The 138658-nt window shown below is 37.6% G+C and overlaps 3 protein-coding genes and 1 non-coding gene across 10 annotated transcripts in view; 1 reads left to right on the forward strand and 3 right to left on the reverse strand.

Moving 5' to 3' along the window:
* Window positions 1–65, reverse strand: part of TRNAR-ACG — a 73-nt gene extending 8 nt beyond the window's left edge. The window contains exon 1 of the tRNA in view: window positions 1–65. This exon is cut by the window's left edge and continues 8 nt beyond it. This is a non-coding gene — a tRNA (tRNA-Arg).
* Window positions 1–5801, forward strand: part of LOC105437320 — a 23367-nt gene extending 17566 nt beyond the window's left edge. Inside the window, exons 4-6 of the mRNA XM_011663800.2 lie at window positions 812–884; window positions 1646–2013; window positions 2976–5801. Coding sequence (XP_011662102.2) covers window positions 812–884; window positions 1646–2013; window positions 2976–5239 — 2705 coding nt within the window. The 3' untranslated portion in view covers window positions 5240–5801. The remainder of the gene's footprint in view (window positions 1–811; window positions 885–1645; window positions 2014–2975) is intronic.
* A 6905-nt stretch (window positions 5802–12706) lies between these two features.
* Window positions 12707–30368, reverse strand: LOC577019 (fumarate hydratase class I, aerobic). The gene is made up of 11 exons (XM_030987175.1): window positions 30306–30368; window positions 27588–27738; window positions 26879–27006; window positions 26023–26161; window positions 24723–24823; window positions 23889–24095; window positions 22346–22472; window positions 21391–21581; window positions 15129–15446; window positions 14241–14360; window positions 12707–13202 (listed from the first exon to the last, which is right to left on the reverse strand). The coding sequence occupies exons 2-11, from the start codon at window positions 27736–27738 to the stop codon at window positions 12984–12986; spliced, it is 1701 nt and encodes a 566-aa protein (XP_030843035.1). The 5' UTR covers window positions 30306–30368; the 3' UTR covers window positions 12707–12983.
* Window positions 30369–42139: 11771 nt separating this feature from the next.
* On the reverse strand, window positions 42140–94302 carry LOC100888090 (myosin-9). 7 transcript variants are annotated; one of them, XM_030987177.1, is made up of 25 exons: window positions 94208–94302; window positions 91689–91871; window positions 90952–91110; window positions 89477–89620; window positions 88165–88342; window positions 87376–87509; window positions 74531–74650; window positions 72854–72967; window positions 72289–72516; window positions 70478–70570; window positions 68138–68392; window positions 63857–63913; window positions 60110–60179; window positions 59240–59352; window positions 58239–58391; window positions 56308–56445; window positions 55759–55842; window positions 53375–53491; window positions 51806–51963; window positions 50895–51060; window positions 49228–49400; window positions 47700–47864; window positions 46863–47043; window positions 43836–43933; window positions 42140–42963 (listed from the first exon to the last, which is right to left on the reverse strand). In XM_030987177.1, exons 1-25 carry the CDS (start codon window positions 94223–94225, stop codon window positions 42879–42881), a joined length of 3384 nt encoding a protein of 1127 aa, XP_030843037.1. In that variant the 5' UTR covers window positions 94226–94302; the 3' UTR covers window positions 42140–42878. The 7 variants fall into 7 exon arrangements, with proteins under 7 accessions (XP_030843037.1, XP_030843036.1, XP_030843038.1 ...); XM_030987176.1 differs by having other exon boundaries at window positions 42140–42966; XM_030987178.1 differs by lacking the exon at window positions 63857–63913 and having other exon boundaries at window positions 42140–42966.
* Between the last annotated feature and the right edge of the window lie 44356 nt (window positions 94303–138658).

Raw genomic sequence — 138658 nt, forward strand, 5'->3', positions numbered from 1 at the left:
CCAGGACTCGAACCTGGAATCCTCTGATTCGTAGTCAGATGCCTTATCCATTGGGCCACAGGGCCAATATAATTTCATATAGGGCGTCAAGAGATCTCGTAACTTTACCTCACCTCAGTCTGTTAATCTATTCTTACTTCATTGATGCGATTATAACTGAAGAATATAATTGCATATGCGCTTCACCATGAAAATATTATTTTAAGAACATAATCAAGTCTCTCCATGAGGAACACATAAAATACGGTTCTATAAAATAATAATAGTAACAGTAATATACAGTATACTTGCGGTTGCACTATGTGAGAAGAGGGAGGATTGGGGAGTCCTGGAAAAGACTGCCTGTTGGTAATCTTGAATAATAAAAATAATGATAATCTACCAGGGTATTCGTTTTGTAGTACATTTTCATAATTCATTTTTTAAATTAATGAATGAATCAATTTATTTACTAACTTATTCAATTGATCGATTTTGATGTACAGGTATAACAAAATAACATCCACAGTCCAGTGGGAATGTATAAGTATCAAGAGCACCGTGGAGAGTTGTCTCAAATGACTTACCAGTCATGCGTGCAAGTACAAATATAGGACTCTCATTTTATTCAGAGCATGATTTTTGCTAATATCGTGACACTTGATTTGCTATGAAAACAGCCTATTTTTTCAAAATTTGTGAGAAATGACTGTAGCTTTAGAAGAAAAAAAAGTCTCCCGTGCTATTAAACAGAACCTTGAAAATCTCAAGTACATGTGAGAATATGTTGAGGAATGTTGATTTATAAACCAATTATTTTCTCTTTTTACAGATAACATGCCCAGTGTGATAAGATGTGAAGATTGTCAAGCCCGTATCAACCGATTGGAAGAAAATGGACAAAGGTAATGATCCCTAATCCCACTGGCTCTATTATCACTTCAAAGATTTATCGAATGACTGTAGCCCGCCAGAAGTAGTGGTTAGAATATCGTGAAATAATAGCTGTAGCACAACTTTAACATAGTATACCATGCACGGCAATGTGACACTATCCACTTCTGAATGATATACATATACAAAGATAATAGAAAATAGATACACTGCATGTTTGCAACGTATTCTTGTCTAAATGTAGGGATATAATATTAAGCAATCTTTCTTTTTAAGCCATGCTAAATGTATCATGTTGTTTACCGAGTATTAATACCGATGCCCCTCCCATGATGGATGTACCCCTCAATGACTGGTCTGACGCTTCACCAGTGATATACATAAGGGCTAGGATTTGACTTGGAGATGCGAAGGTCGAGGATTCGAATCCCGACACGGCACTAATATCCTTTGGCAAGATATTAACCTGCACTTTCTACTCTCCACCCAGGTGTTAAATGGGTACCCGGTACTGCCGGTAGGATGCGACCGTCATTGTTGGTCAAACAGTTTTTGAGCGTCACGTAACGCCTGGCTGGAATGCTCCCCAGGGAGTGGAGTTTGTTAACACATTGTGTGCTGGCAAGCACTGAATCCATGACCGAGGTAATAGTATATTTATAAAGCGCTTAGAGACATTTGTATTAAGCGCTATATAAAAATTATTATTATTATTATTTTTTTAAATAAATAATTATTAATTTATTATTTGTTGTGTTCTCTTAACCCGCAGAGTAAATACCCTGACGGTTCGTGTGGACCCAAGAGATACAATGATGAGAGAGCCAGTCAATCAAAACGAACAAGACATAAAAAGCACATCACAGCCACACGCCACTAATGAGGAAATGACATCCAACGGGCGTTTAGATTGGATAAATGTTGAGGTTGAAGACGACGCCCATCAGATATCTGCGTTGGATGACGGCCCTGCTTCAACCTCTACTCGGGGAATGCTGCCAGATGATTCGAGGATTTATTTATTATCTGCAGGAGAGAATGGTGAACTGGTGTGTCGTGGATCATTCGATGGCGGATCATACAGAGATGATAATGAATGTTCATCGCTGAGGAGTGATCATAGCACCAACTCAAGTCAGGGTATGACCATGTATTATTCATCAGAGGGAATTTAAAATTCACACACAGTTGGTTGGAAACACAATTTAAAGGATAGTTAGTGAACGTTTGAGATGAAGCAGACACAGTGATTTGTATCTAGTAGAAACGATACAGTGTGAATGACTACCATTGCGAAAGTGGAGACTCTATTTTTTCCAACCGACTGTTACTTGACTTTCTGCTTACTATCTAGTCAACATGATATGACAAAGCAATGTACCCTAAGATATTCGGATATAATATCCCCCGAAAATTTGGCTTAAAATGAATTTCTTTGAGGTGTGGTCTCTGTACTGTCGAACATTTCCAATACATGAATGAACAACATACGTATATATACAGTTATCAACAAATTTGTTCATACCCCTCAAAAATTAGAGGCTTTTTGTGTTTTTCGTAACTCAAAAATGAAAGGTGGACTGGTTGAATTAGGGTTTTATTTAATACTTTTAGATGTAATCTTTCATTATGTCACATTTGTCAAGAAACATAAATCGGGACAGATCAGTTGTTAACATACTTTAAAAATTCCAAAACCTTATACTAAAGGGTATGACTGATTTGCTACACACACGCACACACACAAACATACACATTATGTTACGATAAATCAATGTAGAAAAGGGTACTAAGGAATCTTGCAAAATATTTTTTTTTTCTCTTCCTAGTAACGCCATGTGCTTTACTGATATTGTCAAATATAATCATTTCTGTAAGATTTCTTTTCGTTACACACAAAAAAAAGGATCAGGCTTGATCTCAACTATAATACCACTTCTTAAGAAAAAGAAAATCTTCACCCACGTTTTATCAAACCGTCGATGGTATGCTGTAGGGGCTAGGAGTCATTTGATCTTGCTTCATGAAACCATCGTAGCCTTCAGAAAACTTCCCTTATGTTAATATGTTGATTTTGTTTTGTATATTATCTTGTAACATAGGTTCTTCACTAAGGAATGGATATCCCGAAGAAGAATACGAACCGCCAGACGATGATCAAGCAGGGGGATACCTTATCACACTTCCAGTCAATATGCCAGGTCAAGGGTCAAATGAGACTGTCGAAAGAATCTTCTACATCCAGGAACCCCTCCAGAGAGTTGTGGGATCCCCTGGAGCAGAGAAAGATGGCGATGTTCAAGTTGATGGTATCAACGACACCACCGGTAAGTTAGAGGATGCGTCATCCGACATGGCATCACCGAGTTCCGATACGGCTCATATATCAATACCCAACTTGGCTGGATTGGTAACAGAGGAGGAGGATAGTGGAAGTGACTTAGATCTGGAGGACGAGGAACTCAGTAGAGTTGAAGCTGAAATCAGAGGGAAGATTATGGGACGCTCAAATCTAGGAAAGATAAGGCGAAGTAGTGCACCCCAAGTCAAAACGTGGAGCTCTGATCAAGATACTTCATCTCTAGTACAAGAAGGAATAAGAGAGCAAGATATCAGGATACATGGTCCATCTGTGTCCGATCCACACCTTGTGACGTTAGCTTTCCAGCAGGCTATGCTAGCACATTCGCAGCAGTATATGACCGATAATAACAATGAAAGTGATGAAGAGAATGGAATGATCCATAAGAAATCACTTGGTCGGCTAATACCAGTGATCAATATCACTCCAGCTCAGGGTTTAGACGACATGGATGAGGTCCAACCAATATTTTCTCAAGTAAGGAGTAACCGACTGGATTATCGCTTTCTGGCTCCAATAGCCGAGGAAGTTGGCTTTGTCAGTAATACGAGTTCAACACGCAAGCAGAATTTGTCGTCGATATTGAATGCAAAGCATGAAAAGGTTCACCGCATGCCAAAGACAACCTCTCATATCCAGATCATGTCGAATTGGAAACTACAAAAAGACGTTAGACGGTCATCTTCACCAATTCTGGTGATACAAAGACAAGATGCAACAGAGCAGTTGCGGGAAGACGATACAAATGCCTCAAAGGAAACTGATTCTGATGAAAAGCGAAAATGTCCTCCTGCTTTAGAAGATGGATCCGTGGATAGTGGCTGCGATCCGGTCACCAAAGATTTCGTTGCCACAGAAAAAGAAGAGTCAAGTAAGAATATGTCCCCTCGGACATTAGAAAAGATAGGCAATGTAATCGAGGGCTCAGTTGGAGGAAAGGAGAGGGCCACAGATCCTCTTCTAGAAACGCCAGAATGGATCAATGTTGAACAAGCCATGCAAGGACAAATCAACCAGGGATTTGTGGCCAGAGAAGATATAGTAGATACATCATCGAACCCTAATGGACTGGACAACAACAAATCATCACCAGCTGCAATTGATAGACATGAATATACTTCCTACATAGACAGTGTTGAGGTAGGTTCTGTTCATAAAGACGCAGAAATAAATTCCATAGAGAAAGTCAACACTGAAATAGAAAATATGATCAACAAATCTGAAGAAGGTATTGATTCCTCACATCCCAATATCAGTTCTAAAAGTGAAGAAGATGAGAGTAGACCGCCCGAATCGATGGAGACTTCGGAAGATGGTGATCGTGATGTAAGATCTTTCAAGAAAGGACCGCCCCTAAATAGACAAGAAGGGTTCAAAGATGGTTTGAATGATGTGTACTCACCTACAGTCTTTGGACAATCCACAGATAATACCTTAATCCAGTCGAAAGCCACTACTTCCGAAGTAAGCGATGACATCACCATGTTGCAATATTCTACATTGGACAGTGACAATGGTGCAATGAAAGCCCAAAACCTGGGAAATGAAGGCGTAGCTACAGGTATCGCAGAGAGTAGTATAGACGTAGATCCAATGCGGACATATTTGACAGAAAATGAAAAGGGTGCGCACAAAAGTAGAGCAACTGAAGAGCTTTTGACATCACTTTCAAAGGGGAAGAGACTCTCAAAATCTGCACTGTCTGGGGCAAACTCTTACCCACTATCAAGCATGCGCGGTTTCTCCATCGACGGTAATCTCTATGTACTGTACCCGAACAAGTGGAAAGGAAATAAGTCTATTAAAGCGACCAGAGACATAAGCGAAGGTTTAAGAAGATCTGAAAATGAATCAAATATGTTTTCATTAAGCAAGAAGGGCGAGTCCATGGTTGAAGGCGTGGCTTCTAACAGGAGTGCTTCTTTTCCGAGTCATAGAAAGGTTGAATTCATGAACATTGAGACTAAGAGAGAGCAACCTCGTGTACAAATTGCTATGTTATAGATACGATACTAAGGACTTGTGTTAAAAGCAAAATTAATCAAAAATGAAAAGGCCAAGTCTACTCCAAAAATGACTTACTTATAGTAGAAGCAGCAAAATCAGACAAACCAATCAAAACAAGTTTAAGCGAAATCAGATAACCAATAAGAATTTTTTATTGATATGAAAGACTTTGAAAATCACAAGACAAATTGGCAAATCACGCATGAGTCTGTGACTTCATTGCCTCACTATTCACTTATTGTTTTCTTTATATTGATAATTTAAATTTCCTATTCTCCCCTAAGAATCTTATTTCCTCACACCAGCTTGGCCTTTAAAGGCCAAGTCTCTACTCCAAAAAGAACCTACTTTCAATAGAAGCAGACAAATCAGACAAACCAATCCACAAAAAAATAGAGTAAAATCGGATAACTAACGAGGAAGTTATGAATCTATTTTAAAGTATGAACAAATATGGAACAATGGAAATCAATGCTAAAATTACCAATTCGGTTATCAGTGTGTGACGCCATTGCCTCACTATTCATCAATTGCTTTATATATTTTTATCCAATTTATCCATTAATTTCCCTTTTTTTATCCCCCAAAACTTGATTTCCCCATGCCTTTGCCCAGGTTATATGGTTTGTATCATATTGCGTGCATGACATTTCACAAAATCTGTTATGAACTTTGAAGAATTGATGCTATTTTCTGAATATTGTATATTCATAATAATTGATTCTTACATAATCAGTTTATCAAAATTCAAATTTGTAATGATTTAACTGAAAAAAAATTAGTCTATAATAGTGCATCCACACGAAAACATATTACTATCAATATAACTTGGATGCTGGTGTGAGGAAATAAGATTCTTAGGGGGAGAATGGGAAATTTAAATTATCAAAATAAAGAAACCAATAAGTGAATAGTGAGGTAATGACGTCACAGACTCATTAGTGAGTTGCCAATTTGTCTTGTGATTCTCAAAAGCTTTCATGTCAATAAATATTCATAACTTTCTAATTGGTTATCTGATTTTGCTCAAAGGTTTTTTGATTTTTTTTCCCGATTTTCTGCTTCTATTATAAGTAAGTTATTTTTGGAGTGGACTTGCCCTTTAAGAGTATGCATTTACAGTGTATAAAAAGAAAACACTAATATCTTGTTCAAGAGTGGGCTAAGGTAAGTTATAAGCCCCCGTATAAGCCTAATCAGCTACAGCATCGCTTCCTAATCCGAAATAAATTGCATACCTTGCGAAGTTTTTATTTCCAATCTCAGCTTTCTCCAAGTCGTCATCAAGCACAGGGAAATTGTAATCATGGAATTTAAAAATGAGACCATTTGGATTTCGATTGAGGAAATATTTTTTAATGAACAGAAGAGTAAGAGGACGAAGAAGAAGAAGAAATGAAGGAAGAAAGAAGAAGAAGATAACAATAGAATGAGATGAAGAAGAAGAGGACGAAGAATGATATGAAGAGGAAATGATATAAGAATGAAAAGGAGAAGGAATTGGAGGAGAAGAAAATAGAGGAAAAAAGAAAAATAAGATGAAAGTAGTGATGATGCTGTTGATGATGAAGAAGAAGAAAAGGGTAGTCTCTCAGATTTGTTTTCTCAAAGAGGAAGTCAATGTCTCATGGTTCGAGGGAATATAATAAGTGTACAAGCGACTGTTTTTAGAACGCTTTATCAAATGACATGATGCAGAATCAAGAATGGCGTGTCGTTGTGAAGGCATATGAGTGGTGGTTTATCACTCCTCTTACAAGTATTGTCTAATTCACTGGCGTAAATTCCGGGTGGGCGGGGGAACATTCTAATTGAGAAGGGGGAGTTTGGCCGAGGAAAATAGAATTATCGAGTAACTTAAGTGATTACATTCCCATCTAAAATGTTCTTATCACCCCATCATCATCATCATCATTATAATTGTAATCGTGATAGTGGTGATAGCTAGAGGTGCGCTCTTCACATACCACTCTCTGTACCTCTTACTTAATTTGATCGTATCTGTGTTCTAATTTTATATTCTGTTGTTCTTTTGTGATCACATGAATTTGTATGTAATATATAAGTGACTAGACGTTTACTGAATACTTTTTTTTCAAGTACTTGTAATGTTCTTAGAGATTGTATGTTTACTCGTATACTACAGTAGGAGATTTTTCACCTGCTGCCATAATGTACATGACTTGTATTTTATTTATTGCAGTTTACTTTTTATTCAGTGTCACCCATTCATGCCATCATTTCTTTTAATACCAACATTTAATAATACGTTTCTAATCGTTTTACATTTCTCTGCTTTACAATTTTGTTAAATGGTCAAACTTATACCTCTTTCCTCTAGAGTTACTGATCTTGGAGTATATGCATCCATAGGCGCCGGAAGTGGGGGGCAGGGGGAGCAGTTGCCCCCCAGTCAAAAAAGTGTGGGGGGGGGGGGGGGAGGAAAACGCATTTTTGCCCCCCCCCCCAAAAAAAAGGGCCCCCCCCCCCCCCTCAAAAAAGAAAAGAAAAGCAGTAAAGGAGTAAAGATGGTTTATATTTGAACCCAAAAGAACATAACAATAATAGCAACCTGAATTAAATGTCATATAAATTTCCATTCAAAGAAAAGGAAAGTTAACAGGAATTAAATTTCCTAAACATTGAGCATGCTACATATATTTATCATTGGAGGTTTTTATAATAGCGATACGCGCATATCGTGGACATATTGTGAGAGAATGGGAAAGCGTGTCTGTTATTTGTTATAGGGGTGAGAAGACGTGAGCCCCTGAACGCTGGCGTACTGATGGGGGGGGGGGGGTATTTTTTATTCGATACCAGTAATTTACAAATGTTGCTGAAATGACATGGTTTTCCGGTATTTTTTCTTAATTTTTTTTTATCATACCTTTTTATGCGTTTGTTGGAAAATTAGAAATTCCCAAATTTACAGTCGGGCGCAAAATATGCTTATTTACAAGCCTTTGTGTCATGGTCTGCAGAACGTCCGGGCTCGGGGGCCCGAGCCCCCCTCACTTTTTGAAAAAGTTTGTTACAGAGAAAAAGAAAGAAAGAGAGAGAGAAAAAATAAGTGACCCACCAAGGGCCCTAAGGCGGTCCCCTGTATGCCCATCTGACCGTAATTTAATATCCTAAAACCCTCAAGCTTTCGGGGGATCTGCCCCCTGGACCCACCAATGGCCCTAAGGCGGGGCCCAGGATGCTCATCTGACCGTAATTAAATGCCTCATACCCCAGAGCTTACGGGGGCTCCGCTCCCGGACCCTATTTAGGGCCCTAAGGCGGTCCCCTGTATGCTCATCTGACCGTTATTAAATTCCTAAAACCCCTGAGCTTCCGGGGGCTCTGCCCCCTGGACCCCACCAAGGGTCCTAAGGCGGTCTCCTGTATGCTCATCTGACCGTTATTAAATAACTAAAAAAAACGAGCTTCCGGGGGCTCTGCTCCTTGGACTCTCCTCAAATTAGTGGCCTGCCAGTGTCACAAATAAGGTATTTAAAAATGCTTATCTGACCATGATTTTAATGCCTGAAACCCCTGAGCTTCTGGGAGCTCAGCCACTTGACCCCCTACCAGGGCTCAGGCCCTGGACCCCACGTCAATTTACGATCTACCTGATTGTTAATAATCCACTTGAAAAAACATTCCGCGGGGCCTGCATGTAACGTGTAAGAGTGGTGGTGATGCAGATTTTTCTTTTGCCCCCCCCCTCTTCCAAACGTTTTTGCTCGTTACGTCACTGGCTCACTGCCCCTGGAAGATAAGGCCCCTGGAATGTTTGCCCCCCCCCCCCCCCATCCCAAACTGCTTCCGGCGCGCCTGTATGCATCAATACCATATTCACATTGTCCTTGATATCAAGACTGTCACCATGCTGTTCGTGCATTAATTCTACCCAGGTTAGATTATTGTAAATAGTCTTTATACCGTTCTGTCTACAAAAGATAGAAGGTAATATGAAATGTCCAGAATCGAGCCGCTAGATTAATTTTTAGTCCTTATTCGCATCCGTTTTAGCACTCCTGAATAATTGCTTTTTTGTTATTATCATTTTTATTATATTATCATTATTGTTATCATGTAGAAGTAAAGTTTTCCCCAAAATTGTACAGTGTGGTATATGTACACAAACATATATATTGTGTATGTGTGCTTCTAAGCAAAGAAAAACAAAGATGAAATAAATTTCTCATTTTGCATCAAACTTGCTCATGTTTCCCCCTTTTGCAATTTGTTGTAGGATTACGTTTTAGACAGTGTAAATACTTTCAAATCCGTCGCTGCGTTAAACACACGATTACTTTTTTTAAATTTAGATTTGATTAAAATCCTGATATTCTTACTAATCAAACTAATAATACGGTCCCAAAGCCGCCTAAAAGTCAATTTAAGGACATTATTTTCTTGTTTTCTCTCTAATTTTTAGAGAGGGGGGGGGGGTGCTGATGTTACTTGGCAAAGTGAATTTTGGAGGGGAGGGTCAGATGTTTATGTTGATACACCCGAAACTGGTGTGACGGTGACAGGAGTTCAGCCGCTTAGATGTCCATGCAATGCAAACATAAAACAAACATAGAACATTATTAGTGACTAACACATGATTACCTAAAATGTGGCTGCTTATTTTTTATTCTTGGTCTGGAATGTGTCAGGATGGGCAAATTGCCCTTTGCCCCTCCTTCAAATGTTAGTGATAATACACACACACACACACACACACATATATATATATACATACAGTGTGTCCCAGAAAAAGCGAAACTAAGAATTATCGATGTTTTATCATAACTTAATCACAACTATAATTAATAAATGACAGATATTTGTAAAGCTTATATCCTCCTCTTTCATTTGAAGCAACTTATGTAATGCATATTTCACGCATGAGTGATTAAAGAAAATTTGAAGAGAGGAAACCAAAAAGTCATTTGGCGGGCGGTATCTGAATTTCAAAGAGAAAATGACTTTTCTAGAAAGTTCATTTTCTGCCCTTTCATTTGAGACCTCAATCAGGACAAATGAGCCAGGAATAACAAAGTTCTGTTTGTTTAAATTAAGGCTTGCATTTCCATAATTTTATTAAACGAATTTGATTTCACTAGCTGGCTGCCGTAGCAACAGAGTTGACAAAAGACTTGACTCCGTTTCGTTGACGATCAGCCATGCATCAAGTCTTTCGTCTTATTTGTGCATGGCTGATCATCGACAAAACGGAGTTAAGTCTTTTGTCAACTCTGTTCGTTGCTACAGCAGGTAGCCAGTGAAAACGAATACACAGCACAAACACAATCCTGAATGATAACAAAAACAATAATTTATCAAGTAAAATTTTAACCAAGTTTAATTTCTTCTTTAGAATATCTCTTTTATACACATTTACACACATGAATTTCATAAAATGCTATGAATACCCATAATAGCTGATGATTTATACATGTTAAACATCTGCATTTTACAATAACTCATTAAAAAAGAAAAAGAAAATATACCCTCAAAAAACTAAATATGAACAGGTCAATGCTTCCATCTCTAATAAACCAATCTAATTAACCAATCGTTTATTATGTTTAATTTTGTTATCACTCATTACCTGTACTTCCTTCCACTCATCTACCAATGATACCAATGAAGGGACCTTCACAACTTGAACCTGATATCTAATCAGTTCATACTTTCATGCTTGTACATTTAGGCGTAACATTTGGCCATTTTTGTTGAAAACTTTGTCCTCTCATCCACCACAAGGATCAACTCGTATTTTTTACCTTTCCTGAACATGCATGCCTTTGTGACCTTTCAAATAAAGAATACAACAAGTCAAATCAGTTCAATCTTGTAGGATTGTTTTTGTAGCTGTCAAAGTTGCTCTAATAGATTTCAAGCCACTATGGTAAGATTATGCATTATGACCTGTTGAACTCTAATTCTTCACATTTTTATGCTCATAAGTACAACATTAGAATCACCTCAATGGTACTATAAGACTTGGTAAGCAGTCAAACATAGAGAAAATGCTATTTCGTAAACAAAACACTAGATAACATATGCGGGCACCTCGTTGCCCAATACATGAATACAAGGATATTCAGGCATCTCGTTGTCCAGAATTATCCTGTTTCCAAATCGACTGAGTAAATGAAGCAAACAAGCATGGTAATAATGTAATGGCAATTTAAAAAAAAAGTTATATTAGGGCCCCTTCTGTCATAACAGATATTCTGGCACCTTGTTGACTAATTATGTGAGTATTCAGGCACTTCACTGCCTGAAATCATACTGTTTCTAAATGTTGCAAGCAAGTGAGCGAGGAAAAAAAAGACACTTAATTGTCTTCAAAATGTTGTTTCTTCATGAAAATATAAAGCAGTTTCTAATATTTTGTTTTCACAAAATTGACATTTATTTCATAATGGATGAAAAAAAATAATATTGAATTAAATTTTTTGGAATTTAATTTCAGCACATTAGAGATGTCCTGCAGCACCCTGGTTGAAAACAGCTGCTTTAGGTGATCAATCAGGTAATGCTATGGTCACAAAGGTTCGTACAAATAATAATTTTGTACGAATCTCCCTATTTTTCCATTGTCTTCCCGAATTTCCATTGTCTGAAAATCGTTGTACAGCGTTTGTAGCAGTTTGTAATGGCATTTGTGACCGAGGCTTTAGATAAAAAACAGAATATTATTATTTGGGACCAAAATATAGTCAAAATATACAGACGTAGACCACAAAACTCAGTAAAAAACCCACCAGATCAACTATTGTACATCTAGGTATACACAACAGGAAAGCCTCTAAATAGCACCTAAACAGACATTTTCAGGCATCTCAAGAACTCTTAACACCCTTCTCAGCATAATTTACTGAAAACTTTGATGTTCATTTCCTCAAGTTTATTGATATCCTATAATGAAAAATTCTGAACGGCTGCTGTTCAATAGCAAGAATTTTGTCTTCCTATAAAGATATAAGAGATATTTCAAATCACTTATATTTCATGACCACTGACATTAAGGGGAATCAAAACATTTGCCAATGCCGATAAGATGAAAATAGTGAAGTGCAAATTGTATATGAACTATTTGTATTCATCCTGTTAATACTGTTCTCAATTTTATATCGCATTTACAAGATATTTTTTTGAAATTCCACACATATAACATCACATGTTTTAAAGGGATGTCAGCCAACTTGTACTGAATAAGAGGCTTTCCATATGTACAAGTCAATTAATCTTCATAAATCCTGTATGATTCTACTTTTTCAGGAGAGCTCAGTTGCACAAAGGACTATAGACCTTCCTTGGCTAGCAAATTCTGTAATGGCTCATATGTATATATATTTATATATATATATGCAGCGCAAACCCGTCTGTAAACACCACCCAAGGGAGACAAGAAAAGTGGTCTTTATAGGCAGGTGGTCTTTAAGTACAGGTGCCTATAGTACATGTTTCAATGGGAAACCATTTTCAAGGGAAACAACAAATACGGTCTTTGTAGACAGATGGTCACTAAAGCAGATTTGACTGTATATATATATATCCAAACTTTGAAGGTATTCTGATTGGACTGATGAAGAGACATACCCCTCCATATCGATCCTGGACATGCAGGGTTAAAGTTTTGAGGTAAATTTTAAAGAGAAACAAATATTAATGTCATAATAAAATGACTAAATAGAAGTGGTACTTAACAAGTTCAAGTATAGAGTTCTTGAATTGTCAATCATATGAATCATTCCACCTGCCATTTTTTAAAGAAATCATTTCCCTTGTCATCAACCACAATAAAAGCTGGGAAATCCTCCACATCTACCCGCCAGATAGCCTCCATACCAAGCTCTTCATACTCTAACACTTCAACCTTCTTGATACAGTCCTGAGCCAAGATGGCTGCCGGCCCGCCAATAGAACCAAGGTAGAAACCACCATGAGTCTTACATGCCTTGGTGACCTGTAGAATGAGGGGAGGGGGAGGGGAGGGGAGGGGAGGGGAGGAGGGGGAGTTGGAGAGGGAGGCAGAGGGGAGGAGGGGAGGGAGATCGAGGGGGAGGAAAATAGGGGCACATATAATGAGAAATAGACAACGGGCGTGTTCATAGATGGGTGAAAAGGAGTGAAAGATAGAGAGAAGAAAGAGACAGGAAGAGAATGTGTTTTAAAGCTTAGAAATAAAATATTAGTATTTTTTTCTGTTCACTCTAATCATTTCATGTTCTGAGATGCCGAGTGTTTTTTTTGGAGAGGAATAATGTTTATTTTATTTGTTTTTTGTAATACTTTTATTTGGATCTGAGTCCTTATTCTGAATTCAATGAATTGATACCAAAGATTTTGTTATTGTGATAACACAGTGCTTGATCCAAAGAAAAAAAAGAAGGCCATATTGTAGGAAAATCCTATTTCATCAGACTATATCATAAAGATGTTGACCACTAGTGTGTGTTTCATAACTTTCTTTGGACCGCTGAGGGGAGTTATATTTCCACAAAGCGCGCAGCACTGAGGCTAAATATTTCATATTCTTCACCACCCGATCTTAATACTGTACAATCCAATATCCAAAGTGATGATATACTACATATTGTTAAAATAAGATATCATAGAGATTTATTGCTGTATATTAAGAAATGTCATCTATTTTTTTAAAACAGATTTTGACTAACATGTCAAAGATAATGAAATTCAAATCTAAATCAGTGTTTATGAATCAGTCTGCTTATGGTGGCGGGTCATTGCGTTTATAGATTTGAAACAGAATTTTTTTTTTGGTAAAAATATGTGGTATACAATAGGGATATGTGCCTTGCAACTTAACAAAAACAAAGTCATCAAAGATTATTACTGTACACCATACAGCTTCTTGGGTACAAGGCAAATTGGTTTGTTGCCTAATTGGTTAGACTGAACTGGTTATCACATGTGTAGCCAATGTGATAATACATGTATGACTGAATGATAAGTACGCCACACACATAAATCAAGAACTTACATCTTTGCTTCTGTTCCCTTTGGCTAACATGACCTTTGACCCGCCAGCAGCCTGAAATGAGTTGACATAAGAGTCCATTCTGCCTGCCGTTGTAGGTCCAAATGATCCCGATGCATAGCCCTACAATCATGTGAAAGACATAGAGTTATATTGATAAATAGCCCTACAATCATGTGAAAGATTCCACTCGATATAACATGTTTTACCAACAAATTCAGTATTTCCCAACTTCTACTTCTATTTCTATGGTAATACTCATCAACGCCTGTTCAGCATCTAGATGAGGGTAAAACATAGAGTTGTTATATACAGCTCTATGTGGGACAGTTCCTGAAAAGGGAACTAAACTGTTTCAAGAGTCACCTTGAACTGCTCCAAAGAAGGCATTTTGACGATGATCTGAGGTAGCTCGTCCCAGTCCTTAAATGTCCTTTAGTGTCCCAAGTGATGTTATATTTCAATAAGGCTCCAGGTGAACAATACTTTTAAAGGGCAATCTATCATTCTGTGACAAAGACATTTCTGGGCAATGTCACTATTAAAAGAAAAATGAATGTGAGAAATAAGTTTTGTAAAGGCCATATCATTGATTAATATAGTGTTCATCCATCATACTGCTCCAAAACAGTTATTAAAGGTGAAGGCCAGTTTTGGAAACGCCCCCCTCTCAAAAAATGAAATGGAAGCTCTTATTACCAATCTTGTGAAAGAATATGTTTTGATTAAGATATGATACAAATTTTGCCGGGAAACCGCCTACTAATTGATATATTTGGTAAACAGTTATTAAACTGCAAGCATGCAGCAGCCTAGAGAACCCTGCAGGGTTTTACAAGTAAAATCTTCTGAAATAAGAGGATATCTCACTGAAGGTGTTTGGGTTCTTACCTCTGGTGTCTTTGCTGGTCCTGCATAATAAACAGGATGATCTTTCATATACTGAGGAAGCTCTTCACCAGCATCCAACCTCTCCTGCAGCTTAGCATGTGCAATGTCCCTAGCAACCACCAATGTGCCTGTCAAGCTGATCCTAGTTCTGATTGGATGCTGAGTCAGTGTTGCTAGGATATCATCCATGGGTTGGTTTAGATTGACCTTGATGACCTCACCACTCAGGTCACCCTCTTGGACCTCAGGTAGATACTTGATAGGATTGGTTTCAAGCTGCTCTAGGAACACACCTTCCTCTGTTATCTTACCAATCGCCTGTAGAAAAGCAATCAATTTACATTGAATTCCACATATATGGTGAAACACCCTTGTCTGCATTCAGATTCAGATTATTTAATTGCTCCATATTTTCATATTGCATGGCTATTTATCAAATATTCAGAGACAAGTCAAATACATATGATTCCCTTATACTTAAAGCCACACTGTCCTACTTGTAGCTACTTGCTCCCTCTATATAGAAAACAATGCCTAATCGGTGACCATTGGTCCCCCATGATCCTCTTTTTCTTATGTTAATTGAGAGCTGAGTTGATGAGATAACCACCTTAGGTTAGGAATATTGTGTTTTGAGGTCAAACAAATTGCAATAAAATATTTTTCACTGCAATGCATTTTAGTAAGGTCCTCAAAATGACATACTAAAAGTCCAAAAAAATCCAAGTAGTGGAAGTGCCCCTAATTTGCATAAATCCAATATGGCCGCTATTTTGAGGATTTTCACATAGATTTTGTCATATTTGTCAACTTGTATAGGCTGTTGTGGCACTAAAGGAGTAGGAAAAGTGATCTGCTGTACATTTTGTATCAACTAAAATACCCATATTCTACAGGTACATCACACACCTGAGACAAATCCCCCGCACACCCACACAATCCAACATGTAATTTATGCTCAATTTATTACCTTAGCAGATGATGTTATTTCATTATGCACTAGACAAATATCATGTCATTTTATATTGAAACAACTAAAACAAAAATATCAGTTCAGAAAAACTGGCCCTTATGAGTATTCGTACAAACACAAGAGCTGTTATAGGGTTATGTAGGGGTACAGCCCGTACCTTACATTATCCGTGTAGTGGACTAATTGTGTCTATTTTCCATAAATCCACAATGGCCGCCAATTCTAGGATTTTCTCCTAGATTTGGTCAAAATATTCACCATACATACCTTTTAGCACACTTTTAGTGTACTTTTAAAGTCTAAAATGTTATTTCCAAGAATTTTTTGTTTGCATAAGGTTTCATATGCCCGGTTGAGTGTTTTAATTTGCTTAAATTCAAAATGGCTGCTAAATTAAACATTTTTGTAGAGAATGTATTATAATGATATTTTTTGTCTTATGTTACATTGAATACATTCAGACTAATTGCAACAACACTTATATATGTTGTACAAATATATTTATATTTCAAATGTTTCATAATTAGGTTTTTTAATTTGCATATATACACATACATTTTGTTAAAAGTGGGTTAATCAATTTTGTGTTGATTCTCACCTTACAATGCATTTCAGAGCAGCTATGTCTATGTTAGTTTACAATCCCAGTGCAATTGTTATTACAGGATGCAGGTCATGAGGCCTACAGTTAAGTATACATATTTTAATTTGATTAGAGTTGGTAGTCTCCTACAAACAAACATTTATGTGGCATGCTGATCAGTAGTATCGTCAAGTTCTAGGTAGGCCTATAATGGTGGTGAGTTGCTACAACTAGTGCCATGACAATCAGTGCAGGCTGTTGGACATTGGAGGCCATACTTCCAGCACGTGCATTTCTTGGCTGCACAATCTTTCTTGCATCCACATCTGATGATCTTAAGGTGTTATGCGGAAGCTGGTGTTTTATCAGTTTTTATTGGAAGATACTTCCCATCCATGACCTGCCAACTCAGTTTCCCGATGTCAGGCTGTCTGCCATTCCTTTCCATTCTAATATCTGATAGTACACACGCAGACTGTGGAACTTTCCTGCTGCTGAAGTTGGTTGGAAAGTCTTTGCTTACGCAATCTTCTATTGAGTCACCGCCATACAGGCATACAAGTGCCTTCTCTCCAGTTGGAATAATGGCCTCCTTCAGGTATGATGCCGGCTGACTAAATACCATGGCAAGCTCACAGAAGTCGTCATTCTTCATGATTTTCTTCAGTGCTACGCCTTTCCCTAGTCCAAATATGCGAGACATTGTGCCGCAGTCCAGAAGCACACGACACAGAGAAAGTAGTCACACACACTACTTCCTAGAGTTTCCTTCAGCTGTTTGATATGTTCGGTTCTTCTTGGAGTTGCCTTAATTGGGCTCAGGTGCAAAAAAAAAGAAGTCCTTTGAATTCAGATCAGCGTAGAAGATCAGCACGATGAGAAGGTTTGTGTCATCATCGACAATAACTGTTGCTTTGAACTTCTGTTGCATCACAATTAATTCCAGGATCTGCTCTTCCTCAATTGCTACATCACAATGAAGATCAAGAAGATGCTGTCCGTTAGTAGTTGTTCAAGAGAGAACTTAAGTGGGCTGCTCCACGAAATTAGCTACTCCACATGGAACACCTGGGTGCTAAACAACCTCTGGAAATTCCTATAGTGATCACTATAGGAGCTTCCAGAGGTTGTTTGTACTTGTTGCAGATGTATATTATACAAGTCTGGTATCAGCATGGTATTTAGAGCAGCATCAACGAGTAAATGCATGGCTCCGCACATGCAGCTCTAGAAATAGCCTTTCCACCAAGCATATATGGCATACTTTATACTTCAGGAAGTTCATGGGGCCCTGAGTCCGTCATCAAATGCCCTGCAGAACGATCTGCTTCAAGTCACTGTCACTTGGCTGGCTCCTGGTTATTGTGAGTGCCTTCCACCAGAGCAGCTTATCAAACGTCCAAACAGGTGTATAGTATTATACCTTTAGCATGGGTACAAGCAAAACGCAGAGTTTAGTAAACACATGCAGGATGGATCACTAGGATTCATGTCAATCATGGGGAGAAACATAGAAGATGACTGATCATGGTACTTGCCGTTGTGTTTATTATCTGTATCGTTCCGGACCTTTGAAGGCCTTGGGGACCAAAGTAGTAAAGATGTCTTCAACAACACATCAAGATCAAATGTTGGATCTTCTGGTCCCCGATTCACAATCGGCTAGTAAACCAGAGGTTGTACAGTTGTAGATGCCTTTAAGCAGGGATGCCAACCTTTCAGAGCACAAATCAGTAATCATAAGGCTAAAAATCCGTAATTTGGAGACAAAATCCGTAATTTTCTGCGCGACGCAAATTTTTCTGCACGTTGGCAAGCGCAGCTCCCGCAGGCAAGCGCGATAGCACAACAAGTTAAATAAAAGTAACATACCTGTTCATTAGTTGGTGTTACACGATGCATTTCCATTTCTTACTGTATTCTTCTTTAAAAGTCTGTAACTTCTTGCCACGCTTCTTAGTTGTGGAAGACATGATGATTGATATCTAAATCCAACCAACATGAGTTCAGATTGTCGACGAAAATCGACGAACGCTGTGACAGCCTGTGAGAAATCCGACAGTGTACACGGCGCTAGCGTAGCGAGGCCTGGCGCTGGCCGCGCGGCCAAGAGAGGTATTTCACCCGGCCCCCGCTCGCGAAGCACATGTATGCACCTGCACTGTGAAAGGGGTGTGCTAGATAACAAATTGTCCAATCGGAAGCCCTATGGGATTTCTATGCATGGATTCAAGGATGGCTGCGCTGCAATAGTCAAAAGTACGTGCTAAACCTTAAAGTGCTAATTTTGAAAATCGGCAAAATCGGCAAAATCCGGGATTTATGGTATGAAAATCGTACCGCCAGTAATCGGCCGATTTCCCGTAGAAATTACGGGAAATCCGTACTAGTTGGCATCTCTGTTTAAGTATTCAATGTTGATACGTCCAACAGTAGCAAAGTCCTCAGCGGATACCGTTTAGTACAGGCTTACAGTAAATTATCCCTAGGGTTTGGGTAGCAATGTGCCCATCTGTGGAAAGTACCTGATCCATCAGGAGTGTCGATATTATTTGCAATAAACTGAATGAACTCTTGAGAAATTGCCGCACTTCTTTCATATTTCTTAACCACCGGATAAGAGCATTAGAAGCATTGCGCATGCAGTGTGTCGATCAGAAAGCGAGATGAGAATTGATGATGCATTTGTAGTCCAAGCTGAAGAGGAGCAAGGAGAACCCTTGGACGTATTGCGTGCATTATGGCTTGCCCAATAGATGCCAGCATCACAATCTACCTTTTGGCCAACAAACATGTTCCTCAATAGCAGTTGCAGGGAATCTGTGAGAAATGCAGGTAAACGTGTCACTTGTAATTTTCTTTTAATAACTTGACGTCATTCTTTAAACGGTGAGGCAGCAGTCTTGATGATCCTCATTTTCTCCTGCTTTGGTGTGTTGTTCTTTGGCTGCTTGTGGAATTCATACAGAATAGCAAACTGTGCTACGAAATGTAACTACATCATGGTTTCCTTTCAGTTCAGTTATACAATCCTCTCACCTAAGTGCCACTGTATTTTCTTTTTCATGTATACCCCACTGTCGGCATCATGATCTGTATCCAGAAAATACTCTTGCATCTTAGTAACAAAATCAACTACTGTTGTTTGTTCCTCATCATTTTCCTCAAGGGACTTGACTATTTTAAGAATGCAGTCAATTTCACCTCATGTTTAGTTCGGCCAGTTTTAGCCTTTTTGGAAGTGCTTGTGCTCACAGAGTATACCATTGGTATTTTTTTTTTTAGTTTTAAAGTTCACCATGCATAGTTTATGGTAAACTGCATCAACTGCGGGAAGATCATTGACAGACGCAAGTCTTCCAGACACATTTTGCGACCAAGTATCATTTCTTTTAATGCATATCTCTACTACAACTACAGTAATAGTACAATCAGTACCACAACAACAACTAAAGCCCCCTTCCTATTCATGTGTAGGCTTGCCTTTTGTAGCACTGCATAGATCAGCGATCAAGAAAGGTGTACATTCTGTGGCGTCATGAATTACAGGCTTAATTTGACCTCTGAATGAATTTAGATGAAGGAGGGGGGGGGGTGGGGGTGTAATAACAAACTTTGATTGGTTATTGTGCCTTAGTTGATTCTGATATCTTAATTTTAAAAAATGTATTGTATTCTGCACATTATAAGCTTTCCATCGATATTATAATGAAACTATTATTGGGTGTTCTACTTCAAAGTTTTGCAATGAATGACTATGAATTAGGCATCATGGATATCACATAATAAAAGCTTACGGGTCTAACTTAGTTTGATATTTGACAAAAATAGTGACTAGAGAGCACAAATACCGCAGTAATATGGATAATTGTACTGTGATGAGCCATTAGCATGCAATGTACTATTTGTCAGATCTCTAAACTTATGTAAACTGTTACACTGAGAACAACTTCTAATTCCAATGACCATGAGGATAATGTAAGGTACAGGTTGTACCCCTAATAGCCCTACCAACAGCTCTTGTGTTTGTACGAATACTCATAAGGGCCAGTTTTTCTGAATATTTTATTTCATTTTTTTCAATATCATTAAAATGACATGATATTTGTCTAGTGCATAATGAAATAACATCATCTGCTGAGGTGATAAATTGAGCATAAAATACATATTGGATTGTGTGGGTGTGGATGTGTGGGAGATTTTGTTCAGATATGTGATGTACCTGTAGTATATGGGTATTTTAGTTGATAAAAAATGTACAGCAGATCACTTTTCCTACTCCTTCAGTGCCACAACAGCCTATACAAGCTGACAAATATGATAAAATATATGTGAAAATCCTCGAAATAGCGGCCATATTGGATTTTTGCAAATTAGGGGCACTTCCACTATTTGGATTTTTTAGGACTTTTAGTATGTCATTTTGGGGACCTTACAAAAATGCATTGCAGTGAAAAATATTTTATTGCAATTTGTTTGACGTTTACCGAAAAAAAGACACAATATTCCTAGCCTACCTGTCCAGTGACCTTGTAGAGTGATCTAATCCCTTCTATTAACTAGTACAGATAAGCTTTAACATAAACCATACTCAAATTGTAGCAAGGTGACTTGAATATATACATAACATGTAATGAAATGTCATACTAACATGTTATGATAGTTATCCTTGCTATCTAGTAGCATGATGTCTATATGAGACTTACCTGCCTGTCTGCAGAGCATGAAACACCCAGTCCTACAGGGCAAGATGCACCATGCCTAGGAAGACGGATAACTCTCACATCATGACAGAAGTATTTCCCACCAAACTGAGCTCCTATACCAAGCTGTTGAGATAACTCATGGATTTCTTTCTCCAACTCTACGTCTCTGAAGGCTCTTCCATGCTCATTACCTGTATGGAATAACCATACCAAATATACCAGGGGGGTGTTTCACAAAGATCCTAAGTTGGACTTAACAATTATGGAAAGCCGTTAGTATCCTTGAAAATATTTTGTAAAAGTTATTTTAAAAGGCATAAAATGTTGATTCGAATCATTCATATTTTCTATTATCATGGGAGATTTCATGTTGATGTGGAATTTATGAAAAGTCTAAAATACTTGAATTTTTGCTTTTGAATATATTTCATTATTACCGGTAGGCCACAAATGGCTCTCCATAATATTTAAGTCCAACTAAGAGTTAAGTTCGACTTAGAAACTTTGTGAAACACCCCCCTGGGCTTGTACCTTAGATGAAAGGAACAGTAATGTATCAGCGAGAGGACAATAGAGATACGAAATAGAACCAAGCACCGCAATGGGCTGATGGCGAGCTGCACAACATTTATTGTATTTGGACCAGTGAAATCATGTGGTGAATGAGTTTGTTATGTTAGATCTAGTGTAGGGGGAAATAAGATACAAAGTAAATCTGGGAGATAAGGCAAAAGAAATTACATCATATTGAGAGTTACAAGTATACATGTATGAATTTATTATAATAATAATAATATAATTACTGTACTGACCACTGCTCTAATGGAGGATGACTAGCAGTGCATTAGAATCATAGGAAATGTGAAAATTAATCAAAATTTTAAAATGCCCTTATCTTGCATAACTAACCTCAGTGAAAGCTTCCACAGTGGCTATTTTTAGTATGAATACTAACCTGTCGTTGGTAGGGTGTCATAATACTTTGTAGAAGCCATTTTAACAGTCTTGAGAGTCATCTCTGCGGATAGTCCACCAACCACAAACGATAGATGGTATGGAGGACATGCAGCTGTACCAATTGTCTGCAAAATATATCAATTCATTCAAAATATTATTACCAATTAACTGGAAATGCCCAAAGGGGTCTTACATGTAGGTAGTCTACGCGAAATGTATCAGCACAAAAAGAAGCGTTCGTAACGCAGAAAGGCCCAACGCCGAATGAAAATTTGTGATGTGACATACATGTATGTTAATTACATTTTTGTTGGTAATGTTAAGTCTAAACAAGGTAGCATAGATATTTCCCAGTCCTGTGTCCTTGAAATACAGTTCTATCACAATGCCATAAAACTATGCTTTTCACCACACCAATTATGAGTTTTTTGTTCTGGACACATTTTTTCTTGACGCTATATTTGGTAAACTACCTTTATAGAGGAATTTGATAACATTGCTCATAAGCTAACTTACATAATCTCTGACTTTAGCATTCAATTGTAATGAAAAAAATTGCAGGACTGTAGAGACATTCTAGATTTTATGAATCAATAGTTCATTTAGATACCAAGATATCCATGATTAAAATCTGGAAATCATACCAATGAATAAAACTCAGCCTGTACAGGTGAACATGTACTCTCCCATGTCAGTCAATAACTGCTAGTATATGGTACCCCATGTTGGTGTGCATACAACATGCAACTGTGAGCACCAAGCCACCAATAAAAAAAATTGATATTGTATGTAAATTAATATGATTTTTGCTTTTGGACCCCATGGAAGAACAGGACCATTCTCAAAAATGGTCCTGAAATGTGCTATCCAACTGTTTGTCTATACTTTACACATTTATTTACTTTGTTATCATTTGAAATGTGTTTTATATGTATGTTTTTAAAACTTGTATGTTTATATGAATTTCGGAAATAAAAACAAACAAACAAACAAACTGGCAGCTAGTCATCATTAATTTACGTTTCTCTCTGGATTGCCTTCTCCTTTGAGGCACTTCTCAAAATATATTATAGAAAGCATATCATTACAGGACCTCTAAAAAGAAAAGGCCCTCTTAATAAGTTGACATTTTAGTTGTTTTGTGTGTTGGATCAAATGGGATCGTTGTGCAGCACTGGATCACAATGACATAACTGATTAAGCCAATCTGAAATTCCCATAAGTATTGTGATCGCAACTTTAACAAAGTGTAACTTTCTCATTTTTTAAGCTGATTTTGTTCAAACTTTCACAAGTCTGCTTCTCTGATTTTCTGCTTTATTTTAGAATAGTTTGCTATTAAGATTGGATTTCCCTTTAATTGCTATTGCACAATACATACCTGCTAAGAAATATATGAATTGTTTGTTTTATACTTATCAATAATATAGTTGCGAATAAAACAATAGAAAAACATTAAAAATATTTGACCCAGAACACAGGCCTTTTGTCTTGCTTTGACTATAATTCCATTTCTATCAGCTTTGAAGAAATCTAAATACCTTGATTTTCTCATTGACAAAAGCCATGAGTTTTTCTTTATTGAGGAGAGCCTTTGTCTGCTGGTAAAGAAATGTTTTATTTGCTGAACCTCCTCCCTTGGCGATAAAGAGAAAGTGATATTCATTTCCTGGGACTGCGTAGAGTTCTATCTGTGCTGGTAGGTTGGTTCCTGTGTTTGCTTCCTTGAACATATCCAGTGGGGATACCTGAAAGAAACAGACAAAAAAAAACTTAATCATTCTGCAGTGGCGGTTAAAAGGGGTATTAAATGCATTTATAAATTCTTGGAACTTGCTCTGGAGAATAGACAGCAAAGAAAAGGAGACCTGTTAAACTTAATACACGCATTTCAATGGGATGTCGCTCAACTTGTACTTATGACGGTTTCGTGAGATGCAGCCATGGAGGACAGGACATGGAAAAATGAAAGAGAAGCCTGTCTGTATCACAAAGAGCTTAATTCTAATAGGAGCTAAATCCACTTTTGATGAAAATTGAGTTATTGATATCAGAACATTGTTCACTTAAGTACCTGTCTTTCAACAAAATTATTTACCTACATTTTGGGAGCAATTATGAAAAAATGCACCTTCTAATATCACTTTTCCATAGACGCCTGTAAAAAATCTGGTAAAGAATTTTTTTTCTTCTCAGGAGGTACAAAAATGGATTTAGCTCCTTTTGGAATTAAACTCTTCATATGTGAATATGGATTCTTGATATAATTAAGAATGAGAAAGTTAATTTCATTCTTTTTGTTACACTTGAGCCAGAACTCAACCTTCAATTTAAATCATATTACAGTATATTCCTTATCAGCCGAGGGGTCTCACCTGTGAATACCTAAGATTCTTCTGTGTGTATGTGTTATAGACTCCTCTAGATAAATGTTCTTCATCTCTCTCATCTGTCCAGACATTCTGACCTCTTTTACCTGGGCAACACAATAAAAGGTAAAACTAACCCATAATGGCAGTAAACCTTATGTCTACTCAACAATATTATTATCAAAATTACCCTCTATTCCTCTTTTTGGTGCAAGCCATTTTCTTAATAATATGAAGAACATGTACATGAATCATAGGGAAAAAAACATTCTGGTCAGAAACATATTTTTAAAATCAAAAGTCAAATTACATTGACTTGATAGCGCAAAATGGTAAAAAAAAAAATCCCAACAACATGAATATATAAAAAGTTTCATACATGTACTCAAAAATTTAAAAAGCTCTTATTCATATTTTAAAATTACCTGACTTTTTCTCAATAAAAATTGATTATCTGAGGATTACCTGACAGAGCAAGAGCAAACTTTATTCAACCTTTGTTCTATTGAAGTATATTACTTCAAAGCTGGTGAATGTAATAGTTTGTTACTATTGACACTACGAAATATGAGATGGAGTCATTATAACATTAGATGAGTTAACACATTTACTATTAAAAATTCAAGAGGATATTTATTAATGATAATAATAATAATAATAATAATAATAATAATAATAATAATAATAATAATAATAATAATAATAATAATAATAATAATAATAATAATAATAATAATAATAATAATAATAATAATAATAATAATAATAATAATAATAATAATAATAATAATAATAATAATAATAATAATAATAATAATAATAATAATAATAATAATAATAATAATAATAATAATAATAATAATAATAATAATAATAATAATAATAATAATAATAATAACAACCAAGTGATTTATATAGTCCTCTTACACATATTAAACAGTTTCTCAGAGTTCCAACAACTTAACTTACACAAAGCAGAAGTAAATGATAATCACTGAATAGGAGAGTTCTTAGAACCTTCTTAAAAACATCTTATGAAGGGGATAGGCGGACAGATCATGGCAGATCATTTGAAAGTAGTGGTGCAGAGGCATGAAAAGCATTATTACCAGCTTTGTTTGTTCTGGGCAAAAGGAGTATGGTGCAGTCTGAGCTTGGACGAAGGCCTGGTCTGGCTTTGATAGGAAGTAATACCCTTTAACTAGGTCTCTAGAAATATACAATCCACATCAAACAGCCAGGCGTAAATAAAGAATGGCTACTATAGCATTGAATGTACCTGAGGCACTGACACACATTAGCTTACCCATCATGATGGCTGTTCCTGTATCTTGACAACCTGGTAAGACCATTGCTGATGCTACGTTGGCATTCTTGAGTAGCTCTAATGATACAAAACGATCATTACTTGAGGCTTCGGGATCATCAAGGATGTTTCTTAATTGCTAGAGGTACAAAAACAATAAGCATATGGATAGCAGTCATGGCATGAAGTTCATGGACAATTTATACAAAATATATATCAAAAAACAGAAACAGAAAACATGCCTTACAGTCACAAAAGAATGGTTGCAAGGTAACATTTATAATATGAACAATTCAGTATTTCTGGAGAAATTTCACACAGGTGCTGTATAAAAATAAATTTGACTACCTGTACACACACCATTATATCATTGTCAGACATCATTAGAATCGAGCATGTCAAGCATAGAAGATCTATTCTGCTAGAAATTACTTTATTACCAGCCTACTACTTGACTGATCTCTGAGAAGTGTCTAACTTTTGTTTTAAAGTGGCCCAAACATTGTGGAGCGTGTGTAACTGCAAGGAAAAGGCGCTATATCAAATATCTTTTGGATTGGATTGGATACATGTAGCTTGTTCTTACTTGTAAATGTTTTAAACTTGGTAAGTAAGCAATGTGAATCATAGCTTATTCCTTAAATAGATGTGTAGACCTGAGAAAGAGAGCTATCATGTCAACCACAGCTTGTTCTTACTTATAACTGTTTGGGCCTGAGTAAGTGAGCAATATCATGATAATAATCATGGTTTGTGAAATATAGCTGAAATGAAAATATCAATCATTGCTTGTTCTTACTCTTAGTTATTAGTGTTTGGACCTGAGTGAGCGATGTTAATCATAGATTCTTCTTACTTGTAAATGTTTGGGCCTGAGTAAGTGAGCAATGTCAATCATAGCTTGAGATGCTAGCATGGTTAGTGCTTCTGGTTTCACTCTTAGAATCTTTCTGCCTTCAACTTCAATAGTAGAGACGAAGTCACCTAGGAAACAATAACAAAAACCACAGATATGAACTTCAAGTTGCTATCTGGGGACCATTTTATTAATGGAAAATATACAATTTTGAAGGCTTTTAGTACAGGGCAAATGGGAGGGGACCTAGCAAGATATGTCACAGAGTTGCCAATCCGTGTTTGATTGATCGCATCTTAAAAATTTAAAAACTTCTTATTTTTAATTGGTTTTTGATCAAACTTTCACTGACCTGTTTCTTTCATTTTTATGCTTCTATTAAAACCAACTCGATATCAGGGTAGACTTTCTCTTTAATTAAACATTTAATCAAATTGTTCATTTATTAACACATTCATATCATTCATCTGGTCACTTTATTTTCTCTCTCAAAAAGATACAATACAGAAAGAAATTCCAGAGAAATATGTGAATAGAGGCCATTGACTGTCAATGATTTTCAAACAGACCAGGGGCCAGTTTTCTCAAAATTACTATAATTCTATTCAAAGACATCCCATAGAAATGCCTGTTTTTATTTTATGATACACACTTCAATGGGATTTCCAAGAAGTTGAATTTTTCCTTTGAGAAATGGCATCCACCTTACCGGTAAGTTTCTTGAATGGTGTGTCGCGAGCATGATCAGGTTCAAACACATCCTGGTAGATAAATGGTTTCTGAGCTGCTACAGAGGCTTTACTTCTCATCAACCCATGTCTCAACGGACAGTGAGATCTCAGAAACCTTGAACACAGCATCTAAAAACAAGAAGAAAACACAGGCCGTCTAAAAAAAATGACATCCTCTCTAAAAGTTGGTTCGTAATGTTGGAGCAATAACCCCTTAAATTCCATTTGAATTTCATAAGGACCTAAGCTAAAACCATTAAGGTATTTTTGTCTTTGTAAGATGAACTATTTCACGTCACTCAGCACTACGGTTTGCCTAGCCCTGGTTCCGATCGCGTGACGCCATGCCTCATTCAGCGAGGCATGCGCACAGCTGTCCGATGGTACCGTAGCAGCCGACGAAGATTTGCTATCGGTATGATATCGTTATGTCATCGGATCATTATCAAGTTCTGTCTATTCTACCCAATTCACTGAAAGCCTGTCCCACAATGCAGTTCACAAATGACATCATGGCATTATTTACCTCATTCCCCATACGTTGATACCAAGATCATTCGAGCATCATTTTTCCGGACAATTCTAACCTGTTAATTCAAGTTTTTAGCAGTCCTAGCATATGAAAATTGTATTTCTTAATCAGTAATTTTGACTGATTTTGTATAATTTGTGAAATATTGTGATATACTTTTATGGATTCTCAAGTGCGAGTGTATGTGCAAGGAATGTGCAAGAAAAGATTTGTTCATGTGTGATGAGCCGTTGCTTACGAAATAGCTGCCTCATGAATTATGCATATATGGATTTTGCGCATGCGTTGTACTAGCTCAATGCAGAAGAACTCTTAAACTCTGTACACAGGGCATGGGAAGCGAACAGTAAGTGCTCAGAGGGCACATAATAAAAATAGCATTTCCGTTTGCTAATCTTTTTCTTACCAAGCTGATTTTACCATCTTGGGTTCATTCTCATTCAATTTTACCTTTCTAAAAACTGTTTTTATACCATCTACCGTCATCTGCAAAACCAAGGAAATTTTCATCAACAAAAATTGTGAAATGTGAGTTCCATTTAATTTGTTACTGATTAGCAAGTTTGACAGTGGACTCGCAATTACAATTTGAATTTTAAATTATTCTTTCTAGTAACATCACCAAGTCAAAAAAATTGTATTTCATTGCTATTTAGGTGTCATCAATCGTCAAGTACAGATTATGAGTTTTGTACAGTGGTGTTAGAAATGTTGAGAATCAATAGCACAGCTTTTAATACACAGCTAGGATAGTAATGCACCGGGGGCTCGTTCCTAGAAACCAACGACAAGACAGTCATATCCGCCAACTACGGAGATGTCTCTGATCTTCTTAAACCGTTTCACGAAGAGCTTACTAGCTAGTATCTCGTGAATACTATTGGCAAGAATAGGAGCCGAGACTTAGCCTTAGTCGCAATACCACCGGATTATTACAAAATTAATATTAGGGAAAATGCAATTATTTAAATGAATTAGTAATAAAAAAGATTGAAAATGATAGCAAGAAATAAGAGATGCAATATACAGTCAAACCTGTCTATAGCGACCACCGAAGGGAAACACAAATGTGGCCTTTATAGACAGGTGGCCTTTGTAGACAGGTGGTCACTAAAGCAGGTTTGACTGTACTTCCAAATTTGTGTAGATTATACAATAGAAGTACTTGTAAAATATAATTGTGAGTATTTCATTACATGACTGGTGAATTAGTTTTGTTCTTGAGATGGGTACCCCCCAGATATTTTCATTTGATAGTTTATAAAAATACACCCTCATATTATTCTTAATAAAAATACAATGTTATGAAAGTTTTGTTTAATGTTTTAGGCATCAGTACAGTATCCAAATGACAAAAATTCGACATTCCAAACGTTAAAACTCATGTTTTAAAGTATTTATTTTACACATTTGAAGATAGAATTTATCTCGAAAGCAATATGGGTCTGAAAAATAAAGAATACACTTCAAACTATGGCTTGCCTGCCGTGGCTAAATACCTATCCCTTCGATGATTTTACAATGTGGAAATAAAGGCGTATAATCAGTTTATTTAAGTGGGAAAATCCTTAAATACAAACATTGCATATTTTCATGAGATTATCAAATACAAAAAACGATAACTCACTGTTTAAGTGAATGTGTTAAAAAATTATAGTTGGAGGATTTATTGTCCTTTTTTGCCAGCCATAGTCTACCCAATAAATGACATGTGATGGCGCTGCCCATCGACTAAATAGTTATGACAGAGATACGACGGTGTCAGAGGCGTCATAACTCCTTAGTAAGGATGTTGTCATTGATGTTGTCATTGATCTTGGCAAAGAGGGCTTGGTGAAACACGTAGCGGACAAGTTGTTCACTAACGCTGATTTAGTCAAGAAGTTAGACTTATGACAGTTTCTAGGAACGGGCCCCTAGACGATGTGTGCATGCACCCCTTCATTACACATAGTCAATAGGCCTACACACTAACACAGTTGTTATCATACGGGACACAGTCACAGACAGGTAACACCAACAAGATTCTAAATGCTGCTCTTATCATAATTTGTTCAAAATTCATTCATTTCCACTATTCAACACATCCATTGTGGTTCTATACATTACAGTAAAATGTTTTTCCAACTCACGAAAATGGACAGAATGGATATTTGATACTGACCTTGTTGTCTGCTCCTTGAAACTAGCGACCAATAAGCCAGCGACCGACAAGGGAGGTTAAAGTGTCTCCAAAACGGCAAATCGAAATGGAAAAAGAACCAAGTGCCCCTTTACCCCCTTAATTCTGACAGGTACACTTTTTAATTAGACACGTGCCCCTTTTCCTTTCTTAAAGGTGCCCCTTTTCCTTGTCATAAATGCCTCCTTTTCACCCCCAATAATTACCAACAATATCAAAAACGAACAGGTGCTCCTTTTTCATTATAATCAGCGCCCCTTTTCATCTCTGGTGAGTTCCTCTATTCAGGTGCGAGAATTAGTGCCCCATATCCCTCTGATAATTGCCCTTTTTACTTTGACACATGCACCTTTTCTTTCTTAATAACTATCTTTTTACCTTCTGATAAGTGCCTCCTTAGAGCCCCTTTTTTCTTTAATTTTCACTCGCTACACACATTTGCATTTATAGTCGATATATAAGCATGTTACTTATAAGAGAAATTTTCAGTCTTTCTTCATTAAATAATTGTGCTTAAAACTCATCAGGGTTTGTTTTTTGTCCTCTTTATAAGATGTAATTTTTTGCACTGCGAAAATTAATATTCAGATCATCACACCCAATACAACTGCAAAGTATGTTGCTTGAGCAGTAACTTGTACCATATATGTAACCCATAGGAAAGAAATGAGCCTGCCGCATACTCCTGCGGCAGACTTGCCGCAGATCTGCAGCAGACCTGCCGCAGACAGTCATCTTTTTCACATGCAAATTAGTTTTGCCGCAGACTTGCCGCAGACTTGCCGCATACTCTTTCAGTATGATGAAGAGTCTGCGGCAGGTCTGCCGCAGACTTGCCGCAGACTTGCCGCATACTCTTTCAGTATGATGAAGAGTCTGCGGCAGGTCTGCCGCAGACTTGCCGCATACTCTTTCAGTATGATGAAGAGTCTGCGGCAGGTCTGCCGCAGGTCTGCCGCAGACTTGCTGCAGACCTGCCGCATACTCTTTCAGTATGATGAAGAGTCTGCGGCAGGTCTGCCGCAGACTTGCCGCATACTCTTTCAGTATGATGAAGAGTCTGCGGCAGGTCTGCCGCAGACTTGCCGCATACTCTTTCAGTATGATGAAGAGTCTGCGGCAGACCTGCCGCAGACTTGCTGCAGACCTGCCACAGACTCTTCGTCATAAATATTCATATCTCATATAGACCTGCTGCAGACCTGCCGCATACTCTTTCATATCCAGTACGTGGCAATAAAGTATGCATGTAGAAGAACCAGTGATAAACTGATTGATACTTCATAATCGATATTGGCAATATCGATATTACCAATTAGGTAATACCAACATATATCGATATTACCAATTAGGTATATTCTATTCTCAATTGTATTAACTTCATCACATTGATCATTTGAAGTGTATTCAAGAGTAACATTTAAAGAGAGGCTCTTACACATATATATACTAAATATGTATATTGTTTCTTGGTTAGTAATCATAGTTTCTTGGTTAGTAATCAATATATCTATTGCTTAAACGTGAATGTAATTGTAACATGATCAGACAAAATAATCTATTGGTTAATAATGACAAAAGGAAAATAGAAATCACAAAAATGATGTGCATTGTCTTAATTTGCTTAACAAATCATGATAAATGTATTTTTCTGTCACACGTGTAAAGTAATAATGAATATGCATGAGATGATTGGTTTCAATTGGCCCTATTAGACTTTAATGGGATTTCCTGGGGCAGACCTGCCGCAGACTGTTCCTGTGGCGTACTGGTATGCTGCAAGTCTGGAGCAAAGTTTCGCCCTGCCGCAGATCTGCCGCAGACTGTTCCTGTGGCATACTAGTATGCGGCAAGTCTGGAGCAAAGTTTATCCTGCCGCAGATCTGCCGCAGACTGTTCCTGTGGCATACTAGTATGCGGCAAGTCTGCAGCAAAATTTCATCCTGCCGCAGATCTGCCGCAGACTGTTCCTGTGGCATACTAGTATGCGGCAAGTCTGGAGCAAAGTTTCATCCTGCCGCAGATCTGCCGCAGACTGTTCCTGTGGCATACTAGTATGCGGCAAGTCTGCAGCAAAATTTCATCCTGCCGCAGATCTGCCGCAGACTGTTCCTGTGGCATACTAGTATGCGGCAAGTCTGCAGCAAAATTTCATCCTGCCGCAGATCTGCCGCAGACTGTTCCTGTGGCATACTAGTATGCGGCAAGTCTGGAGCAAAGTTTCATCCTGCCGCAGATCTGCCGCAGACTGTTCCTGTGGCATACTAGTATGCGGCAAGTCTGCAGCAAAATTTCATTCTGCCGCAGATCTGCCGCAGACTGTTCCTGTGGCATACTGGTATGCGGCAAGTCTGCAGCAAAATTTCTTTCTGCCGCATACTTCGGCATACTCTTTGCCGCAGACTTTTAGTCTGCGGCAGGTCTGCGGCAGATCTGCGGCAGGTCTGCCGCAGGTCTGCGGCATACTTTTCACTTTCCTATGGGAAAGGAATTGTCGTCATCCCTGGTAGTGTAATCACAATCACAAAGATGTAGGGGTTTATTATACCGGGTCAATGTCGCTAAGGACCGCTATAAAGGTCCGCCATTCATAAGGACCGTTATTCATAAGGTCCGCTTTTCATGATTGGAGAAAAGGGTCATTATTCATAAGGGTCATTATTCATAAGGACCGCTATTCATAATCAAAGAAGAGGGTCGGTATTCATAATATTAGAAGAGGGTCGCTATTTATAATACAAAATCGGGGTCGTTATTCATAAGGGTCCCTATTCATAATATTACACAAGGGTCGGTATTCATAACAAAGAAAGAGGGTCGATCACTATTCATGATCAGATGAAGACCTGTCCCTTGTTAATGAAACGGCCATTGCAGCAATCGAGCGACGGAAGAACTAATTAATTTAATTTAATTTACTTTTAATTAAGGAACTTTACATAACTATCTTGATCTAAGGAGACACGAACGAACGAACGACTATTCATAATACGACGAGAGGGTCGCTATTCATAATACGAAATGAGGGTCGCTATTTATAATGCAAAATGAGGGTCGCTATTCATAAGGGTCATGATTCATAAGGGCTATTATTCATAATTAATGAAGAGGGTCGCTATTCATAATAGGAGAAGATGGTCGCTATTCATAATAGGAGTAGAGGGTCGCTATTCAAAATAGAAGAAGAGGGTCGCTATTCATAATATAGAGTGGGGGTCGCTATTCATAATAGTAGAAGAGAGTCCCTATTCATAATAGGAGTAGAGGGTCGCTATTCAAAATAGGAGTAGGGGTCGCTATTCAAAATAGTAGAAGAGGATCGCTATTCATAAAAAAAAAATGAGGGTCGCTATTCATAATAGGACTAGAGGGTTGCTATTCATAATACGAAATGAGGGTCGCTATTCATAATAAGAAATGAGGGTCGCTATTCATAATAGGAGTAGAGGGTTGCTATACATAATACAAAATGAGGGTCGCCATTCATAATAAGGAATGAGGGTCGCTATTCATAATACGAAATATGAGGGTCGCTATTCATAATACGAAATGAAGGTCGATATTCTTAATACGAAATGAGGGTCGCTATTCATAATAGAAGTAGAGGGTCGCTCTTCGTAAAAAGAAATGATGTTCGCTATTCATAATAATAACAAAGGGAAACATCCCCACAGCTATGGCGTCCTGTACAGGCACGTAGCCAGAGTTTGATGATTGGGGGCACATAATCGATCGAGATCACAAAAAGGGTCTAAACATGTTCAACCGATCTTGGGGGGGGGGCGACATATAGCCCTGAATAGTTGTCTCTTTTTAAAGTAGTTATATTTTATCTGTTATCTTTGATAATTATATAGAGCCAACCCCGCTCATGTGGTGACGTAAAAAAAGAGGAGTAAAACATAACACACGTACATGTAATCCTATCGTAAATTGTCCTCCTTGTTGGAAATCTTGCCCCACCACCATGCCCCCGACTGATCTTATCCAGGCTACGCCACTGAGACATTAAGTAAGCCAAGCAGGCCCATTATCCATTTTAGTTTGCTATATAAGAAACAAGTAATTGTTTTTACGACAATAACGTTTGTGTAGAAAGTAATTTTCATTAGGACTTATGGACCTACAAATTATTTAGCGGGATTGGGCCTGACCATAAGCCTAGTATCTACCGAGCCCCCCCCCCCCCCCATTAATACGCCCAGGCGCGGATCCAGAATGTTCCAATAGGGGGGGGGGGGGGGGGAGGGGGTGGAAATTTGAAAAATGCGCAGACCTTTTTTTCAACTCAACATACCAATACTGACAAGGTCATATTAGAAGCACGATACCGTATACCTACAAGCAGGCACAATTTTGGAAAGGGGCCGGGGGCAGGCTCACGTCACGTCTCTTGTCCGATATCAACATTCCCCGTTTTTAAGTTATACATTTTTTTGACATTTCATCGGGGGGGGGGGGGGGGGGGGCTGAAGCCTCTTGCCCGAAAAAGTAATTTTTTAGTTCGCAATTCGGTTAGTGAGCGAAACGAGCGAGCAAAATTTTGAGCATAATATGTATTTTGTGAAAGTGTTATTTATCACCAAGATAAACGAGAAAAGATATCAAAAATTCTTATTCCGGCAACTCGCTGTTCCTTCCTCCCCCCCCCCCCCCCACCCATTAAGCACGAAAGCTTTGAACTTTCTTTAATTATTAGAAAAAGAAGACGATTTATTGTATCATTCTCGAATCTTAATCCTAGTCTGAATTCAGTTTTCCCCCTCGCTTTGACCTTTCATTAATTATTAGAGAAAAATTACGATTTGTTGTATCATTCTCGACTCTTATTTCTTGTCTGAATTCAGTTCCCCCCCCCCCCTCCTGCGCAAAGCGCGTAAGCTTTGACCTTTCATAATTTAATGAAATTATTAGGGAAAGAAGACGATTCGTTGTACCATTCTCGACCCTTTTTCCTTGTCTGATTTGAGTTCCCCCACCCCCTCCCGCGCGAAGCGCGGAAGCCTTGACCTTTCATAGTTTAATGAAATTATTAGAGAAAGAAGACGATTCGTTGTTCCATTTTCGACTCTGGCTACGCGCCTGCTTTAAAGGGAAAATGGAACAATTATGATTGTGATAGCACACAATAATGTTAGTAGAAATGAAAAAGAACAAAAATTATTGCAACAACCATGGATAGATCACGGCCGGATGCGTGGGTCGAGTGTCATATCATAGTTTTGTGTTATTGGGCGAGGGGGCGTAGCGACCAAGCGAGATTTTACAATGTTGAATGCTGACATTGTGCACTCTAGGAAATCCCTAAGCCCAATATGTACGTTCTTTCCGCTATATATCTTTCTAGCTATATTTCCTTTTCCCCTCTCTCTGTGTTTCTTTTCTCTTCTTTCTTGTCTCTTTTCTTTTCTTTTCTCTTCTGCTTTCTTTTGTCTTTTCCTTTTTATTCCTCTTCTTTTTTCCCTCTTTTTTTCCTTCCATTTTTTTTGCGCCGCCAATAGGGGGGGGGGGGGCCGCGGCCGTTTCGGCCCCCCTGGATCCGCCACCAAGTATGCATGTGGTGTCCAGTGGCGTATCTGGCGCTTGTTCTCGTTTGGGGGGGGGGGGGGGCGAGAGGGGCTCAAAAACGTTTCTATTCCCCCTTGTTTTTTCTTCTTCCTCTTTATTTTCTTTCCCTTTCTCTTTTTTGCTGAGGGGAGGGGGCAAGGGCCTTTCGATCCAAACCTTTTTGGCGGGAAAATCGCAACTGACTTCCCCTTTCTTTAGTTTCCCCCATTTCTTTTCTTCTTCCTCTTCTTTCTTTCCTTTCTCTCCTCTTTACCTTTCCCTTCTTTTCCTTCTCTCTCTTTCTCTCTCCTTTTTTTTTTTTTTTTTTTTTTTTTGGGGGGGGGGGGCATTTGCCACCTCGCCCCCCGGATCCGCGCCTGGATGTACGGACGGTAAACGGTACGAAAATGACCGGTATAGGCAGGGGTGTCGCTAAAGGGGGAGGGTGTCGGGGTGCGACACCCCCCCCCCCCCACACACACACCTTTTTGAAAATGTGTGTTAATGTAAATATAAAGAAAAAAAGAAAGGTGACCTGCCGGTTTCATAAATGAGGTATCAAAATATGCTCATCTGTCCGTAATTAAATGCCTAAAACCCCCGAGCTTCCGGGGGCATGCAGACCCCACCAAAGGCCCTCAGACAGGCCCCTGGAAGCTCATCTGACCTTATTTTAATGCTTAAAACACCATAGCTTCCTTGACCCTCACCGGGGCTTTGCCCCTGGACCCCACGCCAATTTAAACAACATTGCCCAACTTTTTCACAGTGTATAGGCTAATGGTCTGGTCAAACTACGTTTATTTTCGATGCTAGGAAACTTTCAGGAGATCAAGTTTTTGGATAAATCAAGTCAGGTTAATCAATATGATTATTAGTATCCTGAGGCATGATAGTTCATGGAAAACTGAAATCTTGAAACTCTTCATTGGCTTCATTGAAATTGAAGAGCTTCTGTGTGCCTGGATCTGACTAAGGCTATATAATTTGTAGTTCCATAAGTCCTACTAAAAGTTACTTTCTACAAAAATATTATTTTCGTATAAACAATTACTAGTTTCTTAAAATAGCAAACTAAGTCCTTAAATGGCTATGATGATGGACATGCTTGTTCTACTTAATGTGTCAGTGGCGTATCCACGATAAGCTCTGTCGGGAGGGGGGGGGGGCAGATTGGTGGGGCGAGATTTCCCACGAGTGGGACAAATGATGATAGGACTACGCTGTAGCCATGGGGTGTCCTCTATCCAGTATGTCGCTTTCTCATTAACATTTAGTTTATTGCTTATGTCATTTTGACTTTTTCGGTATGACTTTTTCGGTATTATGAATAGCGACCCTCTCGTCGCATTATGAATAGCGACCCTCTTCTCGTGTTAAGAATAGCGACCCTTATGAGTAATGAACCTCTTCTTGTATTATGGATAGCGACCCTGATTTCATATTATGAATAGCGACCCTTATGAGTAACGAACCTTATTTTCTATTATGAATAGCGACCCTCATCTCACGTTATGAATAGCGGTCCTTATGATTAACGAACCTTATTTCTTTATGAATAGTGACCCTCTTTTACCATTATGAATAGCAGACCTGCAGGTATGGGAAGTTCCACATTATGAATAGCGGTCCTTATGAATAACGGTCCTTATGAACAGCGAATGGATCCCATTATACCAATGTCAGAAAATGGTGTATGTTCACTTTGAGGTTTCCCTTTGTAGGTACCCCTTTCCCCAGAAGTGCCCTTTTTTGTGGGTGCCCCCCCCCTCACTTAGGAAGCGCTATGCCGCCCCTGACTACAATAAAAACTCATAACCACTCATGCGTGACCTAGGACCTAGGTGCATCAATTTGAAAATACACATTGAATTTATGTTCATACATGATTGGGTTGAACAATCATTCAAGTTTATTAAATTCACATCATACATCGATCATCAGACTAAGTTTACAATATCTATCTTTATCCTCTACAAGAATACAAGCTGAAGCTGTTGTTATAAAACAACTGTAAATGTGTATGGTACAAGTATAAAATGTTTACAAAAGATAATACAATATGATTACAAAATAAGGTGATCTGTGATGTGCATCACAATATTGTTCATTCCTTTTCCTACTCCAGGTACCAATTAACGTGACCTGGGTCGAGTGTGGAGAATGTTGATTGCTGTCTTCCCAAAGGACATTAGTTCTGTGACAGGGAACCATCTACCTTATGATTCACAGTTGACAGATTCATCCAGTGGACCCCAACACCCCTAATTTCAATATGTGTCAAGTGAAAGTTGATTGAAATGTTTTTGAGAGTTGCTGTGGTCCAGTGGATAAACATCTAGACTGTGAACCACAAAGTATGGGGTTCGCGTCCCTGTTGCAGCACTAATAATGTCCTTTGACAAGACATTAATCTACATTTGCCCCACTCCACCCAGGTAAGGTAGCCAGGCCGAAATTAATTTTTGAACTCTTATTGTCACCACATACATATTTCTTGATAGAACAATGGGTGATTGCAAAATTAAAGTCTGTTCATGTCTTATTTAGTCTGTCACATACATGTGATATTGGCAGCTGTGCTTACGCCAGGGTGCTAGAGTGATCCGTGGCAGACCTGCGCGCTATACAATATCTATTATCATTACCATTATTACTATTATCATTATTATTATTATTATTATCATTATCATTATTATTATTTTTGTTTAAATAATCATATTATTATCATTAATAGTGGAGTCTTGTATAGCAATTTTGCCACTCCTGAAACTCCATTATTATTACCCTGGCTTTCGCACAGCTGTCATTAGTATACATTATTACTATTGCCATTATTGTTAACTTAAGTGTCACGATTTGATAACAACTTTCTTTAATAGTACCAAAATACATAAACTTCTATCCTATAAATTCTGAAAGATTGTAGTATAACATATTCACTTTTCTCATAAAAAATATTTTATATTTCAGCTCTGTAAATAATTTTTTAAAATAAAATACATGTAGTTTAAGAAATGATACATTTAGACGTTCATCCCACTAATGCTTGTTTGCAGCATTCCTAAACAAGGAATATGTCAAGCCTTTACATATTTAGTACAGTCATATAGTGAAAAAATAGGCATTAACCTCCCACTAATTGCTACATAAAAAATGAATTGTTATAGTATCATAAATATGCACTGAATAACATTTACAAAGTACTAAGGAATCCAAGGGGTGGAAAGTGTTGTAAAGTACTTACAGGAACATAAAACTCAACAAACATTAGCTAATAATCCTATTCAAACATTTTCAGCCAGTTAAACAAAACCTTAAAATTACTTGCATTTCATTATTTAGCAAGGACAACAGTATTTCCAAAATGTGCAATAGGGTCACCATTTTGATTAATATAGTGATGTCAGAGGAGTATTTAATTGTGAGGTACCAACTGACCTGTATTTTAGCTACAATTTAGGACACATATGCCTGTCAAATGCAGGTTTCGATAGACCATAATAATAATAATTACAGTGCTTATATAGCGCCTAACACTTACTTTGTCAGAAGTCTCTAAGCGCTCTACAATAATGCAGCATAATGATAATGCATTCAGATAAATGGATATTCTTTCACCATATATGGTGACAAGATTCAGCTGTTTGGAGCTATTGATCAGTTTCTTTTGTTAAGCAATATTTGGCATACATAGGTTGTTACTCGGTAAGACAAAGCTCCATAGCCAATCATTACCATAAGTATCACCATATCTATCCTAAGCAGTTCAATGGGTATGATAATTGATTGGAGAATAGCTAGAAAGGAAACTGCAAACTTTATTTTTCTTTCTAACTAAACCAATAGGAGTAATTTCAAGCTACATGTAGTTTTAACTAACCGACAATTTTGAATAAGACTATCAGCTAATGTTTGTTAAGTTTCATTTTCCTTTAAAATCTGTGATAATTATTTTCCATATTTCATAAGCTTTAACAGAGCCAACTATACATATAGATTGGTCAACTCTGCATCAGTTGGACACACTCAAATGCACATGCTTTGTTGTATGCTTGCCTAACAAAGCAGTATTTTCCATGGCGCAACTTCCACAAACTTTGTTTATACAGCTCTGAGCAATAACTTACATGGACACCGGCCTCTTATGAATGCAAATAAATTAAGGTTTAAATACAGTAGCGATGTAACATGTACTAAGTGGTAAAATAAATAAGGTTTCTAATTAAAGAAGAAAGAGAGAAACAGTGAGTTTATAGTGAGAGGGGAAGATAAAGAGAGAGAGAGAGAGAGAAAGAGAAGAAAATAAGAGGCAAGTGGGGCAAACTTAGTAGAGTAAAAATGTAGTACAAGGATTTAATTCTCCGGCAAAAGAGAACAAAAATATAATATGATGTACACAAATATAATAATCCATCTGGAATGCTCCCCAAGGAGAGGAGAATGTGCATACATTGTGTGAGGGATCTGTTAAATATGTTGACCAGGGTAATAATATATCTGTAAAGAGCTAAAAGACATCTTCAATGTATATATCAAGCCAGAATACTATTATCATTATATTATGCATCGACACATGATTGGAAAACAAAAAAAGCAACATATTATAAACATATAAACCATACATTTACCATATAATCCTTGCATGATATATAATTCTGCATTATTATACTATATTATAATTGCATAATTATACTATATAAATTGCATAATTATATTACTTCAAAATTGTCATTCACCTAATTCCCAATAGCACACTTTAATATTGTCTTGTTACTGCTATTGGCACAACAGTTCTTAAAAACTGGATATATCATGAATATGAATAATTAGATTGTCAATCAAACCAGCCAAAATAGTATGCATGCATATATATTCCCATTGCACACAAAAAAGATAAATGCAACTGGTTCCTGCCTCTGGTGATGTGTATGTTTATTGATGATTGATTTTATGACCTTTAACATCTGACCTCATGAACACAAACTCATTTAATCTTTTCATGCTCATTCATATTTTGACCAAATTTGGTTTGCATTTGTTTCACGCTTTTCAAGTTATTGTGGTAAAAGGCTATTTTCTGGTAGTTGTTGACAATTTGATGATCATGTGACCTTTGACCTCTTACATTAAAAATCTAATCGGTTCGTCTTTCTATGCTCATACATACATGTTCTTGATCACAGTCTGATTAAAATCTGCTGATCATAAAAGTATCGCAGTAGCGATAAGAGGAATGAATTTACGGACGAACGACAAGAAAACAGAAAACACAATGCCTCCAGCACCACCTTGGGCAGAGGACAAAAAACAAAAAACAAACAAACCTAAAACAATAACGATAAATTAAATCACAGAAACTACTATACTATACATATACTTTTTTCTCCATTGTTAGACATAAAAAAAAACTTTCAGGTACATGTACATTAAGCAGCATTATGTACATTAGCAGGTAATTATTTCAGCCTTGATGATGAACATACATGAGAGGGCAACCAAAGTTCATGCACATTAAACAAAATAAAAATATGATATTTTATCAATGATTTTTTGTAGTTCACATAAATTCAATAAGATAAATTACTACCAAATAGACAGCAAAATATTTACACTAAAAATGGGCGCAACTAGAAAAATTTATTGTCTAACGACAATCCAGCGATATCACAATCTCAAAATTCCCTGTCGAACCGGAATGAGCTACAAGTAAAGAATAAGTTATGCATGAGAGTTTACAAGTGATTTATGATAAAAAGCAATTCGTCAAAGGTAAGATAATTGCATAAATGTAAGGCAAAATTTCTTTCTATTTACAGTTTTGATTACATCGTCTTTTAAAATACAGATTTCCAGACCCTTGTTGGCAAGTTCATAATTTTGCAGAACGGACACAAAAGACTGAATCATTTGCCGATCTCTTGACTTTTTTAAATCATAATTTCGCAACCGATTACATAGGAAATTTTGTTAGTAGTTAATTTTATGTTTCTATTTCCATTGGTGGTATCAGATTTTTCAAAATCTTACCGATATTTACTAGAATGGAACTGTGTGCGAAGCAAGGTCATGAGCGAACTATGGTCACACCACCATAAAATAAGGATTAACAAGGTATGTTCCAATACCGTTTGGAATTTTAACTATGTAAAAAAAAAAGGTGACATGATAGGGTTAGGATTAATCGACCTTCAAAGAGTTTGACCAGCAAACCGTTAATGCATTCTCAAATATTTCTGTAAGATACCACCAATGCATTCTCCAATATATGTGTCCAAAGAGATTCAGCTGTTTTCTGAGTGTAAGACAGCGACAAATTATTCTTGTGCACATGATTTGTAATATTCACACTTGTTACTAAACCCTAGCAGAGCCGACAGCTTCACAAATATAGACATGTAAATGTATCACCAGTTATTAAAAGTGTTGTCAGACAATCAAGACGCTTCTTTCATTGATCATCTGCATATAAACCAAGTGCTCTGACAAAGAATTTCATATACATATCATGAACCAATTTTAGATTTCAAGACCAAAAAAGCACACTATTGGATACATTTAATTTTGATCCGTGTAAACCATCTTTGGCACTGAACGGGTTAAGAGCTCATAACTATATTTTTTCTATTACAGTTGATTTTCATCCTAGGGGGCTAAATAGCAGTTTCCAGCACTGCCTGACATCAATTAATCTATGATTGTTCAGATGCAACATACAGGTACATATATCATTGTTTGTAGTCCATCTTGAAGTACATTTTCTTGTTCCATGGAAATACATGTACTGTTATAGTTCTTGGCAAGTCTGTCTATGCTGTGACTGGCCACTCAACTGCTCATTACTGACCTCTTACTGCTGTCAATCATTATATAGTCATCTCATTTCCCATTCGGTGGACAATAGGTTAAGTAAGGGCCCTTGTCGAGGTTAACCAGTAGGTTTAGCGACTATAGCGTTAACATGTTTCCCCCGTTACTGAGCAGGTCGAGAAGCACTTGGGCTCTGTATTAATGGACGTCTGATCCATTGGTCAGATTAGTCTTGGATAGGAGACCATCATGATGACCATTCGCAAGATCCACTGATGACCTGCTGCTGTTGAAGAAAGAAACATGGCAGATATTCTAGAATGAAACCCTTTAACAGAAAGTAAACAAATTCATTCCTCTACCTCAAAACTATAATTCTAGGTTATTAATTCATAAAAGAAATCTAGAAGAGAACCCAAATCAATCAAGCTTCCTACCCTTCCCCACTCAGAAAAAAAAAAAATTGGCTATAATTTTTTGCCCTTAGACTAAATTTTCATTACAACTGCCTTGCTGCTCTAGCTAACAGAGTATGTGCATCATTAGAGACCAAGAGCTGTTTTATATTCCAATTTTTAAATTTACTTTATTAAGAGTGTCACACATTATGAAACATGCACAAGCATCACAAGAAGCAAGAAATGAATTCATGTGCTGTGCAGATTATACATTATTGAATGGAAAACTCAATATAAAATAAAATTTTCAGATAGAAATTAAACACTTAAAACTGGCATCATACATTTTACATGTACATATATAGATACATTCCCATCCTTTCCCTTAAATATTAACATTGTTTTTCAGCAATAAATAACACATGAATTGTACATTGCATATGTATGGATAAGTTCATAAAATTGTCTTCTAAATTATTTAACATTGGAAACGTCGAGCCCCTCCTACCTCCCATCCTCTCCTCACTACAACCCATACCGGTGCTATAGTTCTCTTAAGAACTATAAGCTCAAGAGAGATTACACTGGTCCTTCTAGGACTACCGCAGTCTTTTTCAGGACTCCCCAATCCTCCGTCTCTCACATGGTGCAACCGTAAACCTACTATACCAACAATGTCTATCCATAATTGTTTGTATTTTGTTGCCATTATAATAATTTGTCATGTATATCTTTTTGAGGGTAAAGTGTTACTTACCTGACTGAGTTACCCATGCCACTGCTAAGAGATGTCTTGATGGATGGCTGAGGGTAGCCACCATAGCTAGGTACCCCACCTATTGAGCGGTTGATCTCCTGCATGAAGCAAATATGGATGGGAATTATGAGAAGACTCCTTTATATCAGACAAAGCTACTTATATCTACAGCAAATTTGATATAAAGGTAAGAGTTTGTGTATAAAAGATACTAGGCAAATACAAGTATTGTCTCGCCTGCACCTCGTAATGCAGGTGAGAAAGCAATACACATACATGTACATGTACGACAACTATGCCATTTCAGGCTTTCAACAGTTTAGGCAGTGAATTTTGGTTCTGGCTGTTTACACTACCGGTAAGCACAATCTTGCATAGACTTTATATTCCTGGACAATGAGAAAACTGAATGCTGTTAATAATATCTCAAACTTTACTCTTAGTGAGGAAACAAAAAAAAGTACTGAAACATGGAACACGTCAGGGATGCCTTCTGTCTCCTCTTCTCTTCTGCCGTGACCCCAAATCTTCTTGTGATTGTTCATTCCTCATATATAAGTAAAGGTGAATATGAGGTTTGATGAAACTGTAGTGGATCATCTTTGAGATATTTATCTAAGATAGCCTTGTACTTTTGACCTCGTCATCAAAAGGTACATACAGGTTAAATGGAGATATTAACACCAACCTACACATTTAGTTTTGTTCTTTGTAGTGTTTGCTCACACTTGAAGCATGCATGTATTTTACATTAACATCTCATTCTGTTTTGAGCCACAGAGATAGTCGGCCCAAATCCCTGTATTTGCGTCATAGGTCAGGTCCCTTAGACCCATCCGATGTGAATGTGAATGTGAATGTGAATGTGAATGTGAATGTGAAGGTTGATGTGAATGTGAATGTGAATGTGAATGTGAATGTGAATGTGAATGTTGATGCAAAGGCATCATTATTGGTTCTTCAGATTGGTTCTTCAGATTCACATACAAACTGTTACTGGTACATAGGTTTAAGCCCTTCTGATTCTCATCAGATGATAAGTTCAGTCTGACTTTGAAATAAATGATTTATAAACTAGAAATTTAATTTGTCATGGGGACGAATTAGGTGGTCTGTCTTCAATTCCTATGTTCATGCTCATCTTTTATTCAATATTTACTATATTGAAAAAGGAAGAAGTTATATAGACATGTAAACAATGATGATCATGATCATGATCATGATGATGATGATCTTGATAGTAATGGTGATGACGATGATGGTGATCATGGTGATATTGATGATCATTATCAACAGACCATTGATGACATCTGATTGAAAAAATGAGGAGACATTTAGATAGCGTATAGTCTCAGCTACAACATACTCAAAAATCAACAAAAATCAAGCTGAAATAACGGCGATATTGCTCGCAAAAGACATGAATGTAGAATCCAGATTTGAGAAAAAGTCATCTCCCTTAAGGATTACACGCAAAAAGTAATGGATCAAGTGATAATAGGGTAATAATAAAGTAAATATGGTTGCTTTTTACATTATTTGCGATTCTGCGTGTTTTAATATTCAAAGGAGATGGTACAGTGAAAGGTCAAAAAGAAAAAAAAAAGTGAAGAAAAAAAATTGTTGGAGACGCCCAGACTCGAACCAGGGACCTCGAGGTCGGAAGTCAAGTGCGTTACCGATATACCAAAACATTTCCCATAGAGATTACACGTAAACGGAAAATGGAATTATCAAATCCCACTTTGCAATTGAAATATGAGCATGATCCCGGCATCTGATCGAAAAATAAAGGGCACACTTATGATAGCTTATTGTCTCAGCTACAACATACCCAAAGTTCAGAGAAAACGAAGCTAAAACGACGGAGATATTGTTCGCAAAAGACAGCATGTAGAATCCAGTTTTGAGAAAAAGTCATGTCCCATAGAGAATACACGCAAAATGTGAAAAATTGACATGCCACCTTTAATCGCAAAAATACGCCATGATACTTTTGCCAAAATAAAATATTGTGGTGACTGCATTTGTAGAGAATTGTCTAAGGTAGATCATATCAAAATTTGGAAGAAAATCGATCAATATTTACAGAGATACAGTCAATTTTCAAGAAATATGCTGACGTCATAATATGCAAATTGAAATTTTGAGTTGGGAGGCCATTATGATGACGTCATGAGTTAATTGAGGGTCAAATGAGACATGAAATCATATCTCCAATTCATACTCTATCAAAATATGGAAAAAAAATTGGGTTCACCTTCCATCCTAAAGCGCTAAAAAGGATTTTGTATAGGCATGTTTTTGCCCATGTATGCTATGTATTACTAGAGCTCGCACGCACGGAAATTATCTTACACGGACGCTCATTCCGTTATTAATGGTCAGAAAAAGGTGAACAAGGTATCAAAATGCTTGAAAAAATGCGCCAAATATGATGACAGAGAAAAATTGGCGATTTTATGTTGAAAAATACCAGTACGCGCGAAAACGCGCGCATGCGCGTTTTTTTGCAAAATGCTTAAAATGGCCTGAAACGTATGCAAAATTAATTTGATATGATTTTGAGCATTTTGAAATTTTGCGCGCGCACTTACGCGCGGACGTACGCATGCGCGCGCGTTTTTTGACCTGAAATTGACCGGACTGATATTGACCTTGATCCTGATAAATATGAATAAGAAATGCCTTTCCGTTATGAGATATGATCATGAGTTGAAAGTGCCAAAAGTGCCACAAAATGGCGCCTGGATGACGTCATGAAGACTTGATGACCTTGAAAATGTTCCTCTCACGTCTTATGGCAATGACCTATGACTGTGCCAAAAGTGAACGAAATTGACTGAACTGATCTTGAGTTATCCTGCTAACAAAAAAGTGTGCAAATAAATAAAAATAAAGAATAATAATAAAAATAATAATAAAGAAAGAAAATTCTGACGAAAACAATAGGTGATCTGTCATCGACAGACCACCTAATAAACATAAAATGAGAGAAATGGTAAGACACTAAAAAGCTGAACCTACATCCTTCTGCTTCTCCAGCCTGTACTCTCTGACCAGCTTCTCTAGGGCCATCCTCTGCTTGGACAGTGTATCAATGCGCTCCTGAAGCATACCATTCTCTCTCTCTAGGAACTTGATCCTATAATCCTGGGTACCGATTCCATGGCTCTGGTCTCTTACCATCTCTTCCAACTCAGTGAACCTGCAAGGATAGGACAGGTACACAGACAAGGTCATGCAAATTAACAATAGCAATAACAACGACAATGACAGTTACAATAGCAATAGCAATAATAATAATAATAAATAATATGGATATTTATATAGCGCCGGTATCCACCAGCCTCTGACGCTCATGGCTCTGTACATATTACAATCACAAACATATCACTTTCGTAACTAAAATGAAAGTAAACTAAAACAACACAAATTATTACGCTACATTGAAATGATTAAATAGCACTGTTTAGAAAGAGATGGGTTTTTAGAGCAACTTTGAAGTCATGAAGGGCAGTTAAATTATGAATACTAAGTGGCAGCTTATTCCAAAGGGACGGACCAGAATGAGAAAAGGCTCTATCCCCCCCCCCCAAGAACTGCGCGTCAATGTACTTGAAAATGACAACTGAAATGATGATGACCCGTCTGCGACAATCCCTGCAGGATCTAACATATCAAGAATCATGTGGAAAGGTATTGGGAGATACAATAGACTTTGAGTGCAGGCAGGCAGGGCCCTCGGACCATGGACCATCCATTTACCACTGTGACATGCTGACAGAAACATGCTTTGGAAGGGACCTGGCTAGATATTGGGAAGTAGTTAACAGGAAATGATGATGATGGTAGATGACTTACTTGGTTAGATGTTCCCTGTGTTCTGCAAGTAAGGTTTGGTGTTTATTGTCCATAGTAGAGTGGGAATGGTTTGTCGCTGCCAGTTCAGATCTTGCTGCTTTCAATTCTTCCTGTAACTTCATCAGACTATCACCCAGCATGCCTTTCTGCTTGGCAAACAAATCCCTACAAATCAGAAAGAAGAAATGGGCTCCACAATAATAAAATTAACAAAATTATGAAATTTCACAAGAAAAATAAATTCCATGAATCTTTTTGTAGTTCTATATTAATTTGTACTGAAAAAGTACAAAACATAGCAAATGTACATACATCTGTACAAATTGAATAAGTACTTTTCATCTGGAATAAAATTCCTTCATTTAACATCACTTCGCCTGGTGAATTGCTGTTTGGTCTACAACCACTTCATTTACTACCCAACTGGTCTATTCCCATTTGGTCTACACTAGACCGTCTACTACCCAACTGGTCTATTCCCATTTGGTCTACACTAGACCGTCTACTACCCAACTGGTCTATTCCCATTTGGTCTACACTAGACCGTCTACTACCCAACTGGTCTATTCCCATATGGTCTACACTAGACCGTCTACTACCCAACTGGTCTATTCCCATATGGTCTACACTAGACCGTCTACTACCCAACTGGTCTATTCCCATATGGTCTACACTAGACCGTCTACTACCCAACTGGTCTATTCCCATATGGTCTACACTAGACCGTCTACTACCCAACTGGTCTATTCCCATATGGTCTACACTAGACCGTCTACTACCCAACTGGTCTATTCCCATTTGGTCTACACTAGACCGTCTACTACCCAACTGGTCTATTCCCATTTGGTCTACACTAGACCGTCTACTACCCAACTGGTCTATTCCCATATGGTCTACACTAGACCGTCTACTACCCAACTAGTCTATTCCCATATGGTCTACACTAGACCGTCTACTACCCATGTGGTCTATTAATCCCCTACTGATCATTTGGTCTAATTTCCGTTTGGTCTATAATCTCCATTAAGTCTACTACCCATTTGGTCTATTGTTCATTTAGTCTGTTTCCCAGTTTGTCTAATGCCCATTTTGTCTACTATCCACATGGTCTAATAATCATGGAATCATAAGTAATTATAATCATCACATTATTATGAAACCTTGTGCACAGTAGACGAAATGGGCATTGGACAAACTGGGAAATAGACCGTCTGAAACCAAAGGGCTTCACCTCACCTAATTGTAACAAAATATAAACATCCTGATATTCTTACTTAAAGTGAACATTTACAGACTTTTTTTGCTTTTGAAGTAGTGCTCCATTAATTTGATGAATGCAAAGTATCATTATCCTGCTTTTCTAAACACAAGTTCGTCTATATAACTAGCCTTTACACTTTGATCTTTGTATTGCTCTTAATTGTTGGTACAGTACAGTACAAAGCCTAAGGGCCTCTCTTCTTTCTGCTATTCCTGAGACCACTTTCAGGTTGTCACATTTACTTGTCCAAAATACATATTATGTTACCTTGCTTGTTGCATCTTAATCTTGGTATTGTTTTTGTGGTCCTGGTACTTTCGTATCTGAGCATCTAGCTGGGCTGAGATACGGGCTAGTTCTTGGCTCAGGTTATCCCTCTCTGCTTGGAGGTTGCCAACTTGCTGAAGCAGCGATGATCTGCTCTGCTCTGACATGTTATGCTGCAAAGAAGTAACAGGGCTGTTCTTTATAAAGTGAAACAAATTGGTCACGAATGTGAATACCCTTCTTCTGATGGTGGTAACATTACTATCTATACATCCAAATTGAGAGATTTCTGCTACAAGATATAAAGTACTGACAAATTACACAGAATTTTTTTTAGGATTTTGGTCACATGTGACTGAGAATGGCCAAACATTAATTTCTTGTCTTAATTTGGGAAGTGATGCCAATCTATCAAAGAATATTACAGAACAGTTAGGGGAAGAAAATCAAATCAATTCTATTCATGTTTTGAAATTCGGATGTCAAATTGAAAAGAAGACGTCAAAGGAAATTTGAAAAAACATGTAAAAACAAAAAGAGTAGAAATCATTCCACAATTCCAGTTTCTTATTTCACTTCTGCCCTTAACTGTTAAGGAGATGGATGGAACTATTCTTGAAATATCATGATGAACACAAAAAGCCTATAATTACATGTCAACTATAATCTTTGACCTTTGATCGGATCGTCTTCCTATGGTGATACATATTGTCACCAGGTTTGAAGTTCATGAACCTCAGGTGGTTCTTGAGATTACGCAATAACTTTTGTATGAACTGTCACATAAAATTTAAACTGGTGTATAAAAACTGAAAGGTGTAAAAAGTGAAATTCTACATATCTTTCTTTAATACCAACACAAACCAAGTTTTAGGTTTGTACAAAGTGAATAATGCGCAATGTATACCCTTGTCTCATATGTAGAAATCAGTGCACCTATTTAGAATAACTAGATACAGCTTCAATGGTCATGGTTGAGGCCAGTTTACAAACATAAACAATTCAGGTCTATTACTATCATCATTACATGTACCTTATCATTGACACTCCTACTAGTATCTTCAGCATGATAGAGTTTGGATTGGATTCCTATGAGCTGATCCTTCAGGTCCTGGTTCTCTTACCTTATCATTGACACTCCTACTAGTATCTTCTGCATGATAGAGTTTGGATTGGATTCCTATGAGCTGATCTTTCAGGTCCTGGTTCTCTTACCTTATCATTGACACTCCTACTAGTATCTTCTGCATGATAGAGTTTGGATTGGATTCCTATGAGCTGATCTTTCAGGTCCTGGTTCTCTTACCTTATCATTGACACTCCTACTAGTATCTTCTGCATGATAGAGTTTGGATTGGATTCCTATAAGCTGATCTTTCAGGTCCTGGTTCTCTTACCTTATCATTGACACTCCTACTAGTATCCTCTGCATGATAGAGTTTGGATTGGATTCCTATAAGCTGATCTTTCAGGTCCTGGTTCTCTTACCTTATCATTGACACTCCTACTAGTATCTTCTGCATGATAGAGTTTGGATTGGATTCCTATAAGCTGATCTTTCAGGTCCTGGTTCTCTTACCTTATCATTGACACTCCTACTATCTTCTGCCTGATAGAGTTTGGATTGGATTCCTATGAGCTGATCTTTCAGGTCCTGGTTCTCTTACCTTATCATTGACACTCCTACTAGTATCCTCTGCATGATAGAGTTTGGATTGGATTCCTATGAGCTGATCTTTCAGGTCCTGGTTCTCTTTCCTTAGCTGGTCTTCTATGTCTCTGGATGCCTTGCACTGCTGGCGTAAATCATCTATCTGCTGAGTCATCACAGATCTAAGTAAAATGAGGATCATTACCCAATATCATTAGAACAGTCAATTTCATCTTTTGATCTCCATATGGAACAATCATGGGAGTGATGGATGATGGAGATAAGGAAATACTATGATAGTGGTGTCTACTTCGGTGTCAACTCTTTGTTATGGTCATCGCTCTTTTTGGAAAAAACTACTGACTAACTGACTGTTAACCAATCAAAACTTATTAGACATATTTGTGGCTACACCCAGTAAATAAGAAAAATTCAAAACTTGTGTTAAGAGACATTTATTCAAAATTGTTTTTGATGACTCTGTTCACATTAATGTATATGTAATTTGTAGGTTTATTTGGATTTTCTTTTTGTTTTGTTTAATATGTAATTGTTTATCAAATCATTGTATTTTGTTTGTTATAGCGCTTAGAGACTTTGATGGTAAGCGCTTTATAAGCACCGTTTTTATCATCATTATTATGATAGGGATATAGGATGATGGTAGTGGTGGTAGTAGTAATGATATACCATCATTGTTTATCCCTATCTCCATCATCCATAATTACCTAGCTCTGTCCAATATCATTGGCAATACATGTAGCCCTCACTCTGTCATCACAATTAATCACCATTGGTCATTACAAATAATCATAATCATTTGTCACAAATAAATGTACAATTCTCATCACTGCCAGAGGGATGCATATCATCAAACATCATCACTACATTTCGTAAGCTAAATTTGTATGTAAAGTACTGACTTACCTTTGTAACTTATCATCTTGGATCTGTGATTTCAGTCTTACAGCCTCATCATGTCTGTCCTGGAGTTGCACCTTGAGTGCGCCAAAGTCTTTAAGATGCACTTCAGTAGCTTGCAGTCTTAGTGATGTTTGGTCCAGTTCGGTTTGGAGCTCTGGAATCTGAAGAAAGCGAGTATTGAGATGGTCAGGTACTGATTCAGAGGAACACTTGAACCTTATAAATACTCACAGTATGCTCTTACCCACCTTATACACATTGACCACATTTTACATCTTATGTTTTTAATTTTCAAACATTGACAGGAATGTTGACTAGGGTTCAAATTTCAAGAAAAAGTAGTGGCCGAGCATAAACTTCTTTGTTTACTGGTAATTGGTAGAAACTAGGCATCAAGTATAGAAACTTAGAAAGAGTGAATTTCCACAATCAATTATCAATTTCAAATTGGAGTTTCCAGGTCAATGTGACAGTAATTTTGTTTATTCTTCCTTTCATTTTCTAATGCTTATTATAGAAACATCTCATCATAAAAAAATTGGCAATTTAAACAATTTTCAACATTGCTAAATATATTACTCATTGCGGATGTAGTATTAAAAATAATATCGCTAGTGATATTTGTTTGTCTCGCAATGTATGGTCAACAAGGGATCTAAAAGAATTTTCAAAATGTTTTCCATAGTTATACATGCATTTGGGGATTTGAAATGTGATAAGAATATGAATGCGTATGTCAAAATATCAGTACAGCCATGAGGGCTAAGATTTTTTTTTCCAGATCCAAAAAATCAAGGTACTTTTTAACATGCCGTGACGATGTGAAATGAAATATCTAATTCTGAGGAAGTAAACTTCCATTTCTCCAAAATTACATCTTTTACTACATACTATCAACATCATGCATAATTGACAGTAGAGGTGTGGGCCACAGGGGATGGCCACAAATGGGGTCCAATGCTTAGTTAATTTGTAGTGTGACTTTATGCAACTTTGGATTTTTTTCTTTTTATAAACATGTATGTATTTATCAATGTTTTGCGTTTAAAAGTGATTTTTGTATTACTGAATCAGTTATCGTTATTGTTGTTGTTTTTTTCTCATAAAATAATAATTCATAATAATTACTTTTACAGGGGGGCTTACACCCTATAAGCTCTGCTTTTTAGTCGGCCCTCCTTCCCTTTCAATTTCATGTATAATTTGTTAATGTATTGTATTGTGCAAATTGATCTATATGTATATAAATATGTGAATATGTTAAAATGTACCATCATTATAAATATGAACGATTGAAAGAGGAAAAATAAATGAATTGAATTGAATTGAATTGAATTGAAGACTATAATATTTCCTTAACTATTTATATATTCACACTGGAGATGAATTTGTGTATCTTATAAATTGTTTTAATGAAGTTGCAAGGTCAAATGGGGTCAGATCAACAGAAACTTGCTTGCTAATTTCATCGCTGCACACTGCCTGATGACTCAGCGCACACTATTACTACAAAACAAACACAAGCACATATAGTGAAGAGTTTAGAGCCCAAACCAAGCATTAATTATTAACCTTCCTCTCTGCAGCCTGAGCTCGCTGCTGAACTTTACTCAGGGTAGTCGTCACGGCAACTGTCTCTGCATGATGCATATCCTTTGCTGCTTCTTGGTGACGATACTGATTGGTTAACTGCGGAGGGGTCAAAATGGGTTAACCAATGAGGAATGGTGTTACATAATGATTATGCAGGGATTAACAAATGGGGAATGGTTTTTAATACATGATTTGCAATAACATGCAAGGGATTATTACATGCCAGGTTAGTAAGTATGATGGAATGTCCTGTTCTGGAAATGGTACTTTTGTTTTGTTTTGAATCCTCTAAAGAAAACTGGAGAGAAAGTGCTGTTTCTTATCAATTTGTTTTAAAATGATCAATATGAAAAATGTGCGCAAATTTGGTTTGAAGAGCTGAAGGTGTCCTTCCAGATCTTACAAATTTACAAGTTTCTATGCACAGCAAAAGTAAACAGAACTTTTAGAAAATCTGATAAATTCCTTACTTAACCATTAGGATTTTCACAAAGACGACTTCTATGGATGATTTACAATATTCTGTATTTTTGAGTGTTTATTAGACACTTGGAAAATTATTTCATTCATGCAAATATATGCCAACCTTCACCAAAACAAGAAAAAAATAATCAAACCACGTAGGCCTAGTGCTGACCAGAAATATTGAAATTGGAACTCCATCATTAAATGTATTAGACATTACCTGGTGACGTTACTTTTAATTGAGCCTTGTCATTTAATTAGTGTGAATACTGGACATGCATATAAATATTTACAGCTTAGGTATACAGGTGTTGAAGGTTATTATGATAAAGGGGGTTTGGAACGAGTTTTGATAAAAGAAGGTGATTTGGTAAAATAAATGTGTAGGGATATTAAGGTTAACGCCAGAATAGATGGTGGAAGGGGATATGTCGAAAGGGAGTTGTGGTGAAAGAGGCGACATGAAAGGGGGTGTAGTATAAGTGCATATGATGAAAAGGGTGTAGTGAGAGGTCAGTAGAATGGGGGTATGGTAGAGGGGATATGAGAAGGGAGTGGAGTAACAATGATATGATGAGAAGGATGTTAAAGTATTAAAAGTGGTGTAGTAGAGGTTGTTTGGAGAAGAAAAGTAGTGCTGGGACTTAGAGAGAAAAACCTGGACTGCAAAATCTGCAATATTTTGTTCCGGAAACTGGAGAAACAGGAGTATCTGTTAAGTTTTGATCTTCAAGTAGCGATGAAATTATGTGCGTTGTCATGCCATGCCTACTATGCTGTCAGAAGCGGAATTACGCGATAATAAAAAATATCTATCATCTGTTTCACTTGAGATCACAATTATTCCAGTTGGCCTAATGTTATTACAATGATTTTCAGATAAAGAGGTGATTCAGAATTCTAATCTATTCAACCCATGTTCCATTGTGTTGATTGACTTCCATTTCACTTATGTTTCTTAATTTTTCAAGACGGCCCAAAATAAGTTATGAGCATCGTTAGATCTTCTTCTTCTTCTTTACGTGCCATGTCCTGAGACGTTGGCGACCATGGAATGCCACAACTCTCTGTCCCATATTCTATGAAGTAATTCATTCTCCCCGATAAAGAAGTGATTTGCTATTTTTATCCTCTTACTTCCATGTCACTAACATTACAATTTCTGTAGAAAGGCTAGACATAAGTATGATCATTATACAATTAAAAAAAAAAAATCATTTTTTATTTAAATCAATTCAGCTGTTACTTGAAGGAAAAAATTTTAAAGGGCATGAAATATATTGACATCATCCGGTCAATATAGGTAACAAAATAAATGTTAGAATAAAGAAAAGTTTGCATCAGATCATGCAAGCGTTTTAACAAAGTTTTTTCCAGTTTTCACAGATTCTACTTCCAACCAGAACCAGCCAGGACATAGACCGTAAGCCTGAAGCAGAAGGCTCCTGGGCTTTGGTCTGGTTTGACTCCCAGCACTAGAAAAGGGATGTGGTAGAAAGTGGGTGTAGTGGGTGGAAGCCCGAAGCAGAAGGCTCCTGGGCTTTGGTCTGGTTTGACTCCCAGCACTAGAAAAGGGATGTGGTAGAAAGTGGGGGTGGTGGGTGGAAGCCCAAAGCAGAAGGCTCCTGGGCTTTGGTCTGGTTTGACTCCCAGCACTAGAAAAGGGATGTGGTAGAAAGTGGGTGTGGTGGGTGGAAGCACAAAGTAGAAGGCTCCTGGGCTTTGGTCTGGTTTGACTCCCAGCACTAGAAAAGGGATGTGGTAGAAAGTGGGTGTGGTGGGTGGAAGCTAGGGGCTGTGGTAAAGATACTAGGGGGTAGAGTGGGAGAAAGTGGTTAAGTTTGGGGGGGGGGGGGTAGCATATGTAGTTTTAGTTCATGATTAGATTCCCTGCTTACCCTTGTTAATTCAGACTCCAATTCATGTTTGGATTTTTCTGCCTCTGACAGCCGGTCCATCATGCCTTTCAATTGGCTCCACAGCTACAAGAGAGAGAATTCATGTACATAATATAACAATACATGTTCAACTTTTGACCTTGCATGCATACAATTCTACCACACGATTAATCAATTCTAACATTGCAATCTCTCAAACAAATAGATGTACAGTACCTAAATTTTTCCCTACAACCAGAGAAAAAGAAGAATAAAGAAAGACAATAAAATTGAAGATGATAACTGATGAGGAGAAGATGAAGTAAAGAACTAGACGACAAAATAGGAAAGGAATAAGAAGCAGAGGATGAGAGAGATATTAAAGGGAGAGAGAAATCTAAAAAAGATTAGATTAGCCAGAAAAAGATGAGGAAGATGAGGTAAAGAGGAAGGGAAAGGACAAGATTTGATAAACAAGGAAAGATGAAATGACGGATGAAATGGACTATAGGAAGACGATGGGATAAAAATAAAAAGAAAGAGATGTCAAAATACTGTGGGGATCATTACCTTGGTCATTTCTTCTTCCAACACCTTGTTCCTCGACTCCACGTCTGACCTTCGTCTTGTTTCTTCATTCACCTTTTCCCCTGTTCTGCTTTCATCCAGTGAGAGCCGTCCTACCTCTCTCCTCAGTTGGGTTATTTCCTATTTTTATCAACATAGATGTATACAATTAATCATCTTTTAAAATGAAATGATGCAATATCAGAACAACTCATTTTGTCAGCAAGAGTCTACCATCCATTAAAGGTCTTATAATCATTTAATCACAAATGATAATAATCATCAAATGATTATTAGCCCTTATGGACAGTAGACGAAATGGGCATTAGACAGACTGGCAATTAGACCGACTGGCAATTAGACAGACTGGCAATTAGACCAAATAAGTGATAGACAAAATGGGCATTAGACAGACTGGCAATTAGACCGACTGGCAATTAGACCAAATAAGTGATAAACAAAATGAGCATTAGACAGACTGGCAATTTGACCGACTGGCAATTAGACCAAATAAGTGATAGACAAAATGGGCATTAGACAGACTGGCAATTAGACCGACTGGCAATTAGACCAAATAAGTGATAGACAAAATGGGCATTAGACAGACTGGCAATTAGACCGACTGGCAATTAGACCAAATAAGTGATAGACAAAATGGGTATTAAGACTTATTGGATATTAGACCAAAAGGAAATTGGACCAAATGACTATTAGCCGAAATGGTTATTAGACCAAATGATAAGTAGACAAAATGATTACGAGACCATGTGGATAGTAGATGGGCTGGGTGTAGACCATATGGGAATAGACTAACTGGGTAGTAAATGGCAATTCACTGTCTATACAAGTAAAATGATACTTGTACATCTAAGGTAGATGGTAAAATATCAGGGAAAATGAAGCTTTAGATTTCAGGTATAGATCTTCTGAATATATTAGCATAATATTAGCAAGCAGGCATATATTGTTAGCAATGTTAACGAATTTGGTTCTCTTATACATGACCATGAGCAGATAAAATCACAAGTTATCCTCTATTTGACTTCATAAACTAACTTTAGAATAGTTGATGACTACTGAATACCACACACCCTTCTCCAAACCATTAGCTCATGCAATAAATGGTGTTACTTTCCAATGTATATTGATTGCAGACTCTGTGATGCTATTGTAACCCAAGGTCATACCTCTACATGAAGCCTGTCTATAAAGACCACCCAAGGGCAGGTAATCTTTATGTACAGGTTCCTTTAATATACATTATGTTTCAATGAGAAACCATTTTCAAGGGAAACAAAAAGTTTGCTCTTTGTAAACAGGTTGTCACTAAGACAGGTTTAACTGTATTTGCCAAAATATATGTACATCTAAGTCCACAGTATCTTGTGTCATATTATACCAATTACAATCAGACTCTAGTTTATTAAGTGATTATGTTATTAAATTGGGAGTATTAGTGTATGCCGAAATACAAAGTAAAATTGCACATTTCATATCAATCTATAATAATAATGATCTTTCTTCCTGAAATGGAAGCTTTTATTACCAATCATGTGAAAGAATATGTTTTGACTAATACATGATGATAACAATTTTGCCGGGCGGGAAACCGCCTACTAATTGATATATTTGGTAAATTAGTTTATCTATTGGTATGTGAGAGATAACCGCATGTGTCGCGCACGTGTGCGTAGTCCCATATACATCTTTCTGTGTACAGTGCTTGTAACTTTACCAAGACTGGGCCAAATTTCTGATCATTTTGATGATTCCAGAACCTTGCATTTCACATAAATACTTATATGCTAGATGATCAACCTTTTCTGATCGATTCCACAACATTTCTTTCACAATGCAATCGCATGACCATAACTGGTCTTTATCTTTAATACTAATTAACTCACTTAACTAATTCAGTCATGTCTATTAATTACCTGGTTTTTGGTACTGAGGTGTGTCTCAAGATCTTTAAGCCTCAACTCATCTCTCTCCAAGGTTTGATTCAGATTGGTCTTGTCTTTAGCTGCTAAAGCCTTTTCCATCTCTAACTCTCTCCTCACAGCTAGAAGCTCTATCTCCAATTTATTCTGATACACCAAATAAAGAAAAATCACGATGACAAAAAAAAAAAACAGTTGAACAGAAAGTATGAAAAGACCATTTTTTAATAGAGGTCATGTTAAAAATTGTTTTATTTTGTCTGTTACAATGGTTTTTAATAGTCAAAATGTGAATTGCATACGTTAATTGTTGCTAGGTAGGACAAACATCATGGATGAAAGCTAATTCACTTGCATATACCTAAATCATTTTCATGCAACGTAAATCTGTGCAAGCTTTCTGACAGTCAAAAGAAACGTTTGTATGAGAAATACCGCTTTGGAGCAGTAATATGGATCCAAACAATTGTATCAATCGATTTTCAGACAAGTCACCACGAGCCAGGCATAAAGGTATAAAAACATAGTTTTTGAATCTTTCATATTTTTTCATCATTTTGCTTTAAAAAAATTATATAGAGATAATTTCAACTAACACTGTACGCACGGAAATATGTAGTACTGATATGGTCAAACACTTTTAAATGTGTTTTTCTAGAAATGTACTGATTCACTTGCTATGGATTTGTTTGTGCCTGTCTTTAAGGGGTGTTTCACAAAGATCTCAAGTCAAACTTAACTTTAAGTTGGACTTAAAAATTATGGAGAGCCATTTGTAGTCTAAAAATAAAAATCAAGTACTTAGACTGTTTAAAAATTCCACATCAAGAACAAGAAATCTCCTTGATAATAGAAAATATGAATGATTTAAATCAACATTTCTTGCCTATTAAAATAACTTTTACAAAATATTTTTATAGATGCTAACTGCTTTCCATAATTGCTAAGTCCAACTTAGGACCTTTGTGAAACACCCCCCTGGTCAGATAACTCACTTGTCCATCTCTACTACTATCATAGTGCTTAAAGAGCTCAGCAGACCTCCTTCCTAGCTCTCCTTGAAGTGCATCTCCTGAATGCTCAGACATCTTCAGTCTGGATGCTAGGTCTGATAAGGACAAATAATCACCCCTATTGTTATAAATACTCAAGCTTGCAGTAAAATAACATATCATGTCGTAAATGAAAATCAGAGAACGATTGAGAAGTGAAGGAAACGTTCTTGTATTCAGCTGCTATAATCAATGACATACAAAGTCATTTTTCCTGGTTTATCTTCATTGCCATTGGATGCTACTCACATTAAAACTAAATACTCTTTAAATTTTTATCCTTTTACATGTATTGCAACAGGTTAAAAATAAAATTGTAAATATAAAAACAAATACCCTCGGTACAAAAATACAGAGAAGATGATTTGTACAAGGACTTTTAATAGGGCATGAAAAGCACTGGGATGGGATTCATCAAAATAAATCATGACACAACACTAGAACTAAATATATCCCTCCTTTGTTCTTTCCTCCCAGTTAACTTCACTTTGTCCATTATTTTTACTCTCCTTTCTTCTACCTGTTAAAATTTCCATTTTCCTTTCCAAAAATATATATTTTCCATGCTTAAGATGTATTGGAAGGGAGAGTGGAAGGAAGTAGACCTACAGGGAGACCCAGAATCAACTGGGAAGAGAATATCAAGAGCTGGAGTGGACTAAAACTGCAAGAGTGCACCAGAATGGTAGAAGATAGAGTGAAATGGAGAGATGTTGCAATCAACCTCCGAACCGTGAGAAGATACTTAGATAGATAGATAGATAGAAGAAGACATTGGATTCAAACCAATATCTCAAGACAGTCGATCCTTACCTCTACTTTTTCTTTTCTCAATGTCCAATTCTTGTTGCATGTACGTCTCCTTGCTTAGACTTGATTCCAGCTGTTACAACAGAAATTAATTACAGACAATGAAAATATACTCATGAATGTTCTCTTTCAAATGAAGCCTTCCATATTAAATAACAGAATTCATTATATTCAAAAATTTCCATGTGAAACATCTCCAGTATAGGGATAAAAGAAAATCTTCCTGCCAAGTCTTTAGGTCAATGGAATATCATGCACATTTTGATGACAAATAAGGAGATTGGGCAACAAAATGATTCATTCAAAAGTTTTACAAAATTAAGGATCTAGGTATTTCATAATTTATTTTGTTCCCTTTCTTTCTTTCCTTTTTTGTCATATTTTTTGGTGTTATTGCTATTGTTAATGACTTATTGCTGATTAAATACATTGTATCTATGACTGTCTTAGCAATGAGCATCTGTACACGTTCATTTTTAAAAACACATACATGTACATGTAATATGGACAAGTTTGGCTACCGGTACTCAATTACAATGCTTTAGCTATAACAATCCTAACTCCTTAGTACGATTGTATTTCTTGTGCTCTTAAAGGTAATACAAAGTTTTGGTATGGCGTCATGAATTTGGTTCAAATGAACATATTGGAAGCAAATGCGATTCTAAAATGTTCAGTGATCGTTGACGCGGTTAAAATCGAGTCTGAAGTGATGAAATTGTATATAATAAACTCTTTATGTTGTATAGCTCCCTCTCAAGGTCATGATATTAATTTAGCTATAAAACATTGTTTCTTGACTACAATCAACCGATTTGCTATTACCGTTTGGAATTTATATATCACAACTACATATTCTGAAATTGTCATAATCGCAGCTACCATCGTATGGCAGTAGGCGCTCTTTGAAATTTATCAAAATTTACCGGGAGCACCGGTAAATTTTTATATTCAATTTTTCTCGAAAGCAGAAGTGTTTTAGGGGCTAAATCTTTTAGTACTTAGAATACATCCACAGGGGCATCTAAATATATCAAAATTGTAAAGAATCACTGTCCAGCCAATTTTCAAAATTTACCAAAACTTTGTAATACCTTTAATAGCTATCAGGTATGAACTATATACTACACACACAAATTGAAGCCTTTAATTTAACTCAGCTGTATGCTATATAACCTACTCAGAAATAAATAATTAACTATCGTGTGTAGTTTATAAATCTCACTAGTTTTTCTTTACATTGCTACATATCTATACCTGTATGAAGCAATGGAAAATAACCCACTACCTGTAGTATTACAAACACAATGTGCAGCAAATCACACTGAAATAATTACTGAGTTCAGTTCAAAGTTCAAATAGCACATACATGTAATCATACAATATACTAGTATAGAAGAAAATGAACAAGTAAAACTGTGATTTAATTGTGCTATTGCATGATAATGAAAGGACACATGCAGCTACTGTATTATACTTGAATATTTAACTTTTGTATCATAAAAATGTGCCTCATTTGAGAAAAGAGAAGATGATTACAAATTAATAAGAACAGAAAAGAAACTAAAGTAAAAGAACAGATATAGTATAATGCACCACAATGTTTATCTTTGGAATACCAAAATTGGAAACTAGACGAAAGAATAAGAACGGAGCTTTGACTGATAACTTCTTTCCAAACTATCACGTGAGAAGGAATAAAATGAGAATCAAGTAGGATCGATGGCGCTAGTGTAGTTCCGTATCCATTTTTTTAGCAGATTCATATCCATTCTTAGCAAAGGAATTTTATTCCAATTTTTTACTAATTTTAATCATAATCATATATTGCATTTTCCACCTGAATTTGGATCACATCCGACATCGGGAAGCCTCTGTTTGGGGCTTCGATGTCGACGTCGTCGCTCAGTATCGTCTCCGCGCTATAGCTTTGCAACTCAAACTGAAGCTATCAGTCTAAAATTATGCAAGCTTCGCGTATAGTTTATAACGCACATGCACGATACCATAAAGCATACACAAAGTTTGCATAATTTTAGACTGATAGCTTCAGTTTGAGTTGCAGAGCTATAGCGCGGAGACGGTAATAAGCGACGACGTCAACATCGAAGCCCTAAACGGAGGCTTCCCGAAGTCGGATGCGATCTAAATTCAGGTGGAAAATGCAATATATGATTATGATTAAAATCAGTAAAAAATTGGGCTAAATTTCCTTTGCTAAGAATCGATATTAAACTGCTAAAAAAAACGGATACGGAACTACACTAGCGCCGGATCGATTACTGATACATAAAGTTGAGAATAACATAAATTGTATTTAAAAAAACATAAGTTATACAAAAACAGAGTTGACAGAAATCCAATGAGGACACAAACAAGCATTGAATTTCTTGAATACATGTAAAAAGACAGATTGAAAAAGAAAATGAAGAAATGAATGACATATCTAGTAAGTGCTTAAAATGAACATGCAGGAATAGCATAACACGAAATGTACATGCAACATATTCTATTTTAACATTTTCAGTAAATTACAAGATATAAATAATGATATCTACACATTATGAAGTTCAACACAGAATAAATATACCAATTGTTTGCTGAATCAGCCACAATTAGATGTAAATCATGCAAGATAATAAAGAGAGGATAATGAAGAAAGAGAATAATGAAGGGTGCATTATGACATATTGCCATTACTCTCCAAGATCAAACATCATGCATATCAAAGAAGATAAATGATAGGCAGAGATAAGCATACCACAAGAAACAAAACAGCTGATAATATGAAAAGATAAACTCCATGAAAGTAAGACAACTGAAATAGCTTGATGAATGCCAGTAAGAAGTGATTCAATACATGTTGTAAAGGATTGGAGCCAAATCAAATATAAAATTCACTCATAAGCATGTACATGTATGTGAATGTACAGAGGATAGAGAGACATAGCAATGACAGCTTGGTGATGAGAAAACTGCTTTCCAATTGTGCTGATTTATCTGTTATTTCAGATAGCTGCAAAACTTGATTGGATTTTACAGGTCTGATCTACATGTAACTGTCCTATATAAGGATAATTAGATGGAAACATAATTAAAGGAAACCTCACCCAAACGAAAAAGTGTAGGTATGCTTAAAGATGAGTTTTATACCTGTACAATATTCCTAATGAAAATATACAAGAGATATATAAATAAAGATATTCTTTGCATGATATATTGTCTTTTACCATGACATATGAGCGCAGCGATTTTCTTCATGACATACCAGGTAAACTTTGACATGAGTCAAGCACCAAGCTCTAATTGAAAATTAATTCATAAAAACTCTTTTAATAAAAAATACTAAAATATACCAATTAACAAATCAATTTCATTTATGCAAAATATTCACCCCAAAGAGCACCAACTTATTTATGCAATTTGCGTTAATACAAAAGATAACGGCATGTGAATCAAATATTTCATCGCCACGCACATGTGGGAAGGAACATCCATAAATTTAAATACATTTACTTGATAAACTAAACAACTTTGCATAGAACATCACGTTATCAACAAAATGGAGATGCCCATGTCATGTTGAGAAACTTTACATTAAATGCCATGAATATATCTCTTTAATATTGATAGGCAAGAATACAATAAATCTCTCAGAATACCTAAAGTTATTTCTTGGGGGAGGTTTCCTTTATAAAGAATGCAAATGATGAAGAGACTATGAAAGAGAAGAAGAAGTTTCATTCTCACTGATTGTACAGATGGTGATGATGACCTGAATCTTGGAGACAGGAACTTTACTTGTTTCTGAATAGGGATATGAGAGTACAAGGTAACTTCAATATCAATACAAAATAAGTAACAATATCTGATTAAATTTCATTTTCAATACCACAATGGAACACAAATGTGAGTGAGCTGATTGCTTTATCTTGTCTTAAAGTGTTAATAACTACAAAAAACAAATTTGTATTATGTGGTCATTTTCCCAATATGTAAGCTTAATTTTTGGGGAAAAACAATGATTTATCAAAAGTCTTATTAGATTTGAGATACATTTACAGTACAAAGAGAACCTAAGGTTTAATTTTATAAGCATACAGAACACTGCATGGTTAGACCCCTGTTGAAATCTGCCTCTTTAGTATGAGATCCATCAACGGCCAAAAACATCAAAAAGCTGGAAATGATCCAACAAAGAATCGACACATCCAGCATATCATCAATGTTGCAGGAGCTGGGATGGACATCACTCCAACAGAGACTATAACACCTTCGTCTTGTGATGTTCTTCAAGATCTACAACCAGCTAGTTCCATTCAAATCTGAGGAACTCATCACTGAATCCACCAGACCAATACAACAAGAGCTGTTCACACACAAGGATATCTCATACCATAATCCAGGAGTAAGTAACATCAAAACTCCCTTCTTCCCCAGAACTGTGAAAACATGGAACACCCTCCCAGGCAAGGTTGTGACAGCCCCATCTGTCAAAGCCTTTTGTCTCCAACTCATGAGAGGCTGCAGCAGCAGGATCTTTAACAAAACTTACTAGATCGACCCTGGCACCGATGATTCACGAAATCCAGACTATGATGTCTCCATATCTAAACAGTATGTGCACTAAACAGAGGAAATTTGATATTGAATGTACTGTGTACAGCATGTACAAAGCCACCCCTTCATAAATAATTGATGGTACGTCAATGAAAGTCCATCCCATATAAATATACTCAGTGTTCCAGGTTTTCTGTTATCTGCCAAAAGAGTATTGTCTCTGTAATAATATGTTAATGCCCATCTGTCTTCTAGTAGACAAAATAAATCATTCAAGGAATGCATGTTCTGGTTGATTAATATCTTCATAAAAATCAAAAGGATGAAAGTCCAAACTGTACGATTGTGTTGCATGCCAACCCGAGAGAACAAGGTATCTGATCAATCATTAACAGAAAAGCAGATGCCTTTAAATGCAGCTGGAGGATCACAATTAATGTACGCAAATTATTTCACAAGAATGCAAAGTGCTTGTCTCCCTTACACCAGCCAACAGTAAACCTGGACAAAGTACCCATAGGATATATTTCCAATACTGGTGAATGCAGATGCCAAAAGTTTGAGCACAGTACACCGACTATAACTGTAATATATGTAAGGCTGCACATAGCAAGAGCATCATCATCTACCTTGGTAGAGATACACCGGCCATACTCATTTCTTCCAGGATGCAGAGAATCAACAAATCACCAGGTATTAGTCCCAATAGGTTGAGAAGCATCATGCAACTACACCATAACATGCCTGATGGAACTTCTACCAGTCTCGCCTCAACTATCAATCTTAAAAACTTGGATAGACCATACTAGCAACAAACCAAACATGACTTCACTGTAAGTAGCAACTCTCAATTTTTAGCTGATTGCATGTATACCTTTATAGTATTACAAACACTTGCAAATTAATGCATTCACAGAAAGCTTGGTATACTGCCATTATCTACTTATTTCGTTTAAAGAGGAAATGAAAGACTCTCTCAGTATTTATATTTTTTTAATATCTCGCTTTCTGTAAATATCATGAACTGAATTAATATCACTCATAATTGTGAATCTTGGAACAGTGCTGTCATAAAACAAACCTTTGCGAACAAAAGCAAATTAAAGAAAATTGGACATCTGTGTGCCTAACCTACATGTATAAAGCCATACAGAGTAAACATGTGTGAAAAGAACCAATGTTAAGAATAGCTCAAGCTGGATAAAAATTTCAGTAAAGCTTATGGACAATTCCATAAAAAATGTTCACTAGCCGAAAAATTCATAAATTAGCAATACCTCAGAAATAAGTGTTCCACTGAGGCAACGTTGGTATCAAACAAAAGAGCTGAATAAGCTCTTCACTTTGAGTGATATATAAAATCGAGAGAAGTAAGTTTATAGGCATGATTTTCTCTGGAAAATGTGTTATACACTACAAAAACTTACCACACTGCATTTAGCACAGAGCAGATCAGGCAAGAACCTAGAGTAAACCACGCTCTGCAAGCAACAAGCTATCCCTTCACCAATATTTGCCATCTCTAAATCTACTTTCAGGACTAAAGGATCTTAATATTTCCAGGATGCAACAACAATGACTTCGGCAGTGCTCGCCACCAATCAAATTCCAGATTCCCTAGAATAAAAATTCAACACCTTTCGCAAGTTTCACTGACAATCAAGGATTTCATTTCATATTGGAAGTAGGAGTGCACCTGCAGTCAGTTTCCTGTTATTTGTTGCTCTCATATTTGGATGTGAAGTAGGACCTTACAACGTGGTGAAATTTTTGCTTAACGTGATGATAAAACACCTGCCTGCTTCCCTGCTTGATGGATCACCGTTTAACATATATTTATAATTCAACTCTTTTTCTACCTCACACCTTTTACCTCACACCCCCCCCCCTCCCCCACCCAATGTTGAAATTTGTCACTTTCGCCTTTCTCTTCCTCCTCTTTTAAAAAAAAATCCTCGCTCAATGACTTTTCTCCTGTGTATTTGTGTATTCTTTTTTATCTATTTTCTGCTCTTTCCCTATATCCTCTTTTGCTCTCCCCTTTCCATTCTCTCTCTTACCACCTGTTATACCCTCGCTTTTCTCACATTTGTTCTCTCTTCCTTATGCTCTCTTTCAGAGTTCATCCACAGCATTTACCTTTTTCATTCTCCTCATGTACATGTGTATTCCATAATGTCCCCCCCCCCCACACTTCTCCTCTCTCTTTCCTGCATGCCTCCATACTCCCCTCACCTAGCTCAGGATATCAAATCCTAGATCCATCCCCTATTTCACTCTCTAATCAATACACTCACACTCCTACTGCTCTATTAAAGGGAGTGGGTCGTCAGTTTTCAGGTGCAGAAGGACATAATTCGCCGACACCAGATTTGGTGGAAATACAATTAATGTGATATACATAAGGCATTTAGGTCATAAAACTAAAGGCTAATCCTGGTGATTGACAACGCCTGTTATTGGGTAAACACCTGAACGATGTCTAATTCCCCATGAGAGCCGACTACTATGCATCTTTATACTAGGACATTCTCCGCTGTGCACTGTTCCCAGAAACATGTACATGCAGTGGACATGTATCCAAGGAGAGAGAATATTCTTTCTCTGTAAAGGCCTTCCATATTTTCCTATTAAAAACCTTGGAAGGTCCAGACCATGCAGGGATCTCATGATGAATATCAACTGCCATGGTGCGGGCAGGGTGATGGGTACAAGCAGCCGATGTCCAGCAACACGTATGAATTGGAGGGCATGAGCCAATTTCAATGATGAAGCCCTTCTTTATCTAACGAACTTCACAACTTCTCAAGGCCAACTTGAAGTGCAACTGAATCATAGGCAAGACGATTTTCATGATGAACTCTTCTTTATCTAACAGACTTCCCAAATTTTTGATGCCCATACTTGAAGAATTTTGAAGCTCAAATGAATCAGAGGTGAGTCAAGTTTCATAATGAAACCCTTTTTTTAAACAAACATTGGAACTGCTTTAAGCTGTCTTGAAGAATTTGAAAATGAATCGTAGGTGGATCGAGTTCATGATGAAACCGTTTCCTCGTCTAACGATGATCACACTTGTGTCAGACCGTTCTAAAGACTTGCGGAACTCATGTTGATTGAATGTAAGTCAATCAACATAAATCACTTCTTTGTGTAACAATGATTGCACCTACCTTGGGCCGTCCTTCAGAAATGACAGATTAAAGTTTTCTTAATCATGCATTACACATACTTATATCCTGCAGTTTCTGCCACTTCACTATACTTTTCTACCCCATGCTGGAGATAGCCTGGAGCTATGTCAAGACAGAAGCGTTATGGTTACACAAAAATTTCCTATATTGCTTCCTCTCACGTACATGAATGGCACCCATCCAAGATAAGGTTTCTGCTCCTAGCAAATCAGAGCCTAGATCTATAAGACCTTAGTGCTAGGAGCATGATACATATCACATTAATGGTTGGTCCTACCTTATCAGAGAGCTCCCTGTTCTCCTTGCCCAATAGGTCCATGGATCCCATCCATTCCTTGTGTTTCTGCTCCTTACTGATCATAGCCTGGAGCTCATGTGCTAGTACATCCCGATCCTTCTTCAGTCCGTCTACCAGATGCTCCAGCTCTCCTATGGTCTCCCTATGACGCTCCACCTCCTTACCCAGGATACTCTGCTCCACCTGAAGCTGATCCTCATACTTGTCCTTCTCAAAGCTAGAATCACTTAAAATCTGATGAAAAATAAAAATAAATTCCCCTTATAAATATCCTTTCTTTTAATTGCCATACAAAAGTAACCTTTAAAATATTTGTTATAACATTAAATTATCACAGGTAAAAGTGGGAATAGTTCTAAATACTTTATGGCGAAATCAGTAGATAGGCCCCTCATTTAGAGAATATTTGTTCCTTTAATTTCACTCTGCCTCACATATGCTACTAACCAAGGGTATTTTTCTGAAATCTGTCTCATATCTTCCTTTTAGTTATTAATTTTAATAGTTAAATGAAAAATCTTAATTATGAAAAGACACTGGTTAATTCTAAACACAGTTGCCTGGATACATGCTGATCCAATGACACCTGTGAAAACACCAATAACTTATATTCATTCTCAGCATTTGGTATGAAAACAGATTTACTTATTTGAATATATATTTATTTGGTATCATTTCAAAAGGGTAGCCCCATCAGTAGTTAGAATACTGTTATACATGGGGGCCCTGCATAATATTAAAAATATTGAAGACATACATATACATATCAGGATGGTTTTCCAGGAAATTTAAACAAAAACGAACAAGAATTTAAATCAATATGACCTACATTTAGGAATCGTAGTGAACAACTATTTTTCTTTACTAATTACTACTTCAAACACTACCGCTATCATTAGGTTGCATACACGGTGGATTATGGACAATTAATGAAGTAAAAAGGGAAAATTACATCCAATATTACATGTGTATATTTATCCAGAAATTATATGTGAGAAACAAAATGTAATTCAAGGGAACTTCCTTCAGAATCTTCCAAGCAAACAAAATATATAAGTACAAAAACTGGCATTGTCTGTGTTAATAAAACTAAACAATAGTATTTGAATATCCAATATATCTAAAATATATGGGATACTTAGAATACAATAGTTCCTCACTTTAAGTGTCAAACATTAGATTTGTGACATAAGCATGATCGGAAAAAAAAGGATGATCTTGCTCACTCACATGAAATACAATAAAATATGTATAATGAGAATATGAAAGTACTAATAAGTAGTCAACACTTGTTTACAGATTCACACCCTGCTCAATGAATTCTATTAAACTACTGTATTTGCCGGCGTAAAGGCCGCAGTATTTTTGGAAGAGAAAATATCAAAAAGTCGGGGTGCGGCGTATACGCCGAAACAGTAAAAATCGCAAGTCAAAACAGCACGTCCATTATTTGCAGGCAACTTCATACAAAAAAATATATATTAAAAAAATTGACTTGAAAACACATCGGACAAGATCTAGTCTGAACCACGTCAGCAGCAAATTTGAAGAAGTTATCTTTTTAATCGTTGTGCAACCAAAGAAATAAGAAGAAAACTGACCAGAAACTCGTACTAAAAATCGTACTTGTAAAAATGTCCTTGGCTTAGACAGCGCATGGCCCGGTAACCAAAATCATACTTCGCTCACACACTCTGTGGTGGGGAGCTACCGGGCTGGGAGTTGCAACAAATCCAACGCAGCTTCGGAGATTCGCGCAATTGTCGGTGTTCTTAACTTTTCAGTAAGATAATTCTGAATTATAATTGAGACTATCTAATTAATTAAAGCGACAAACTAACCTCGGTAGATCTCTAATAACAATACAAAAGCTTGTTTATTTTCTCCATTTGGCGGTACGATAGGGGTAAGACCGGATAACATTATGGCCACAGCTTGGTTATGGCAGGCCATTCATGTTTCTGTATGCATGCAAAGCGCCCTCTAGTGTCCAATGAATGTGCTATAATCTGCCTAAAAATCGATGAAGATTTGCTAAATTACGATCATTTTTTAGGTAAGCTTCCTGTAAATTTATAAAATGATTGATAATTTTGGTATTAGTTTGTACGAAAAATAGAGTTCTACGAGAAAATTATGATTATTTTCTTTGGTCCGTTTTTTTTTTTTTCTCTCTACGAAATGTCAAAGTTGGGGGTGCGGCCTATGCGGCGGTGCGGCCTTTACGCCGGCAAATACGGTAAATATATACTATCATAAATATCATATTCCAAAAAATGTTGATTTTAATTAATCCATATATATTTGTTCAAAACCTACCCTCTTGTTTTCTGCTTGTAGCTTGAAAATATCCAGTTGGCTATTGGAGAGCAGTGTTTTGGAGCCGTCCAGTTCATGGCTCAGGATGTCCAACTGCAGGAATACAAAATGATGATCAAGTCCTGGGTCCAACTGATCATACAGTCAGGTAGGCCTATATCCAATTGATCTTTACTTATTGGTCCTAATTCCAGGGGTGATAGATAGTGAGCACTATAAAAAAAATAGTTTTTTTTTTCCTCAACCACCCCCTCCCCCCCCCCCCCCTTGAGTAAAAAAAAAAGGATTCAGGAAAAAAATAGCATCTAACAACATTCCCCCATTTTGAGTAAGAAAATTGGGAAAATTAAGGAAAATAAGGGAAAAATTGGGAAAATAGCAGTAAAATCTGGAGGAAAATAAAATAAATCAGGAAACTGATTTAAATCGGGTAATTATCAGGCCTGTATAAATTCCCATTAGTCATGAATCCGTTGGTTTTCTTTCTCATATTTCATATTTATCCCATTGTATCTGTATTATCATTACTTATACCACGCTTTTCCCAAAAGGCCCAAAGCGCTTACAGTAAATGAAAATTTAAATTACATAAATACATGTAATAAGAAAAACAGTCTTACAACTACAAACTGCAAAAAAGATGAAAACCAATGAAAACCTAATCAGAACCACAACCCTACAACACTGGGAAAATGTAGTCCTTAGTGGTTCTAAAGATAGCGCAATATTAACAACGCTAATACAGCCCTATATTGATGCTTAAGGATGTTCCGCAGTAATGTTTGTGTACACCTCAGCTGCACAGCTACATGTAGGGCTAACTGATCATGTATTTAATATGCACTATACCTGGAACTCCAGGTACAAAGTGCACAATGTATAGCCAGCTGGCCCTGCGCAGCTAGGGTGGGCACGAGCATTCATGCAGAAAATCATTCTCAGTCTCGCACCCTCTTAATAGATTCATGTTCCCAATTTCAACCCTCCTACTTGAGGCAAATCAAACTCCACACTCGAACATGATGTAAAAATTAGTTTGGACGTCCTTGATCAAAACAGTTACTTTGTCTTATCATACCCCATCACCCTGTGCTTCACTCGCCACTTATTGTGCAGTGTAAAATCAAACCACTATCTCACAAGACTGAGTCCCGGATACCACATTTGTCCATAGCAAGTAATGAAGACAGTGATGTCTTACCTTGAAAATCTTATCTCTTCCTTTAAATCCAATATCTAAAAATTTCTTTAACAAAAAAAAGACCGAAAGAGACACTTGGAAGAAATTCAATTTTGTATCATGTGTTGTGCAAGGAAAAGAAAACCTCCTGCATATCGAGTTGCCCAGATATTGCAAGATATTAAAGTAAGTTGCCATGTGTCTCATCTTATCCTACCTTCCCATTATCTACACTACCAAGAAGTTAATTGCAATTTAATCCGCTAAATGGACAATTTACCACATACCTAAAAACGTTGTTTGTATCTTTCCCCTCTTTTTTTGGTTTGTGACTTTGAAGGAGTTTGATTGTCTTCTCCTGTATATTTTATGAATGTTATAACAAAACAAATTTCTGTTCATATAGACAATAAATACATTGAGATTAATTGATTTTTACTGAGTTCACTTGAATTGAATTATGATACATTCCATAATAAAATAGGAGGAACCTTTTTTTGTCTGCATATTCAGAAAGCCCCTCCATCACTTTGGCATTGGTTATTCTAAAATAGATTTAATGATATTTGGCGTCAGTTTTAAGATGAGCCGACAACACACTGTCTATAAAGAATTAAGCATCTGTTCCTACCTTGTTATTGAGCTGTTTCTCATTGTCACGATACCTCTTGACAACCAGCTCCCATTTCTCCTCGGTGGTTGAGAGCTTCCTCTCTAGTTCCCTGCACTTCATCTTCTCACTCTCGAGGGATATCATGGTCTCTTCAAGGCGACTCACACACGTCTTGTTCTGCTTCTGAAGTCTCTTAATCTCTTCCTGCAGATTAAAGGAGCTTAGATCTCCAGTAGACGTTGGCTCCTACAAAAGTATGTGGAAAATAGCATGGATAACATGGAGCCTTTCCATCTTCTTCTGGAGCAAGAGAGAGATTGAATTTCTAAAATGTATTATAAACAAGACAAATGCGACTGCGTCTCCAATATGTCTCAATCGAAACTCAGTTAAAATCATGGCTTGAATTATTCTTAAAATATCACAATGAGAACAAAAAGCCTAGATAATTACATGTCAATTGATCTGTATGACCTATGACTTGAAAATAACTGTCAATAAGACTGTTGATCTTTTAAAAAAACTTAGCCAAAGTAAACATTTCAAGCTTCTCCCAACAATAATAAACATGTAATTGACTTACTGGTTTTGTCACTGTTTGTTTTTCATGGGCTTTGAATTCCTGCACATCCTTCCTCAGTAGTTCAAACTTCTGTTCCAAAGATTTCTTCTCAACATTCAATGCTTCCTTCTCCTCCTGTACAGCAAAGTAAAAGGAAAATCATGCAAGTTTTGCCGTTGTCAGCTACATTCAAAATTCTTCTCGGCTTACCACGAGGGTAGGGGGGTATTCTAGTACTAGTTATAATTTAACCATCCAACTTTTCTGTTAAAGACCCTGTCGGAAGACAAAAAATGAAATAGATGTATCATACATGTAGATCAACGGCACGCTTAAAAGCCATAGATTACAATAATATCCACTATATACTATCTTAGTGTTTGTCAGAGGAGTAACAGCTCTCTGAAAACTTGAAATCTAAAGCTTTGAAAATTGGCAGTTGCTGACTTAAAAACTAGCTATCAGACTTGTATGTATTTATCAAGTTTAGATGGTCAATTTTTAAGCAGAATGAAACTTCAAATATTCAAGATAAGATATTTCTTTACCATTTCCTTCCAGTTCATACTACTGAAGCTATTTATAGCGTCATTTTAGATCATTTTTCAACCCATTTATGCTGCATATTATGTAAATGTAGCTCTGTCGGTTTGTTACGGGAATGTTTTGTGAGAAGTTCCCTGCTTTATATAATACATACAGGTTACATTGCTTGTTTTGGCAGCCTGTTGTGGTATCAAAGTTGGTCAAGATTATTATCAAATTGTTAGAAATCACTAAATTAGTCATAAACAAAACAGTTCTATACCATTGAGTTACATGCATGACAGTGTTAGGGACAATACAAAAAGGGAGGCACTTGTTCATGGTGAGGGCACACATGTGAATTTGATGAAAAACTTACAAATCTATATTACTCAATGACTATATTTCTTGATGAAAGATACATGTACATGAACCAATTATTTCTTTTCCTTTTAGAAGAGCATAAATGGGAAAATTAATATGTGTATAACAAGCACATTGTGTCTTTCTTAACACACACACTATACAGTCAAAATCTTATGAATTTGTTATGAAAATAGATGCACATGACTTGTATATACATCTTTAGGCTACCAATTGTTTTTCATAAGAGTTTTTTTCTTTCTGGTACATAAAATCAAGCATTTCATTTTGCATGATATCGTGTATAGTTCTCCTGTAACTCAAGCTGTGACTGTCATTTCTCAAACTGTGATGGTTTAATATCAAAGGGTACTATTCACCTATAACTATTTTGCTCTGTAATTTAGGGTGCCCTCCTGCCATTCTCTATATATTAAAATTAAGAGCTTCTCAGTTTAATTTCATAAAGATATATTTAAGTTGAAATACATTCTCTATGAATGTAAACATGACTTGTGCATAGACTATAGTCAATGCATCCATATACACTCACATGCATGATTTTCATTCTATTCTTCATAGTCCAATTAAAGAATGGCAGTTTAAGTTTTGGGTTGTGTAATTATATTTCTCAAGAGTCTGGTCCCCTTTAAGCCACAGTGATTTCAATTATCAAGATCGTTATGAAGCCTTATTGATTGATTTTCAAGAACACATCTGTACACTACATGTTGTCCAGCACTATAGCTATCATTCCTGTTCAAAAATACGGCGCTTAATTAAAATGTGTCATAAAATATGCTTCATTACCTCGATCGTGGAGATGGTTTTGCGATTTGTATCCAACAGGTGTTTTAACTTGATGATTGTGCCTTCATAGGATGATCGCCGTTTCCTCTCAGTATCCAAGCTCTCTGTGAGCTCCTTCACCTGGATGGGCAAACACATGGAAAGATGGGAAGATGAAATACATTGGAAAAGAGAGGTAGTAGAAAAGAGATAGGGAAAGGGGGAGGAAGCAAGAGAGGAAGAGAGAGAGAGAGAGGGGGGGGGGGGGGAGAGGGAGAGAGAGAGAGAGGGGGAGAGGGAGGGAGAGAGAGCGAAAGAGAGAGAGAGAGAGAGAGCAAGGAGAGAGAAAGAGAAAAGGGAGAGACAGAGAGATGGAAGAGAGAGAGAGAGAGAGAGAGAGATTGGGGAGATAGTATTTTGGTGGATAACGTTTGGCCAAGCTTTTGTTCAGTTATATATATAGTTACAATCCTGTAGCACAGGATTCTCTTAATATCCCATACCTGTACATGGCAGGCGGTCAATTTATACCAGAGATTTTGAGATTTTCTACATTTCTTTTTTATCTTTGGCCTGTACGCGGCATATGGTTTGTAAGACATGTTCCATAAATCATAAAATTAAATTGTGTTAGCTCAACTCCAAATATTTATTTTTCCTGTAGAATATAAAAGAGCTTGGGAGTATATATCTGGGCTACAAGACTGCCATGCTGAATTTACCATCCATGTGTTAATCACACACGTGTCAACTGCATAATCTTCTATTGTGTCTTGTCAAACAGGTATAGATTGCCATTTGCATTTGGGACTTTTACATACATTCTAGGCCCATTTACACAGCCCAACGCCATTTAGAAAAATCATTGAATTTTGGACTGCCATTTACGATACAGGAAAAACCCATTAAAAACATCAGTGTTTGCTCGATCCAATCTGTTTGGGAAGTACATGTAAAATAATGCTTATATGTGTGACCTAATTGTTGCAATCACACGGAAGCAAGGAGATCAAGTCACATGACCAAAAGCAGGAATCATTTACCATTAATGTTTTGAGATCGCGGACATATATATATATATATATATACTGCAAAAAAATTGTTAAAGTCTCTGCTGGCATTTAACAAAAAGCACACTCCAGAGGTGGATTTTTCTGTTTCATTTTTTTGGTCAAAACATTGGAATGTGAGAAAAATCAATGACTTTTGCTTGCTATATAAATGCAGCTCCTGTCAGTATTTTTTGCTGCATTTAATTAGAGAGAAAAACAAGCCTACAAAAATGTTATCTCTATGCAGTCATGACAAAGAAAGAATCACCTTTGAGAATATTCATTTTAAAGCAGCAGTATATTTTTTCTCTGAATATAGTGACCTTAATGGTCCAATACGAATTGTACTACCGGTATATGATTTACAACATGAAGATAATCAATTTAGGAGGAAAGAATATCTCTTTCGACTACCACACAAAAAGAATATATGCCTCACAATTACATTGTGTGTATAGAAGAAAAAAATCCATGGTTTCATATGATGCAGTCTGTATGGAAAGTAAATTGAATACAAACTAGTGGTTTCTGAATCAGCATTCTAAAGTCAATGATAAAATTCAATTGATCGATCAATTTGTCATCAGATCAAACAATTCTGACACACATGTCAGTCCTAAATGTATATAGTGAACATGATAGTAGATGCTTGCATAACATAATTTGTCATTTAAATCAAATATAGACAGTATCTCCCATGATACACTAAATTGCTCCATCAACATCTTAATGAAGGTGTCAAATTTGTACATACCACTTCTGGAAAACTGAGTTACATGTACGAGGAGATTAAATGTCCAAATCACATAATGAGCTATTCTAACCATTTATGCCACCACTATGTTGTACCATGCAGCCTGTGAGCTCCATCAAAATGAATCTATATGCATGTACCGTACATGTATCTAAAAGAGCATGAATAGGAAGTCCATCACTATAATGGTAGAAGTCAACTGTGATATTGATTTCTGACTCAAATGAAGTGTAGCGAATAACAATGTCAACGGACGCTCATACTGCATCAAGACCTGTGGTGGGACCGCAGCCAAGCCAGCCATAACACATAACAATGCCAGTGGAGGTTTCATTGTCTGATTTCAAGCACAAACTTCAAAGAATTCTCCTTAATCTTCTTTTGATTTGCCCATGCATTGATTATATACACTTATCAGATTCCTGAGCAATTTAAATTGTCATTAAAGGCCCACTGCACTACTGGTAGCTACTTGCGCCCTCTATGTAACAAACAATGCCTAATCGGTGACCATTGGTCCCCCATGATCCTCTTTTTCTTATGTTAACTGAGAGCTGAGTTGATGAGATAACCACCTGTCCAGTGACCTTGCAGGGCAGTCTAATCCCTCCTGTAAACTACGGCAGATAAGCTTTAAGTTTAGTTGAGAAAAACACATGTCATTCTGAGTGATTTAAATTATTAATAAACAAATGTTATTGGCTGGAACTGGTACAAAACTTCTGGTTACATGTACTTGATTCAAAGCACATTACAATAAAATCAAATATTAATTTTGTGGACACTTCAAATATGCATATGCTTACAAAAATAATTATTCTAATTAACACAAATATACTGTGGTCTAACTATTGGATACACACATGCATATACTCACTTGTGAATGTAAAAGATATAAACTAATTCCTCTCTCCAAAATACCAAACTAGCTGTTGCATTTCTCTGGAGTACTCCAATTACAAATCCAATTTGATGACATATGTGTAGTTATACTGTTCTGACTACGCACCAGCATTGCAAACCAAATACAGTCTTATACCAAACAGTACTAAAGAACTGCCCTAACATTCTTGTAGATAGACTTTAGACCCAATGAGACATACTGTAGATTTACTGGTAACCCAACAAGTGGGTCTAAACTCTATTCAAGTCCAAGAAGACGAAAAAGTCCAACAAACACAAGGAGAGTTTTGTGCTATTAAAAACACAATAGCAAACAAATCCAGGGCAGTCAGGCCTATCTAATATGGCTAGACCCTTGTAAGATTTCATTGAATTACAGACTGAGAAACTGAGAAGCTGCAATCTTTATCCCCTGAGTCTAACTGTTTAGACATGAAAGGGCTGGTTCAAACAAGCTAGATTACACATCTGGTTGTCCTGACAATAAAGCTTCCAATTCATCTTAGGGCCCTTGTACGGTATTCTATCCTCAGAATAAGAAAGTATTTGAAATCTAGCTGCCTCGATCTCTCTAATCAAGCATTTGGAATACTGCATTTACACAGTGACCAGATTTGACAAGCAAGCAGAGTCGAACACTGCAATTTTACGATGGGCATTAATTGTCATATTTTTCTATTTTCTCTTGGGGTCGGTAACAAATTTCTTGTTGGTATACATATATGTTGTTTCCAATTTATTTAAAAAATAGGTATTATTATCAAAGTCACCGGTGCTGATCTTTGTTGGAATCCAAACAGATCATTGTTTGAACCACAGAATAACAATTTCAGATGCACAGAGCAATCGCAAACCATTTGTGTAGGGTTAATCTCTGACATGATAATTCAAGTCTTATTTACGTCTAAAAAAAATCATATCAAACGTGCCATTCTTGTGAGAGGTATTAACATTATATAGCTCTTGTGCACAGAAAAGATGTGCACAACTCACAAAGCAAACTGCTGACACTGCATTAGTTGCTACTAGGAATAAAAATCTGGTGACCCTCTTTAAATAAAATTGTGGCACAACAATCTATACACCTCAAGGATGAAATAAGGAAAACCAGGAGCAAAAGAGCCTATTATTATTCAACACTTTGGTTAAATAATGGCATCTAGATCCATGTTTATACAGTGTAAGGAGATAGGCCAATATAGATTAGTCATAAACACCCCAAACACATTTTCACATGATTTTTATATATTTGGCTTACTTTAATACACTTTTAGTTGTTCACAAGTAAATAGGTTGACTTTTATTTAACACTTATTATAAAACAAATTACAAAAGTAATATTTAAAAAGGATCTCAAGAAGCTTCTCAACATGTCAAAAACTCTTTAAAACCTACAAACCATGAGGCTATAATATAAGTATGACTTCTTACCCTCCTTATACCCACCTTTTTTTTTTTCTCTCTCTCTCCTTTATCTGTCTAACATTGTAAAATAATGACTAAAATGCATTTCTCTATTAGAACTATTATAAATCGTCAGAGTATTAAATACATTGTTTTTCCCTACACTAGAAAGGCCTTCGACTACTGCTCCTTCAATGCAAAAACCATTGAAGAGTTGTGCATACAATTTGAATCAAGTGGTCTTTCTTTACGATCAAAACGGGGCAATCATCGACTTAAGGACCTTGCCTTTACTATCTGACGCTTAGGAGTAACGACGTAAGTTTTGTTATGGCCCCAAACTTTGCATCAGGTTTCTTTGCAATTTATACTTGGTACATACCTGTGCTTCCATTCTTCTGACAACAGAGGAGAAATTGCTCTAAAAGTGTTATTCTCAATATTTCAAGCAAAAAGATTGATAGACATGGGAGTACAGAATTGCAGACACAAAACATTCCCACCGTTGATCTAATATGATCAAGCCATAAATGAACAATAAAATATTTCTAATGTGCTCTGCAGGGGGTAGAGCATTTTGAAAAGAAATATCTTGCTCTTTCTCTCTCTCTCTCTCTCTCTCTCTCTCTCAGGTGTTCTGCCAAAGGCAGGTCCACACAGCAGAGCCTTCTTTAGTTCCTTCTTCATCCCTCTCTATCTTTAGCCTTCTCCTTCATAATGTTCCTCTAGTATAAAGTCTGACACTATCCCAAATCTTGGTTTTCCTTTTCTGTTTTCCATCTATCTTCCCTTCTAATTTGTCCCTGAGCAAGTTATCCCTCATAAGATGTGTCCTATCCAGTTTTTCTTCCATTTCCAAATTGTTTTTCCCAAGCTCCTTTGCATTCACACTATCCAGCACTTCTTCATTGGTGACCCTGTCCGGCCTCCAACTAATATTCCTTCCATTCTTATCCACAGCCACAGAGTTTCTATCTGGCTATCATTCAATTAATTAGAACAAATTTTTCTCCTTTTGGCATTAATTGTCAAATATAATGCTGTTTATAATGGGCATTCTTTGATTTGTCATTTTTGGGTAGAGTGAACAGAACTTCACCTGCATGTGAATCATCAGTTAAAGGGTGCCAATCAATTCAAGATACTTAAAGGTAATACAAAGTTTTGGGAAATTTTGAAAATTGGGTGGATAGTGAATCTTTACAATTTTGATATATTTGGATGCCCCTGTGGATGTATAATAAGCACTAAAAAAATTAGCCACTAAAACACTTCTGTTTTCAAGAAAAATTGAATATAAACATTAACCGGTGCTCCCGGTAAATTTTTGATAACTTTCAAATAGCGTCTATGGCCGTACGATGGTAATGTAGCTGCGACCATGAAAATCTCAGAATATGTATTTGTGATATATAATTTCCAAACGGGAATAGCTAATCGGTCGATTTTAGTCAAGAAACATTGTTTCATAGCTAAATTAATATTTTGACCTTGAGAGGGAGCTATACAACATAAAGAGTTTATTATTTATAATTTCATAAGTTTAGACTTGATTTCAACCGCGACAACGATCAATGAATATTGTAGGAAAGCATAGGCTTCCAATATGTTAATTTGAACTAAATTCATGACCCCATACCAAAACTTTGTAATACCTTGAAACTAACAAAAAATGTTTTGCAACTGCGAACATGCTACTTCAGGTATCAACAGACAATTGTTGATGGCTGGTCACACCAGCAATCCCTGTAAGGAGATTCCTAAATGGGCCAATCAAAGTGGTTTGTGGTTGTTCAGATGATGATTCACAAGTTTATTTATATAAAAGAAGTAACTATACATTTCTTACAAATGTAACATATGAAATTTGTAGAGCTCTTCATTCTTACTCTGTATATTAGGCGATCCATGCTGTGACACTATATTCAAAATATGAGCTGCAAACATTACTTCTATTAAAAACATATAACAGTACTTTAAATACACTCTGGATAAAAGTAAACAATTTGTGGGTATACTAGTCAATAAATTGGTCTGAATTGGTTGCAGCAGGTATTGGATTTTTATGTCAATACAAAGCAGTTAAAGATGAAGTTGAGTTCTGGTCATGCGATTGCATTGTGAAAGAAACGGTGTGGAATCCACCAGAAAAGGTTGATCATCTAGCATATAAGAATTCGTATGTATTGCAAGGTTCTGGAATCATCAAAATGATAAGAAATTTGGCCAAGTCTTGGTAAAGTTACAAACACTTGCACAGAAAGATGTATATGGGACTACACGAACACGTGGCGTAAAAAGCCGGCCCCCGATTTTTACGATGTTACATGCATATTTAGAATATGAAGGCATTTGAAGAGCCATGCTTTTCAGGGAACATGTCTTAACTGATGTTCTTCCACACTTGCATAATAAGAATGAGTAATGCTCACAAATTATTTTTCACCTCTTCCAAGAACTCAACCTTCTCTTTAAGCAGATGAAAATTTTTGAATTAAAGCCACTTGCTTCTGTCCATGGAAACAGCAAACAAGGGGGAATTAACACACATTACAATCATCATGTTGCCAATTTGAGGACAAAGTTAATATTCACATGCAATCATACAATCACAATTTTTTTTTAAACAAAGAATCGTACATCAAATTTGAGTTATTAAGGTGTACTCTTTTATAAACAGATTTCAAATCTAAGTGCTTAGATAAAATACAGCAATATATACAAAGTGAATAACATTGCACAAAAAAACAACAAAAAAAACACGCAATTAAAGTGAGAGGGATATTTAGGACAGACCAGATAAAGCTTAGAATTCAGATTCATTGGCAGTCAAAAGTTTGGAGAAATAAATTCATTTAGAATAGCAACATAAAGTTCAGCTTATTCAAATAAAAACTATAGTTTGCATTTTTAAACAGTGCATCACCTTCAAGTAGGCTATATACTTGCAGATTTTATTGCACTGTGATCACACTGAAAATGGCACTCTTTCTTGACAGGGATTGTCGTACAGCCATGCAGTACACAAGGTACAAAAGCACTCAAATGCATGCTATTCAAATATCTGTGAGTGGTGTACCGCTGCCATGGCAACAGCAGTGTAATTGCTTGACATGATAATGAATATACGCACTGCTAGGTGGCCTTGGAACCACTCATGTATGAAAGCAATATGAGAGGTGCATGGATATGGAGCATACAGGTATATAGGCATTATTGAATCAGTAGTACTGGTAGGTTTCTTGATATAGCCACAGCCCTAACCCTAACCCTACCTGATGCACAAGGTATCCAAATTTATGTTAATTAGCTATCTCAGCTACAGTACATTGTGGATATTTATAGAAACATGCCTCGATCTAAGACTGATTATGAATGCTTTAATACCAGGTGGCGCCCAGGTGGTATTCAAGAACTATAGAGGGCAGTATGCATTTCCATTCAATGAGTCAGTTTGACTAGTGATGGCTTGTGCAAGATTTTCTAGGGGAGATAACCATATTGGGCCTACTGTCACTGCATGCACAGGTATCTACCGGTAATATCGTTTTAGAGGCTCATATTTTACACACAAAGATGAATACCTAAAATACGGTCCTATGTAACATTACACATGTATATGAAAGTACATACTGGTACATGAACAAGATGAATTTTCAACTATTCTTGTAACCTTCTTGGATTCTTATTTTGTAATTACTTGTGAATTGAGGTCTTTGAGGATAATCAAAAATTGCAAGAAATCAATTTGATTTGAGTTTTATAATAAAATACCTATGTCTATCAAATACCACATTTTACCTGTCAATAAAGACTAGAATTTACTCTAAGTACTTACAGTATACATGTACATGTAGCTGGCTGACAAAAGTAAATTCTTACAAGATTTTAGATAAGTACAGAGTTGCCTTTTTCTGGTGATATTAGTATTAAAGAAAAGATTATTATAGTAAAGATAGATAAATCCTCCAAGCTAGATTAACTAAAATTAATATTTTCATCATAATTGTCACATTAGTATCTCATATCATGGATTAGTTTATGACCTTTTATGCAAGTACTATGTTCACTAAGTGAGCCTTCTATGGGCAAAACAATATTCTGTGAAGGTACACAAATCAAATTACATGAAATGATACCGTAATACAAAATTGAATATCCTTAAATTCTCTATGTCCAATAATGAACAATGTCAATGAACCATGTATACTCCTGAATATCAATCCATGTAAACAATCACATTAAAGTAGATATGTTCTGGTCTAGTGGATAAGTCACCAGCCTGTAGATCAGAAGGTAGGGGGTTCCCATCCCAGGCTGGCACTAATGTCCTTTGGCAAGACATTAATCTATATTTGCAACTCTCCACCCAGGTGTAAATGGGTACCTGATATGCTTGAGCGCTATTTACTTTGGCAGCTCGATTTAATTATGTCAAGGCACCATGAGCATCACTGCATGACAGATATGAGCGCTATATAAAAAGCAATTATTTCTGTAAAGTGCTGCTTGAAACCTTACACCGATTATGTGAACTCATTCTGTTTGTTCTTTATGACTTGAATTTTTAGTACACCTCAGAATATCCTATCTTACCCCCTCCTCCTCCTCCTTACTGAGATGAATTAGAGTATATGACAGTTAGGGATAAAGTTGAGTTCTGGTAATATGCGATTGCATAGTGAAAGAAACGGGGTGGAATCGATCAGAAAAGGTTGATCATCTAGCATATAAGTATTGGTGTGTACTGCAAGTTTCTGGAATCATCAAAATGATAAGAAATTTGGCCCAGTCTATGTAAAGTTATAAGCACTGTACACAGAAAGATGTATATGGGACTACACAAACATATGGCATAAATATCTGTCCCGATTTTTTATGTTGTTTCGTGCCATATTTAGGATATTAAGGCATTTGAAGAGCCATGCTTTTCAGGGAACATTTTTTCTCTGATGCTCTTCCACACTTGCATAATAACAATGATAATGCTCACAATTTATTTTTCACCACTTCCAAAAACTCAACCTTCTCTTTAAATAATCAATCAAACTTATGGGGACTTTGGATTTTGTACTTCATAGCTCTGTATTGAACAGGCACCAAATATAGCATGCCCACATGCTGTGACAATGATTTGTGCTATCCTCATGAATTCATCCTTCTAAAGAAATTCTGTTTTTCAGGATGAGTATACAGTCAGACCGCAGCCGGTGCGAAAACCCTCTATTTTATTCAGCACGTATGCAAGAATTTACGTGTCTTGCATACGTAATGAGTAGTGCAGACGGTCTTCCCGATCGGCAGTTTTTGCCTTTATAATTGTTCATTTCTCATGAAATGGGTCTTATTTCAAAGATAAGAAGTTGCACTCTCTATATACTTATATGACAATCATGTTTAATATATTTTGGAAACAGATATTTCGCCTTGAAAATGGGGTTTTTCGACGATAAATCTATCTAAAGAGTAGGGCTGATTTTCACATAGAAATCATTCTTGCGTCAAGAAGATGTTATAATCAGCATAAAGCATAAATATTTTTCTTTACAATGATATCAACATTATTATATTTTACGCTGTACCAAAGTCAGGAACCAAGAAAAATCACGCGAATGTTCATGAATAATTAAAAAAAGTAGTCAACTTTGCCGATGTGATAATAGAGCATTCTGATTGGCCAAATACGTCAACTACGTCACATATGTTCCGCTTTGGTTTATTAACATTCTAAATACCAGATTTGAGTAAGCATTCCTTGTGGCGTGCGCCTGTAATGCACGTGCGCGCAAGCAGTCATGACAACAACCTGAGGACCCTGGATCAATTACGTCACCTGCCTTTCAAATAATATTTTTCTACATTATTTCTTTTTTAATCATTTTTCTTAATTTTTTCGGCCAGTCGGTGGCGCGGCGGAGCTCCCTGGAGTGTACTAATCAGTTATGCATTGCCATTGCTCAAACGGCGAGCGTGCACGAGTATGAAATCACACAATTTCGTGCCATCATATAGAAAGAACAAATTGGTAATTTCCGGGTTTTTAGGGTCTTAATTACTATGATTATAAAGAGAACAAGATTTTGCGTCAATTAGGTTTTGACATTATTTTGATCAGTGACTTTTCATCTTTCCAACGAATCTCAAAGTAAACAAATTAATTATGTACCAAAGTCAGGAACCAAAAGCGAAATTTCGGGTACAAAATAGCTGTTGAAATGTTACAAAAATAACGACAATAAAAGTGGTGAAAAAGGATCGTTTCAAAATTGTGAAATATGGCAAGTTTCATATCAAACTGAAGCTGAGAATCTCGAGAGTAATTACCGTTGCGTGCTGCCATGTTGACAGAAGTTATCGACCACAAAAGCAGCTGCATGTACACCCTTACAAATCTCACAGAAAATCTCGTGAATTTCAGCACACGTGAATGTACGAGATAACCAAAGAGACGCTGAATAAAAATCAGCGTATAGCCTCATTATCGCGCACGCTGCGGTCTGACTGTATATGCGTGTGTAACTGCTTTGTGTATAATACAGCTAGCTTGTGAGTTGTTACACACATCATTATTAATACATTGTACCGATATTCCAAATATCTATGCCGTCTACTATAATGTAAACACTGTGACTACAAATAAATATTTTGATTTTGTTTTGCCCCTCTTTATAACACAGTTTTCAAAGCTCAAATTTTCTTTACTGATCAAATAAAAAAAATTACAAAAACAATACCCATATGAATGACTTACAGCTTGGATGTGTTACATTTCATTATAAATACATGTATATGTATATATATATATATATATAATTGTGTTCCTACAGTGACTTTTTTGTTGTTGTAATGGGCATTCCCAACAGAAGCCATATGCTTTCCATGTTTTCGCCTCCTATTTTCTAAATTATTTACTGATACTGATCTCTCTGTTTACCATTTTACCAATAATTAAAAGGGAAAAAAATGTGAATTTCATTTCAAATTCAATAAAACATGTCAATTAGAACACATAAAACCCTTGTCACATTGATATTGATATATACTTACCCTACTGTCTTGATGAACAGCCATTTTTCGTCTTCTGTCTTTGACTTATTTGAAAATCACTCAACATATGCCACACATGGCAATGAATTAAAAGCCTTGCAACCGCTAATCAGTTCTTACCCAGTCTATATCCAGCTCAAGCTTAGACAGAGTTGACAACTTATTGCACTTTTGTTACTCCAGATAACCTCTAATACCTACTTAAAATACTTCCATGAATAGTCAATATAAACAACAAGTTCCAAACCATGAGGCATTAGAACGCACTTCCATTCAAGATGTACACAAACAGCATTGAATCTAGCCGCTGAATCTGTTCCAAAACAGTCCTCAATATTAAAAAAAGTTCAAAAGTATCTTAAAATAAATCCAAAGTGGAATTCCACATGACTTCAATTGTAGAAATAATTCCAGCAATATGTCCATACACCAAGCAAACAGTAGATATTGATTGTATGGACCGCAACCACAATCGTTTGAATGTCCTATCAAAAGCAACCTCTTTTCAATTACTTATAGTAACCTACACAAGCAGTGCTTTGAAACGATAAAAAGCCTCTGGATCAATAACCAGGAAGACTCAACAATGCCCTGTCCTTAATGGTCTTTGAACCAACAGAATAGCAGATGACCAAGGATAGCTCCCCCACCCCCCCCCCCCCACATTACTATTAACAATACAAAGTTTTTACAAAAGAGATAGGAAGACCTACACTGTATATGATCCAATTTTAAGGGTCTGATGTATAGTCAATCACTTTCAGGCAGAAATAGATTAAAAAGACATTTAATGCATTTCCCAAATGGTGAAAACTCTGAAGTGACTTTCTAATTCCATGGTGCAAGAAGTGTTAGCCATGTAAAAAGAATGCTAAGATTGAGCCACGTTATCTAGCTAAGCACTTCAAACTAACTGATCTGGTTTGAATTAACGATGGAAGATTAGATCCAGTCTTTTGTGTGCATGCCCTTTACAAGTGCTTCAGCTCTATAAAACCTTTTTTATTGGGTGACCAATGGATTTCTTAGACACTTACAATAACATCTAGAGTAGGTATAACAGTAAATCGGCTGAAAGTGTGCTTATGGAAATGGGGGGGGGGGGGGGGGGGGTCATGAAGGATTACAGTATTAACATACCATGAATACTGCAAACAGTGTGCAATTTTTCACTGGCTCTTAACAAACACAAAGAAAAACAAAACCACTCACTCAAACATACACATTTGTGGTGTAAATCAAGGACTCGTAATACACTTCAGTATGTTACTCCATATTTGAGTGAACTCATTTTTGTAAACATGTAACATCCAGGGACAATCTGAAAATTTACTGCATATAAACTGAGACCTACTTTTGTGTGCAAATAGAGCACCTAAATAAATGTACCCAATCTGAATGAGCTTCTAATTTTAAACAAATTTAATACAGGGTTATTTAACTGAAGACATCCTTGTTATGCGAGTGGTCCTCGATAACCACCCACACACCCAAGTGAATATACAAATAACAAGGGATATAGTGATGTGCATTGTACTGAGAAGAAACAAAAATATATACAAAATAACATGGCATTACCTGGAACACAATTCTTTTACTTGTCCAAACAATGCACAATATTTTACAGATATCTTTCTACACATATTAATGATAATTTTTCCAATTATATTGTGTTTTCACACCCAAAAGTAAATGATGATACATACCTTCTGCTTGATTTTTTCCTTCTCGTCTTCACTGGTCTTCATGCGGTATTTCATTGTGGTCAGCTCTTGTTCCAACTTACGTTTAGACTCTCTTAGCTGAGCATCATCACCTGAACTACTCTGCAATCTTTCATCTACAGTGGGACAGACAGACAGACAGACAGAAATACAAAGAAAGAAAGATAGGTGATAACTGTCAAAATATTAGTGGAAAAACCTTTCGAAGTATAAGACAAATTATAAAAGCAAATGTGTCTCCAATATGCCTACACTGCCAGCCTTAAAAATCGTTACCGGTACATGATTGATCAAAATAGAGTACATATTATGAGATACATTGGACTTCACAAATGGTAACAATATTAAATGGTTCACTAAGGAGCCAGATCTAATCACCAGTGGCCAATAAGGAGAAGCTTACCACTGTGCTTCCAATTTCAATTTAATCTAAAATTTATTCTATGAATGCAAATCATAAAATTCCATTACAAAAATTCTTACATTTACAACGAAATACATTTGTAAAATAAGCGGAATGATAGAAATAAGTTCATTTGTAAAACTTTAAACGCATTTAAAGAACAATAAAGCAAATGCCTGTGTTTCAGAATGTATCCAGCTAGGCAACACAGGTCTATTCCCAGTATCTTCAATCTTAATACTAGTGAGAAATATTTCATCCAGATTTTCATAACTCATACGTGCCCCCTTGGACTTTAGGTTCATTTCCCATACTACTGCATTTGACTGATTATAGCTTTTAAAAAGCAAGAGAGAATGTTAACGCACCAGCCTTTTTGTGGACCCTTTCCACCTCTTTGTGATGCACTTCCTTTTCTTTCTCCAGTCTGTTCTTGCTCATCTTTAGTTCTACCTCCAGCTCCTTCACTCGCTGCATCTGCTGTCTACGCTCCTGCTCCAGGTGATCCTTCTCTTTCTCCAGTTTACCAATCCTATCTTTCTGAAACTGACATGATAATGTGAATAATTGCTCAAAATTTGGTGGGGTTAAGTATGGCAGAACTATTCCTTTAATAATAATTTTAATCTTTTAAATTATAAAGTGAGCAACTCCAAGATCAACACTAATCATGTCCAACAAAAGGGTTTGATTCAAAATAGTAAAAAAAAAATATAAACAACTACAAGTATATCCATGCTAGAACTTCAAGTATATTGATGTCTTTAATTGGAAAATTCAATGGACTATTCCAGTAAACTCTTTGTAGGCCTATCCTACCCTTGTAATAAGTTCATTTGAATGAAAGCAGAGAAATCACAGGAACAGAATAGCAAATGTTTGTAATAAATTGAACCAATAACAAGAAAGTTATGAATGTTTGAAATATGAGATCACTACAGCTGTGCAAATCTCAAATTCACAATTTTGTCAGTGGATCGTGACCTAGGGACGGATAACTCCCTTGTTTGTTGTGTACAAAAATATCTCTAATTTCTGTTTTTTCCCCCAAGTGCCTTCAAGTACCCATCTTCCTTCTTCTGCACTGGGCCCCATTTCACAAAACATGTCATCAGTGACAATTGTCGGTTTTTGATTTAAGCTAGTGAAATCCTTGCTTCTGATTGGTTATCAGCAGATTTGTCACTGATTTTTATCATTTTTCATTGAAAAAAGGCTTTGTGAAACGGGTCCCAGATGTCTCAATGAAGGAGTAATATTAATGGTTCACATATATTATGAAAGAAACCCAACTTGCTGAACAATCTAATACAAGATGATAAAATCATTGAAGGTGGCTCCCTAGTCCAATTGTTGAGGTGGGACCTAAAACAATTACCAGTGGGAGTGATTAGGGAAAGATTTATTGTTACCATTATTGGCATCATTATCATTCAGGTAGAATCAGCACTCTAAAATACATACTCAAAAAATACTAAATATCATGAACACTTCCATAACAAAATTGCTCTTCATCAAGTTTTTCAGGTGCTTGCCTGGGACAGCAACAAGGAATGAATGCCAGATATATTCTTAAAAAGAAGATGTTAACAGGTGAATCAAAAAATAATTAACTGGCCTCTAAGAGTTTGGATATTGGATCATCCATAACTAGGAAAGATTAGATAAAAAGTTATTTACCTGTTCTAGCTGATTTTTTGCCGATCCATTGGTGAGTGATTTCCTTCTCTCTGTGGCTATGTTATCAGAAAGACGGGTCCTCTCCACTAGAAAGTAAGCTATAGCCTCACTGGCTGTACTCTTGGCTAGGTCTTCAAAGCCCTCCTGTGGAGTAAAGATTCACCATGTCAGGTCCAGTGTCAAGCTGCATATCATCTCCCACTAATTGGTTTTGTTAGAGCCTAATGTTAATTGTTCAGGTAATATCTTAAACTGTAGTTACTCTTCATTTGTACAGTGAACCTGAATATAAAGACAGCTGAAGGGAAACATGAAAAGTGGTCTTTATAGGCAGGTGTTCTACAGTACAGGTTTCAATGAGAAACCATATTAAAGGGAAATGAAATAGGACGTCTTTATAGACAGGTGATCTTTCTATACAAGTAGTTGCTCAAGCAGGTTCAACTGTAGTATGTTTATTGTTCCACATTTTTCCTGTACAGTGCATAGAGAAACTGATTTGTTTATAATGCCTTTTATCAAATATGTATTATTATCATTATTATTATTGCAGTAGCAAAGGAATGTCACACCTTGTATTCCTCCCTCAGACGGTTATCTGGTGTGACTCCCAGAGAAGGAGATATAAACGGGGTACCGGTATGTAACTCTTCATCACGACATGGATTGGGGTCTAGACTAGTTTCAAAGAATGTCTGTGACCCCATGCAGCATTTAAAAGAATGAATGAGCATATCAAAAGTTGTACATGGGAAATTACATTGGAAGTACCTTCCCAGACAGTCCACTGATTTGAATGTTAACAAAATAGAGTGCATTCAGATTTGGAAAGCTATAAAGAGAATTGGGATTAAGGTTACAGGGTAGGTACCGGTAAGCATTACGTATAGCGTATAGTGTTGATGTTAAGAACTCTTTTTGTGCTGGATATGAACTGCAGAGCAATTGATGCTGTAGCAGGTGTCATATAGAGAGCGAAAATTAGATGAGAAAGAGAGAGAACGAAATGTAGAGATGTTGAGAGAGGAGGGAGAGAGAGAGAGAGAGAGAGAGAAGGGGGGGGGGGTAGTTCATGTACCAAGATCTCATCACATATAGGTTTATAAGTATCAAGTGTCATCTCGGTGGGGGAAGTTGACCTGTTGAACCTTCTCCTCTGGGGAGGTAAACTTAACCCCCCCCCCCCCCCCTCTCTCTCTCTCTCTCTCTGGAGATTTTCACTGGTAGTTCAAGTTATGAATTAACATCACTATACCATTGGATGTGACAACACTATTGGAAAAACATGTTCTCATCACATAATGTGGTGCCCTTTCAATGAGCAAAATACATGTAATCATGTTTGGCATCACTCAGCTAGATAGGAGTGATATACATGTACTTTGTATATCTACCTTTTTCATGAAGAAAAATATAAGCCTAATTACCAGTATGCCTGAGATAATTGGAGATAATTTTGGCATGAATTACTATACCTGTCTCAACAATTGCTGGATTTCTTGGTTGCTTTTCTCCTTGTTGTTCTTTAGTCTCTGATTTTCCTCCTTTAGTTCCTCATTTTCTGCTTCAAATTCTTGAGTCAGAGTCTCCCTTTCCTCTGATAGCTTACGCATGTTTTCAACGTATAATTCAACCTGAGTATAAACAAAGGAATCAACTCATCATTAATCTCACATGTTCATCATTTTGACACAGCAAATGAAGGCATTCTGGGTAACTTGTGTGATTTTATAGTGACTAACAGAAATCCTGGTAAACTGAACTTTCAAACCTAATGTTTTGGAAGTTAGAGATTGTAAAGCAGGTTTTCTAGCAAGTTACTGTTCAACATGAAGAAGATTAAAATACAAACTAGTAGAAACTGGTATTGGTGAGTTAAAGTGAGCTTATATAATGGAATAAGAATTGTACACATCAAACACAGGAAGGGAAGCCAGAGTGAGAGGATAAAATGAATTGATCCTCTTGCTCCCCTCCCCGAGCAATGAAGAAATTACAGAACATTAAATTCAAATACAAAACATTGAACCCACTGCACACCTTGGTAAAGAGTAGAGGGGAACTAGGGTGTAGTGATACACCTACAAAGACCAAACATGTAGACCAGGAGAAAATACATGGGGGTTACAATGATTATGGTAATTCTCTTTTCCCCTCTCAGGTACAGATGATGCAGCATATTATATCAAAGATAAATAATTATTTTACTAACTTCTTTCATTTCTTCTGCTTGTTTCTTGTGCAGTGATTGCATGCTTTGTGACCCGGCCTTGATGTCTGCTTCAGCCTGGAGGTAGAGCTTCCACAGGACATGTAGCTTCTCATCAGAGCTGGCATTCTGGCCAACACCATTCTTCAACAGCTCTGCATTCATCCCATCCATCATCATTTTAACCTAGTTGCACAAGAAAATTACCAAATTCTTTAAAATATTTTCCTTATTTGCCAAGTATGTTTGCGGTTCTATACTTCTACACTGAATAAAAATATCAGCTTCAAATGTTAATACAAATAGAAAATAATAAACAATGTGTAAACACAACTTGGAAGTTACTTCTCTTGTTTCTTTTCTCATTATTTGCATAATACAACATAGCGGCAGTGATGTGCAGAACCATGGAAATTTATGGTACCACACTCAAAATGAATACTGAAGCACCCCACAAACGATGCAACAAGAATCAAACTCGGGCAAAGAAACAGCTAGTGAGAGCACCAGATCTATCAAAATATCAGTCTAACCTAAAATATATTTAGCTGAACAGAAGTACTCAAAATAAAAGATCAATACAGGCACTTTGAGGGATGCTGCTCCCAAGCCCTATTAAAGGCATATACCCCATTTAAACAACTTTAGATCTCCCTGTCCTGCAGTTGATCCCTATACACATTTTTGTTAGAATCCAGCTATGGGTTTTCAAGAAAAAGAAGAAATATGCAATTATTGGCACTGAGGACATTTGGGGGGTACATACCCCACTTGAACAACTGTAGATGTTCCTTGCCTAAGAATCATTCTGAAGTTGACTCGGATAAGATAAAACCGGCGGCAAACTTTACACAGGATTCCGCTGATAATCAGTTTGTTAATCCCCACCCGTTTCATTTGTGTTTGCCAAGCTACCCTAGCCAATAAAGATTAATTAAAAAGGAGGTAAAAAAATCTAATATTTTTACAAAAGTATTTACATGATACAAAGATACACTACATATCATCATTATAATACAAGTAAACAATAAATGCGATTGTACAGTATTCATGAGTGTAATATCAACGGGCTCATCATGAGGCTACAATTAAATTAGCAGTACGATTTTAGATGTATACCGGTAGGTGAAGGTTCAAAATAGTACAGTGCAGTGTTAGTGAATTAGACCGCAAAAAGAAGGCAGGTGAAGAGAGAGAGAGAGAGAGAAAGAGATGAATTGACAGTGAGAGGTAGAGAGGGAAAGAAAGAAAGAGAGAGAGAGAGAGAGAGAGAGAGAGAGAGAGAGAGAGCTCAGAGAGGTTGGGAACAAAAAGAAGGAATCAGGTGCCACATACATGTACAACAATACTAAAAAAATACAAACAAAGGCACAAATTGAGTATGTTTGAGTTTTGACAGAGTAAATACGAGAACTATGCGAAATATGAGAACTATAAGATCAGTTGCTTCCAGGTTTAGAAGGAGTAGGCCTAAAGCTTGTAACAGTTTTTCCTTCATAATCACTTTGCCTTGCGCGTAGACTAGAAGGGATGAGACTTAGATGACGTCATGCGCAGCGAGAGTTTAAAAGACGGCTGTAATTAAGATTTTCAACATGGATATCGATTTCGACCCATAATTTCCTGAAAAGGGACCATTAAACAGATTTGTTCAGTCAAGTTGGTAAGTGGAACCGATTTTTAATAGCCTAGATCTAGGCCTAATTACAAAATGAAATGCATCAGATATGCATTGGGTAAAAGGTAGCATTTTGGGCAAAGAATAAGGCCATAAATTGCCATAATTTTGCAAAATGTTTGAACATGAACACCTATGGTCGGTTTCTGTCTCTAAAGAGAGGAGCCGACCTGCCCAAATCAGAGGCTAACAAACGAAAGAGACAGAAACTTCGGTCTACAGTTCTCCCAGTCTTTTTTTTAAAGCACTTTTCTGATTTAGGAATCTAACTTTAATACCAGACACTATGATTCAGATTATAAATGTGTATTAAAGTGTCATTATAATTATGAATTGATAGCAATAATACAGTACGTATAGTCACTGACATAAACAGATGGATGTATCAGTATCAGTATGAGTATCACTTAAGTATCACTATCACAATCACTCAGTCAATGCACAATAACAATAAAGCTTTAATTAATGGGCTCCAATATTTTATAGTTGCACCTTAAATCATGCTCTCAGTATCCTCCTTACAGAGTAACATAAAGTCATTAACGATTCACCAATCTCCGGCACACTGTTGCTATCGGACCGCTAGCAATCAAGAAAAGGAGAAGGAGAATGGGAGTGGGTAAAAAAAAACGAGCGCCGACATGAGAGTGGGGGAATGTGAATGATATCGATTAATAAATAAAGATTGCGGTACCCAGGCTAGCCGTGCATTGACCACTAAGGCATTATTCGTTGCTGGCCTGTTAATCAACAATACAACTCCGCCCCCTTATGTTACAAACAACACCTGAACATCATCATCTCACACACAACCCTAAACCCCGTTTCCCGCTAAAATATTTACCTTCACTCCATGATCCATGTCATTGTCCAGCTTGAATCCTTGATAAATCGCTCTTTAAATCGAATCTGCGCGTCACCGGTAACCAACCCGTCGGCGTCGAACCTACCAATTAGGGTGTCGCCGAAACGTCCAACCTAAATGGAAATTATTTCCAAACATAAATCATGTATTTATGGAATTTAGTATTAGCAAAAGGCAGGGAAAAAAAGTTGAAAATGTTTACTAACAGATTTGTGGATTACGCCGCAACTCTATGACAATTAAAATGGATAGTGCAAAGTTAAACACCTCTATAGAAATGTCGCCAAAAACGTACTGCCCGGCAGAATTATATCCCCCAACTATTAGTTGGGGGGAAATGATCACTGGTGTACCTGAGGGGGGGGGGGGGGGGGGCAAGGGGGGCAGAGTGCCCCCCTGACGGGCTCCAGGGGGGAAAAAAGGAAAAGGGGGGAAGGGAAAGGAAAAAAAGGAGAAAGAAAAGAAAGGGGAAAGAAAAGAAAAGAAAGGAAAGGAAAGAAAAAGAAAAAAGGAAAAGGGGAGAGAGAAAAAAAAAAAAAAAAAAAAAGAAAGAGAAAAAAGGAAAAGGAAAAAAAAGGAAAAAGAATAGGAAAGGAAGAAAGAGGGAAAAGAAAAAAAATGGGGAAATTATTTAAAAAAAGACCATGGCCGTACGCACCGGGGGAGGGGGGGCAGTTGACCCCAGATATTTTGAAAACGTACAGTTTTATTCCTGAAAATGTTTAACAAAGCTCACAAGTAGTGAAGGCCTATACCAAATCCCTTCAATTCTACTTTTGAAAAATGCAAAAGTACCCTCATAACCAGTTTGGTCGCTCGAACTCCCTTCACTCCTTTTGCTTTTGAGTTTCTTCAAAAACTTTTTATGCATCTTTCCCCCTCCCCCATCAGAAAATATTCCGCATACGGCAAAGAAAAAGACAAATGAATATAGGAAAATATAAGTGATATAACAAATTCGACACTCTTCGCTGGCGCGAGCTGCTTGCTAGCCTATTTTGTATTAACTATTTTCACATGCTCGTCCCCCTGAAAAAAAGAAAAGGATTAGCATTGCCTAGAATACAATTGTGTCTGCCCTGACTGGACCCGAGCTGCAACCATGGCAACCATAACACCCAGTTTATGTACCAAATGTTACTAAAAGAGACTAATTAATTTTTTCTCGCTCGCTACGCTCGCTCACGAATAAATGAAATAGACATTGCTTTGAAAACAATTGTACCCACCCTTGACCTGCAACAACATCATTAAAAATGGAAGAGTTTTTTTTGCCCTCTCGCCAAAAAGGAATTGATATCGTGTTAAACGCGATTACGCCCATCCCGACCTGCACCAATAAAAACAAGTTTATGTATTAATTTCTATCAAAAGAGAATTGATTTTTTTTGCATCGCTATGATCGCTCACCAAAATGGAAATGACATTCCTAACAAAATATGTGCGCTCCCTTGCCTGCAACGAAAATCCCAGTAAATAAGCACCGAACGTTATTTTGAGAGATATTGTTTCCTCGCTCGCCAGAATTGATGAATTGTTGAGTTGAGTTGAGTTTGAAGTTTATTATCCAAAACAAAAAGTACATCAATATAACAATCAAATGTGAATGATTAATTAACATTGAAAGGATAAATGGGACCAGAAAATAGCATTGAATGCTAATCGTGTCTAGTACCACTAACAAACAAAAAGTATCACAGCAATAAATGAGAATGTAATGAATAAATATGAATAACTATTGAATTCATACCTAAGCTACAAACTATTCTACATCTAGGGTAAATGTGTTCTGTGCTTATATACAAAGCTTTGGTATTTTACACTAAATAAAAGATGAAGAATTATATAACAAAATATTTACAAAAAGGCAAGAGCCTTGGTTCTAAGTTATAAACAACTATTCTATTAACATTTGTGATATAAGAGTTCTACGAAAGCAAGACACTGATGCTTTCTCCCTTACAGAAAGGGGTAGATCATTCCAATAGCGTGTGCCTCTGAATGACATTGAAAATTTACCGTGCGTTGTCCTTACTTTAGGCACACTTAACTTCTTACTTTCTCTTTGTCTAGTTTCATAGTTGTGCTCTATGAAACAGCAATACTGAATTAGAGACTGTGGCAATTTATCATTCAATAATTGATACATAAAAACACAAACAGATAATTTATGGAGTTGATACACATTCAATTGATTGATTTTAGTGATTGATATATGAGTTGATTTGTTTTTTGTTTTACCCTCTCTTGCTACGCTGTCTTTACAATTAACATCGCTAAAAAAACATGCTCACCCCAACCTACAACAAATTACCAGTTGATAATTATGTACCAGACGTTAATCAAAGAAAATTTGGTTTGCTCGCTAGCTACGCTCCCTCGCCAATATGGAATAAACATCACCTTAAACATGATTGTGTAAGCCCCGACCTGCAACAAAAAAAACTGAAAATTATGCACCAATCATCATTAAGTTTGTTTTGCCTGCCCACCAAAATGGGATTGACATTGGCTTAAACACGATTGTACCCACCCCGACCTGCAACAAAGACACAAAGTTTATGTACCAATTCATTGAGGACAATTGAACCAAGTTTAATTGGCAATATTATTATTAAAAAAAGAAGCGATTTTTTATTCTTGCTCGCTACGCTCGCTCGCCAAAATGAAATTAACATCGCTAACGTGCCCGCCCTAACCTGCAACAACATTACTAGTTAATAATTATGTACCAAACATTATTCAAAGAAGTTTTGGTGTGCTCGCTCGCCAAAACGGAATTAACATCACCTTAGACATGATTGTGTAAGCCCTGACCTGCAACAAAAAAACCTGAAATTTATGAGCGAAAAATCATTTAAAAAATTTGGCTCGCTCGCTACGCTCGCTCGCCAAAATAGAAATAACATCGCTTTAAATAATCATGTTTCTGACATGGATCAATGAAATCAAGTTTATGTACCATGTTCTCACCGTAGAGAAGTGATTTTTTCGCTCGCTAGCTCGTGCTGGAATTGTGCCCACCACTGACCTGCTACAATATCATTAAAAAGAGAAATGTAGGGGGGGGGGGGGGGTTGCCTGCCCGCCAAAATGGGATTGAAATTGCCTTACACACGATTGTACCCACCCCGACCTGCAACAATGAAACAAGTTTGATATCGCAATTCATTAAGAGAAAGGTGTATTTTCGCTCGCTAGCTAAAATGGGTATAAAATCACCCTAAACACAATATAAATAATTGTTTCCCGCACCCGGCATGGGACAATTGGACCAAGTTTAAGTGGCAAATATTAAAAAAGAAGGGATTTTTTTCTTGCTCGCTACGCTCGCTTGCAAAAATGAAATTAACGTGGCTAACAAATGAATGTGCCCACCCCGAGTTGCAACAATACCGATTTATATACCAAACGTTACTTAAATATATTTTTTTTGCCCGCTCGCTCGCCAGAAGTGAAAATTAGCATCGCCTTTTTTGTTTTGTTTCGATCGCTTGCCCCCCCCCCCCCTGACGGAGTACCCCAGGTACGCCACTGGAAATGTGGATGTGAAAACGGACACATGGAGGTTCGTTCGATTTTATATCCTTAGCTGATTACATTTTCAAATAGAGAAGATATTCACCTTTCTCGTGATATAGTTTGGTACTGGGAGCAAAATGCCTTCTTCTTCAGTTGCAGTACAGGCCACCGTCAGGTGAATTGTCGTACGGTTGAGGTGCAGTGCCTTGATATTACTGTTTATAGGAAATAGGGTACTTAATTAGAAAGGAGAAGAGGCACGTGTCAAAGTAAAAGGGGGCACTTATCACAGATGTAAAGAGAAATTTAAGAGAAATGGAGAGGCTTCTTATTAAAAAAGGGAAAGGGACACTTATCAGAAGGAAAAGGACACTTACCAGAAAATAAAGGGGCACGTGTCAAAGTAAAATAAAAGGGCAATTATCAAAGGTGAAAAGGGGCATTTCTCGCACATTAAAAGAGGTACTCACCAGAAATTAAAAAAAAGAGGGGCACTTATGAGAATGGAAAAGATGCACGTATTGTAAAGTAAATGGGATATTTGTTGAAGGAAAAGGGGCACTTATCAGATTTCGATAGGGGCATTTATCAGGGGTTAAATAGGGGCAATTATTAGAAAGGAAAAGGGTCGCGTGTCAAAATACAAGGGTCGATTTTCAGTTGTGAAAAGGGGGACTTATTAGAAGAAGAAGGGGGCAATTATTTTGAAGGGTAAAGGGGCACTTGTTAAAGTGGAACTTGTACCTCTCAGATTTGAATAGGGGCAATTAACATAGGTGAAGGGGGCACTCATCAGAAGTGGTAAGGGACACTTCTCGTACATAAAAAAGGCACTTACCAGAGATGAAAGAGGGCACTTACCAGAGATGCAAAAGGGCACGTAATGAGATGGAAAAGGGTCAAATATAAAAAAATAAGGAGCACTTATTAAATATTTATAGGAGTGTTATCAGAAGTGAAAAGGTGAATTTCTCAAAAGGGAAATGAGTCTTATGACGAAAAGAATGGGGCATTTATCACGAGAAAAAAGGGGTACATATCAAAATAAAAAGGGGGGCACTTTTTGGGTACCTGAATCTATACGTGGACAGGAGTGTTACCATTGCCGTTTTTCCTTTTTTTAAATTACGGATTAAACTGTCACGCTGCCTCATAAAAAAGGAAATTACAGTGTGAAAATAATTTGTACTTATATGATGTTTATAAAAAAAAAAATCATATATCATACAACTAAACAATTCTTTCATAATGCATGTATCTCACAGTTGCTAAACGAGAGGGACGATTGCTTCCCTGCATGTTACAAATTACATGCACCTGCCTTTAATGATCATTTGAAGTTTTACTTGTTTAGGGAAATCGACCGCTTTCTTCAAAAGGATTTAAATGTAACACAATGCACCGTATATAATTTTAGTGCAAGTGTCCATGGTTTTGTGCATGTACATTTACTTGCATATTGATCCTCTCCCTGTTTACTATTTCAATTGCTGTTCCAACATTGTCCCAATGCCAATAAATGATGTTGGCCAATGTTGAGCTGGAGGACATTTTAACATCGGGCCAATGTCAAAATATATATGTTGGTCCAACATTGGACCGTCGCTTAGTTTTGCAAAGTTGGCCCTGCATTGGGCCATTGCAATGCCAACATTGGCCCAGTGTCAAATCTATTGATATTCGTTTAAAGAGACATTTTAACGGTGGACAAAAGTCAGAATTGATAATAATTATAATGATATACCATTTATAAAGCGCCTTTTCATTTTATACATAGCGCATAAACAATTAAGAAATACTTAAAAACAAACAAAAATAGAAAACGTTACCATATGAAGCTTACATTATTTACAAACAGAGAGGAAAATTTAAAAAAAATAGAAAAGATTTTTTTCTTCAAACACCTCTTATTGAAAGCTGTGAGAACAGGGCATGAGGGCACGTTCCCCCAACTTCGAATGGCAAAAAAAGAGGTAAGAGCGAGGGGAGAGATAAAATAAAATGAACAAGAACGTGAGATAATATGAGGAGATAGATTACTGGAAAACGTTCTTCAAATATTATACTATAATGTGAAACAGTAACAAGAAAAGTCTTAAATTAAATTTATTTTAAAAGGTGTATAAAATTAACGATTATCAAAAATTGTAATAGGGTGATCCGATCTGTACAGGAGAGAAGGAAAAGAAATGGAGATAGGAGTGAAAGATATAGAAAATATGCGGAAAAATGGCCAGAGGGAGTATGTAGGTGTGTCTATTTTAATTTAAAATGCAAAATTTTCCCCCTCGAGAGAGGCATGTATCCCTTACCGACCATCTGGGTACAGCATTTTCGATCGGTGTGCATGTCGCGAGATAATTTTAGTTATATTAAAATATGTGATTTTGGAATAACGTCAACTTCATGGCAAATAAGTATCAGAAAACGCAAGATGCCGAAATATTCATCACTTTGATGACGAAATAAAATTTGAGAGTTCGCTCGCTCGCAAAATTTAGAAAAGTGGAAGGGGTTTGACTCAATGACGATGCAGAAGCGGCGAGGCGATTTTTTGTTGTTGCCTATTTTGAACCCCCGTAAGGGATGTTTTCCTGGCATTTACTAACATGCAGAGCAACGTCCACGAGCCGCGAAGCGATATGTTTTGCTATTTTGACCCCCCAAAAGTGATGTTTTCCTGGCTTCTACTAACATCTACTAGTACTATGTGGGTCTGGACACATGTCGATGTTGTTTTATGCACATCACATTTTCACTTCCAGGAAACCCGGGGGGACCCCTAACCCCCTCGTAAATCCGCCCCTAACAATGCGTCGATTCTTTGGTCGATTTAGAAAGACAGTGACCAAAGGTTTTCAAAAACTATGCTGCTGCGTTCGAGATAAATAAATGAATGAGATAGATGGCATTCTCAAATATAAAGATGAATCCTTACCAAATATTAAAAGGCAGGGGGCGGCGGGTGAAATGGGTGTTTAACTAAAGCTAGTATATACATTCACAATCGAGATAGAGGTCGTGTCATTTCAAAACCAAGAGGTTTGCAACATCGACACCAAACCCCACTTGGTCGTTCCTTCAGCAGTGTCTGACGACGACGGTTATGATGACGACAGCTTGAGTTCGATCTCTGTCTGGTCTTCGCTATTCGATGAGAGCGACGATGATGACGATATCTCGAGTTTTACTACCGTATCTGAACTATCGAACTTCACATGGGATCTCTTCGAAGAGACCAATAGTAGCACAATGAACTTGTCAATCTTTGAAGTGGATGACGACGGTGTTGATAATTATACCATCGCCCAAATGCTCCTCGAGCAGTTGCTTAACGAAATCGTATAATTTGTTTGTCATCCCTGAATACAAACATAAAAAGTGTGATGAGAATGACAAAAAAAGCTCGTGTGTTTGTGAATTTGTTATCTTGAATTCGTGTAGCGTCAAGTGTAAGAGAAGGCTGTTTTGCTCTCCACTCTCGAAAAGAGCATGAATAAAACACCAAAGTTCGACACGAAGATAATTATGAAGCATGATGACGTTATGACGGTATATGGCACTATAGAATAAATTTTTAATCCGAATAAAGATATTGACAAGAAATAACCATCCGCTGATGATGCATGCCGGACAGGCGAAAGTAAAACGACTTAACGGTAGCTGATTTAAAATGACTTATTTAAGATAGAATATTGCCTGCTGTAAATCTATGAAAGAGCAAATACTGTTTGACTCTGCTCTGGTTGTATGTTTTTTGTGTGCCTAGATCACGTTGATTTATTTCAAAGGGATTATATGATCTGCGGCCCAACTTTGCTATAGTGTGATTTAAAGAAGGAAGAAGGCCGAATTAGCGACCAGGGGGGTGTTTCATAAAGCTGTTAGTAAGTTACGCACGACTTTACGCACGACTGGTGATATGTTCTTGTGCTACATGTAAATGATTGAGAATCTGATTAGCACCCAAGAACATGTTCCAGTCGTGCGTAAAGTCGTGCGTAACTTACGAACATCTTTATGAAACACCCCCCAGATCAAAGCCATGATGATCTCATCAATGGGTGCTATATAAAAGAACGAAGCGGTCACCAAAAGAACCTGATTCGGTTCATTCTGCTTCATCCGAATGTAATATCAAAGCGAATTAAGGAGACTAAATGGTAATCTTTATCCTTCCAGATATCAAAAATGTCACCCCCCACCCCCTTGGTATCTGGAAATGCACCTTCTTTTCCAGCTTTAAAACAACATCATTTTCAGTCTTAAGCATGACATATCCCACCCTGCCTACATTAAAACAACCATCGTTCCAGTCCCTCTTGCATCCCCCCCCCCCCCCTCCGGTAAGAAAACAAATCAGCGCTATACAGGGCAACGCGCAATCTTACAACCGAAAAAAAAGGTGTGACGACACAATGCTTTCTCGCGTCCAAAGGCAAGCGCCTCTACTTATGTGGGTCAATGCGTAAACTATCCAAGCATTAAGATGTGACATCACAATGATACCGGCGCATCGCTTAAACTTCCATCCAATCAGCGCGCGGTAACCACTCATGTGACATCACAATGCGTTACGCGCCGCTATGTTTACGTTTCAAGAAAATGTGTTGCTAACGCTCCATTCTTTACTGAATTCCCTTCGCATTCAGATGTCTGTACATCTTGCTTGCTTCACAATGCCAAATCAGTCTATGAGAAGGCGTCGATTCTTTGGTCGATTCAGAAAGACAGTGACCAAAGGTTTACGAAAATTATGCTGCTGCGTTCGAGGTAAATACATGAATGAAATAGATGGCATTCTCAAATATAAAGAGGAATCCTTAACGATTATTAAAAGGCAGGGGGGGGGCAAGTGAAATTGGTGTTTAACGGAAGGTAGTTTGTAAATCCTCACTTAAACGAGATAGAGGTCGTGTCATTTCAACACCAAGATCCGATGAGTTTTTAAGAAGAAAAAAAAAGAATAAAAGAGATTGACATATTCGATATTCTCATTGCAGCATCTACTGATGACGAACTCCCAGTCGCAGTGAAAGTTGATGATATTGCAATGGTAAGTTAATCGTTTCGAGCAATACTAAAAGTCATAACCTCTTCTGAATTTGGTTCAATTATCAATGCCACGCCTAGTAGTGTAAATAATAGACAGAATACAATGCAAATTGTAGTGCTTTTTTCCGGGGGGGGGGATTCAAGACTAGAATGGACTTTTGAGTTCCCATTGCTATTTTTACTGGAAATCAAGTGGTTCATTCTCGATCGTAATTCATCTATTCATTCTCTTTCCCTTCTTTAATGTTGCAGTTGCACCTTGCAAGTGGAGCATCAATCTTTGAAATTCCTAAAAGTGAAGAGGTTTGCAACATCGACACCAAACCCCACTTGGTCGTTCCTTCAGCAGTGTCTGACGACGACGGTTATGATGACGACAGCTTGAGTTCGATCTCTGTCCGGTCTTCGCTAGTCGATGAGAGCGACGATGATGACGATATCTCGAGTTTTACTACCGTATCTGAACTATCGAACTTCACATGGGATCTCTTCGAAGAGACCAACAGTAGCACAATGAACTTGTCAATCTTTGAAGTGGATGACGACGGTGTTGATAATTATACCATCGCCAAAATGCTCCTCGAGCTGTTGCTTAACGAAATCGTATAATTTGTTTGTCATCCCTGAATACAAACATAAAAAGTGTGATGAGAATGACAAAAAAAGCTCGTGTGTTTGTGAATTTGTTATCTTGAATTCGTGTAGCGTCAAGTGTAAGAGAAGGCTGTTTTGCTCTCCACTCTCCAAAAGAGCATGAATACAACACCAAAGTTCGACACGAAGAAAATTATGAAGCATGATGACGTTATGACGGTCTATGGCACTATAGAATAAATTTTTAATCCGAATAAAGATATTGACAAGAAATAACCATCCGCTGATGATGCATGCCGGACAGGCGAATGTAAAACGACTTAACGGTAGCTGATTTAAAATGACTTATTTAAGATAGAATATTGCCTGCTGTAAATCTATGAAAGAGCAAATACTGTTTGACTCTGCTCTGGTTGTATGTTTTTTGTGTGCCTAGATCACGTTGATTTATTTCAAAGGGATTATATGATCTGCGGCCCAACTTTGCTATAGTGTGATTTAAAGAAGGAAGAATGCCGAATTAGCGACCAGGGTGGTGTTTCATAAAGCTGTTAGTAAGTTACGCACGACTTTACGCACGACTGGTGATATCTTCTTGTGCTACATGTAAATGATTGAGAATCTGATTAGCACCCAAGAACATGTTCCAGTCGTGCGTAAAGTCGTGCGTAACTTACGAACATCTTTATGAAACACCCCCAGATCAAAGCCATGATGATCTCATCAATGGGTGCTATATAAAAGAACGAAGCGGTCACCAAAAGAACCTGATTCGGTTCATTCTGCTTCATCCGAATGTAATATCAAAGCGAATTAAGGAGACTAAATGGTAATCATTATCCTTCCAGATATAAAAATGTCACCCCCCCCCCCCTTGGTATCTGGAAATGCACCTTCTTTTCCAGCTTTAAAACAACATCATTTTCAGTCTTAAGCATGACATATCCCACCCTGCCTACATTAAAACAACCATCGTTCCAGTCCCTCTTGCATCCCCCCCCCCTCCCAGTAAGAAAACAAATCAGCGCTATACAGGGCAACGCGCAATCTTACAACCGAAAAAAAAGGTGTGACGACACAATGCTTTCTCGCGTCCAAAGGCAAGCGCCTCTACTCATGTGGGTCAATGCGTAAACTATCCAAGCATTAAGATGTGACATCACAATGATACCGGCGCATCGCTTAAACTTCCATCCAATCAGCGCGCGGTAACCACTCATGTGACATCACAATGCGTTACGCGCCGCTATGTTTACGTTTCAAGAAAATGTGTTGCTAACGCTCCATTCTTTACTGAATTCCCTTCGCATTCAGATGTCTGTACATCTTGCTTGCTTCACAATGCCAAATCAGTCTATGAGAAGGCGTCGATTCTTTGGTCGATTCAGAAAGACAGTGACCAAAGGTTTTCGAAAATTATGCTGCTGCGTTCGAGGTAAATACATGAATGAAATAGATGGCATTCTCAAATATAAAGAGGAATCCTTAACGATTATTAAAAGGCAGGGGGGAGGCGGGTGAAATTGGTGTTTAACGGAAGGTAGTTTGTAAATCCTCACTTAAACGAGATAGAGGTCGTGTCATTTCAACACCAAGATCCGATGAGTTTTTAAGAAGAAAAAAAAAGAATAAAAGAGATTGACATATTCGATATTCTCATTGCAGCATCTACTGATGACGAACTCCCAGTCGCAGTGAAAGTTGATGATATTGCAATGGTAAGTTAATCGTTTCGAGCAATACTAAAAGTCATAACCTCTTCTGAATTTGGTTCAATTATCAATGCCACGCCTAGTAGTGTAAATAATAGACAGAATACAATGCAAATTGTAGTGCTTTTTTCCGGGGGGGGGGGAATTCAAGACTGAATGGACTTTCGAGTTCCCATTGCTATTTTTACTGGAAATCAAGTGGTTCATTCTCGATCGTAATTCATCTATTCATTCTCTTTCCCTTCTTTAATGTTTCAGTTGCACCTTGCAAGTGGAGCATCAATCTTTGAAATTCCTAAAAGTGAAGAGGTTTGCAACATCGACACCAAACCCCACTTGGTCGTTCCTTCAGCAGTGTCTGACGACGACGGTTATGATGACGACAGCTTGAGTTCGATCTCTGTCTGGTCTTCGCTATTCGATGAGAGCGACGATGATGACGATATCTCGAGTTTTACTACCGTATCTGAACTATCGAACTTCACATGGGATCTCTTCGAAGAGACCAACAGTAGCACAATGAACTTGTCAATCTTTGAAGTGGATGACGACGGTGTTGATAATTATACCATCGCCCAAATGCTCCTCGAGCAGTTGCTTAACGAAATCGTATAATTTGTTTGTCATCCCTGAATACAAACATAAAAAGTGTGATGAGAATGACAAAAAAGCTCGTGTGTTTGTGAATTTGTTATCTTGAATTCGTGTAGCGTCAAGTGTAAGAGAAGGCTGTTTTGCTCTCCACTCTCGAAAAGAGCATGAATAAAACACCAAAGTTCGACACGAAGAAAATTATGAAGCATGATGACGTTATGACGGTCTATGGCACTATAGAATAAATTTTTAATCCGAATAAAGATATTGACAAGAAATAACCATCCGCTGATGATGCATGCTGGACAGGCGAATGTAAAACGACTTAACGGTAGCTGATTTAAAATGACTTATTTAAGATAGAATATTGCCTGCTGTAAATCTATGAAAGAGCAAATACTGTTTGACTCTGCTCTGGTTGTATGTTTTTTGTGTGCCTAGATCACGTTGATTTATTTCAAAGGGATTATATGATCTGCGGCCCAACTTTGCTATAGTGTGATTTAAAGAAGGAAGAAGGCCGAATTAGCGACCAGGGTGGTGTGTCATAAAGCTGTTAGTAAGTTACGCACGACTTTACGCACGACTGGTGATATCTTCTTGTGCTACATGTAAATGATTGAGAATCTGATTAGCACCCAAGAACATGTTCCAGTCGTGCGTAAAGTCGTGCGTAACTTACGAACATCTTTATGAAACACCCCCCAGATCAAAGCCATGATGATCTCATCAATGGGTGCTATATAAAAGAACGAAGCGGTCACCAAAAGAACCTGATTCGGTTCATTCTGCTTCATCCGAATGTAATATCAAAGCGAATTAAGGAGACTAAATGGTAATCATTATCCTTCCAGATATCAAAAATGTCACCCCCCACCCCCTTGGTATCTGGAAATGCACCTTCTTTTCCAGCTTTAAAACAACATCATTTTCAGTCTTAAGCATGACATATCCCACCCTGCCTACATTAAAACAACCATCGTTCCAGTCCCTCCTGCATCCCCCCTCCCCCCCCCCCCCCTCCCGGTAAGAAAACAAATCAGCGCTATACAGGGCAACGCGCAATCTTACAACCGAAAAAAAAGGTGTGACGACACAATGCTTTCTCGCGTCCAAAGGCAAGCGCCTCTACTTATGTGGGTCAATGCGTAAACTATCCAAGCATTAAGATGTGACATCACAATGATACCGGCGCATCGCTTAAACTTCCATCCAATCAGCGCGCGGTAACCACTCATGTGACATCACAATGCGTTACGCGCCGCTATGTTTACGTTTCAAGAAAATGTGTTGCTAACGCTCCATTCTTTACTGAATTCCCTTCGCATTCAGATGTCTGTACATCTTGCTTGCTTCACAATGCCAAATCAGTCTATGAGAAGGCGTCGATTCTTTGGTCGATTCAGAAAGACAGTGACCAAAGGTTTTCGAAAATTATGCTGCTGCGTTCGAGGTAAATACATGAATGAAATAGATGGCATTCTCAAATATAAAGAGGAATCCTTAACGATTATTAAAAGGCAGGGGGGAGGCGGGTGAAATTGGTGTTTAACGGAAGGTAGTTTGTAAATCCTCACTTAAACGAGATAGAGGTCGTGTCATTTCAACACCAAGATCCGATGAGTTTTTAAGAAAAAAAAAAAAGAATAAAAGAGATTGACATATTCGATATTCTCATTGCAGCATCTACTGATGACGAACTCCCAGTCGCAGTGAAAGTTGATGATATTGCAATGGTAAGTTAATCGTTTCGAGCAATACTAAAAGTCATAACCTCTTCTGAATTTGGTTCAATTATCAATGCCACGCCTAGTAGTGTAAATAATAGACAGAATACAATGCAAATTGTAGTGCTTTTTTCCGGGGGGGGGGGGGGAATTCAAGACTGAATGGACTTTCGAGTTCCCATTGCTATTTTTACTGGAAATCAAGTGGTTCATTCTCGATCGTAATTCATCTATTCATTCTCTTTCCCTTCTTTAATGTTTCAGTTGCACCTTGCAAGTGGAGCATCAATCTTTGAAATTCCTAAAAGTGAAGAGGTTTGCAACATCGACACCAAACCCCACTTGGTCGTTCCTTCAGCAGTGTCTGACGACGACGGTTATGATGACGACAGCTTGAGTTCGATCTCTGTCTGGTCTTCGCTATTCGATGAGAGCGACGATGATGACGATATCTCGAGTTTTACTACCGTATCTGAACTATCGAACTTCACATGGGATCTCTTCGAAGAGACCAACAGTAGCACAATGAACTTGTCAATCTTTGAAGTGGATGACGACGGTGTTGATAATTATACCATCGCCCAAATGCTCCTCGAGCAGTTGCTTAACGAAATCGTATAATTTGTTTGTCATCCCTGAATACAAACATAAAAAGTGTGATGAGAATGACAAAAAAGCTCGTGTGTTTGTGAATTTGTTATCTTGAATTCGTGTAGCGTCAAGTGTAAGAGAAGGCTGTTTTGCTCTCCACTCTCGAAAAGAGCATGAATAAAACACCAAAGTTCGACACGAAGAAAATTATGAAGCATGATGACGTTATGACGGTCTATGGCACTATAGAATAAATTTTTAATCCGAATAAAGATATTGACAAGAAATAACCATCCGCTGATGATGCATGCTGGACAGGCGAATGTAAAACGACTTAACGGTAGCTGATTTAAAATGACTTATTTAAGATAGAATATTGCCTGCTGTAAATCTATGAAAGAGCAAATACTGTTTGACTCTGCTCTGGTTGTATGTTTTTTGTGTGCCTAGATCACGTTGATTTATTTCAAAGGGATTATATGATCTGCGGCCCAACTTTGCTATAGTGTGATTTAAAGAAGGAAGAAGGCCGAATTAGCGACCAGGGTGGTGTTTTATAAAGCTGTTAGTAAGTTACGCACGACTTTACGCACGACTGGTGATATCTTCTTGTGCTACATGTAAATGATTGAGAATCTGATTAGCACCCAAGAACATGTTCCAGTCGTGCGTAAAGTCGTGCTTAACTTACGAACATCTTTATGAAACACCCCCCAGATCAAAGCCATGATGATCTCATCAATGGGTGCTATATAAAAGAACGAAGCGGTCACCAAAAGAACCTGATTCGGTTCATTCTGCTTCATCCGAATGTAATATCAAAGCGAATTAAGGAGACTAAATGGTAATCATTATCCTTCCAGATATCAAAAATGTCACCCCCCACCCCCTTGGTATCTGGAAATGCACCTTCTTTTCCAGCTTTAAAACAACATCATTTTCAGTCTTAAGCATGACATATCCCACCCTGCCTACATTAAAACAACCATCGTTCCAGTCCCTCTTGCATCCCCCCCCCCCCTCCCAGTAAGAAAACAAATCAGCGCTATACAGGGCAACGCGCAATCTTACAACCGAAAAAAAAGGTGTGACGACACAATGCTTTCTCGCGTCCAAAGGCAAGCGCCTCTACTCATGTGGGTCAATGCGTAAACTATCCAAGCATTAAGATGTGACATCACAATGATACCGGCGCATCGCTTAAACTTCCATCCAATCAGCGCGCGGTAACCACTCATGTGACATCACAATGCGTTACGCGCCGCTATGTTTACGTTTCAAGAAAATGTGTTGCTAACGCTCCATTCTTTACTGAATTCCCTTCGCATTCAGATGTCTGTACATCTTGCTTGCTTCACAATGCCAAATCAGTCTATGAGAAGGCGTCGATTCTTTGGTCGATTCAGAAAGACAGTGACCAAAGGTTTTCGAAAATTATGCTGCTGCGTTCGAGGTAAATACATGAATGAAATAGATGGCATTCTCAAATATAAAGAGGAATCCTTAACGATTATTAAAAGGCAGGGGGGAGGCGGGTGAAATTGGTGTTTAACGGAAGGTAGTTTGTAAATCCTCACTTAAACGAGATAGAGGTCGTGTCATTTCAACACCAAGATCCGATGAGTTTTTAAGAAGAAAAAAAAAAGAATAAAAGAGATTGACATATTCGATATTCTCATTGCAGCATCTACTGATGACGAACTCCCAGTCGCAGTGAAAGTTGATGATATTGCAATGGTAAGTTAATCGTTTCGAGCAATACTAAAAGTCATAACCTCTTCTGAATTTGGTTCAATTATCAATGCCACGCCTAGTAGTGTAAATAATAGACAGAATACAATGCAAATTGTAGTGCTTTTTTCCGGGGGGGGGGGGGAATTCAAGACTGAATGGACTTTCGAGTTCCCATTGCTATTTTTACTGGAAATCAAGTGGTTCATTCTCGATCGTAATTCATCTATTCATTCTCTTTCCCTTCTTTAATGTTTCAGTTGCACCTTGCAAGTGGAGCATCAATCTTTGAAATTCCTAAAAGTGAAGAGGTTTGCAACATCGACACCAAACCCCACTTGGTCGTTCCTTCAGCAGTGTCTGACGACGACGGTTATGATGACGACAGCTTGAGTTCGATCTCTGTCTGGTCTTCGCTATTCGATGAGAGCGACGATGATGACGATATCTCGAGTTTTACTACCGTATCTGAACTATCGAACTTCACATGGGATCTCTTCGAAGAGACCAACAGTAGCACAATGAACTTGTCAATCTTTGAAGTGGATGACGACGGTGTTGATAATTATACCATCGCCCAAATGCTCCTCGAGCAGTTGCTTAACGAAATCGTATAATTTGTTTGTCATCCCTGAATACAAACATAAAAAGTGTGATGAGAATGACAAAAAAGCTCGTGTGTTTGTGAATTTGTTATCTTGAATTCGTGTAGCGTCAAGTGTAAGAGAAGGCTGTTTTGCTCTCCACTCTCGAAAAGAGCATGAATAAAACACCAAAGTTCGACACGAAGAAAATTATGAAGCATGATGACGTTATGACGGTCTATGGCACTATAGAATAAATTTTTAATCCGAATAAAGATATTGACAAGAAATAACCATCCGCTGATGATGCATGCTGGACAGGCGAATGTAAAACGACTTAACGGTAGCTGATTTAAAATGACTTATTTAAGATAGAATATTGCCTGCTGTAAATCTATGAAAGAGCAAATACTGTTTGACTCTGCTCTGGTTGTATGTTTTTTGTGTGCCTAGATCACGTTGATTTATTTCAAAGGGATTATATGATCTGCGGCCCAACTTTGCTATAGTGTGATTTAAAGAAGGAAGAAGGCCGAATTAGCGACCAGGGTGGTGTTTCATAAAGCTGTTAGTAAGTTACGCACGACTTTACGCACGACTGGTGATATCTTCTTGTGCTACATGTAAATGATTGAGAATCTGATTAGCACCCAAGAACATGTTCCAGTCGTGCGTAAAGTCGTGCGTAACTTACGAACATCTTTATGAAACACCCCCCAGATCAAAGCCATGATGATCTCATCAATGGGTGCTATATAAAAGAACGAAGCGGTCACCAAAAGAACCTGATTCGGTTCATTCTGCTTCATCCGAATGTAATATCAAAGCGAATTAAGGAGACTAAATGGTAATCATTATCCTTCCAGATATCAAAAATGTCACCCCCCACCCCCTTGGTATCTGGAAATGCACCTTCTTTTCCAGCTTTAAAACAACATCATTTTCAGTCTTAAGCATGACATATCCCACCCTGCCTACATTAAAACAACCATCGTTCCAGTCCCTCTTGCATCCCCCCCCCCCCCCTCCCGGTAAGAAAACAAATCAGCGCTATACAGGGCAACGCGCAATCTTACAACCGAAAAAAAAGGTGTGACGACACAATGCTTTCTCGCGTCCAAAGGCAAGCGCCTCTACTTATGTGGGTCAATGCGTAAACTATCCAAGCATTAAGATGTGACATCACAATGATACCGGCGCATCGCTTAAACTTCCATCCAATCAGCGCGCGGTAACCACTCATGTGACATCACAATGCGTTACGCGCCGCTATGTTTACGTTTCAAGAAAATGTGTTGCTAACGCTCCATTCTTTACTGAATTCCCTTCGCATTCAGATGTCTGTACATCTTGCTTGCTTCACAATGCCAAATCAGTCTATGAGAAGGCGTCGATTCTTTGGTCGATTCAGAAAGACAGTGACCAAAGGTTTTCGAAAATTATGCTGCTGCGTTCGAGGTAAATACATGAATGAAATAGATGGCATTCTCAAATATAAAGAGGAATCCTTAACGATTATTAAAAGGCAGGGGGGAGGCGGGTGAAATTGGTGTTTAACGGAAGGTAGTTTGTAAATCCTCACTTAAACGAGATAGAGGTCGTGTCATTTCAACACCAAGATCCGATGAGTTTTTAAGAAGAAAAAAAAAAGAATAAAAGAGATTGACATATTCGATATTCTCATTGCAGCATCTACTGATGACGAACTCCCAGTCGCAGTGAAAGTTGATGATATTGCAATGGTAAGTTAATCGTTTCGAGCAATACTAAAAGTCATAACCTCTTCTGAATTTGGTTCAATTATCAATGCCACGCCTAGTAGTGTAAATAATAGACAGAATACAATGCAAATTGTAGTGCTTTTTTCCGGGGGGGGGGGGGGAATTCAAGACTGAATGGACTTTCGAGTTCCCATTGCTATTTTTACTGGAAATCAAGTGGTTCATTCTCGATCGTAATTCATCTATTCATTCTCTTTCCCTTCTTTAATGTTTCAGTTGCACCTTGCAAGTGGAGCATCAATCTTTGAAATTCCTAAAAGTGAAGAGGTTTGCAACATCGACACCAAACCCCACTTGGTCGTTCCTTCAGCAGTGTCTGACGACGACGGTTATGATGACGACAGCTTGAGTTCGATCTCTGTCTGGTCTTCGCTATTCGATGAGAGCGACGATGATGACGATATCTCGAGTTTTACTACCGTATCTGAACTATCGAACTTCACATGGGATCTCTTCGAAGAGACCAACAGTAGCACAATGAACTTGTCAATCTTTGAAGTGGATGACGACGGTGTTGATAATTATACCATCGCCCAAATGCTCCTCGAGCAGTTGCTTAACGAAATCGTATAATTTGTTTGTCATCCCTGAATACAAACATAAAAAGTGTGATGAGAATGACAAAAAAAGCTCGTGTGTTTGTGAATTTGTTATCTTGAATTCGTGTAGCGTCAAGTGTAAGAGAAGGCTGTTTTGCTCTCCACTCTCGAAAAGAGCATGAATAAAACACCAAAGTTCGACACGAAGAAAATTATGAAGCATGATGACGTTATGACGGTCTATGGCACTATAGAATAAATTTTTAATCCGAATAAAGATATTGACAAGAAATAACCATCCGCTGATGATGCATGCTGGACAGGCGAATGTAAAACGACTTAACGGTAGCTGATTTAAAATGACTTATTTAAGATAGAATATTGCCTGCTGTAAATCTATGAAAGAGCAAATACTGTTTGACTCTGCTCTGGTTGTATGTTTTTTGTGTGCCTAGATCACGTTGATTTATTTCAAAGGGATTATATGATCTGCGGCCCAACTTTGCTATAGTGTGATTTAAAGAAGGAAGAAGGCCGAATTAGCGACCAGGGTGGTGTTTCATAAAGCTGTTAGTAAGTTACGCACGACTTTACGCACGACTGGTGATATCTTCTTGTGCTACATGTAAATGATTGAGAATCTGATTAGCACCCAAGAACATGTTCCAGTCGTGCGTAAAGTCGTGCGTAACTTACGAACATCTTTATGAAACACCCCCCAGATCAAAGCCATGATGATCTCATCAATGGGTGCTATATAAAAGAACGAAGCGGTCACCAAAAGAACCTGATTCGGTTCATTCTGCTTCATCCGAATGTAATATCAAAGCGAATTAAGGAGACTAAATGGTAATCATTATCCTTCCAGATATCAAAAATGTCACCCCCCACCCCCTTGGTATCTGGAAATGCACCTTCTTTTCCAGCTTTAAAACAACATCATTTTCAGTCTTAAGCATGACATATCCCACCCTGCCTACATTAAAACAACCATCGTTCCAGTCCCTCCTGCATCCCCCCCCCCCCCTCCCGGTAAGAAAACAAATCAGCGCTATACAGGGCAACGCGCAATCTTACAACCGAAAAAAAAGGTGTGACGACACAATGCTTTCTCGCGTCCAAAGGCAAGCGCCTCTACTTATGTGGGTCAATGCGTAAACTATCCAAGCATTAAGATGTGACATCACAATGATACCGGCGCATCGCTTAAACTTCCATCCAATCAGCGCGCGGTAACCACTCATGTGACATCACAATGCGTTACGCGCCGCTATGTTTACGTTTCAAGAAAATGTGTTGCTAACGCTCCATTCTTTACTGAATTCCCTTCGCATTCAGATGTCTGTACATCTTGCTTGCTTCACAATGCCAAATCAGTCTATGAGAAGGCGTCGATTCTTTGGTCGATTCAGAAAGACAGTGACCAAAGGTTTTCGAAAATTATGCTGCTGCGTTCGAGGTAAATACATGAATGAAATAGATGGCATTCTCAAATATAAAGAGGAATCCTTAACGATTATTAAAAGGCAGGGGGGGGGGGCGGGTGAAATTGGTGTTTAACGGAAGGTAGTTTGTAAATCCTCACTTAAACGAGATAGAGGTCGTGTCATTTCAACACCAAGATCCGATGAGTTTTTAAGAAGAAAAAAAAAAGAATAAAAGAGATTGACATATTCGATATTCTCATTGCAGCATCTACTGATGACGAACTCCCAGTCGCAGTGAAAGTTGATGATATTGCAATGGTAAGTTAATCGTTTCGAGCAATACTAAAAGTCATAACCTCTTCTGAATTTGGTTCAATTATCAATGCCACGCCTAGTAGTGTAAATAATAGACAGAATACAATGCAAATTGTAGTGCTTTTTTCCGGGGGGGGGGGAATTCAAGACTAGAATGGACTTTCGAGTTCCCATTGCTATTTTTACTGGAAATCAAGTGGTTCATTCTCGATCGTAATTCATCTATTCATTCTCTTTCCCTTCTTTAATGTTGCAGTTGCACCTTGCAAGTGGAGCATCAATCTTTGAAATTCCTAAAAGTGAAGAGGTTTGCAACATCGACACCAAACCCCACTTGGTCGTTCCTTCAGCAGTGTCTGACGACGACGGTTATGATGACGACAGCTTGAGTTCGATCTCTGTCTGGTCTTCGCTATTCGATGAGAGCGACGATGATGACGATATCTCGAGTTTTACTACCGTATCTGAACTATCGAACTTCACATGGGATCTCTTCGAAGAGACCAACAGTAGCACAATGAACTTGTCAATCTTTGAAGTGGATGACGACGGTGTTGATAATTATACCATCGCCCAAATGCTCCTCGAGCAGTTGCTTAACGAAATCGTATAATTTGTTTGTCATCCCTGAATACAAACATAAAAAGTGTGATGAGAATGACAAAAAAGCTCGTGTGTTTGTGAATTTGTTATCTTGAATTCGTGTAGCGTCAAGTGTAAGAGAAGGCTGTTTTGCTCTCCACTCTCGAAAAGAGCATGAATAAAACACCAAAGTTCGACACGAAGAAAATTATGAAGCATGATGACGTTATGACGGTCTATGGCACTATAGAATAAATTTTTAATCCGAATAAAGATATTGACAAGAAATAACCATCCGCTGATGATGCATGCCGGACAGGCGAATGTAAAACGACTTAACGGTAGCTGATTTAAAATGACTTATTTAAGATAGAATATTGCCTGCTGTAAATCTATGAAAGAGCAAATACTGTTTGACTCTGCTCTGGTTGTATGTTTTTTGTGTGCCTAGATCACGTTGATTTATTTCAAAGGGATTATATGATCTGCGGCCCAACTTTGCTATAGTGTGATTTAAAGAAGGAAGAAGGCCGAATTAGCGACCAGGGTGGTGTTTCATGAAGCTGTTAGTAAGTTACGCACGACTTTACGCACGACTGGTGATATCTTCTTGTGCTACATGTAAATGATTGAGAATCTGATTAGCACCCAAGAACATGTTCCAGTCGTGCGTAAAGTCGTGCGTAACTTACGAACATCTTTATGAAACACCCCCCAGATCAAAGCCATGATGATCTCATCAATGGGTGCTATATAAAAGAACGAAGCGGTCACCAAAAGAACCTGATTCGGTTCATTCTGCTTCATCCGAATGTAATATCAAAGCGAATTAAGGAGACTAAATGGTAATCATTATCCTTCCAGATATCAAAAATGTCACCCCCCACCCCCTTGGTATCTGGAAATGCACCTTCTTTTCCAGCTTTAAAACAACATCATTTTCAGTCTTAAGCATGACATATCCCACCCTGCCTACATTAAAACAACCATCGTTCCAGTCCCTCCTGCATCCCCCCCTCCCGGTAAGAAAACAAATCAGCGCTATACAGGGCAACGCGCAATCTTACAACCGAAAAAAAAGGTGTGACGACACAATGCTTTCTCGCGTCCAAAGGCAAGCGCCTCTACTTATGTGGGTCAATGCGTAAACTCTCCAAGCATTAAGATGTGACATCACAATGATACCGGCGCATCGCTTAAACTTCCATCCAATCAGCGCGCGGTAACCACTCATGTGACATCACAATGCGTTACGCGCCGCTATGTTTACGTTTCAAGAAAATGTGTTGCTAACGCTCCATTCTTTACTGAATTCCCTTCGCATTCAGATGTCTGTACATCTTGCTTGCTTCACAATGCCAAATCAGTCTATGAGAAGGCGTCGATTCTTTGGTCGATTCAGAAAGACAGTGACCAAAGGTTTTCGAAAATTATGCTGCTGCGTTCGAGGTAAATACATGAATGAAATAGATGGCATTCTCAAATATAAAGAGGAATCCTTAACGATTATTAAAAGGCAGGGGGGGGGGGCGGGTGAAATTGGTGTTTAACGGAAGGTAGTTTGTAAATCCTCACTTAAACGAGATAGAGGTCGTGTCATTTCAACACCAAGATCCGATGAGTTTTTAAGAAGAAAAAAAGAATAAAAGAGATTGACATATTCGATATTCTCATTGCAGCATCTACTGATGACGAACTCCCAGTCGCAGTGAAAGTTGATGATATTGCAATGGTAAGTTAATCGTTTCGAGCAATACTAAAAGTCATAACCTCTTCTGAATTTGGTTCAATTATCAATGCCACGCCTAGTAGTGTAAATAATAGACAGAATACAATGCAAATTGTATTGCTTTTTTCCGGGGGGGGGGAATTCAAGACTAGAATGGACTTTCGAGTTCCCATTGCTATTTTTACTGGAAATCAAGTGGTTCATTCTCGATCGTAATTCATCTATTCATTCTCTTTCCCTTCTTTAATGTTGCAGTTGCACCTTGCAAGTGGAGCATCAATCTTTGAAATTCCTAAAAGTGAAGAGGTTTGCAACATCGACACCAAACCCCACTTGGTCGTTCCTTCAGCAGTGTCTGACGACGACGGTTATGATGACGACAGCTTGAGTTCGATCTCTGTCCGGTCTTCGCTATTCGATGAGAGCGACGATGATGACGATATCTCGAGTTTTACTACCGTATCTGAACTATCGAACTTCACATGGGATCTCTTCGAAGAGACCAACAGTAGCACAATGAACTTGTCAATCTTTGAAGTGGATGACGACGGTGTTGATAATTATACCATCGCCAAAATGCTCCTCGAGCAGTTGCTTAACGAAATCGTATAATTTGTTTGTCATCCCTGAATACAAACATAAAAAGTGTGATGAGAATGACAAAAAAAGCTCGTGTGTTTGTGAATTTGTTATCTTGAATTCGTGTAGCGTCAAGTGTAAGAGAAGGCTGTTTTGCTCTCCACTCTCGAAAAGAGCATGAATAAAACACCAAAGTTCGACACGAAGAAAATTATGAAGCATGATGACGTTATGACGGTCTATGGCACTATAGAATAAATTTTTAATCCGAATAAAGATATTGACAAGAAATAACCATCCGCTGATGATGCATGCCGGACAGGCGAATGTAAAACGACTTAACGGTAGCTGATTTAAAATGACTTATTTAAGATAGAATATTGCCTGCTGTAAATCTATGAAAGAGCAAATACTGTTTGACTCTGCTCTGGTTGTATGTTTTTTGTGTGCCTAGATCACGTTGATTTATTTCAAAGGGATTATATGATCTGCGGCCCAACTTTGCTATAGTGTGATTTAAAGAAGGAAGAAGGCCGAATTAGCGACCAGGGTGGTGTTTCATGAAGCTGTTAGTAAGTTACGCACGACTTTACGCACGACTGGTGATATCTTCTTGTGCTACATGTAAATGATTGAGAATCTGATTAGCACCCAAGAACATGTTCCAGTCGTGCGTAAAGTCGTGCGTAACTTACGAACATCTTTATGAAACACCCCCCAGATCAAAGCCATGATGATCTCATCAATGGGTGCTATATAAAAGAACGAAGCGGTCACCAAAAGAACCTGATTCGGTTCATTCTGCTTCATCCGAATGTAATATCAAAGCGAATTAAGGAGACTAAATGGTAATCATTATCCTTCCAGATATCAAAAATGTCACCCCCCCCCCTTGGTATCTGGAAATGCACCTTCTTTTCCAGCTTTAAAACAACATCATTTTCAGTCTTAAGCATGACATATCCCACCCTGCCTACATTAAAACAACCATCGTTCCAGTCCCTCCTGCATCCCCCCCCTCCCGGTAAGAAAACAAATCAGCGCTATACAGGGCAACGCGCAGTCTTACAACCGAAAAAAAAGGTGTGACGACACAATGCTTTCTCGCGTCCAAAGGCAAGCGCCTCTACTTATGTGGGTCAATGCGTAAACTCTCCAAGCATTAAGATGTGACATCACAATGATACCGGCGCATCGCTTAAACTTCCATCCAATCAGCGCGCGGTAACCACTCATGTGACATCACAATGCGTTACGCGCCGCTATGTTTACGTTTCAAGAAAATGTGTTGCTAACGCTCCATTCTTTACTGAATTCCCTTCGCATTCAGATGTCTGTACATCTTGCTTGCTTCACAATGCCAAATCAGTCTATGAGAAGGCGTCGATTCTTTGGTCGATTCAGAAAGACAGTGACCAAAGGTTTTCGAAAATTATGCTGCTGCGTTCGAGGTAAATACATGAATGAAATAGATGGCATTCTCAAATATAAAGAGGAATCCTTAACGATTATTAAAAGGCAGGGGGGGGGGCGGGTGAAATTGGTGTTTAACGGAAGGTAGTTTGTAAATCCTCACTTAAACGAGATAGAGGTCGTGTCATTTCAACACCAAGATCCGATGAGTTTTTAGGAAGAAAAAAAAGAATAAAAGAGATTGACATATTCGATATTCTCATTGCAGCATCTACTGATGACGAACTCCCAGTCGCAGTGAAAGTTGATGATATTGCAATGGTAAGTTAATCGTTTCGAGCAATACTAAAAGTCATAACCTCTTCTGAATTTGGTTCAATTATCAATGCCACGCCTAGTAGTGTAAATAATAGACAGAATACAATGCAAATTGTATTGCTTTTTTCCGGGGGGGGGGGAATTCAAGACTAGAATGGACTTTCGAGTTCCCATTGCTATTTTTACTGGAAATCAAGTGGTTAATTCTCGATCGTAATTCATCTATTCATTCTCTTTCCCTTCTTTAATGTTGCAGTTGCACCTTGCAAGTGGAGCATCAATCTTTGAAATTCCTAAAAGTGAAGAGGTTTGCAACATCGACACCAAACCCCACTTGGTCGTTCCTTCAGCAGTGTCTGACGACGACGGTTATGATGACGACAGCTTGAGTTCGATCTCTGTCTGGTCTTCGCTATTCGATGAGAGCGACGATGATGACGATATCTCGAGTTTTACTACCGTATCTGAACTATCGAACTTCACATGGGATCTCTTCGAAGAGACCAACAGTAGCACAATGAACTTGTCAATCTTTGAAGTGGATGACGACGGTGTTGATAATTATACCATCGCCCAAATGCTCCTCGAGCAGTTGCTTAACGAAATCGTATAATTTGTTTGTCATCCCTGAATACAAACATAAAAAGTGTGATGAGAATGACAAAAAAAGCTCGTGTGTTTGTGAATTTGTTATCTTGAATTCGTGTAGCGTCAAGTGTAAGAGAAGGCTGTTTTGCTCTCCACTCTCGAAAAGAGCATGAATAAAACACCAAAGTTCGACACGAAGATAATTATGAAGCATGATGACGTTATGACGGTATATGGCACTATAGAATAAATTTTTAATCCGAATAAAGATATTGACAAGAAATAACCATCCGCTGATGATGCATGCCGGACAGGCGAAAGTAAAACGACTTAACGGTAGCTGATTTAAAATGACTTATTTAAGATAGAATATTGCCTGCTGTAAATCTATGAAAGAGCAAATACTGTTTGACTCTGCTCTGGTTGTATGTTTTTTGTGTGCCTAGATCACGTTGATTTATTTCAAAGGGATTATATGATCTGCGGCCCAACTTTGCTATAGTGTGATTTAAAGAAGGAAGAAGGCCGAATTAGCGACCAGGGGGGTGTTTCATAAAGCTGTTAGTAAGTTACGCACGACTTTACGCACGACTGGTGATATCTTCTTGTGCTACATGTAAATGATTGAGAATCTGATTAGCACCCAAGAACATGTTCCAGTCGTGCGTAAAGTCGTGCGTAACTTACGAACATCTTTATGAAACACCCCCCAGATCAAAGCCATGATGATCTCATCAATGGGTGCTATATAAAAGAACGAAGCGGTCACCAAAAGAACCTGATTCGGTTCATTCTGCTTCATCCGAATGTAATATCAAAGCGAATTAAGGAGACTAAATGGTAATCATTATCCTTCCAGATATAAAAAATGTCACCCCCCACCCCCTTGGTATCTGGAAATGCACCTTCTTTTCCAGCTTTAAAACAACATCATTTTCAGTCTTAAGCATGACATATCCCACCCTGCCTACATTAAAACAACCATCGTTCCAGTCCCTCTTGCATCCCCCCCCTCCCGGTAAGAAAACAAATCAGCGCTATACAGGGCAACGCGCAATCTTACAACCGAAAAAAAAGGTGTGACGACACAATGCTTTCTCGCGTCCAAAGGCAAGCGCCTCTACTTATGTGGGTCAATGCGTAAACTCTCCAAGCATTAAGATGTGACATCACAATGATACCGGCGCATCGCTTAAACTTCCATCCAATCAGCGCGCGGTAACCACTCATGTGACATCACAATGCGTTACGCGCCGCTATGTTTACGTTTCAAGAAAATGTGTTGCTAACGCTCCATTCTTTACTGAATTCCCTTCGCATTCAGATGTCTGTACATCTTGCTTGCTTCACAATGCCAAATCAGTCTATGAGAAGGCGTCGATTCTTTGGTCGATTCAGAAAGACAGTGACCAAAGGTTTTCGAAAATTATGCTGCTGCGTTCGAGGTAAATACATGAATGAAATAGATGGCATTCTCAAATATAAAGAGGAATCCTTAACGATTATTAAAAGGCAGGGGGGGGGGGGGCGGGTGAAATTGGTGTTTAACGGAAGGTAGTTTGTAAATCCTCACTTAAACGAGATAGAGGTCGTGTCATTTCAACACCAAGATCCGATGAGTTTTTAGGAAGAAAAAAAAGAATAAAAGAGATTGACATATTCGATATTCTCATTGCAGCATCTACTGATGACGAACTCCCAGTCGCAGTGAAAGTTGATGATATTGCAATGGTAAGTTAATCGTTTCGAGCAATACTAAAAGTCATAACCTCTTCTGAATTTGGTTCAATTATCAATGCCACGCCTAGTAGTGTAAATAATAGACAGAATACAATGCAAATTGTAGTGCTTTTTTCCGGGGGGGGGGGGAATTCAAGACTAGAATGGACTTTCGAGTTCCCATTGCTATTTTTACTGGAAATCAAGTGGTTAATTCTCGATCGTAATTCATCTATTCATTCTCTTTCCCTTCTTTAATGTTGCAGTTGCACCTTGCAAGTGGAGCATCAATCTTTGAAATTCCTAAAAGTGAAGAGGTTTGCAACATCGACACCAAACCCCACTTGGTCGTTCCTTCAGCAGTGTCTGACGACGACGGTTATGATGACGACAGCTTGAGTTCGATCTCTGTCTGGTCTTCGCTATTCGATGAGAGCGACGATGATGACGATATCTCGAGTTTTACTACCGTATCTGAACTATCGAACTTCACATAGGATCTCTTCGAAGAGACCAACAGTAGCACAATGAACTTGTCAATCTTTGAAGTGGATGACGACGGTGTTGATAATTATACCATCGCCCAAATGCTCCTCGAGCAGTTGCTTAACGAAATCGTATAATTTGTTTGTCATCCCTGAATACAAACATAAAAAGTGTGATGAGAATGACAAAAAAAGCTCGTGTGTTTGTGAATTTGTTATCTTGAATTCGTGTAGCGTCAAGTGTAAGAGAAGGCTGTTTTGCTCTCCACTCTCGAAAAGAGCATGATTAAAACACCAAAGTTCGACACGAAGATAATTATGAAGCATGATGACGTTATGACGGTCTATGGCACTATAGAATAAATTTTTAATCCGAATAAAGATATTGACAAGAAATAACCATCCGCTGATGATGCATGCCGGACAGGCGAATGTAAAACGACTTAACGGTAGCTGATTTAAAATGACTTATTTAAGATAGAATATTGCCTGCTGTAAATCTATGAAAGAGCAAATACTGTTTGACTCTGCTCTGGTTGTATGTTTTTTGTGTGCCTAGATCACGTTGATTTATTTCAAAGGGATTATATGATCTGCGGCCCAACTTTGCTATAGTGTGATTTAAAGAAGGAAGAAGGCCGAATTAGCGACCAGGGTGGTGTTTCATAAAGCTGTTAGTAAGTTACGCACGACTTTACGCACGACTGGTGATATCTTCTTGTGCTACATGTAAATGATTGAGAATCTGATTAGCACCCAAGAACATGTTCCAGTCGTGCGTAAAGTCGTGCGTAACTTACGAACATCTTTATGAAACACCCCCAGATCAAAGCCATGATGATCTCATCAATGGGTGCTATATAAAAGAACGAAGCGGTCACCAAAAGAACCTGATTCGGTTCATTCTGCTTCATCCGAATGTAATATCAAAGCGAATTAAGGAGACTAAATGGTAATCATTATCCTTCCAGATATCAAAAATGTCACCCCCCACCCCCTTGGTATCTGGAAATGCACCTTCTTTTCCAGCTTTAAAACAACATCATTTTCAGTCTTAAGCATGACATATCCCACCCTGCCTACATTAAAACAACCATCGTTCCAGTCCCTCTTGCATCCCCCCCCCCCCCCCTCCCGGTAAGAAAACAAATCAGCGCTATACAGGGCAACGCGCAATCTTACAACCGAAAAAAAAGGTGTGACGACACAATGCTTTCTCGCGTCCAAAGGCAAGCGCCTCTACTTATGTGGGTCAATTCGTAAACTATCCAAGCATTAAGATGTGACATCACAATGATACCGGCGCATCGCTTAAACTTCCATCCAATCAGCGCGCGGTAACCACTCATGTGACATCACAATGCGTTACGCGCCGCTATGTTTACGTTTCAAGAAAATGTGTTGCTAACGCTCCATTCTTTACTGAATTCCCTTCGCATTCAGATGTCTGTACATCTTGCTTGCTTCACAATGCCAAATCAGTCTATGAGAAGGCGTCGATTCTTTGGTCGATTCAGAAAGACAGTGACCAAAGGTTTACGAAAATTATGCTGCTGCGTTCGAGGTAAATACATGAATGAAATAGATGGCATTCTCAAATATAAAGAGGAATCCTTAACGATTATTAAAAGGCAGGGGGGGGGGGCAAGTGAAATTGGTGTTTAACGGAAGGTAGTTTGTAAATCCTCACTTAAACGAGATAGAGGTCGTGTCATTTCAACACCAAGATCCGATGAGTTTTTAAGAAGAAAAAAAAAGAATAAAAGAGATTGACATATTCGATATTCTCATTGCAGCATCTACTGATGACGAACTCCCAGTCGCAGTGAAAGTTGATGATATTGCAATGGTAAGTTAATCGTTTCGAGCAATACTAAAAGTCATAACCTCTTCTGAATTTGGTTCAATTATCAATGCCACGCCTAGTAGTGTAAATAATAGACAGAATACAATGCAAATTGTAGTGCTTTTTTCCGGGGGGGGGGGGAATTCAAGACTAGAATGGACTTTCGAGTTCCCATTGCTATTTTTACTGGAAATCAAGTGGTTAATTCTCGATCGTAATTCATCTATTCATTCTCTTTCCCTTCTTTAATGTTGCAGTTGCACCTTGCAAGTGGAGCATCAATCTTTGAAATTCCTAAAAGTGAAGAGGTTTGCAACATCGACACCAAACCCCACTTGGTCGTTCCTTCAGCAGTGTCTGACGACGACGGTTATGATGACGACAGCTTGAGTTCGATCTCTGTCCGGTCTTCGCTATTCGATGAGAGCGACGATGATGACGATATCTCGAGTTTTACTACCGTATCTGAACTATCGAACTTCACATGGGATCTCTTCGAAGAGACCAACAGTAGCACAATGAACTTGTCAATCTTTGAAGTGGATGACGACGGTGTTGATAATTATACCATCGCCAAAATGCTCCTCGAGCTGTTGCTTAACGAAATCGTATAATTTGTTTGTCATCCCTGAATACAAACATAAAAAGTGTGATGAGAATGACAAAAAAAGCTCGTGTGTTTGTGAATTTGTTATCTTGAATTCGTGTAGCGTCAAGTGTAAGAGAAGGCTGTTTTGCTCTCCACTCTCGAAAAGAGCATGAATAAAACACCAAAGTTCGACACGAAGAAAATTATGAAGCATGATGACGTTATGACGGTCTATGGCACTATAGAATAAATTTTTAATCCGAATAAAGATATTGACAAGAAATAACCAGCCGCTGATGATGCATGCCGGACAGGCGAATGTAAAACGACTTAACGGTAGCTGATTTAAAATGACTTATTTAAGATAGAATATTGCCTGCTGTAAATCTATGAAAGAGCAAATACTGTTTGACTCTGCTCTGGTTGTATGTTTTTTGTGTGCCTAGATCATGTTGATTTATTTCAAAGGGATTATATGATCTGCGGCCCAACTTTGCTATAGTGTGATTTAAAGAAGGAAGAAGGCCGAATTAGCGACCAGGGTGGTGTTTCATAAAGCTGTTAGTAATTTACGCACGACTTTACGCACGACTGGTGATATCTTCTTGTGCTACATGTAAATGATTGAGAATCTGATTAGCACCCAAGAACATGTTCCAGTCGTGCGTAAAGTCGTGCGTAACTTACGAACATCTTTATGAAACACCCCCCAGATCAAAGCCATGATGATCTCATCAATGGGTGCTATATAAAAGAACGAAGCGGTCACCAAAAGAACCTGATTCGGTTCATTCTGCTTCATCCGAATGTAATATCAAAGCGAATTAAGGAGACTAAATGGTAATCATTATCCTTCCAGATATCAAAAATGTCACCCCCACCCCCTTGGTATCTGGAAATGCACCTTCTTTTCCAGCTTTAAAACAACATCATTTTCAGTCTTAAGCATGACATATCCCACCCTGCCTACATTAAAACAACCATCGTTCCAGTCCCTCCTGCATCCCCCCCCCCCCCCCCCCCCCCCCTCCCGGTAAGAAAACAAATCAGCGCTATACAGGGCAACGCGCAATCTTACAACCGAAAAAAAAGGTGTGACGACACAATGCTTTCTCGCGTCCAAAGGCAAGCGCCTCTACTTATGTGGGTCAATGCGTAAACTATCCAAGCATTAAGAGGTGACATCACAATGATACCGGCGCATCGCTTAAACTTCCATCCAATCAGCGCGCGGTAACCACTCATGTGACATCACAATGCGTTACGCGCCGCTATGTTTACGTTTCAAGAAAATGTGTTGCTAACGCTCCATTCTCAACTGAATTCCCTTCGCATTCAGATGTCTGTACATCTTGCTTGCTTCACAATGGCAAATCAGTCTATGAGAAGGCGTCGATTCTTTGGTCGATTCAGAAAGACAGTGACCAAAGGTTTTCGAAAATTATGCTGCTGCGTTCGAGGTAAATACATGAATGAAATAGATGGCATTCTCAAATATAAAGAGGAATCCTTAACGATTATTAAAAGGCAGGGGGGGGGGGGCGGGTGAAATTGGTGTTTAACGGAAGGTAGTTTGTAAATCCTCACTTAAACGAGATAGAGGTCGTGTCATTTCAACACCAAGATCCGATGAGTTTTTAAGAAGAAAAAAAAAGAATAAAAGAGATTGACATATTCGATATTCTCATTGCAGCATCTACTGATGACGAACTCCCAGTCGCAGTGAAAGTTGATGATATTGCAATGGTAAGTTAATCGTTTCGAGCAATACTAAAAGTCATAACCTCTTCTGAATTTGGTTCAATTATCAATGCCACGCCTAGTAGTGTAAATAATAGACAGAATACAATGCAAATTGTTGTGCTTTTTTCCGGGGGGGGGGGGGAATTCAAGACTAGAATGGACTTTCGAGTTCCCATTGCTATTTTTACTGGAAATCAAGTGGTTCATTCTCGATCGTAATTCATCTATTCATTCTCTTTCCCTTCTTTAATGTTGCAGTTGCACCTTGCAAGTGGAGCATCAATCTTTGAAATTCCTAAAAGTGAAGAGGTTTGCAACATCGACACCAAACCCCACTTGGTCGTTCCTTCAGCAGTGTCTGACGACGACGGTTATGATGACGACAGCTTGAGTTCGATCTCTGTCTGGTCTTCGCTATTCGATGAGAGCGACGATGATGACGATATCTCGAGTTTTACTACCGTATCTGAACTATCGAACTTCACATGGGATCTCTTCGAAGAGACCAACAGTAGCACAATGAACTTGTCAATCTTTGAAGTGGATGACGACGGTGTTGATAATTATACCATCGCCCAAATGCTCCTCGAGCAGTTGCTTAACGAAATCGTATAATTTGTTTGTCATCCCTGAATACAAACATAAAAAGTGTGATGAGAATGACAAAAAAAGCTCGTGTGTTTGTGAATTTGTTATCTTGAATTCGTGTAGCGTCAAGTGTAAGAGAAGGCTGTTTTGCTCTCCACTCTCGAAAAGAGCATGAATAAAACACCAAAGTTCGACACGAAGATAATTATGAAGCATGATGACGTTATGACGGTCTATGGCACTATAGAATAAATTTTTAATTCAATTCAATTCAATTCAATAAGGGTTTATTCGTATGATGTTCTGGCAGCCGAAGCTGAATTGCAGATCATTTGTACAAGGCAAAAACATCATGATATTTAAAATACACTGAGCATTATACATGTTGACATAAAATAAAATTAATGACATATAAAAGGATAAAAATACTGGACACATTTTTACACATAATAGGCAACATCATTAAACATAAACATATACACAAATATATGAAGCTTACTTTTTTGAATAATAATCGTTTAAGATACGAACAAAATAGGGAATAGAGCTGTTATTAAAGCGACTAGTTTTACAAATAAATTGAGAATATTTCTGTACATTTCGTAAATTAAATTTAACAATTCTTTGACTTGGTAGCCATAACGAACACAAATCATGCTTTTCTAATTTAATGGCGAAATCAAAACAAAGTTTATTCCTACGTTCTTCCAACGTTAACAAATTGCACAGTTCTAGAGCATGATTATATGTTTCATAATTAAGTCCCAAAATAATTCTACATGCCCGTTTTTGTATTCGTTCAATATTATCTGTTTGTATACGTGTTAGGTTGGAATGAAAAAGTGGTGCACAATACTCTAAAATTGGTCTTATGTATCCAGTATAAACAATAACGAAATCAATAATAGGTAAATTAAAACGTTTCAAGGTACGTAACATATATAACTTTCTATTGCACTTCTTTAACATTTCCTTTACTTGAGTATTCCATTTTAAATCACATTGAATATAAACTCCAATAACTTTGATTATATTTTCTTCATTTAAAAGTGTCTCATCAATATACAACAGTTGGTGAGTTTGATTTTTCATAAAAGAGACTGTCATAGCAATGCATTTAGTTGGGTTAAGTTTCATATTATTGAGTAAAGACCAATTTTCTAATAACAATAATTCCGATTGCAATTTTGATATTTGTGTACAAGTCCGGCTTTCTACTATAGTTAAATCATCCACATACTTATAAAAAGGGAGTAAACAATCATGACACGCATCGTTAACCATAATTAAAAATAATATAGGCCCCAATTTTGTACCTTGAGGGACTCCTACATTGTTATTTTTTACATTTGAAATACGACCTTTATACCTTACTACTTGTTGGCGGCATTCTAAAAAATCTACTATTAATGAAATGACACATGGTCGTACATCCAATTTAACAAGTTTACAAATTAAAATATTATGATCAATCCGGTCAAACGCTTTAGAAAAATCGGTTAAAACTATTGTTGAAATTGTTTTTTGTTTATCTGCATTTTTGTATAAATTATGTAACATTGCAATTAAATAATGGCAAGTAGAAAGACCACGACGATTTCCATACTGGTTTTTATCAATAATATCACCAATATCCTCACACAACCACTTAGTAATGAAAGTTTCAGCTATTTTAGCAAAGTAAGAAGTTAGGGCTATGGGCCGTAATTCAAGTAGAGTTGGTGGATATGATTTGGGTACTGGTACTATCTCAGCATACTTCCATACTTGTGGAAACACCCCTTGCTTAAATGCAAAATTAAGAATATAACATAATGGAAAAGATAACTCATAAGCAAATTCACGTAATATTCGGACAGGTAAGTCGCCTAAAATAGTCGATTTTTGTAAATTAAGTTTACGTAACAGATCATACACTTCTTTCGGTTCTATTATTGGGCAATCCACAGGTGAAGGTAAATATGCTGGTAACTTTGTTTTATCAAGTTTCGGTAGGTCTGCTGCCACAGATAAAAACTTATCGTTAATGCAATCGGCTGCTTCCTTAAAATGTTTAGGCTGATCAGTTGCAATACCTGGTATGTCGATGGATGGTTGATCTTGAGGTCCTTGAGTTATGAGTTTTATATGACGATACCAATCAGCGGGAATATTTATTTTAAGTGTATGAATTCTTTTATTATAAAATGAGTCCTTAGCTAATATTATTGCATCTATAACTTTGTCTCTAAAATATGTCCACAGCTCTTTATTACCAGAGTGCCAAGCTTGCTGTCTTTGTTTAATTAACGATTTTATCTCACTAGATATCCAAGGTTTATCACTTTCATGAAATTTGATAGTCTTAGTAGGTAGGGACTGATCAATATGTTCTCGCACAACATTATAAAATAAATGACACATATCCGACGGGTCAATGATTTGATACAAATCTTCCCACGTGTGACGGGTTATCCAAGTGCCAAACGCTCGGATTCCACTATCTGTTAGAGGGCGCACTATTTTTGTCCGCGTCTCGTTAGTCAGCTTGCCAGGTTGACGGAAGAGGGCTGAAGGGCGCCACAGGATGCCGTTGTGATCACTCATCCCTAGCGGTGCAAGGATCTCAACAGGCTCATATGCGTAATCAAAATTTGTAATAATTTTGTCCAATATATTTTGACCTCTGGTTGGCTTATTTACAACTTGACAGAAAGTATCATTTTCTAAAATTTGGTTCACATCAAGATCATTAAAATCACCTACTACAGTGAATCCTGCCTCTGGATATTGTATTAATAAATGATCAATAGTGGAAACAATATGGTCAATATATATATCGGAAGTCGGGTGCTTAGGAGGGTAGTATACAACACAAACTATGATGCCCGAGATTCTCCTAGGTAATCGCGGTGGTCGCAGGTGAATCCAGATGACTTCCAGCCCATCAGGTACGTCGATCGGGAGAGCCCGTGGTTTGAAGCGATGCTTGATGTAAGCTGCTACTCCTCCGCCTTTCTTCCCAACTCTTGGCTTGGAGAAAGACATGTATCCGGCCATCGAGAAGTAATCAATCGGTGTATCTGGATCCAGCCAGGTTTCCGTGATCGCCAAAATATCAGCGTTATAATTATTAACTGCAACAACAATTTCATCAAATTTGTTTTTTATTGACCTCGCGTTCATCAAATAAAGAATTGGTAGATCATAAGTTCTCTTCACATTCAATGAGACAGAGGGTTTAATATGAATTAGATTGCTTGTACAGCTTCTTCTCTTCTCAAAACCTATACTTCGAGTTTTGTGTGGTTGTAATAAAACTGAAATCTTATGACTGACATTCAGTGACGAAGTTAAATAAGTGTACTCTCGTTGAAAAGGTTGGAGTTTGCGCGACCCAGCGCGCTTTCCACGATGATTACGGGTAGGGCGTTTGGAAATACCCAGTTCGACGAGGGTTTTCCATGTTGTGGAAGGTAATTGTTTACATCCATTGTGTGATCGTAGTTTATAAAATTCAGAAATCGAATAATGCCGGTTACGTTTCACAAAGACTGGACCCGGATTTGGGTGTATGTCACCACACACCAAAATGTCAATGTGAAAACATGCTGAAGAGTTCGAGTAATATAAACTCGGTGCCTTTAAATACTTGTGATGGTGAAGCAACTTTCCAATTAATATTGGATAGCAATAACTAGATTTGCTCGTAACGTTAATTGTACATACTTGTTTATTACAAAACACAAGCAGTGTGAACAAGATGGTAGTACAAGGCCAGTACATAATGAATAGCTGTAGGCCTATATGCCTGTATAAATTTAGACGCACAGAAAAAATCTTTTGTCCAAGTTCAATAGGTTTGTTGGCTTGAGTGCATCAAACACAAAATCCGAATAAAGATATTGACAAGAAATAACCATCCGCTGATGAAAGCATGCCGGACAGGCGAATGTAAGACGACTTAACGGTAGCTGATTTAAAATGACTTATTTAAGATAGAATATTGCCTGCTGTAAATCTATGAAAGAGCAAATACTGTTTGACTCTGCTCTGGTTGTATGTTTTTTGTGTGCCTAGATCACGTTGATTTATTTCAAAGGGATTATATGATCTGCGGCCCAACTTTGCTATAGTGTGATTTAAAGAAGGAAGAAGGCCGAATTAGCGACCAGGGTGGTGTTTCATAAAGCTGTTAGTAAGTTACGCACGACTTTACGCACGACTGGTGATATGTTCTTGTGCTACATGTAAATGATTGAGAATCTGATTAGCACCCAAGAACATGTTCCAATCGTGCGTAAAGTCGTGCGTAACTTACGAACATCTTTATGAAACACCCCCAGATCAAAGCCATGATGATCTCATCAATGGGTGCTATATAAAAGAACGAAGCGGTCACCAAAAGAACCTGATTCGGTTCATTCTGCTTCATCCGAATGTAATATCAAAGCGAATTAAGGAGACTAAATGGTAATCATTATCCTTCCAGATATCAAAAATGTCACCCCCACCCCCTTGGTATCTGGAAATGCACCTTCTTTTCCAGCTTTAAAACAACATCATTTTCAGTCTTAAGCATGACATATCCCACCCTGCCTACATTAAAACAACCATCGTTCCAGTCCCTCCTGCATCCCCCCTCCCCCCCCCCCCCCCTCCCGGTAAGAAAACAAATCAGCGCTATACAGGGCAACGCGCAATCTTACAACCGAAAAAAAAGGTGTGACGACACAATGCTTTCTCGCGTCCAAAGGCAAGCGCCTCTACTTATGTGGGTCAATGCGTAAACTATCCAAGCATTAAGATGTGACATCACAATGATACCGGCGCATCACTTAAACTTCCATCCAATCAGCGCGCGGTAACCACTCATGTGACATCACAATGCGTTACGCGCCGCTATGTTTACGTTTCAAGAAAATGTGTTGCTAACGCTCCATTCTTTACTGAATTCCCTTCGCATTCAGATGTCTGTACATCTTGCTTGCTTCACAATGCCAAATCAGTCTATGAGAAGGCGTCGATTCTTTGGTCGATTCAGAAAGACAGTGACCAAAGGTTTTCGAAAATTATGCTGCTGCGTTCGAGGTAAATACATGAATGAAATAGATGGCATTCTCAAATATAAAGAGGAATCCTTAACGATTATTAAAAGGCAGGGGGGGGGGGCGGGTGAAATTGGTGTTTAACGGAAGGTAGTTTGTAAATCCTCACTTAAACGAGATAGAGGTCGTGTCATTTCAACACCAAGATCCGATGAGTTTTTAAGGAGAAAAAAAAAGAATAAAAGAGATTGACATACTCGATATTCTCATTGCAGCATCTACTGATGACGAACTCCCAGTCGCAGTGAAAGTTGATGATATTGCAATGGTAAGTTAATCGTTTCGAGCAATACTAAAAGTCATAACCTCTTCTGAATTTGGTTCAATTATCAATGCCACGCCTAGTAGTGTAAATAATAGACAGAATACAATACAAATTGTAGTGCTTTTTTCCGGGGGGGGGGGGAATTCATGACTAGAATGGACTTTCGAGTTCCCATTGCTATTTTTACTGGAAATCAAGTGGTTCATTCTCGATCGTAATTCATCTATTCATTCTCTTTCCCTTCTTTAATGTTGCAGTTGCACCTTGCAAGTGGAGCATCAATCTTTGAAATTCCTAAAAGTGAAGAGGTTTGCAACATAGACACCAAACCCCACTTGGTCGTTCCTTCAGCAGTGTCTGACGACGACGGTTATGATGACGACAGCTTGAGTTCGATCTCTGTCTGGTCTTCGCTATTCGATGAGAGCGACGATGATGACGATATCTCGAGTTTTACTACCGTATCTGAACTATCGAACTTCACATTGGATCTCTTCGAAGAGACCAACAGTAGCACAATGAACTTGTCAATCTTTGAAGTGGATGACGACGGTGTTGATAATTATACCATCGCCCAAATGCTCCTCGAGCAGTTGCTTAACGAAATCGTATAATTTGTTTGTCATCCCTGAATACAAACATAAAAAGTGTGATGAGAATGACAAAAAAGCTCGTGTGTTTGTGAATTTGTTATCTTGAATTCGTGTAGCGTCAAGTGTAAGAGAAGGCTGTTTTGCTCTCCACTCTCGAAAAGAGCATGAATAAAACACCAAAGTTCGACACGAAGGTAATTATGAAGCACGATGACGTTATGACGGTATATGGCACTATAGAATAAATTTTTAATCCGAATAAAGATATTGACAAGAAATAACCATCCGCTGATGATGCATGCCGGACAGGCGAATGTAAAACGACTTAACGGTAGCTGATTTAAAATGACTTATATAAGATAGAATATTGCCTGCTGTAAATTTATGAAAGAGCAGATACTGTGAATCTGCTCTGATTGTATATTTGTTGTGTGCCTAGATCACGTTGATTTATTTCAAAGGGATTATATGATCTGCGGCCCAACTTTGCTATAGTGTACTTTAAAGAAGGAAGAAGGCCGAATTAGCGACCATATCAAAGCCATGATGATGTTATCAAAGGGTGCTATATAAAAGAACGAAGCGGTCACCAAAAGAAACTGATTCGGTTCATTCTGCTTCATTCGAATGTAATATCAAAGCGAATTAAGGAGACTAAATGGTAATCATTATCCTTCCAGATATCAAAAATGTCACCCCCCACCCCCTTGGTATCTGGAAAAGCACCTTCTTTTCCAGCTTTAAAACAACATCATTTTCAGTCTTAAGCATGACATATCCCACCCTGCCTACATTAAAACAACCATCGTTCCAGTCCCTCCTGCATCCCCCCTGTTACAGCCACAAATGTAATAATGCCCACAAATGTAATAACACCCACAAAATGTAATAAAACTTTACCCACAAATGTAACAACACCCACAAATGTAATAACACTTTACCCACAAATGTAATAATTTCACCCACAAATGTAATAACCACTTTACCCACAAATGTAATAATTTTGAATCACCCACAAATGTAATAATGACTTTACCCACAAATGTAATAAATTTGAAGGGATATTTTGTCGAATTTAAAACTAAAACCCTGTAATAAAGCATGGGTATAGCGCGCAGTCTTTGCTCCAGACCCGGTTATTTAAAAAAAAAAAAAAAAAATCTTCAAAACTAAGACCCCACCATCTTCCAAACTAAGACCCGGTAATAAAGCATCGGTTTAGAGCGTAGTTTTTCTTCCAGACCCGGTTATTTCAAAACTTTTTAAAAATCTTCAAAACTAAGACCCCATCATCTTATTCCTGTGGAAGAACATAAGTATTGAGCGTAGTCTTTCCTCCAGACCCGGTTTTTCAAAAGTTAAAAAACAAACAAAAAACAAAACAAAACAAAAAACAACAAAAAAACCTTTTAAACTAAGACCCCTCCATCTTCCAAATTAAGACCCGGTAATAAAGCATGGGATTAGAAAGTAGTCTTTACTTCAGACTCGGTTATTAAGAAAAGAAAAAATTTAAACTAAGACCTCAGTCACCATCTCATTCCTGTGGAATAACATGGGTATAGAGCGTAGTCTTTCCTCCAGACCCGGTTATTTCAAAGGAAATAGAAATTTAAACAAATCTTCGAAACTAAGACCCACCATCTTATTCCTCTTTTTTTTTCATTTAAAAATAAATTACATTATTACATATGTAGATAAAACACGTCACAAATAAATGATTGGTCGGCGGTCACACGAACTGACGAATCAGTCAAAATGGTCCATATATTAAACACACAGAGGAGGGACCGATTCGATGGTTCGTTGACCGTCGACGATTAATTAATCATGTAAATATTCTAACGCCCACAAATATCCTGGAATTCAATGTTCGTAGAAAAAAAATTAATTGAATAATTGACCTTAAATGTATTTAGATATTGTCGCTGATTGTTTTATGCATGTGATTATGAAATATGTTCACGATATGTAACATATATTTATAATTATGTACGCTATTAGTGACATTGGAACGTTGGATTGCGATGTTATATTTTCATGAGTGCGTGAATGAATTACCTTTCTTCATGTGATGAACGTATCAATTACTTATACTGAAGACTACCAATTGGTACGCGGTACACGGTGTGAATTCATGAGAACGAAATTTATTCAAAGGCAAATACAAACAAAACACATATATATTACAGTTTTCCCTACTTCTGAAACACTCAACTCCCATAGATCACTGTATATAAATAACATGAACCTACCTGATTTTGGTCAGTACACACTTTCGTAACAGAAGAAGCAGTCCTTGCCACTTGCTTTTATTGTTCTATGCTTTTGATTTCTACAATATCTTCTGGTCTTTCTGGATATTGTACTACAATGAAGTAATTGATATATCTGCCTGATTTAAGTGCTCAATATTAAGAACGTCTCCGTCACAGTTTTGTTTATTGCTGTGATTTGTTGTAACTTTAGTGTTCTGACACTGCTCATTACCATGGAGGTACAACCACGAGAGAGGGGACTCCCCCGAAAGAAATGTCAGAATTAATCTCTAATCGAGAATCTAGGACACCTACCCCCCTGCCAACTACCCCCAGCTAACTACCCCCTAGAATGATACCCCCCCCAGCTAACTACCCCTGGACATCTACCCCGGACATCTACCCAAAGTCAAGTACCCCCCGGACATCTATCCCCGGGCAACTACCCAGGCACGTAGCCAGAGTTTGATATTTGGGGGGGGGGGGAGGGGAATATACATTAAATCGATCGAGGTAAAAAAAAGGGGTCTACAAAATTTCAACCGATCCTGGAAATTTTAGGGGGGCACGTGCCCCTCCCCCCCCGTGGCTACGCGCCTACAACTACCCCCAGACATCAACCCCCCGTCAAATACCCCCGGAAATCTACCCCCCCCCCCAATCCAACTATCCCCTTCCAACTACCCCCAGCCAACTACCCCCAGCCAACTACCCCACCCTGAAAACTACCCCCAACTACCTTAATTTGCTTGGGGGTAGATGTCCGGCGGGGGGGGGGGGGGGGTAGTTGGAGGGGAGTAAGTTGTCCAGGTGGAGGGGTAGTTGGAATGGGTAAGATGTCCGGGGGTAGATGTCCGGGGAGGGGGTAGTTGACTGGGGGTAGATGTCCGGGGGTAGTTAGCTAGGTGGTAGTTATACCCATGCTTTATTACAGGGTTTTTGTTTTGAACAAATTCGACAAAATATCCCTTCAAATTTATTACGTTTGTGGGTAAAGTCATTATTACATTTGTGGGTGATTCAAAATATCACTTCAAATTTATTACATTTGTGGGTAAAGTCATTATTACATTTGTGGGTGATTCAAAATTATTACATTTGTGGGTAAAGTGGTTATTACATTTGTGGGTGAAATTATTACATTTGTGGGTAAAGTGTTATTACATTTATGGGTGTTGTTACATTTGTGGGTGTAACAGCGTCCCGTATTCGATGAGGTTTATAATAATCTACATTTCATATGAGTTTAAGCAAATTTAAAGCAAGTTGAAATTAGCAGCGAATGTATTAAAGGCCGAAACCCCTTTCACCGATATACTCTCCACGTTATTCGCTATTAACGAAAATATTTGTTCTGGACGTTGGTTGATATGCGCTTAAATAAAACCTTTTTAATGTCGGCTGCTAGAAGTTTTGCACCCCGTATTCAATGTAGTATATAATAATCTACATTTCATGTGACTTTCAACACATTTAAAGCAAATGGGAAATTAGCATCGAATGTATTAACCCCCACCCCTTTCTATATACTCTAAACGTTATATGCGCTATCCGTTTAGGTTTGTTCTGGACATTGGTTGATATGCGCTCAAATAAAACCTTTTTAATGTCAGCTGCTAGAATTTGTGCACCCTGTATTCGATGAGGAATATAATAATCTACATTTTATGTGAGTTTCAGCACATTTAAAGCAAATGAGAAATTAGCATCGAATGTATTAACCCCCACCCCCTTCTAAATACTATAGACGTTATATGCGCTATATTTTTAGGTTTGTTCTGGACATTTGTTGATATGCACTCAAATAAGACCTTTTTAATGTCGGATGCTAGAATGTTGGCTCCCTGTATTCGATGAAGTATATAATAATCTACATTTCATGTGAGTTTAAGCACATTTGAAGCAATTATGAATTAGCGGCGAATGTATTAAAGGCCGGAACCCTTTTACTGATATACTCTCCACGTTATTCGCTATCAACGAAAATATTTGTTCTGGACATTGGTTGATATGCGCTCAAATAAGAACATTTTAATGTCGGCTGCTAGAATTTTTTCATCCCGTATTCGATAAGGTATATAATAATCTACATTTCATGTGACTTTCAGCACATTTAAAGCAAATTGGAAATTAGCATCGAATGTATTAACCCCCACAACCTTCTAAATACTCTAGACGTTATATGCGCTAAACGTTTAGGTTTGTTCTGGACGTTGGTTGATATGCGCTCAAATAAAACCTTTTTAATGTCGGCTGCTAGAATTTGTGCACCCTGTATTCGATGAGGTATATAATAATCTACATTTCATGTGAGTTTCAGCACATTTAAAGCAAATGGGAAATCAGCATCGAATGTATTAACCCCTACCCCCTTCTATATACTCTAGACGTTATATGCGCCAAACGTTTAGGACTGTTCTGGACATTGGTTGATATGCGCTCAAATAAGACCTTTTTATTGTCAGCTGCTAGAATTTTTGCACCCCGTATTGGGTGAGGTATAAAATAATCTACATTTCATTTGATTTTCAGCAAAATTAAGGCAAATGGGAAATAGCAGCGACTGTATTAAAGCCCGAAACCCCCTTCACCGATATACTCTACATGTTATGCGCTATACATTAAGGTTTGTTCTGCCACATTGGTTGATATGCGCTCAAATAAGACCTTTTTAAAGTCGGCTGCTAGAATTTTTGCACCCCGTTTTCGATGAGGTATATAATAATCTACATTTCATGTGAGTTTAAGGACATTTAAAGCAAATGGGAAATAAGCAACGAATGTATTAACCCCCACCCCCTTCTATATACTCTGGACGTTATATGCACCAAAAGTTTAAGTTTGTTCTGGACATTGGTTGATATGCACTCAAATAAAACCTTTTTAATGTCAGCTGCTAGAATGTTTGCACCCCGTATTCGATGAGGTATATAATAATCTACATTTCATGTGAGTTTCAGCACATTTAAAGCAAATGGGAAATCAGCAACAAATGTATTAACCCCCACCCCCTTCTATATACTCTGGACGTTATGCGCCAAACGTTTAGGTTTGTTCTGGACATTGGTTGATATGCGCTCAAATAAGACCTTTTTATTGTCAGCTGCTTGAAACTTTGCACCCCGTATTGGGTGAGGCATATAATAATCTACATTTCATGTGATTTTCAGCAAAATTAAGGGAAATTGGAAATAGCACCGTCTGTATTAAAGCCCGAAACCCCCTTCACCGATATACATGCGCTATACACAGGTTTGTTCTGCCACATTGGTTGATATGCGCTCAAATAAAACCTTTTTAATGTCGGCTGCTAGAAATTTTGCACCCCGTGTTCGATGAGGTATATAATAATCTACATTTCATGTGATTTTCAGCAAAATTAAGGGAAATTGGAAATAGCACCGTCTGTATTAAAGCCCGAAACCCCCTTCACCGATATACATGCGCTATACACAGGTTTGTTCTGCCACATTGGTTGATATGCGCTCAAATAAGACCTTTTTAATGTCGGTTGCTAGAATTTTTACACCACGTATTCGAAGAGGTATATAATAATCGATATTTCATGTGTTTTTCAGCATATTTAAAGCAAATGGGAAATTAGCAACGAATGTATTAACCCCCACCCCCTTCTATATACTCTGGACGTTATATGCACCAAAAGTTTAAGTTTGTTCTGGACATTGGTTGATATGCGCTCAAATAAGATCTTTTTAATGTCGGCTGCTGGAATTTTTGCACCCCGTATTCGATGAGGTATATATCAATCTACATTTCATGTGAGTTTCACCACATTATAATCCCTAACATTGTGTCCAGTGCTGTTGACGGTCAAAGCCTATAGCAAATAAATTATCTACCAGCAAGAGTTCTTAA

The sequence above is a fragment of the Strongylocentrotus purpuratus genome, unplaced genomic scaffold (assembly GCF_000002235.5).
Source record: "Strongylocentrotus purpuratus isolate Spur 01 unplaced genomic scaffold, Spur_5.0 spur5_scaffold_16, whole genome shotgun sequence".
Classification (NCBI taxonomy): Eukaryota; Metazoa; Echinodermata; class Echinoidea; order Camarodonta; family Strongylocentrotidae; genus Strongylocentrotus; species Strongylocentrotus purpuratus.

Bases quoted from the DNA above. Each gene is read 5' to 3' on its own strand.
- LOC577019 (XM_030987175.1), bottom strand. From the start codon at position 27,738: ATGCTGTGTTCAAGGTTTCTGAGATCTCACTGTCCGTTGAGACATGGG. The intron at 24,824-26,022 runs GTAAGCTAATGT...TGTGTTGCCCAG, and splicing joins AGGAACAGCCATCATGATGG to GTAAAAGAGGTCAGAATGTC. The intron at 14,361-15,128 runs GTAAGAACCCAA...ACATGATTGTAG, and splicing joins GACCAGCAAAGACACCAGAG to GGCTATGCATCGGGATCATT.
- LOC100888090 (XM_030987176.1), bottom strand. The intron at 87,510-88,164 runs GTGCGTTAACAT...GTCCCACTGTAG, and splicing joins AAGGGTCCACAAAAAGGCTG to ATGAAAGATTGCAGAGTAGT. The intron at 47,044-47,699 runs GTAAGTCATCTA...CTATCCTTGCAG, and splicing joins CACAGGGAACATCTAACCAA to GTTCACTGAGTTGGAAGAGA.